General features: G+C 34.6%; 17 protein-coding genes and 1 long non-coding RNA gene across 32 annotated transcripts; 7 read left to right on the plus strand and 11 right to left on the minus strand.

Annotated features, from left to right (window-relative positions):
• Positions 1-663: 663 nt before the first annotated feature.
• Positions 664-6135, plus strand: LOC8274974 (flap endonuclease 1). Of its 2 annotated transcripts, XR_007214327.1 has the most exons (19): positions 664-807; positions 896-1012; positions 1124-1182; positions 1382-1441; positions 1568-1621; positions 1761-1809; positions 1892-1939; positions 2059-2124; positions 2280-2330; positions 2554-2673; positions 2746-2830; positions 2972-3053; positions 3655-3769; positions 3867-3923; positions 4015-4061; positions 4180-4234; positions 4997-5184; positions 5431-5550; positions 5880-6135. XR_007214327.1 is itself a non-coding variant. In XM_048369812.1 (18 exons), the coding sequence occupies exons 1-17, from the start codon at positions 796-798 to the stop codon at positions 5503-5505; spliced, it is 1152 nt and encodes a 383-aa protein (XP_048225769.1). In that variant the 5' UTR covers positions 664-795; the 3' UTR covers positions 5506-5550; positions 5879-6135. The 2 variants fall into 2 exon arrangements, 1 of the variants encoding a protein (XP_048225769.1); XM_048369812.1 differs by lacking the exon at positions 4997-5184 and having other exon boundaries at positions 5879-6135.
• Positions 6136-6684: 549 nt separating this feature from the next.
• LOC8274975 (membrane-bound O-acyltransferase gup1) lies at positions 6685-11855 on the minus strand. Of its 2 annotated transcripts, none has more exons than XM_002512547.4 (19): positions 11598-11855; positions 11432-11490; positions 11163-11344; positions 11022-11070; positions 10766-10869; positions 10595-10659; positions 10396-10466; positions 9936-9995; positions 9708-9821; positions 9300-9424; positions 9154-9205; positions 8989-9051; positions 8694-8803; positions 8520-8612; positions 8337-8418; positions 8146-8223; positions 7337-7412; positions 7188-7237; positions 6685-7090 (listed from the first exon to the last, which is right to left on the minus strand). In XM_002512547.4, exons 1-19 carry the CDS (start codon positions 11695-11697, stop codon positions 7049-7051), a joined length of 1575 nt encoding a protein of 524 aa, XP_002512593.1. In that variant the 5' UTR covers positions 11698-11855; the 3' UTR covers positions 6685-7048. The 2 variants fall into 2 exon arrangements, with proteins under 2 accessions (XP_002512593.1, XP_048225768.1); XM_048369811.1 differs by having other exon boundaries at positions 11163-11270; positions 11598-11853.
• A 2962-nt stretch (positions 11856-14817) lies between these two features.
• LOC8274976 (germin-like protein 5-1) lies at positions 14818-15987 on the plus strand. Its single transcript, XM_002512548.4, has 2 exons — positions 14818-15148; positions 15313-15987. The coding sequence occupies exons 1-2, from the start codon at positions 15040-15042 to the stop codon at positions 15849-15851; spliced, it is 648 nt and encodes a 215-aa protein (XP_002512594.1). The 5' UTR covers positions 14818-15039; the 3' UTR covers positions 15852-15987.
• Positions 15988-17592: 1605 nt separating this feature from the next.
• On the minus strand, positions 17593-21585 carry LOC8274977 (glutamate--tRNA ligase, cytoplasmic). Its single transcript, XM_002512549.4, has 6 exons — positions 21319-21585; positions 21132-21228; positions 20898-21051; positions 19375-20474; positions 18500-18973; positions 17593-18016 (listed from the first exon to the last, which is right to left on the minus strand). The coding sequence occupies exons 1-6, from the start codon at positions 21459-21461 to the stop codon at positions 17798-17800; spliced, it is 2187 nt and encodes a 728-aa protein (XP_002512595.1). The 5' UTR covers positions 21462-21585; the 3' UTR covers positions 17593-17797.
• Positions 21586-22145: 560 nt separating this feature from the next.
• Positions 22146-28246, minus strand: LOC8274978 (phytochrome A). Of its 4 annotated transcripts, none has more exons than XM_002512550.4 (5): positions 27596-28239; positions 24837-26903; positions 23477-24293; positions 22762-23052; positions 22146-22622 (listed from the first exon to the last, which is right to left on the minus strand). In XM_002512550.4, exons 2-5 carry the CDS (start codon positions 26890-26892, stop codon positions 22412-22414), a joined length of 3375 nt encoding a protein of 1124 aa, XP_002512596.1. In that variant the 5' UTR covers positions 26893-26903; positions 27596-28239; the 3' UTR covers positions 22146-22411. The 4 variants fall into 4 exon arrangements, 1 of the variants encoding a protein (XP_002512596.1); XR_007217625.1 differs by lacking the exon at positions 22146-22622 and adding an exon at positions 23190-23266 and having other exon boundaries at positions 22911-23052; positions 27596-28246; XR_001534756.3 differs by lacking the exon at positions 22146-22622 and adding an exon at positions 23169-23266 and having other exon boundaries at positions 22911-23052; positions 27596-28246.
• Positions 28247-30594: 2348 nt separating this feature from the next.
• Positions 30595-31620, plus strand: LOC112533758. Its single transcript, XR_003078115.2, has 2 exons — positions 30595-31147; positions 31282-31620. It is a non-coding gene; the product is annotated as an uncharacterized LOC112533758 (long non-coding RNA).
• A 398-nt stretch (positions 31621-32018) lies between these two features.
• On the minus strand, positions 32019-36065 carry LOC8274979. Of its 4 annotated transcripts, none has more exons than XM_025156165.2 (3): positions 35176-36058; positions 34003-34284; positions 32019-32302 (listed from the first exon to the last, which is right to left on the minus strand). In XM_025156165.2, exons 1-3 carry the CDS (start codon positions 35501-35503, stop codon positions 32250-32252), a joined length of 663 nt encoding a protein of 220 aa, XP_025011933.1. In that variant the 5' UTR covers positions 35504-36058; the 3' UTR covers positions 32019-32249. The 4 variants fall into 4 exon arrangements, with proteins under 4 accessions (XP_025011933.1, XP_015570658.1, XP_025011934.1 ...); XM_015715172.3 differs by lacking the exon at positions 32019-32302 and adding an exon at positions 32304-32669 and having other exon boundaries at positions 35176-36065; XM_025156166.2 differs by lacking the exon at positions 32019-32302 and adding an exon at positions 32541-32661 and having other exon boundaries at positions 35176-36055.
• A 7012-nt stretch (positions 36066-43077) lies between these two features.
• LOC8274982 lies at positions 43078-43888 on the minus strand. Its single transcript, XM_015714957.3, has one exon. The coding sequence runs from the start codon at positions 43561-43563 to the stop codon at positions 43216-43218; it is 348 nt and encodes a 115-aa protein (XP_015570443.1). The 5' UTR covers positions 43564-43888; the 3' UTR covers positions 43078-43215.
• A 1669-nt stretch (positions 43889-45557) lies between these two features.
• LOC8274983 (transmembrane protein 184A) lies at positions 45558-49691 on the minus strand. Its single transcript, XM_002512555.4, has 6 exons — positions 48982-49691; positions 48816-48889; positions 47957-48106; positions 47367-47652; positions 46491-46724; positions 45558-46369 (listed from the first exon to the last, which is right to left on the minus strand). The coding sequence occupies exons 1-6, from the start codon at positions 49135-49137 to the stop codon at positions 46007-46009; spliced, it is 1263 nt and encodes a 420-aa protein (XP_002512601.1). The 5' UTR covers positions 49138-49691; the 3' UTR covers positions 45558-46006.
• A 975-nt stretch (positions 49692-50666) lies between these two features.
• LOC8274984 (DEAD-box ATP-dependent RNA helicase 3, chloroplastic) lies at positions 50667-57117 on the plus strand. The gene is made up of 10 exons (XM_002512556.4): positions 50667-51298; positions 51835-51965; positions 52093-52507; positions 52937-53035; positions 53644-53868; positions 54281-54658; positions 55085-55228; positions 55362-55457; positions 55615-55925; positions 56681-57117. The coding sequence occupies exons 1-10, from the start codon at positions 50858-50860 to the stop codon at positions 56757-56759; spliced, it is 2319 nt and encodes a 772-aa protein (XP_002512602.1). The 5' UTR covers positions 50667-50857; the 3' UTR covers positions 56760-57117.
• A 1560-nt stretch (positions 57118-58677) lies between these two features.
• LOC107260770 lies at positions 58678-62749 on the minus strand. 3 transcript variants are annotated; one of them, XR_001534763.3, is made up of 4 exons: positions 62457-62749; positions 60830-60932; positions 60623-60732; positions 60402-60543 (listed from the first exon to the last, which is right to left on the minus strand). XR_001534763.3 is itself a non-coding variant. In XM_015715147.3 (3 exons), the coding sequence occupies exon 3, from the start codon at positions 60593-60595 to the stop codon at positions 58808-58810; it is 1788 nt and encodes a 595-aa protein (XP_015570633.1). In that variant the 5' UTR covers positions 60596-60651; positions 60830-60932; positions 62457-62740; the 3' UTR covers positions 58678-58807. The 3 variants fall into 3 exon arrangements, 2 of the variants coding, with proteins under 2 accessions (XP_015570633.1, XP_015570632.1); XM_015715147.3 differs by having other exon boundaries at positions 58678-60651; positions 62457-62740; XM_015715146.2 differs by having other exon boundaries at positions 58678-60732; positions 62457-62740.
• A 1179-nt stretch (positions 62750-63928) lies between these two features.
• LOC8274985 (F-box protein At2g02240) lies at positions 63929-66156 on the minus strand. The gene is made up of 3 exons (XM_002512557.4): positions 65773-66156; positions 65181-65299; positions 63929-64705 (listed from the first exon to the last, which is right to left on the minus strand). The coding sequence occupies exons 1-3, from the start codon at positions 66070-66072 to the stop codon at positions 64177-64179; spliced, it is 948 nt and encodes a 315-aa protein (XP_002512603.1). The 5' UTR covers positions 66073-66156; the 3' UTR covers positions 63929-64176.
• A 4296-nt stretch (positions 66157-70452) lies between these two features.
• Positions 70453-73545, plus strand: LOC8274986 (probable serine/threonine-protein kinase PBL26). Of its 2 annotated transcripts, none has more exons than XM_015729163.2 (5): positions 70453-70844; positions 71228-71406; positions 71513-71702; positions 71857-72248; positions 72392-73545. In XM_015729163.2, exons 1-5 carry the CDS (start codon positions 70736-70738, stop codon positions 73148-73150), a joined length of 1629 nt encoding a protein of 542 aa, XP_015584649.1. In that variant the 5' UTR covers positions 70453-70735; the 3' UTR covers positions 73151-73545. The 2 variants fall into 2 exon arrangements, with proteins under 2 accessions (XP_015584649.1, XP_015584650.1); XM_015729164.2 differs by having other exon boundaries at positions 71869-72248.
• Positions 73546-74945: 1400 nt separating this feature from the next.
• Positions 74946-78922, plus strand: LOC8274987 (inactive protein kinase SELMODRAFT_444075). The gene is made up of 10 exons (XM_025156131.2): positions 74946-75236; positions 75330-75490; positions 75568-75662; positions 75978-76483; positions 76581-77177; positions 77268-77431; positions 77546-77622; positions 77760-77907; positions 78155-78304; positions 78414-78922. Exons 1-10 carry the CDS (start codon positions 75053-75055, stop codon positions 78777-78779), a joined length of 2448 nt encoding a protein of 815 aa, XP_025011899.1. The 5' UTR covers positions 74946-75052; the 3' UTR covers positions 78780-78922.
• Positions 78923-79053: 131 nt separating this feature from the next.
• LOC8274988 lies at positions 79054-80822 on the minus strand. The gene is made up of 2 exons (XM_048379853.1): positions 80693-80822; positions 79054-80223 (listed from the first exon to the last, which is right to left on the minus strand). Exons 1-2 carry the CDS (start codon positions 80693-80695, stop codon positions 79390-79392), a joined length of 837 nt encoding a protein of 278 aa, XP_048235810.1. The 5' UTR covers positions 80696-80822; the 3' UTR covers positions 79054-79389.
• Positions 80823-80854: 32 nt separating this feature from the next.
• LOC8274989 lies at positions 80855-86628 on the minus strand. Of its 2 annotated transcripts, none has more exons than XM_015714987.3 (8): positions 86284-86628; positions 85549-85888; positions 84503-84604; positions 83713-84327; positions 83227-83282; positions 82837-83147; positions 82415-82734; positions 80855-82248 (listed from the first exon to the last, which is right to left on the minus strand). In XM_015714987.3, the coding sequence occupies exons 2-8, from the start codon at positions 85735-85737 to the stop codon at positions 80989-80991; spliced, it is 2853 nt and encodes a 950-aa protein (XP_015570473.1). In that variant the 5' UTR covers positions 85738-85888; positions 86284-86628; the 3' UTR covers positions 80855-80988. The 2 variants fall into 2 exon arrangements, with proteins under 2 accessions (XP_015570473.1, XP_015570472.1); XM_015714986.3 differs by having other exon boundaries at positions 83659-84327; positions 86284-86626.
• Positions 86629-87432: 804 nt separating this feature from the next.
• On the plus strand, positions 87433-93836 carry LOC8274990 (sterol 3-beta-glucosyltransferase UGT80A2). Of its 2 annotated transcripts, XM_015714990.3 has the most exons (15): positions 87433-88021; positions 88565-88737; positions 89267-89509; positions 90136-90247; positions 90318-90488; positions 90901-90964; positions 91178-91235; positions 91345-91522; positions 91687-91817; positions 92447-92549; positions 92637-92713; positions 92908-92955; positions 93040-93189; positions 93279-93345; positions 93556-93686. In XM_015714990.3, exons 1-14 carry the CDS (start codon positions 87913-87915, stop codon positions 93303-93305), a joined length of 1644 nt encoding a protein of 547 aa, XP_015570476.1. In that variant the 5' UTR covers positions 87433-87912; the 3' UTR covers positions 93306-93345; positions 93556-93686. The 2 variants fall into 2 exon arrangements, with proteins under 2 accessions (XP_015570476.1, XP_002512608.1); XM_002512562.4 differs by lacking the exon at positions 93279-93345 and having other exon boundaries at positions 87437-88021; positions 93556-93836.
• Positions 93837-94086: 250 nt separating this feature from the next.
• On the minus strand, positions 94087-99652 carry LOC8274991 (protein LUTEIN DEFICIENT 5, chloroplastic). Of its 2 annotated transcripts, XM_015714988.3 has the most exons (16): positions 99333-99644; positions 99081-99243; positions 98758-98974; positions 98576-98647; positions 98377-98487; positions 97605-97796; positions 97316-97477; positions 96945-97040; positions 96776-96877; positions 96416-96448; positions 96220-96300; positions 96038-96120; positions 95194-95325; positions 94901-94961; positions 94688-94753; positions 94087-94505 (listed from the first exon to the last, which is right to left on the minus strand). In XM_015714988.3, exons 1-16 carry the CDS (start codon positions 99460-99462, stop codon positions 94317-94319), a joined length of 1890 nt encoding a protein of 629 aa, XP_015570474.1. In that variant the 5' UTR covers positions 99463-99644; the 3' UTR covers positions 94087-94316. The 2 variants fall into 2 exon arrangements, with proteins under 2 accessions (XP_015570474.1, XP_048235809.1); XM_048379852.1 differs by lacking the exons at positions 94087-94505; positions 94688-94753; positions 94901-94961; positions 95194-95325 and adding an exon at positions 95345-95523 and having other exon boundaries at positions 99333-99652.
• Positions 99653-102016: the final 2364 nt, after the last annotated feature.

Here is a 102016-nt window from a genome sequence, read left to right on the forward strand (position 1 = left end):
CTTTTTAATTAGTTGTAATTAAATCACTAGATTTCTAATTACTAGTCGGCAAATTATCCCACTGAATATGTCATTCCTACTCTATACTATATAATGAATGATCTATTGACTTAACGTTAGAAAAACAATGATTTTCATGTTTTAAATTTTTTTATATGAAATAATGGTTTAGAATTATAATTTTCATATATTATTTTTATATTATGTTATATGATATATATAATAATATCTCAATTTAAAGTAAAGTCTTAAATTTAAATTTTCTTTTTTTTATTTATAACTCTCTCGTCATAAAAAAAATAAAAATTGAGGTTACCCCGATTTTACCATGATATGCCAAGTGGCCTATGTAAAAGTAAGGTAAATTATATTTTTAATTTCTTAAATATTTTTATTTTTATTTTATTAAATTTTTTATTTTTTTTAGGTAAAAGCAGAAGACACAATAGTTCAATAAAATAAACAAAAATTTCATAAAATATATGTAAAAAGTACTCAGTAAAAATATGAAGACTGGAATGGACAAAATACAAATTAAAGGCTAAATATAATAAAACTAAAGAGTTGAGCGACTTAATAATAAATTTTACTTAAAAATAAATGGATTTTAAAGTCAAGTCAGTATTGGGCAAAACCCAGCCCAAAATGATACGGCCCAAAAATAAGGCGCCAGTAGGCGGGAAAGATTGTGCCTTTGTCGCTCAATTTCTACAGTGGTATAGCTCCTGCTTTGCGACCTAAACTCCCTCCCAAAAGAAAAGAAAGAAGTTGTGATTCCCATTTTCATAATTATCAATGGGTATCAAGGTTAGTTCGATACCTGTAAATTTCTCCTCAATTTGACACCATTTTCACGGTAATGACTCAATTATTTGGGAATTGGTTGAAATTGTAGGGTTTAACAAAGCTGTTGGCTGATAATGCTCCTAAAGCTATGAAAGAGCAGAAGTTTGAGAGCTATTTTGGCCGCAAGATCGCTATTGACGCTAGCATGAGCATCTACCAGTTCCTTGTATGTTGTGTTCTTTCACATTTCTTTTTTTTATTCTTTTAATTAAAGCTTTTTTTTTTATTTATTTTCTTGGGTATGAAATGAACGGGTTGCTGCTATGAATTGTTGCAGATTGTAGTAGGAAGAAGTGGAACTGAAATGTTGACTAATGAAGCTGGTGAAGTCACTAGGTTCTTACTCTATTACTTCTCCTCTTTTTTCATTTCCTTTCCTTTCTCTTTTTATCAATGTACTGGAGATTAATTTTTTTTTTTTTTTGAAAAATTTGAATTTTGGGGCCACCTGGACAAATTATATATATGCATGAGTTTTTGTATAGTTAACATGGGTTTTATTTTTTCTTCTGTTTGTATCGATGTTATCTTGCAGTCACTTACAAGGCATGTTTAGTCGGACAATTAGACTTCTCGAGGCTGGAATGAAGCCCGTGTAATGTGTTTCTACTCCTTTTCCTCTGCAATTTGTTTTTCAATTATATATTGCTCCTTCGCTTTAGATGTGAGATGGCGAGGTCTTTTGCTTCCTCTAAATCACACAGTCCATCTGTGTTTTCAGCTACGTGTTTGATGGGCAGCCTCCGGATTTGAAAAAACAGGAGCTAGCAAAACGGTACATTTGATTTTTATGTTTCTTATTTTTCACTTCTTCTGTCCTACCTATGCTTCTTGTTTTGGCTTCACATGTTTGTAGTTTTTATTATTCATATGATGGTTAAATAATGATTTTACAAACAAATTTTGCAATTTAGTTACTCAAGGAGGGCAGATGCTACTGAGGAATTGGCTGCAGCTGTGGAGGTACATTTTAATTTTACTATTCAAGGTTTCTTATTTTTATCTTGCAGTTCTCATTTGACAAAATTCTGTATGCCTATTGTAGACTGGTAATAAGGAAGACATTGAAAAATTCAGTAAGCGGACTGTGAAGGTTAGTTCTTTGCTCTATTCTTGTTCCTCTAATAGTGGTTTCTATGGTCACTGTCAACATCGTAATCACTTTGAACAGAGATTTGAATAGCAAGATCATTTGTGCCTTTACGTCTGCAGGTGACAAAACAGCATAATGAAGACTGCAAAAGACTTTTAAGACTAATGGGAGTACCTGTAATTGAGGTATTTTGCCTTAGTTAATATAACCGGTACTGTTTTCAATTTCAATTGTGAATATAGCACCTACAAGAGTCAATTAAGAGTATGCATGCACAAATCTGTGACTGATGATGAAATACATGTAGATTGATGCTTGGACATTTCTTCTTTTTCTGCAGGCTCCTTCTGAAGCAGAGGCAGAGTGTGCTGCACTTTGCAAATCAGGAAAGGCATGTACTCTCTGTTTAGATATTTTGGCTATTTTTGGTTCTTTTCCATGCCCATTATGTTTTGCGCAGCATTTGAAATTGGCTTATTTTGTGTCTAATGCTTGAATCTATTCTTGTTCAAGACTGCCTTCAATTTACTGGAAATAAGTAGGACCATTTGCTTTCCTAAGGTTTACCAAATTTAGTGAGTTGGGACATGTTTCAAAATTTTTGTATCTTTCAGGTTTATGCTGTAGCTTCTGAGGACATGGATTCCTTAACTTTTGGAGCTCCTAGGTTTCTTCGTCATTTGATGGATCCCAGCTCAAGAAAAGTCCCAGTTATGGAATTTGAAACTTCAAAGGTGCTTAGAACAGTGACCACGGTGCTCTTTTCTGATATTTAATTCACTTTTCTGATGATAATTTTGTTTCAGATTTTGGAGGAGCTGAACCTTACCATGGATCAATTTATTGACCTCTGCATCCTTTCTGGATGTGATTATTGTGACAGCATTCGAGGTATTCAGAATATTTAGTTATAGCTCTTCCATCTTTAGTCATCTTTATTAAAATATATGTAAGAACTAAAGCTATTATCATTAGTGTGCTTGAGGTTTTGGTAATGCATTAAAGTATTGCAATGGCTAATTCATGCTACAGGAATTGGAGGCATGACTGCCTTGAAGCTTATTCGTCAGCATGGCTCCATAGAGAATATTTTGGAGAACATGAATAAAGAGAGGTGATTTTATCTTTCAGCTACAGCACACATAATTTTCAGTGGATGCATGTGTTTCATGTCTTTCATATGGTGAATGAATGATCCAATTCGACATACAATGATAACAGTGTTTTCATTATAAATGAGCAAAATGTATAAAAACTACGTTGTGTTATTAGTTTGTTCTTGTCAATGAATTTTCAGTTTAAGTTGAAGTGTATAGTTATAGTTTATTTTTCTAGTTAGATCCTTGAGTTGTCATGTCTGTTTTAGACTAGACTGATCTTCATCTTGGCAAGCCTATTTGCTTGGCTAAATATGAGCACTTTAACAATCCTTGTACCGTAGGTTTTGATGTTTAGGCATTTGAATAGTGGGTTCACCTTAATAACTATTAGCACATTAACATGTAAACTCTGCGCTATAGTTCATGGTTTGTTCTAGCACTTGAATATTCTGTTCATGAAAATGGCATTGTTATGATTCTATCATCAATAATTGTCGGCTGTATATCCCGCAACTTAGAGTATGCTGGTTATGCAGAATGATCATATTCGTTTGCATGATAAGTAGCTTCTTTACATATTTCTTACTGTTTCTATTCGGTATTGATTCATTTCAGGTACCAAATACCAGAGGATTGGCCATATCAGGAGGCTCGGCGGCTTTTTAAGGAACCACTTGTCCTTGCTGATGAAGAGGAACCTGAGCTTAAGTGGACTGCCCCAGATCAAGAGGTGATTTAACATTCTTACATTATGATGTAAACTTTATGGTCTTCTAGTAGGTTTTTTGGCATGTTTCAAGCATTATCTTATCTCATCATCTTTACAGGGGCTGATAACTTTTCTGGTGAATGAAAATGGGTTCAATAATGATCGGGTGACAAAGGTGAGCCTTCAATTCATTATTACAAATATCCAGTTGCATGTTTTCTTGATGAATGTGTGTTTATTTGCTTTCATTTTCATAATTGTAACAGGCCATAGAAAAAATTAAAGCAGCTAAGAACAAGTCATCACAGGGCCGGTAAGTGATGTTTTGAGATTGAACTGAAACTCTAAGGAGTAATTTGCACTTATCTCATTTTCCTATTTAATTGTCTAATTATGCCCTGTGTCATTTTGTTTCTGGATTTCCTTTACAGATTGGAATCTTTTTTTAAGCCAGTTGCCAACTCATCTATTCCCATTAAGCGGAAGGTGCGATCCCATTAAGCATTTCAATTGTCATACATTTGCATCTCTGCCTGAATGTGTTTTTAAGTTTAATACCCAATTGAATCAGCTCTTAGTCCCAAATTAGTTGGGACTGCTGTTTGGGTTAATTTTCCATCTTATTTTGGGATGAAAATTGTTTTATCTATTGCGAACTAAGTTACTTTGCGACACTTCAGCCACACTGTCTCTGATTTATGTTTCCTACTATATGCTCCTAACCTCCTATTGGGTTGCACATTCTATTCTATTATGATATTGGTTGCTGGGAGATATTATTGGCAAAGTTTTCAGTACATTGAGAGTCTAATTTTTAGCATCAGTTGATGTTATGGCTGTCATTGTTGTGACTTAACTTGCTTTATGTAATTGGCGTGGGCTTGCTGGTGCTTTTCTTCCCCAATTTCTAGTTTTTAAGCAATTGTTTGGACCCATGATGCTCAGACCTCGCTGGTTTTAACTTGTTAAAACTCCAAGAAACCATGGTGTTGCCTCCCTTAGCTTACACTGTTCTGTATCCACAATTAAAATTTCCACATCAAACTTGTACAATAATGATTTGGTTCTTGTTATTTATTTTTATGACTGCTGGAAGGACGTATGGACAGTAATCTTAAATGAGATTTAAACCCTCTTTTTCCTTTCTTGAAAATGTTTTAGAAGAATAATGATTCCTCTCCCTTATTTAATCCATTGGGAAGTCTAGAACTGATTGGTACCATAACTTCTTGGTACATTGGATGACAGGAAACTAAATGCGTGCTTCAATCTCCTAAACCAGCAATCAAGTTTAAAATGCTGTCTGTGCAAGCTTGTAATTGTTCCATGCCCAAGGTCATTGGCAGGTTAAGCCTGCCAATTCTCAATCTAGGTTCCAAGCTCTCAACGCCAGTATCCAGAGGTGTCTGCTTCGGCATATGAAGCTAAAAACTCTGGTGAACCTTCAGAGCTAATCTCCATTAATCTCTATTCTACTTAGCTCTTTTAGCAGCATAGTTGTCATATACTTGTAGTTACTTTCATGAGGAAAGTGAACTGCTGCTTCTAATTTTTTAATTCTGTCCAATGCTATAAATAGTGGATACTGTCAAATTATATATTGGATGTTTAACTCATGGAGGTAATTAGTTGAATGCCTCTTCTCATTCTTGGTTTTCATTCTTTGTACATTCTTGTGACAGGAAACACCTGATCACACAGCCAAAGAAACAAGTGCTAAAAAGTCAAAGGCTGGAGGTGGTAGGAAGAAGAAGTAGTTAGTCTGGCATCGTAACCTCATCCTACACATGGCTGGTGATCAGGTAAAAAGTTTTTGTTGAATTGCTTGCTTGCTTCTCTTTTATGAAGAGTATGATAACTGTCTGATATACGGCTATCCAAGCCATTACCTGAGCCCCTGCCCAGCCTCTTCTTGGATGATGACATAGAGAATAAAATTATTCTAAAGGTTCCTTAGGAATGGGAAAGGAGGAAAAAATATGCTGGCAGTTTCTCTATGTGGAACAGTTACTGCGTGTTAAGCGTGTTTAATTGTCTAATGTCCATTATTATGATGCCAGACATTTTAGAAATTTGTTTCTACTTCCTATTCCTGACAGTTAAATATTTCTTTTTGCTTCTATTTATCAAGGTATCAGTTTTTACATCAGAGAACATCCCTCATAGATTATCCAGAGGATGCTTAGAATGCAGAATGTTTAACCTTCATTGATAATTCTTGTATCTATCTGGGAAATTTCGAGGTATATAGTACTTTTTTTTTCCTCTCTCTTCCTGTAGGTTAGTAAGATTTGTGGATGTTGCGATTGATTAATCTACACTTTTGCTTCTGGTTACAGTTTAGTGCCATGGCATAATTTTATGTAGTTGCTAGTAACATTGGTCTAGATTGTATAATGCTAGTCTTCATTTGGGGAAATCTGTAATTTTTAGTTGCATTTGGAAGTACCATGCAGAAGCACGTTAGACCCAGGTTAGTTAGGTCATAACAGTGTTTGGGAGGCAAGAAAGAAGAAATTTGATGGAAAAGATGAGAAAGAAAGGGAGTAAAACAGAAAGTTGAATTGTATTGGTTCGCAAAGTGTGAAAGTACGGCTACACGACTCTCTTTTCTTATCTTATATTGGAAGTTACATGTTTGATCACTAAGCTAAATAACTACAAGCTAAACTTCCACATATGAAGGTCACTAAGCCAAGTCAATCCTGGACCATTTCATACTATTCTACTTTTAAATTACAAGCACTATAGTCAGAAACATTCTTCAAAATTCCAATTTGGAATCTTAATATAATTTAAGCGTAGAGGTTGAACTGGAGTATTCGAAACTGAGATTTACTAAATTGAAATTAAAAGAAATAACTGCTTATGGTTTAGAAAATCTCAGTTCAAGGAAATCTTAGAAATGTTGTATGCATGCCAGGTGCCAATTGATCTTTGCATGAACAGATGACGGGCCAATCTATATAAGAAAGCCGCTGTTGATTATAACATGAAACATTGCACTGAATCGTCTGGCTTTAATTAAGGAGGTTATGTATTCTTCCTTTGAAGATTAATATTGTAAAATCTACAAACTGAGGGGCGCATAAAAGAGGCTCAAATCTATTATTCTAAGGGTCACGATGGTGATGGTGTCCTATTCTTAGCAGCAATGGTTTCCTTTTCATTTTCACAACTGAAGCTCATGGGTTCATGTGTCCTATTCTTAGTAGCAATGATATCCTTCTCATTTTTAACTGAGGTCAAGCATTCAGTGGTATAGGCCGAGTATAGAACCTTCATCAGGGGAAACTTAATTTAGTGCTTCCTTTGCTTGGCATCATCAATATGGAACATAAGCTGCAAAATAAGCGAATATCAAGAAAAATTGAAAAAACAAAAGAAGAAAACTCATAATCTACTCTTCGAGATTACACAAACATTTCTCGACAATTACCTTTGTCCCCACATAAAATGTTATAAACATGCCACCAAATACAGGTAATCCTGCAAGATGGAATATCGTAGCAAATACCCAGCTGCATTCAGGTGTCTTAACAATTTCAGAATAAACATAAACATAAAAGGAGCAAGGTGATTACTTGCCTTTTCTGGTAAGAAATTGTGAAATCAGCCAATTAATGCCTGATGGTCCAATAACATAGCCAACAAGGTTTGCGACCTGGATATGAACAGTTAAAAGAAAAATTGCACACATGGTTTAGATATGTATGTTTGATATTTTTGTTTCTATAGTGAGGCATATTAGAGAGGCAAGGGGATCTAGAAACAATGGATGTTAAATGCATCCCTTTTCTTGTAGCAACAGTTTTTGCCTGAACAACAAAATGTTGGCCATTTCAAAAAATTTTGTCAATGAGAAATAATATTAGATTATAAACATGTGTGCTACAATAGCAGGTGGAGCACAGTGAATGCATGACAAAAATTGGCCCCCATCTACAATTAAATTATACATGTTCATTTAAATACTTCCAAATAGTTTGAAGATAATAACAGCAAGCATGTCTGCCTTCTGTGCAACTATCATCACAAAGCAAACAGCCGTATGTAGGGTCCAAATCATTGTATTGCATTCAGCCATATTTTGTCCATGTCTTCTTTGGGTCAAAATCTAATAAAGACTATCTACAAGAACTAAAAAGAAATGCACCTAAGATGCTCAGAATTTTCCAATGATCAGCATATATATACACTCCACTTTTATATATAAAAAAGAAAATTTAGACTCGGATGGGAGTTCTGGATTTAGAGAATTCTTATAGTGAAGATCCTAATTCAAGTCTTAGTACTCTTTTTTCTACCGCTTAAAAGAAACGTTGACCTCTTGTTGGGAAATGGGTCCCAAGTTAATAAAATGATCGCAGAAGAAATTGTATGCTGTGTATACATACCATTAGACATGTGATGGTGATAGCACCGGCCACTGCTCTAAGTTCTCGGAAAAGGAACTCCCCAAAAGCATTCTCTGCCTGAGAACGTAACATAGATAACAGAAATAAGGGAATAGGCCATAACCACGGTTCAAACTGAAGTATCTTCTTATAAAGTCAAGTATCATATTGGATAGTCCACAGAATGACACCTGCATTCCATTTGCCACCGACTTCACCAACATTTCTGGGATAAAGAATAAACATGTCAACCATGCCCATGAAATAAGTTTCCTAGGACCAAAGAGAATAAGGTGTCAGGTAGGGGCACATTATACCATGTCTCATACCAGAAAAGTGATAAAAAAAGAAAAACTTGGTAGAAGTTAAAATACCACTCTAGATCATGCCAGACCGCAACAAATGTGAATATTACCCATATATTAAGTAGCTTTCTCTGTGTTCCCCCCAGGGGAATATACATGTACCTGAAATCAAGTGATTCATAAAGCATACATACCACAGAAAAAACAAGGTCGGGGCTGAGGTATAAGAGTTAAAAGTTGCACCTCACTAGCCATTTATTGTATGAAGCATGCCAATTTTTCCAAAAAGTCTCCAAGTTGTAGCAATTATTAATGCACCTTGGCATGTTCTCAGGGGCTTCAACGCCACAAATCTAAAAGAAAAGTAATTGTTAAGAACTTCTTCTTATGGTGTAATTAGACACCAAAAACAACAGCTTATAGTTTGTTTACAAATTAGGACGAAATTATATAACTGAACCAAGAGACTGCCAAGGGGGCTAGACTAAAGACAGTTCAAGTCCACCAAGGAAAAAAGATTGCAGCCCAACAAACATACCAGTGACCAGAATCGGAAATAGCGCCAAATGAGGTAAAATTTTAGCCACATGAAGTTTAATACCTGCAGCCGTACAAAAAAGTGGTATCATATAAGATAACCTGCTCAGAATCTTGTTCAAACATGCATATAAAAAACTTGTAACATGGTTAAGTATCATCTTACCCCGTATCCTATGATGAATATGTCCATAGGGGATAACAATTTCCAGAGGCCACTGGTTAGTATATACAAATGTAATTAATCCTGTTTTACGAGGGACAAAAATATAATTTTTGTATGTGCCATATCCTTGAGTTCTAAACACTAACCTGATTGCAAAAGCATTGTAATGAAAAAGATGAGTGAAAAGTTCCATCAGAAGAAAGCTAAATATCCAACGCGACCCATACCAAAAAACATCTCGGGCAGCATAATTCTTCTGAGGCATATCTAACTGCAGGAAGTATAGGATTTGTAAGTTTCTGTAAATGGAACTAGGAATTACCTAACATTTTGGGCAGTAAAACTAAATGAACGATGGTCCATACATTTAGCTGCAACCACAATCTTCAAAACCAGAAAACTAGCAGAAAAACGCAACTAGATATGATTCTCAAACCTAACCTACTGTAGGAATCTGATCCCATTCTCTAGTACTATTCTACGTTTAGCCATAAACAAAAAACATGATCATTAATATGCAACAAAAGATAATAATACAAATGAAAGTCACAGACCTGTGAGGCATAGGCATTGAAGCTCATAATTGGTCCGGCAATATAGAGTGGTGCATATACCAAATAAGAAAGGTATATGCTAAAGGAAAAATTCACATTTGGGGTACTTCTCTCCTGGGTAAAATAAATAAAATTAAAACTGGAAAAGGAACAATAACATTTTGATGTTACCAACAAACAGACAGCAAGTACAATAACAGTTGGACTCATTATTAAGAAGCAACTAACCTGTAGAAATTGGTAGCATGTTTTTCCTGACTTGCAAACATGGCAACGTTGAATGTGCTTCTAAGATCACCAGTTCAATAAAATATCAATGAAACTACCGTGTGTTTAGGCACAATTTACTATATACTCTCAAATGACAAAACTGTACTAGCACAGAAAGACACCCAAATATTGAACACCAGAATAAATATTTCAATTTTGCATAGAATGTAAACCAATCTCCACAAAATAACTGTATGCACTTAATGACATGGGTAATAGGGATTCAGTTATCAGCCTAGGCATCAGTAAGATTGTTTCATGCACGATATAAGCATAATTATAGGAGGACAGCAAGGCCGGGCATCATTTCCCAATGAATAGGAAAAGCAAAGTTGTTTAACTTCTAGACTAAATTGAGAGAAGAAGCATGTAGTCATGTGAAATATACACAAATTGTAGAGAAGTTATGTAACAATACCTTTTGATCAAAACGAGAATCTTGATTTGCCCAATGGTAATCATATCCAAAGCTTATCATGCGTAAAATAACTGTCAGAAACAAAGAAAAAAAACTTTCCATAACTCTTTTGTTTCCTAACTTGCAAATGGGGGCGTTAAACAATACTTGTGAAACTCAGATCCCATAAAACAAATGAAGTAAAAAGAATTCAATTTACCAAAATTAAAGCAAATGTGCCACCGAAAGGTGCCTCGAAAGTTATCCAAAAATGCCAATCTTTGACTATAGAACAAGGGAAGAACTGTTAGTGAACAGAAGAATATAATTTCTTGTAATGTGAATTAGTAAACAGGTATAGGCATAGGTATAATAACCTTATCCAACTCACCCAAAAATGGAGAATGAATACCCTTCATAAACCCGATTACAAAGAAGGAAAAAAATGTTGAAAACCCAAAGTAGGAAAGAGAAGTAGTTTGTTTGTGCAAAAACCTGCGGAAACACAAATCTAGTAAAATATAGCACGAAAATCAGGAAGATGAACGACAACTTAATCAATCTGAAGTGCAACAAAAGATTGTAAAATTGAAAAACCAACAAAAGCATTAAACTCATTAGGAAAAAAAGCAAGCAAACACACACACCTTTACTAAAACAAAATTAGCCGAGGCAATGAGCAGGATAAATAGAGTGCTGTAATAATACAAAACAAGAAGAAGGGGAGATTAGAGAAATAACATAAACAACTAAAAAGCATATTAGTTTTGAATAGACGGAAAACAGACCAAGCTCCATGAAGATATAGTAAGTAGGCTAGAGAAATGAAAAGCCAAACAATTGACATTCCCTTTGCTTTCAAATAAAAAAAAGCTCTGAAGCTATTGGCCAGCACACTAAACATTCCAAAAACAACAGTAAGAATTGGTAAGTTTACGCGAAAGTTTCTCCATTGAGCATCGGAACCATCCTAAATCAATACATAAAAATAATTAGAAACAGTAATATTAATCGATAAAGAACCAACAAGACTCTGAATTTAATGTAATTAAGTTACATTGAGACGAGGAGGAAGAAGCCATCCATTGCGTAAACCGTAGAGCTTTGATTTATGATCTAGCATTTCCAGAACAATTTTAAACGGAAAAACATTATTTACAAAAAGAATTATAATAATTCAAGAGAAAAAGAAAAGGAGAGGAAGAAGAAGAAGAAGGGAAGACCGTGAGAGAGATGAAGGGACCGATGGATTATGAAGGCGTAGAAAGCAATCGCATATATCACTAATATGCTTAGCTCTTTTCGCTTCCATTCTTTGCTCATCTTCGTTTTTTGGACGCAGTTTACTGTTTTTGATGAGTTTAGAAATCACAGACTTCTTCTTCTTCTTCTTCTTCTAAGAATACCAAATTTAATCAGGCGTCGAGGAGACAGCACCAGTGGCAGTTTGCTCCCACGATTGTGCAGAAGATGAAAAATCACGCCATTTTATTTCACAATTGAAACTGTGTCGTTTCTGTTGTTCCGTTGCCATGTCAATCATGGGACCCACATGCAATGTGCCATGTCACAGTTCAAACGAGAGAAAGAAAAAAGACAAGCACTTCTGGACTGGGCTTAGGAGGGCATTACTCGGATAACTTTCTTTTAAGTAGCCCGGCTCGCATGGACCAACATCGCAAGGCAGGCATCAACTAAATCTTCCAACTGGATGTCCGCACTTCACCACTAGATATCAAACTGTCGAGAAGGAGAAGAGATTAGCAATAGCTGTAACAAGAGATTCAGAAAAGGGACACTTGCTGATTCAACATTGAATCATTAGAGCCAGCCAAAGATGGTAAAGTATTTGAGACTGTATGCCTTAACAAGAAAAAGTATTACACCTAGCTCTCTTTCTTGAAGAGCCTAGCCGGAAATGAACCTTCTTTTCATAGCTCAAAATGAATTTTCGTTTCATCTCTCCTGTGCTCGGAAAGTGCGATATTAAATATTCTTTCTTCTGTTAATTAAGATGCCTTCATCAATCCAATTCAAGGGGCAATCACTTAGGCCCGGGCCAAGTCAGTGGGGGATCCTGTCGGACAATCGTAGTCTATGCCATATCATTGCCACCCATTGGTATATGCTAATAAATCCACCCGACCGATAGGTTCACCGGTAATTCAACACTAAATTGGTTAGATTTTTCTATTGAATTAAATAAAAATATTAATCGGTAAAACTCGAGCAATCTAGCTCGATATTTCAATAATTTGATTATCAATTCATATAGATCGATAGATATTGTTCTAATTCGTGACTTTTCTTTGGATAAATAAAAAAAGACCACCTTCAATTTTTCTTTTCGAAAAAACATTTCAGTTTTAGTTTATTCATTGGCAAAAATAATTTTGTTATTTTTTATAACAAAAAACTACTTAATAGCTTACTTTGATAACAAATTACTATAACTAGTCGTTTGTCCGTATTTTGCATGACCATTGTTATTATTTTGATTATAAAATTAAGTTTATAGGTATAATTTAATATATTTTAAATATTTAATACTAATTAATATTATTTAAAAAAATAATAGCAAACTAACTATAATTTTTAAATATTTCTAACTTTTTTTAAAAATTTATTAGTATAATATTATTTTTAAAATATTTATTTATTAATTCTAATATTGTATAAATGAATACTACCAATATAATTGATACATATGTCAAAATAAAAATTCCATATATTTCAAAAACTAAATATATATGTCAAAAAATTTAGATCTTAAAAAAAAAAATATATATATATATATATATATATATTAGTTCTGAAGTGATTTTTGCATTTTTTATAATTTTATATTCTATAATTTTTTGAAATATTTATATGTTCTGTATTTTATTTTATAGTCCTTTACATATTTCAGTCAATTTATAAAATCCGTACATTACAATTTCAACAATCAATAATAAATTCTTTTAAAGTTATTGTACATAGTTATATGATATATCTAAAATTTATATTTTAATTTAGCTATATATTATAAAAAATATATACTACTATCATTTATTTTAGATAAAAAATAATTAGTTGGTTGATAAGTTATTTGAAAACAATTCTTGTATTAAAAATAAATGGTATTATTAACAAAAAAAAGAAAAAGAAAAAAAAATCAAACAGATCTTATTATTCCATAGCATATTTCAGAGGAGTGGATATCCCATATGAACAGAGACAAACAAAGGGAACAGGGATGATAATAGACAGTGCGATATCAACTAAGTACCAAATCCATTTGATTTTCTGTTACCAATTTTAAAAAATCATAACCTGGAAGTAACCCTGAAGCCTTCAGTGTATCAGGAATTCAATGAAGCTAAAGTTTAAAAACTGAGTAGGTTAGGTGAAGTGTTATATCAACTGAAACTGTAATGCTTAATGAGGTTGGTAACAAGAATTCACTTGCGGGGATCCAAGTTATTTGAGATAACAGTCAACATATTACAGAACCCCACAACACAAGGAGTAGAATTAGGTTTGAATTCTTGAAGGAAAGCCTGTATTTTCTTGGCACACATTCTCCCCCTCCAGAAGCTACCAAATTAACAGTGACTTGTAACCTTCTGCATCTTGCATGCTTGGCAAGTGATTGTTAATTTGCATCTCATCCCCTGCAAACAACAACAATTAAGATTACCAAGTTGCATAATGTAAGTGCATGTTTTCTTTTTTGTTTGGGAGCCAGGAAAGTCATACTATTTCTTTAGGAGGGAATTCCATCAGCAAATAAGTAGGATAAAACTTGTGACAAGGGATTAAGACTTTAATACAATTTGATCTGACTGGTTCTTGTATTGCAAATGATGAGAGTGGAAATTACGAAATGTGCCAATTCTCCAACTCATCAGCTTGCAACATTTTATTCTTTGACTTTCAAAAAGAATTTCTTAAAGAAAACCCATCTGGAGATCCAATCTAGAGTCGGCCTCCATCCAAAATTCTTTACATACATCAGCAAAGAGAAGACATAATAAGAAAGCCATCTATTTGGACATAATCATATTTCACAATAATGGAAACTTGGTAGCTTTTATTATATATAACATTAATGTTAAGGTTCCTTTTTTTGCTCTGAAGGGTTGAATAAAATTGTCTGCATGAGGATAACCTATCTCTTTTTAAGTCAACTGTAAAACCTATTTGGCCATTGAATTATAAAAATGAACAAGCCATCCATCCCAGATCTCTTCCTGATGGAGCTAACATAGATTTAATTATACATCCTAATTAATTATAATCCACATGGGTCCTATGCATTAAATTTTAGTTGTGAAATGAAAGTAATTTTGATGTGGGTCACCATCTGTACATACCCTGAGACTTGGTCCAAGCATACTATAAAGAATACAAAGCATTGTGGCTGGGGTCCATGACTTGGTGAGAGGCAAGAGCCATGACTTTCCTTTTGGTCTAAGAAGGCAAGTTTCGTGCTTTAACATTCACAGCATCCCCCCCTTAAAACCCTTTTTAAAATATCATCTTCTCCATATCTTAGCTGTTACTTATAAATACATTTCCCATTCCTCTCCTATTCATTCATTTCCAAACTAACACTCATCCATCTCCTTTGTCTTCTGCTATAAACTTAGCACGAGAAATAATAATATAAAAACTGCAGCTATGGCGGCTACAGTGGCCTTATTTGTTATGGCTTTTGGTATCGTGTTGAGCTCGGTTGCAGCTGATCCTGACTTGCTTCAAGATGTTTGTGTTGCTGATCTTACTTCTGGTACTTCCAATTTTCATTTTCCCCTTCGTCCTTTCTTTCTTAGAACAATTAAGCAGGCAATAGACACTCAACTGCTGAGCTAGTAATGGAATTCATCGCTTCTTCAGTTCTTTCTTTCTAACTATGTTTGTGTTAATTTCTGTTTCGCTATAATTTGTGAACAGGAATAAAGATAAATGGTTTCGTCTGCAAAGAAAACATAACAGCAGAAGACTTCTACTCTAACGTGCTAGCTAAGCCTGGGCTCACCAACAATACCTTAGGTTCTCTAGTCACAGGAGCCAACGTTCAAAAAATCCCAGGTCTCAACACCTTAGGAGTCTCTATGTCTCGAATTGACTACGCTCCCGGCGGCCTAAATCCTCCCCACACTCATCCACGCGCCACCGAGATGGTCTTTGTCCTCGAAGGCCAGCTGGATGTAGGGTTCATCACCACCGGAAATGTGTTGATCTCAAAGACCATCAGCAAGGGTGAGATATTTGTTTTCCCGAGAGGCTTGGTACATTTCCAGCAGAACAATGGAAAGTATCCAGCTGCTGTGATTGCTGCCTTCAACAGCCAGCTGCCAGGAACCCAGGCTATAGCTGCCACATTGTTTGCTGCCACACCCCCAGTTCCGGATCATGTGTTGACTAAGGCTTTCCAGGTGGGTACTAAAGAGGTCCAAAAGATTAAGTCTAGGTTGGCTCCCAAGAAGTAAACAAAAGTCTTTTAGCTTTGTTCATTCAATGTTATTGGTATTTTAACAATTTACGGGATTTGTTGTGCTTTGAACATTTGAATTTGTTTCTCACTCTTGTCCTTGGAAAATGAGAATAAAGATGTGTTACTCTCAACTTTGTGTGATATTTTCTGCATATCCTACCCTTACTCGGTGTTTTTAAGTGTTATCTTCTTTCTTCAAGTAGTTGTCATATTAGAAATTACTCATCAATGCCACATGTTCATTCTTGTTTTATTTGGTGGTATTGTATGAAATCAAGAAAATGTTATTAGTCTATACGAAGGAAGACTTTTTGGAGATAGCGTAGAGGTAAGTGGGCTCTTAATCTTTCTCCTAAACCCAAAAATTGGCATGATAAACCCATCATTTGGTTCACCTTTTAAAGTTGACTTGTTAGAATAATGGTTACCTTTTGTAGGAGAGGAAGAGTATACCCAGTGTATTAAGGAGGTGGATGTGAAATGGTTTTATGGACCCATGAAGTACAAACATTTGTTCTGCTTGCATCTTCTAACATGTAATTTTGTAATAGCTTCAGCCATACTTCACCATTATGGGTTAGATAAAACAAGAGAAAATTAACCACACTGCCCAAGAAAAGTCGAGCAATATTCAAGTTGAGGGTAGACTTGGTGGATGGCTTAAATAATTTCTTAATCCCATCAATAGAGGTTTACCCTATTAATAATTACAAATCATGATTAAAGGGAGCCCTAAAGGAATACTGTTATTGGGGACATGGATTTGATTCTTTACCCTTAATGTGCTGTTTTCCCCTTTGTCCATTATCCCAATAATAATAATAATAATTATTATTATTAGGGAAAGCCAGCAAGCAGGTATTGTCATATTGTATTTTTAATTGAAGTGTACTCCAATTCAAAGTGAAAAGGGTCTAATTTAACTTGGGAAATATGAATGGGTTTTCTTTTGTTTATCCTTCAAGATGCAGAACAGGTTGGATTAGCAATTGTTGAGAATTAAGTAGAGGACTAATCAATGAATATCTACAGGGAACTCTTTTGTTATTTTATTTTCCAAAATGAAAGTGACAACACATGATTCAACCTTGAAGGACAAAAAATTTGGGTGAGATGTCAAATAATTGAGGCTAAAATGGATAGTCCTGGCACGTGTATGACCTTTAATAAATAAGATGCAACATTAATATATCATTGCTTTTGGAATATTCTGAGATCATAAAAAAGAAGAAGAAATGCAATAAAATTATTACCGCACGGGAATATTATTACTTCATTTATATCCATTAATTGCAGACAAACATGGACGTGGGCATATCGATTCTTCAGTCCAGTAAGTTTACAGGGAAAGAAACAATTTGCCCTTCAAACCTAAAATGGAGTTGAGGTTGAGGAAGCAAATCTGAAAGTGACATCTTACCTAGTATAATAGAGCAACAGTGACGAATCTGAGAACCAAACTCCTTTTGCTCTCTTCCAATTTGTTCTCCAGAGTCCACTACAAGAGCCACTGAAATGCAAATAAAGCATGGAAACGGCCAACCCCAATATTCCCAATTATAGACGGACAAAACGTAGAAAGGATGCATCCATCAACACACAAAATCATTCCTAAATTCAATAAGAACATCTCAGTTTTGGTATGTCTCACTGCACGTGCAGCTTCAGCCTTTTCTACATTGCCATATTGTTTCAATGTGAATAACATCAGCACTAATCTTATCTGAGCACCCGAGTTTAAATAATGTAAGTGCATATTTTAATTCATTAAAATACGTATAAAGATAAACGCGAACCCAGAAGGTGTTCCATCAAAAGTTTCCGACAAAAATTGCATATCCAAGCATTAGAACATCCATTCTCCTCGCTTATATAAATAACAAATACATGTAGTTCAATTTGATCTCACAACCTGAAAATCGTCTAGTCAAATGTGAAGATCTACTTTGATGAGGTTGGCTGCCTGCCATCTGGAATCGCAAGTAGAACGATAGGCTTTGAAGGTCTGATAAAAGGAACATCACATCTGAAGTAGCCCTTCCTCTCCAGCTGCAATATCTCTCCACGCTTCAAATTCCGCATGTTTGAATCCCCAAGTGCTGCAGTCTCCTTCTTGGTACATGGGTTAAGCACATCGAGGAAATTCTCACCTTCTTCCAGCTGCATTCACAACAGCAACAAGCAATAATTTACTAGCAGATTACTATTAACCACATCAAATAGTTAAAACTCAGTTTACAAGTCATAAATCATGTATAACCTACATTAAAATATCGGACAAGTATTCGACTTGATTCTCCTACCCCCTGTTTATGCATCCCCAACCCAAACTAAACATGCATGCAATCTGACCACTCCGAAGACAAGTTGGGCAAACTTTTCAAAGAAGCATCCATTTTCCCCAAAAGCAAGAAAAAGACAGTTTCCTTCTCATATCCAACAAGTAATAGGAAAGGTAACATGCCAGGCAAATGGAATAAAAAGCTGGACCCATTTGTGAGGATCCAATTATGAACCACATATACTCATACGTACTTCAATAGCAAACCAGACCCAACAATTACAGTTTTCAATATAAGCATTTTTCATTTTGACAAGACAACCGAATTGATGAATTAGAAGTTTTCATTGGCAAGACATTACCTTTTTCTTTGTTATTAGATAGTCGAACTCCACGAGCGAGACGTTAACTAGTTCACTCGTCTCCGGTAACCAGGTGAGCTTCAACTTTGTCGTCTTGACAGATCCTTCAAGATGTAGAGCCCCAATCAACTCTGTAACTTTTCCACTCTCATCCTTCACAATCTCTTTCACTATAGCATTCCCCCAATCCATTAAGGTTACTTCCTTATTTTCCTCCTTCTCAATGCACACTGCATCATCATAGTCTAACCATATCCTCTTTGTGTATGTTGTAGCCTTCTCTCCAGCACCCTCATGCTTCTTGTGTCTAGGTATGATGCGAACAAAAGGAGTTTCAGGACCATCAGTCAAGGTCAGTAGCACACGCCTTTCTTCAATAACAGCAGTGTGTCTGGGACAAACAGGATCTATGATTTTCTTATTAATTGTCCAGAGTTTGTCCCATTCCATCAGGTTAAGATTTTTTGATGCCCCCTAAGCAATAAGGACAAACAAATTAAACTTTAAGAATAAAGGGGCCTTTCACACAAATTAAGCTAGACACTAGAATAAACAAGAAAGCACGCATTTGTAAATGGATGAAATGAGTAACGAGTAAATTGAGCAAACACAAATAAGCAATTAATCTGAAATTGCCTTCCTAAGCTGTTCTATCATCAATCTTAACAATTGATACAGCAATCTAACAAAAGAATTTTATATAGTGAAACAATGGAGCAATCCAAGAAGGTAAACCTCATGAAGCAGAATTTCAGCATTTGTTTTAATATTATCTAACTAAAACTAGCTTCCCACAATACTAGCACACACTCGCAGTCCTTGCATACAGTTAAAAGCATCACAGCAGAAAGTATAATTCGGACACATTATCTTACCTGTTCAAGAATAAATTGCACTAGTGCCTCAATTTTCAAACCTCTGCGTACAATTCCTTGGACAGTTGGAAACCGAGGATCATCCCATCCATCAACCTTTCCATTTTCAACAAACCACCGAAGATTACGTTTACTGAGTAGTGTATAGACCATATTCAACCGACTGAATTCATAAATGTGAACCTTTCTCACTCCCAAATCCTCTTGAATCCTGTGGTATTGAGCATTTCGATCATGATACTCACTTGATCGAAGTGCATGAGTTATACCTTCTAAAGCATCCACATAGGGACAAGCAAAATCATATGTCGGATATATATTGTACTTGGAACCAATCCTGTGGTGAGGAACAGGATTGCAACGGTAGTAGACTGGATCCCGAAGAGATTTATTTGGATCTTGCATGTCTAACTTCCCACGAAGGCAGCACTGCAAACCCCTTTCTGATCCTACAATCATTTCCTTCCACAATTTCAGATTCTCCTCCACATTGTTGTTCCTACATTTCGATTCAATACCATCCATTCTTTCTTTCTGCATTTGCTCACGTGGTGTGTCATCAATATAAGCTTTACCCTGCCTGATCAACTCTTCAGCCTTCTTCATCAACTCATCGAAGTAATCTGATGTATGAGTAACTTTTTTATATTTAACACCCAATGTCTCAACATCTTTCAGAAGATTCTCCACAAACTCACTGCTTTCTTTTGCTGGATTTGTATCATCAAACCGAAGAATCAGCTCACCTTGATATCGTTGAGCAAAATACTGGTTTAGTAATGCTGCCTTTGCATGCCCAATGTGAAGATAACCGCTGGGCTCTGGAGCGAATCGCAGACACACCTTTCCAATCTCAGCATCTGGAAGATCAACTTCAGCTGTTTTACTACCTGCTTTTCCCTTTTCAGAGATATCTCCATTGACGAATTGTTGTTCTTTTGATTTAGCTGTCACAGGTTTTCCCGCGCCTCTTTTGCCAACATATGTTGATGTGACTTCAATCAAGGCATCACTATACTCTGCAGATATTGAGTTGAACCAACGTACTAAATTTTGGTATTTCTTTGATTTCCTCAAACTTTCCCATCTCTGCCCAGATCCTGCAGAAGCATAGAATGTTATGAATCAGCATGGATCACGCAAACCAAAATCCAAATGTTATAATAACACAAATTGAAAATTTGGATGCAGTTTCTCGCATCAAACAACAAAAATTGAATCTTTAACTAAATTTTCTTTAACTCTATGAGAAGTAGAAGGTGGAGGCTTAAAATACATATCAATCATTTATAAGAAAGTAAAAAATTGCAATTCAACTAAACACCATCTTCAAAAGAAACGTCTCCTATACTCCAGTAGGTTCTTTACCAAACAGCAAATTTTGATTCCTCGACACAATATTAAACCAAATTAATACATAATCATAGAAGAGAAGATGGCGGGAATATTTTTATGCAGTCAAAGCAAGAGGTATAGATGTGCGCCCATAATAATAAGAAGTCATGATCGAAGTAAGCATATACCTGCTAGCCCTGACCAAATAGCCATATCTGCAATAGATAAACAATATGCAACCAAGAAAGTACGCTTCTCCAAATAACTGTCAATATAGGTACATGCACTCTCAAATTCAGACCCTGATGAAAGTATACTGGAATAATCCAGCCACTCGTCAATCTGCAAAGAGAGTGAAAACAAGAATTCTGGTAAAAGAATAGCTAAATTGAAATTTGAGTACAAAAAGAAAAAAGCTTCACCTGACTAGATTGGCATGCATCATGTCCATAGAAATTGGGAAGGCTAGCAATCCGGCCAATGTACCGAAGAAGTACAAATGTACCTCGTAATTTAGTCCTGCAATACAAATCAAGTAAAAATTAGTAATAGGCGAATTTGAAATTAGAAGAAAAAGTTAGTAAAAAGAAAAAGGAGATTGGAAAGTACCCATCAGAGAAGACAATGGTGGGAAGGGAAGATGAGTCGGTGAGAATAGTAGGAGTAGGAAGACAGACGGCGGCGACCTTCGCAGCGGAAATAACGGAGAGCGGGGGGCTATCAGCTGCAAAAGAAAACTCTTTTATCTCCATTTCTTTTTCGCTGTTGAAAAGAAGGATGGAAAGGAAAGAGGAAGAGAAGTGAAATTTAGAAGAGATGAGCCGCCCAGAGCAGAAGAAGCAAGCGAAGGAACGCTAGTTCGTTTCATAGAATAGAATCGCAAAAAGCGTGTCCAATTTGGATTTGGGCTTAGCCCGTGGTTTTCTTTCAATCCCATTGGCCAGCCATCAGCTTCGGTTGTTTTTCTTTTCTTTTAATCTTTCGGCCACCCAAAATATATTCCAAATAAAGTGAAAATTTAAAAAAGAAAAGAGCTTATTCATGAGAAATCGTTGAGAATGTTATATGGAGAAGAAGGAAATGTTGTCTCTATTTAGAACCTTCTTATATCACCATTTTAATGAAATATATTAATCATTATATTAAAAAGAGAATTAGAGAAAATAATATTTTCTTTAACGTTTTACCATTAAATAAGATAACTTTTAACTGGAAAAGAAAAAAAAAATTAAAATCAGTCCTTTTCCCTAACAGTAAGTTAAAAATAAGAGTCCTTTAAGAATTGATTGACAATATAGGAAATGGTTTTAGAAGGGTTGAATTGACTCCTAATTATAAAACCTATGGATTTTTCCATAGTTTTAGTTCTTCTCAAGTAGGAAATGAAAATTCAAAATCCTGAGGAAATGGTAAACCAGTTGGTTTTGGAAGCCAGGTTGCCTCATTAAGAAAAGAGATGCATTAAACTTTGTTGCAAATATAAGATGTAAGAGTTTGTCAAGCAAAGTTGAACTGAACTAAAGTCCATAAGACAGTGAAATTGCACATTATCTACAGCTTGGGAGACCGATAAAATTTTGATGAAGAAAATTGAACAAATGCAGAACTGCAAAGAGTGGAAATTCACTTCATCCCAACTCCGAAATTCTTCTTGCTCTATACAGGAACAGCTTGTCAATATTATTACATCCTTCAAAGTCAGTTACGCCTGTGACTTACGGCCGGCTGCAAGTTCAACTGTTACGATAAAACTTGACTTTCCTGCTTCCCTCAAGTACTGTACATCTCCATTCATGAGCTTCACCAACTTTCGACTGATAAACAGGCTGACGCCCTCATCAGAGACATCTCCATCACTACCGAACATTTGGTTCAGTAACGGTTCAGGTATCCCACCACCAGCATGCGTTATCCTAACCAACATTAAATGCCAAATTAAATTAGCTAAACTCAAACAGAACAGATCCATGCATATTTGACATTTCTCACAAATACAAGGTTTAATGCCAAATGCACATACATTTCACTTCTGGCATGTGCCTGAAGTATTACCTGAGCTCCAGATGCACAAGATGAACTGATTGCCCTAACTGATCCTTAGTAAACTTAGCTGCAATTGTAAGCTGGCCTCCAGGCGGTGTAAAGTCTACTGAAGCAGCTAAGAAGTCAGCTAACACCTGTTGAAGCCTAATGCTATCACCATATAAGGTTTCAGTCATGATCACTTCAGCAGCATCATTGACTATTCGTATGCCCTTTCCTTTGCTCTTTATTGTGACTTGACTGATGGCTGCAATTAGTACCTCATGCAGAGTAAACTCGACCATTTCCAAATCCAAGTAGCTGTCAATGATTCAGACAAGAATAACAATAAAAAATATTATGAAAGAAAGGAAAGGTTTTCAATTTCACATCATCAATCTATACTTTATAATGTGTATAAATCACATTTTCTTTACAAGCAAACTTTGGATCTGCACCACAATTACAGGATGAAGTAGGCCTCAGCAAAGTTTGGTGGTTAGAAACATAGCAATGTACTTGCCCTTAAGCAAACCTGAACAAAGTCAAAGGTTTTGTGCTGTTAGGGGAACACATCTCCTTGTTCCTAGTAAATCCTCATAAAATGGGGGAAAGGAGATGAATGATGTAGGATGTAAAATGAAACGAAATACAGTCTCTCCGCACAATAATTTTCAGGATTCATAATAGATGCAAAATTAAGATTCAGAAAAATAAATTCTCAAAGGATCGGAATGTATCATACCCTTCAACAATGCTATCAATATCCGAGTCATCAAGAATTTTGCTTAGTTGGCGCTGACACTGGGCACTAGTATGCAGAAGCTGCTTTTGTTCTGCATCCAATTCAGTAATCTCCATTAATTTCCGAGAAAACATAATCCCAGAAAGGGGATTCTGTATCTGCCTTTTTATATAAGCTAGTGTTTTCAATCTTTTCAAAGCAGTTTGCTCTGATAATCGCTGGATATGAAGTGCTTGTTGCAATTCTTGGCTTGCAAGCTGCAGGAAGCAGAAGACCCCAGTAACAGCACCCTCTCTGTCCAATTTCTTACTCACACACAATAAGCATTCCACATACTTCTTGTTCCGAGCAAAGAAGCTGAAAGAAACCTTTTCAGGTACCTGGCTAGTCATGGCATTATTAATTAATACCCCAAGATTTACAAAGGCTTCTTGATTTTTCAGACAACAGCAAGCCCTGTTGATCCCAAAAACCTCCCCCAAAAGCATTTTATCCATCACTTCCTCTCGCTTCCATCCAGTCAATTTTGCCATTGCTGGATTCCACTCAGAACACCAACCAAACTCATCCGTTCCAAATATTGGGGGGATCAATGGGTTTGGATTTTGTACGATTGCTTTGTAGTCACCTTCAATCCGAGTGAACTTATCCATAACTGTCTTCTGGCCTGTGATATCTTGAGCCACAAAACATACCCCAACAACATTTTCACTAATGTCCCTGCTTGCGCAAGCATTAACAACTAAGCTGATGGGGCCACTTTCAACCTTTGACCCATGCGTTTTGATTTCAAATTGAATATTTTGCTCCTCTTTGCCTAATCAAAAAGAGAAAATAAGGGTCTCCAAAACGTTCTACAACTTAAGAAAAAGCATAGAACAATGAAATAGAAAACCAACTCCTTTTGCGTCAAGCATGTTGAATATATAAACCCCCAATTTGCAAACATTGACCCACACAGCATGCATGTTCACTTAACAGCAAAATTCAATAGAACATCTAATGCTTTCTTATTCTTTCTCAATATATAATGCACATGCATTGCAATATTGGATAAAAACTAGAACTACAAACCCTGCCTCCCTAAACTGCCTACTAATCCTGCTCACTACGGCAAACTACCATCATTCAACTCAGTGTGAAAAACTCACAGGTAGGTAAGATAAATGGAATTATACAAGGATAGGTGGCATTACAGAAGGTGGTGAAACAGAGCAGCATTAAAAGCATTTTCTTTGCATAGAAGGACATAGGCAACCACCAACTCGAATATTCCTATATAAGCTTATCCTTGTTCTCTTTAGTAGCAAGCCTAAGAACTATTAAATTTTTAAGAATATAAATTTGGAATAAGACATACCTTGCAGGGCTGAGAACAGCATGTTTTTTACTAAGTCAATTGAACCATCTTCCACGAGTGTCAGCAAATGCTTCCCAATTGCTTTATCGACAGGAAGACCTGTCAACTCAGCAATTTTTGTATTCCACCCATTAACAAGTCCATCAACATCAACTGCCAAAATTGGCACTGTGGCTGTTTCTATTAATCTGACCATCTCACTAGTAACCGCTTCCAATTCTTGCATCCCTTCAATTTTGAGGTCACTAAGCCTCGAATGAATTGCTTTGGCATCCGCATCCATGGTTTCAGCATCTTTGAAAGCATTCCGCAGTATAAGCTGAAGAGAATGGATTGCATCCATTTCATAGTCCTTCCAAGGCAAACTCCTTGTCTTGACAACTTCAAGGAAGGCCTTGAAGGATGATCTTGGGTGCATCTTCCTACCGTCATCCTTCTCACCAGGTTCATGTTTGGCTCCACCCCATCGAATTTCTGCAGCAGTCGGAGCCCTAAACCAAAAGAGCATGTCCTTGGAAGTTATTCTCACAGCTGCCATTCCACAAACTACATCCTCAAGAGACAGAGCAGCTGAGTATCCAGCATCATACAAGCTATCTGTACTTAAGCCTGTGGAATCCATATGATACTCTGAGAGCCACACAGCTATATCTCGAATTTGGAGATCACTGGGAGTTACTCCCAACCTCCATATCTTGTTCTTGTACAATAGTGCAGCTCCATCACACTTCACAAGATCTGTTATATTTGGACTTTGTGTCAGAATACCCAAAGGAGCATCTCGCAGCAACATATCGCATAAGAGTGTCTGGGTGCGCAGGATGTTCTTTTCAACAATCTGATTTTCCAATTCCAATTCCTTGTTGACATGAATAGCAAAGACTTGAGCTAGAAACTCACAGGCATACCTTAGAGGGAATGGAACAAATCGTGGAGTTGTATTATGGCATACTACTAAACCCCAAAGTCTCTTTCTTTTCTGTGGTTGCACAGAAGTAGGACTATCATCATCTTCATCTCCTTCATTGACCACAACTGCCATAACCAGAGAAGCAACGGAGTCCATGTTCTCCATATACTGTAGATGGCAACTGTGTGGGGCCCTTAGGGTTGATCCGCACAAGGTTAGTTCTAATGGAAGCTTCTCATCTTGTAGCACCTTGACATGTTTTGCACGGCAATCAACAATCATTCGGACCTTATTCTTCATAAATAAAAATCGTGCAGCCTGAGGAATATCAGTGGCAGGATAATGCAGACCCAAATATGGCTCTAAACCGGGCTTTGTGACCTCAGAGATAACTTCTCCATGGTCATCATCATGAAATTTATAAGTCATCACCCTGTCATAACCAGTGAGCTCAAAAACCTCCTGAACCATTGTATCACAAAGCCTTTCCATACTCCCACTAGGCAATGACTGCAACCGGGAAATTGCTTTAGCGGCAAGCTTATATGACTGCAAGGCCCCTGCAGCAGTCATGGGGACCTCATATGGTTTTACTGGTTCAAAGTCGATTATAAAACTACCAGTTACCCGATGGACAATAGCATAGAAGGGCTTCCCGGAAGTCTTGCAATGGACTAAAATGGGATTCAATAGAGAAACATCACCAAATCCTAGAGCTTTCTGCAAGGCAGAGGCACTGGGTGCAGTGAAGATAGTCCTTATGTCAGTTCCAATACCAAGAACTGGGTGATCCCCAACACTTGGAACTGCATGACTAACCATGGTCAACATTTCAGGGGCATTCTCACTATATGCAATAACCTTGTATGTTTTTTCATCTAAGGCTAGCAAGCAGCCAAAAGGCTGGATCAGCTTCCCTTTCTGTATATGATGAAGATAAGCTGTGGTTACTTTGTCTGACCTGGGTGCATGATCTAAACCAGTAGAACTGGTAACATGCACAGAGTTTGAGTAGTCAAATGAACTGCCCGACTCCTCAAAATCTGCATGAAGCTTTGCATCTACAGCGGTCTGGGAAATAATCCTAGCACTGTGCCTTGATCTCACAGAATTGCTGGATGAGTGGCTGGGTCTCGAGGAAGACATCTTCACCCAGTCTGAACGAATATACAGAAATGAGAAATACAATCTTAGACACCACGACTAAGAAACACTTGCAAGATTTCTGGATTTGGTCTTGCATAATAATAGTGGTCATCCCACCCTAATTGGCATCAACTCAAACTATATGAGCACATATTATTCCTATCAAGACATGTATTTATCGATTTAAATCTCTAATAATGTGGCATGATTGTCATTTTCTCATCAGCATAAAATGAACTCGAGAAATTCCTGCTAACATCCCTAATAATGTCCGTATGTAAGAGTTCCTCACAAAGTCCATCAACTACACAAGAAAAATCAGTAGCAGAAATCCAGTCTAACATCTTCCCTGAGATTAATGAAAATCAATCATTGATTGTTCCAAGCATGCTTCAACAGCAACAATAGGAATTCAGTAAACAGAATTAGAAAAAGATGCATTCCTTTTAGAAGTAGTAAATTTTAATCATACTATTAATATGCCTTCCTCGTATCTGTATTTTGGTTTGACACATTCAGCTAGTAAAATATTAAAGTTTTAGTTACTGAAGAATAAGCTTAGGAATACAAATTTCTTCAGCAACATATATAACGTAGTAGTAAAACAGCAAAACCTTTTATCTAAACCTTTGTCCCTAAGCTTGAAAGATAAGTAAGTAGATAACTAGTACCCATTAAATACCAAAGGAAAGAAGTTTCAAACCTTGCTAATGAAGCTGAAAAGAGCCAAACCCCAGTACAACCTTGTCCAACTGATAAGGTTAAACTGCTTCAGAAAGAAAGAAGAACAACAAGAAGAAAAGAGCAAAAGAGCAAGACCCAGTGGAGGCTTGGAATGGGAATCCCAATCTCTTATCAAACAATTAAAATAAAGAGAATTTGAGTGCAAAATCTCGATCACCGCCTCTTATGTCTGTGACCCCTCCAATCCCAGCACAGCGCCGGGACCACCATAATATTATAATCACATAATCATATAAATCATAGAATTAGATAAAATAATTCACTATTCATTCAACAAAATCGACAGTGACTTCCTTTGTGGGTGGGTTTCCTTTTTCCTATGTGTCTGTCTAGCTTCAATCTTTAGAAAGCCGATTTGGGTGTCTTCACATTCGGTTAGGCAAACCGTTAGTAATCTTTTGCGAACCGTATTTGGAAAAGGTCCTAAACTTCATAAAATTTTGGTTCACTACTGCCTGCTCAAACCCATCGTCCCATTCTCATTAAACCGACCTTTGCAAAAGATTCTAACTTCATTAATGTCTTGCCTTCCACCGGATTTTGAAAATATCTTAATTTTATAGATTTTTGGTTGCTACTCCTGCCCAAACCCACTCAAAATTAGAACTCCCAGCAAAAATTAGTGCACAATGAAAAAGTAGGAATATATAGTTTGTGATTTGATGTCTTTATTTACATATATATATTGCGAGAAAACATTATTTTTCATATATTCAGTGAATAGAAAATTAATTGCTAATATGCGGTTATTAGTTAATTTAATTTTTTAATTTTAATTTAATTTATTACAGATTTAATTTTATTTTTTAATAATAATTACTTTTTAATTATGAAAAATTCAAGAAGCCGAAAATTACACAACAATGATAACTATTTTTCTATATCTGCTGTAAAGATAGAGATTCATCAAATGAGGTAAGAATTTGAAAGCAAAATCTATATTTTTTAATCGCAAACAGCAAATTCTTTTACCATTTAAGTTAGTTTTTAAATATTAATAATAAAATTTATATAATTTTTAATTTAACCAATGAAAATATATTTAAAATTGTTAAGATATTTCAAAGATGTAAATTTATATTGTCTCTTAAATTTCATAACAATTTATAGTTTTAAACAGATTAAATATCAAAATTAAAATACTAATTCATTATATAAAATAAAAGTAAAATTACTGTTATACAATAAAAAAAATATTTATATTATACAAGTCTTTTAAATGCATTACATAGTTTATTTTATTTAATATGGATGCAGCTATAGAATAATTGCATCAATTTGCTCACACCATAACAAATTATAGCCTAAGAAGTAGAGCCATATCTCTTTGGAAAAATCAAATCAGATTTGTGAAGAAAAAGAATTCTAACCGAACCGAATGGTTAGAGCGATAGACATTTGTGGGTTTGATTTTTTCGAGTTTGGGTTCGGTTTTTATTGGATTCCCAATTACTTTTTGGGTGTAAGAATATACGAGGAGAAGAGTGCTAATATTATATTTGATCAAGTATATGGTAGCATATTGTTATTACCCCCACAGCCCAAATAGGACGTACCAATAATATATTATCATTTTAATTGGACTAAGCTTTCTAAAATTAGACATATATAATAATAAAAATAAACCAAAAAGAAAATTGAAGTGGGATCACGGACCCAACAACAAAAACTATAAACAAATATCAAAGAAAAGGGATAAGAAAGAGTGTACTCTTGGTGTGGGGTTGCCCTACATCAACTAATTCTTTACCAGATATATACATATACGAATTTTTTTATCTTTTTCTTTTTTAATTTTATTATTTTTCATAATTGGATTCTTAACTTCCACTTATATTTCTTTAAAAATAAATATCACTTATTTATTACATATAAATTATATATTATTTTTTAAAAAATACATCATTGATAATTGAAACCTAATCTAAATGGCTAAAATGTTTATTTTTTTAAAATGAAAGGTTTTGAATTCTGAGTAATTTTTCTGCATTAAATAAAATTTTATTTTTATGGCGAGTATAAAGAAATAAATTATTTTTTATAAAAATATATATATATATTTATATGATAACGCATTAAATTATACGATAATTATTTATATTTTCTTTTATGTTTTTTCTTGCAATATCAATAATATGATGCTTTGGTGAAACTTCTTCAAACCAGGTTTCTATGCAATAAATTCTATATTTGATTTAAATAAAAATCAGAGATTTTTTACTAATAATATAAATACATATATTAAAAGTTAATGACTCCTCCACAAAGAAGAAAGTTTTTAAGTTAATAGTGCTGTGAGGTGAAATGGAAAGACTAGCAAACAACAAAATAATAGCAAAACAATAAAAGTTTATTACATATATCTGAAAAAGCGTTTTGAAAATTATTTTATGATATTTTTGAACTATATTATAATATTTTGTAGTAATTTTTATTATTACATATATATATATATATATATTTATTTATTTTAGCTACACTTTTATATATTTTAAAATCATATTTGATATATTTTTAGTATATTATAATTTTTTAAAATATTTTTTTTATTAAAATAAACATATAATAACATTCAGTCAATGAATACCAAACAAAAATAATAAATCTATTTCCTTTAATTGATTTCATAATAATATAAATTAAAATAGTATTTTATAAGTATCTTATAAATATATTTTTAGTATTTTTTAAACAAAATCTTAAAAAGTAAATTCATAGTAATACAAATTAAAATAAATAAATTTTCAGTATCTTTTATATATACTTTTAATATATTCTTACGATGAGATTGTAAAAAAATAAAAATTAAATTTACAATAATATAAATTAAAAATAATATATATTTAATATCTTATAGATATCTTTTTAATATTTTTCTTTTCGATTTCTTGTAAATATTTTTTTTTTTATTATAAAATTTTGAGAAAAAAAAATAAAAGATAAAAAGGATATAAAATAAAAACTAAAATCACATTAATATAAATTTTATAAAAAATTTTCAAATATTTTATAAATATATTTTAATATCTTTTTTCCGATGAAATTAAAATTAAAAAAAAAATCGTATGAAAAGAAATTCAAAAACTAGTACATCATGAAAACTCTTCAAATAATAATAATTAAAAAAAAAAAAGAGTAGGAAAGGAGTAAAAGGGGCCATAATATCGATAGAGTATGATTATTAAATTAGTGTAAGACCATACCTCAATCTCGATGAACTCCAAAAGAAATAACAAAACAAAGAAACAAGGAAACAAAAGAAGAGTAATGGCAGCCATGTGTACAGCTGCGCCCATCACACCGTATGCTTTAGGTTAGCTTCCACCCATACTTTTAATAATACACACACACTTGCTGCTTCTGTGTCTTCTTTCCTGTGATCACTGCATATGTCTTTTCATTCCCCTACTTCCTTTCCTATCCTATCCTATTCTTTTCCATTTAGGATTTCCCTGTTTCGCATTTTTCCATCGCAGCAGCTACCGGTAATTATCTCCACTGATTCACTACGGTAATTTTCCTCGCTTTACACAATTTTTAATTTATTAATATTATGTTACTGAAAAGATATCCCAGAAAGTGTTTTGCTACTCTTTTAGTTTTTAGTTGTTGCTGTCTGTCCTCCTAAAATCCTTTGATATACAGAAGTTTTTGGGAAGTTGTAAAGAGAAGATGGTATTGGTGGTGGCGCAAATGGGTCTGCCTCCATGTGGCACCATCATAGTGGAGGGGCCCTGTGCTTCCTCGCCCATCCATCTATGTTTCTTGATTTCTAGAACTTGCCATTTCGAGACATTGAAACTACTGTTATTTATTCTGTTGACTGCCTGCTTCTCAAGTTGGAAAGTACTCGATAGCTATAGTAAAAGACAGGATCCCGTGCATTTGTTAAACTAAATTTTGAGCTTTGTATTTGCTTGAGATTTCTGTGAATGATTTAATATTGTTAATATTATTGCAGCAAATTAAGTTTGAAGGCTTCAAGTTTGAGTATCTTTTTCCTCGTTTGTAATTAAAAAAGAAAGAAAGAGTACTAGTGATAAAAGGCCAGTTTACATCAAATAACTTAAGTTCAGACTGTCAAATTTATTCATCATCAGAAGAATGACACATATTTTAAGTGTTTTATGCTTAAATTTTATAGTGCAACTCATCTACCATTGGCAGAGAGCAATGTACTGGAAGTAGCCAAGAAAATTCCGACCTCTCAACACAAAGGCCAAATCTGTAAGCCAAGAAATGGTCTTTTAACATGAAATGTACGATGGATTCTGTTTCCAGAATCCTACTGATTGTTGGAGACCAATGAAAATGCCGTAAGAAGGAAACCCGGTCCCAGTGCACAAAACTGATAACGAAATTGCAGTAACGATAGTCAAGTATAATCATGAATTAGGGTGTCAAACTTTATATGGGAACCTTCCCTTGGAATAAAGAAATGAGAGATGGACAACTTGATAAGTACAGGACTACGACCAGTTTGTGGTATGCAATTGCAAAAATGCGAATTGCTGTTGGAAGTTAGCAAAGAACTAATACACCCACCTGTCGTATATCCCCATCACAAATAACCATACATCATTTGATGAAAAAAAAAAAAAAAAAAGCTTCAATCAAGAATCACAAATAAATGAAGTTGCATGGCAATCCACCAGTACCATCACATCTGCACAGTAACAGTTAGGCATTAAATTCATTGAATCTCATCAGTGTGAAAAACATTTAAGACAAAAGAAAACAGGAAGAAAGAAAAAAAGCAAAAGTAAAAGAAAACTAAAAAAATAAATCCTAATATCAGAGGACAAAAGCCGTCTGTTGTATATCCTTAACAAGTAAATTGGCATCAGCAGTCCAAACAAGCTACAAGCAACCAAATTGTGTTCTGCTAACTGGTGGTAATTGCAACATTTTCCAAGATGCACCCTCAGATGACTTGTGAACTCCATTCAGCTTATTATACAGAAATTCTCCAGACAGCAGATTTTGAAGATGGGGAAACGATGGCGCAAAGTCATCAACAGTGGCCTGATACCCTTGAACAGGGAGTACAAGTAAAGAATGGCATCAAAACCTTACTCATGAAATGTAAATAAGCTATTAAAACCAGTTCAGCTCTGTGAAACATTATGCTGGTAAGCTCATTGAGGGCTACTATTTCTTCTGCATAACATATGCACATTTTCAACAATACTACAATGAGACAAACTCCTTCCAGCATAGATGGATGTTATAAAAAATAATAGCTAACTTGTCAAGGAACAACTCTGCTATGTTGTAGGACCTTCATGACCTCTTCATATAATTGCTCAAAGCATAAATGCAGGTGGCATTGCTTGTATGTTAAGCATCAGTCATTTTCTAATATAGCAGAACCTCATACCTCATATGAAACACAGGGCATTGACCCATCCACTGAAGTCGCTTTTACATTTCATCTATAATATAGAAATCTTATACTTAAGGCATTGATCTATCAGGTTACTGCCCCCTCAATATCAAAGCAAGATATAGCAGTTAACCTAACTAAATCAATCGTTAGAATCAATAAGATTAATATATAACACAGCCAATAAATTTGAAAAAGGAACGCGAACTCATTGATTACAACAAAATTTTGTACAATTGGAGAGAATACACACTCTTCCACAATATCAATAGGACACAATGCTTTAACATTTTTGCCCTATATGTGTATCCCACTAAGTGTCACTACTCTGAATATGCTTGTACCTTAAATGTTGATCCAGTATAAGAAGTGAATTGTGTATGTCTAACAGAAGCCGAATATAATTCTTCAAGGGACCAATTTGAAACTTCTCAAGAATATAACAGCAGAAAGTAAATGTGACGGAACGCTGCTTCTATTTCCCATCCAAAGAAAAAAATTGGCGATGAGACAAGGTTGAGACCTCCACAAATTGTTCAAGATTAACCTCAATGTACACTCGTGAAACCAGTAAACATACATAATCACACTTGGTTGGTCCTCCTCATATAGAACATTAATGACTGACTGAGTGCCAAAAGCAGTTAAGAACCCAACATCAAAGTAGTGGGAAAAAATCCAAGAAACAAAATCCATTAGCACATTTTATCAAAACTTAGTTCCAGCAACCTCTCTTCAAGCTTTGGAAGCAAACTGAAATCAGAAATAGCAAAAGCCCTTCACCTTCTTTCACAATTATTACTAGAAGAACGCAAGTGAGAGCATCTAACGTGTATTGCATTCTTTGGAGTAAAAGTCATTCTTCTCAATCAAAGTCCTCAACATCTCAAAGGTAAATTTAGGATGATTAGGATCACTTGTTTGAGAATCAGTAGGAGATTGCAAAGTAAAATTTTGCTTCAAACAAAAGCAATTCTTACCTGTAACAGCAACCCTAGACGACAATGAAGAAGATGAAGATGAAGGCCTCTTATCGGACTTTTTCTTCAAAAGTTTCTTGGCCTTTGTGAATGGAAAGAGGACCACTCCCCTTGCTTTACTAAAATCCCCGCCACACCCATATCCTCTTCTCTTGTTCTTGTTCTTGTTTTTGTTGTTCCTGGGTCCACCACCTTGCATACCATCATGATCATGATCATTTTCTTCTCCTTCTTGATCTTCGTCATCATCTCGATTAAGGCCACCGCCAATTCTACCACCAACTTTAGATGATGATATATCTCTATTATCAGACTCCAACCCAGACATTAACAGCACATACAGAAACCAATCAAGAAATAATTACCAAAACGAATAAAACAAGAAAAGGACCACAAAGCATTAATCTTTATGATGAAAAAAAAAAAAAGAATAGTCAGAGTTGGATCAGAATCATATAAATGAAACCCAGTATCGAATTTCAATCCAAGTTGATTTCTTTTTTTTAATTTCCTTTTTGCAAGGTGGTGGGGCAGATACCGATTTACTCTCCACTGTTGTCGGGTTTAAGAAAAAAGAAGAAGAAAGCTCTGTTTTTGCAATGGGTTAAAGAAAAACAACATTAACATTGTATCAACGGACAGAAAGTAAATGTGACGAAACGCTGCTTCTATTTCCCATCCAAAGAAAAAAATTGGCGATGAGACAAGGTTGAGACCTCCACAAATTGTTCAAGATTAACCTCAATGTACACTCGTGAAACCAGTAAACATACATAATCACACTTGGTTGGTCCTCCTCATATAGAACATTAATGACTGACTGAGTGCCAAAAGCAGTTAAGAACCCAACATCAAAGTAGTGGGAAAAAATCCAAGAAACAAAATCCATTGGCACATTTTATCAAAACTTAGTTCCAGCAACCTCTCTTCAAGCTTTGGAAGCAAACTGAAATCAGAAATAGCAAAAGCCCTTCACCTTCTTTCACAATTATCACTAGAAGAACGCAAGTGAGAGCATCTAACGTGTATTGCATTCTTTGGAGTAAAAGTCATTCTTCTCAATCAAAGTCCTCAACATCTCAAAGGTAAATTTAGGATGATTAGGATCACTTGTTTGAGAATCAGTAGGAGATTCCAAAGTAAAATTTTGCTTCAAACAAAAGCAATTCTTACCTGTAACAGCAACCCTAGACGACAATGAAGAAGATGAAGATGAAGGCCTATTATCGGACTTTTTCTTCAAAAGTTTCTTGGCCTTTGTGAATGGAAAGAGGACCACTCCCCTTGCTTTACTAAAATCCCCGCCACACCCATATCCTCTTCTCTTGTTCTTGTTCTTGTTTTTGTTGTTCCTGGGTCCACCACCTTGCATACCATCATGATCATGATCATCTTCTTCTCCTTCTTGATCTTCGTCATCATCTCGATTAAGGCCACCGCCAATTCTACCACCAACTTTAGATGATGATATATCTCTATTATCAGACTCCAACCCAGACATTAACAGCACATACAGAAACCAATCAAGAAATAATTACCAAAACGAATAAAACAAGAAAAGGACCACAAAGCATTAATCTTTATGATGAAAAAAAAAAAAGAATAGTCAGAGTTGGATCAGAATCATATAAATGAAACCCAGTATCGAATTTCAATCCAAGTTGATTTCTTTTTTTTAATTTCCTTTTTGCAAGGTGGGGGGGCAGATACCGATTTACTCTCCACTGTTGTCGGGTTTAAGAAAAAAAGAGAAGAAAGCTCTGTTTTTGCAATGGGTTAAAGAAAAACAACATTAACATTGTATCAACGGACAGCAACATTTCTTTTATTTATTTGTTTCCTTTTTTTTTCTTTTTGGTGCGTGTTAGAGGATATTCACATAATTTTGACACCACCTTAAAACCACCAGGTCTTCTTCATCTACAGAACTGACAGTGAATTTGTAACTGTATGCCATTATCCGGTAGTTAATAACGTTAGAACAGTTTGTTTCATCTTATTTAATTTTTATTTGCTGACTGTATTAGTAAGTGCCACTGTAAGTTAATAAGAATAAAATCTCGGCCACATCATCATTTAAAGAGAAATAATGTAAATTTACTAGATTAAAATCATAGAATCTCTTTTTTATAATAAAATAAAAAACTCATATGCCTCTGTTTGAAAACAAATGAAACTAAATACAAAAATAGATGCTGTTTGATTATTTTATTTGAAATTAAATTATAGTAATTTAATAATATTAAATAAAAATACTGTCTTTAATATGTTTAAATTTTTTAGGATTAAATTATTTTAAAAATAAAAAATAAAAAAGTAGGAAATATTAAATTTATTATTTTAATGTGTATTTTAATTTGATAATAAATTAATTCGGACGAATTTAATATTTGATAGCAAAATATATGATTAAATTATAATTTTAAAATACTAATTTAATCATTCGACTAATTACAGGAAAAAATAGTAATTAATTTTATTAAAATTCAAACAGATTTTAATATAATAAAAAAATATAAAAACCGACTTGTATATTATACTAAACTTCAAGAATTAAATAATATTTAACTTTAAACTAATTTATGTAATTGATTTTATTAGCAAAATAAATAGAGTGGTGAGATTTTTCTTGATCAAATAGTCCATGTAATTTACTCTATTTATATAGTAGAAAAGAGAAATCTGTCAATTTTTTATCAGACAAAGTGTCATTTCAGCTAAAATTGTATTACACTAACACTATGTCAATAAAAATCAACTGTTACATAGTAATATATCTATTTTTTTGTAAAGTAAACAAATATGCATTAGTTTATTAAGAAAAATAAATTATGTAATTAAAATATAAAAATGATCAAACTAAAACATGTTTTTCATATTTTCCTCTACACATAAGTAATAAGCAAAATATTCATGCATCTCAAGGGTCTAACACATGAAGAAGATTCCATTGCAAGAAATTCTTCCTAATACAGAAACAGGAACCAATCATGGGGAGAGAAAATATATATATATATATATATATATATATGGGATATGTCAAATTCGGTTTGAACCCAGTAACATAAATCTTACACCAAAGGCTAAAATTAGACAAGTTATTAAATCCTGAAGCTGGAGATATTAGCTAATTAACATTCAACTAATCCACCAAAGCTGCTACCTTTGGAGGCAAAACCTGAAGCCATGGACTCCTTCAAGCTGAACTCGAGCACAAGCAGCGACCTTTCTTCTTAACCTTGTTAAAAGACATCTTCTTCACACTCTTAGCCACCTGCAGGTGTAACCTCCCAGCCCATTTCTCCGCGCACACATCTACTGGTTCTGGCTCTGGCTCTTCCTTGATAGTTGCCAGCTTTGTCTTGAGTATTTCTTCTATGTCTTTCCTGGATTCAGTTCTCAGGATTGTCTTGCTTGTGCAAGGCACCACCCTCCACATTCTTCTATAGTCTCTCCTCATTTTAAGGACACGACATTGACAAGGCAAGGCAAGTATATGTCTTCTTAACTAGTTTTTGTGAATTGTGATATCTTCCTGAAAATAATGCTTCGTTTAGTAAATATTAATTGAGGCAGAAGGTCAGGAATAAAAGCAGAGAATAAGGAGTTGGAAAGCTGATAATATCCCTACTTTACAGTGAAGCTTTCAATTATATAATAAGCTTTTCCTAACAACTGTCTTTCCAAACATACCTACCACTTCTGTCTGTATCTATGCATTTGGTTGTGCATATCATGACTTTCTCGTATAAGTTATAAGAGGCCTTGTTGATTGATTCCCTACTCAGATTATACAAGTATGAGACAGAACCAAGGATTAAAAATATCAGGCATGCGAATGTAATCATGTTTGCCACTCTGTTAACTGATAAATTCAATAGAAAATGCTAGTGTTTGTTGAGTATGGTTTAAAAATTGACTGATATACTAACTACCTATGCATAACAGGCAAACCAAAATGGTAAAAGGTTAGGAAAACATCTCTGGATTTTGCAAATGTTCCAACTTCCAACCTCAGTTAGTCAATACTATTAAGAATTTGTCACTCTGTTGCTACTAACTGCTAAGTTAACATGTACAAGGTTAGTGTTGCTTCATATCCTTCATATAATGCACAGTTATGAGAAATGAAAAAGCAAATCACTATGTAGCTTGTCAAGCAAGAGATTACTCACAGAAATTAATGGGTGATAATGGACTAGATTTTCCATTAGTCTGCAGGTTAAAAAGAACATAAAGTGGAGATTTTTATACTTCATAATAGGAACTCTACCATTTAGATCACTACCCTTGGAAGTAAAGCTATTTGCTCCATGGCAGGATTTTAGGTTCAAACTCTGGAAAGAATGTAGAAATTGATTATCAGAATAAAAAAAGATTACAGATTAAATATCTACAGGTAATAAACACCAACCAGAAGTAGTACTTAATTTTTCTGGTATCATTCTCATGCATATACGAAGTGTGGTAGTAGGAGATGTGAAATAATAGCTATAATGTAATTGAAAAATGAAGTTTATTAATTTTCTTTTAGAAGACAAAGTTTCTGTGAAGAGAAATTGCTCTTCTTTTACATTTAATAGAAGGATGGGATAAAACAGGAAGTCCCAACTGAGTGGAGAATATGATATTGGGATAGAGATCATCCATCATCTTGATTCTGCTTATAGTATCAGCATAGACTCTAGCAATCCTGCTTGGCAATACCATCACAGACAATGCCTTGAAAGTAAATTTCCTCGAACGTGGCAAACGAATGCCCTTCAATCTTCCATTCATTTTCTTCACCCAAGTGTGCTGCTTTCTTGGTCTACTAGCCAATTTTTCATCAGAAGAAATGAGCTTTTGGTACCGATACTGATAACTCAAGTGCATTGCAACTATATCTTGAAAACTTATATGCAGAATTCAGGAACGTGCAAGGAACTGACAGAATTTGTGTTGGAAAGAAGACTTCTTGATGCTCTATACAAAGAACTCAGTGTAGTATATAAAGAAGGAATAGAAGAGCAGAACCTGGTATTAGTGTTCTTCAAATGCATATTAGTAACAGAAAGAAAGGTGAAGACTGCCTAATTTTGATTCCTTATAACACATGGGTGGCTTGTTTTATTTAATTTGGTACACTCCCCATTGATCATGAGAGAGAAAGATGCTCTCCAATTCAATACTATTAAAGACATGGCCATTAAAACATACACATAGAAACAGACAGACTTAGTCTGCAAATTTGTGCGATTAGTAAATGATAAGAGAGGAATATTGGATGCATGTGCAATGATTGCTGCTTATGTAGGATATAGCTAGTGATATAACCAATCATTTGGCAACACAAAGGAATGTATATGGTTCTAATCTATCAATCAAAACCAAAACTTACATGTTTCTTTATTTAATTGACAGAGATTAGCCTGTGATCAAGTCAAGGGTATGAAATGTTTGGTCAGATTTGTACCTTAACGAAGAAGACAGCTGCTAATTATTTGTTTGAGAGTGACACTACCAGCAACAAGCGGCTAGGACTTGTTTAATTGTGAAACTCTAGTTAATGCCTAATATTCAAAGCCCACAGCTAAGAGAGCTCTGCTTCTTTTTTATTTTTCTATTCTTCAAAAATAGTAGCCCAACCTTGGATAGCCCATTTACAGGGGGAACATACTGACAGTCCCAGTTTCAGGACTGCTACGGTTTGGCTTTCACGTATAAAATTGATGCTTAATCTTACTCATCTGAAAGCTCATAATGAGAAAGAAAAATATCTTGTGATTTTGTCTAAGAATATAATTTGTATTAAAATGGGAGGCAAATCCAAATACCAACTAATACCCTTGTAATTCACTAATCTCTTGCAGGATGTACTAAATGACTAAGTCACTTAAGACACTCTCTTAGTTCATGTTCTAATCTACTACTTATTGTTGATTTCTTGATGTAGGATTTGTTAATCTAGAGAAGTTAACATTCCCCTTCAAGATAGTGGTGATGACTGATTTAGCTTTCTTCCCGTGATGGGTAACGAAGAAATGCTTGCCTCAGAACCTGGAAAGGCTCATGCCATTGTCAGTAAGTAGGTATCAAATGTATAATACCACATTCAGGGTTGTTAGTCTTGCAAAAGAAAAGTTGCCTATTTGAAAAAATCTTTACCATATATTCTGACGTCAGAACTACCTCACAACATAAACAGCTTGTAAATCTGAATTTGCTTAATTCAATAGTTTGAAACCAAAATATGCATCCCTGTCAGTCTAGGGTTGCCAAATTGTACTATTAGGCCATGTTTATATGGTATCAACACATAAATATAACAAAATTTGCATTAACCTGAACACAATACAGTAAGCTAATAGCGTCAAAATTATAAATGCATGCACAATCTATTTATTAAATGGATGATAGGACACAAATACCATAAATAAGATATATATATGAAATAAAACACCTTTTTATATTCTATGTATAAAAAAAATTAAAAGAAAAGACTTAGTTAAAAGAAAACTAATAGAAATTAAATTTTGCAAAAGATTATATTTGTTATAATTAGGTTAATGCGTCAACCTACGATATGACTAAATTTATTTCACATATTTATTATAAAAACAGTATCACTGTAATTATTCCACATCATGCTGGTGTTATATTATGACATGGTGTTGAACATTGCCACTCATCCCCGCCCGACATACATTCATACCATTCCCATGCCAAATCTGAAAAGAATCTTTGATGTTTGGTAGTGATAATTAGGTAACAAGCAGTAGAAAATAAGCCCAACTTTTATCACCTCTCCCAAGATTAAATTGACTCAGTAATCGGACTTCAGAAACATTCAGAGTGAGGTAAACAGGATGGATCTATATATCAAGTTATGAATCAAAGGAATGGAATTATATTTGACCGCAGCTATTCCTCTTTTTTACACATTTTCCATGTATGCTACTTTTCCATTTATTCTCTACCAGCCTTTGAACTTGATCCTGCAATATAAAATGTTCTAGTATTAATGAGGTTAGCTGCTGCTGCAAGCCATCCCATATTAAATTACCAGTTGTACAGTAAATCTTTTACTTTGTGTAATCTCCCATTTTATATGGTTTCAAGATCTGTTCAAGAATTTTTTTTGGTCAGGAAGATCTATTCAAGAATAACAAATATTATTTCTCCATGTAAATTTTCCACTTCGCTTAGCAAGCTCATTGCTCAGCAATTAAAATCTCTTTTCTTTCATCGTGAAGGCAGCAGGCCAACATTACATCTAAGAGTTGTTTCTTTCTCGTCAGTCTCAGATCATGTATGAAACATGAAAATTGGCCTGTGACACCCTACCCTGACTACTTACTAAGAACTAAAAGAAAACAGCTAAAAGAAGAAAACACAGGGCTCCAAGTAATCCATCTCTATTGTATATGGAAAAGGAACAAAAGAGAAGAAAAAACAAGGGACATGCTTCTGCATTAGCAAACAATATTTCCTAGTTTCCTGCAGCCATTATTAAGTTGTACAGTTGAAGGTCAACCGGGTGCATGCTGAATCATTATATTCATGCGTCGTGTGGGCTATTATATAATTCAGGATCTGTCAGTATCTTGTATAGGAAGATGCTCTTTCGGTTGCATGATTTACACTAATATATATATATATATATATATATATATATATATATATATATGATGTTTAGCTTGTTAGTATAGTATTAGGACTAAATGTAATTAGAGTATTGATCAGCTCTTCAAAACCTACCTCTAAGTGACGTTAGATTTCCAATAATGATAAGCAGCTAAAAGACTATGATCCAATAATACGTCTGCAATGATAGCAGTAGCATTTGCGTGCAAGCAGCAAAACCTTGTTGATTTCTGTAGATGACAAACTTGTGAAACTATTTACATCTCTTTTTCATGCCCAACCAAGGAAGTTTCGTGCACTCAAACGCCCATTTCTTCTCTTTTTTTTTACTATTATACTTCATTCACTTGAATATAGCAGACTTACTTGAAATGGTCAAGTCCACCAAAAGGCAAGGCAATAACTAAAAAACTGGATATCCCGTGAATTGTAGCCATTGTTATCAGGAAAATAAAAAGGAGAAATGGTAACCCGAGAATTCTTGTAAGGGAAAAAGAACATTATAAAATATGGGGCTCTGGTTGCATATTCAACAGCAATTGCATGTGTAAATGGAAAGTAAAAGTCACGATTCCCTAGTGACTTTCTATTATGTTGAGCACTTGACTTTTTGTTTATGGCCTGTGGAGGCTTTCTGTTTTAGCCTCCGTAGAGAATTCAAACTTTGAACTTCAATCCCAAAGAATTTCCCTTTTTTTTTCCTTTTAAACTGTGGTTATTCTTAAACCAGATTGTATGTGAATCGAGATTAAATTACTTCCTTAATGATTAGAAAGTGCTTTCAAAATGTCAAAGTAGTGCATTCATGATGAATACAGGAATACCCTTTTTTTGTGTGAATAAATACCCTAATTTTTACTTAAGATTCAATCCCTTTACCAAAGGCTGCTTTTGCTTTTCCAAAGTTGAAAAAGAAAGACATGGCAATTTGTGAAAGGTGCGTCCCTCAATACCCATAACCATACCTATAATTGTTGACCCATTCCATCTTTCCTTTTTCTTGCTTGGGATTCTCACTTCTTCTATATGGTAATGTATATGCATTTCCTATCCATGTCTTATTTGGGTTCCCCTTCCTTGTGTTCCCCAAAATAGAATTGTTTAAAAAAATATAAAATGGATATATACAACTTCAAGTTCTAGAAACTGATGCGAATAATAAAGAAAGAAAGGAAAAAGGTCCTGTTTCCAACATTTTCTTGGTGCCTTCACCACCCAAGGTTCATAGGTACTAGACTTTAGATTGAAGAACTTGAAATTATATCAAATTAATAAACATGCTCTAACTGGATTAAAGAAGAAAGAAAGTTTCTTGATAAAAAGAAAGTCAGAAAACAGAACTGCCGAGTTATACTAATTTTGAATTTCTCACATGCACATGAAGTTTCCAATATTTTCTTTTCCTTTCTCTCCACCCTACCAAACATAGTATAACACATAGAAAACAAATTGAACGTATGAATCTTGTAATCAATCCAGTAAAGACTTGAAATGTGTAGGCTAAACATATTCGAGATCATCATAAACATTAAAAAGAAGAAGAGAAAAAACACAGAGAAAACAAAGAAATAAAGAACTTGAATTCTCCTACCAGAAACAAGAAGAAGAAGAATAGCTATTATGATGGTTAGGGCTAAGTAGGCGGAGAAACCTTCTTCGACGGCGGCAATAGAAAGCAAAACGGAGTCTAGACCAAACCAACCTTCTAAGTTTACGAGCAGAACGTAGTCTCAACCACATACCTTTCTTTATTTTGACTAAAGATCTCTTCATTCTTTCCGATAAGCTCTGTTTTCTACAGAACTGATAGCTTCTCAAGAATAATTGCCTCTTCTCCATCATCAAAGAGCTATGCTCTGTATATCCAAGTAAAGAGTCACTTCTTCCTACCAGAGTTGGACCCAGATGGGCATTGTTCCGATTCACGAAGGCCATTAGCTAGAAACCCTGGTTTAATATCCAGCAGAAGAAACAGAAAGAGAACTAAACTAGTTAAAGAAGAAGAAAGATCTAGTCTTTCCCTCTGCAAGCTTAAAAAGAACCAGAAGGGTTCTTTAGACTGTATTTGAAGGGGATGATTTGGGTTTGGCTTGGGTTAGAAGTGAAAGGGTTTTTATTTATTTATTTGCTCAGTTGCGGGAGGAATTGCGGGCGAACGAAGCGCCGCCACAATAGGCAGAGAGCGGAGCCAAAAAGAGCCAAACTTTTTTGCTTCTTATATACTTTAACATGTGGGAAGTCTTCTTCAATGAATGAGATAAGATGGGCGGTCACGTGACTTTTGTGCTTCTGTACTTTTTTATCTGTCGTTTGTAGTTTTCTTTTTAATCTCAACTACTGATGATGATGATGATGGAGATTTGGTTGGGGAAGAAAAATGGGAGTTGATTTCAAATGGGTTTGTTTTGCATCCATCATCCATATAAGCATGGACAAATCAGCATCTTATACTTATCACTTTGTGTTATTTTCTAATTCCAGCTCATGATGAATACAAAATTATAATTAGGTTAAAGAAAAACCTACAAAGTTGGTACTTCATGCCAATTAGAATTCCCTTTTTGTCAATGTTAAGTTTTATCTCTGTCACATTTTATAGGTCAATGCTATTTACTTCCTTCTGTTAATCCAAAATTATTTTTAGGCAATTTTGACATTTGAATCACTTTTTTAAAATAAAATAAAAAATCTCAAACAGGCACCAATAACTCAACTTACTAACCTAATCACCCATATAATATAATATAATTAAAATATTTTATGTGTGAAGAGGAGGGATATGGTCGATGCATGCATGAAAAGCATTGGAGTTGAGAAAAAAGAAAAAGAAAAGGAAAATACAGCATTTTTCAGGGTGCTTGGATCTGAGAGTTGGGATTAAAACACAGGTTAGAAGATAATCAGGACAGGTATAAAATATTAAGTAAGTTAGTACATTGTGATGCCTTGCAAGTTTAACCATTCAAATGAAAAGGTCTTATCTGACCATGCAACTATACATATCTTGATGTCAACGTAAGTTACCAAAACTCAAAGACCTTAAATAACACAATTACGTATGTACAGCTTTGCATGGATGAATGAAGTGCTTCTTACACAAAGGCTGATGATCCATAAGGAATTTCAAATCCAGATCCATATCTTAATCTGAGACTATATTCGTAATAATAGAGAACCTTGTTGTCCAAGAAATAAATTATATATGGAGGCTAGATCTTGTCATTTCAGACAAGCAAATGCAAATGCTACAAATGCCATCCATGGAATTTTGAACTAGAAAGGTAAATTTCTCAGCTGAACATTACCTTTTAACTGAGTTCTGAAATTGTCAAAATTATTAACTCAAATGCAGTTAAAAAGATGCTTATTATGGTAATACGAAACATCATAATTTCATCAGATTCTAGTAATATGAAACATCAATTCTCAACTTCAAATACATGAAAAGATTTATTGAAAAATCATTTTAAAAGTAGTACTGACTATTCCTTGCATCCATCCGAAACCCCACAAATGGATACAGTTGCATCCACATCAATTGTGGAAAAACCCATAGCAGAATTGATGGAAAAAAAAAAAGATAACCATTCCTCATAACATAGCCCAAGTTTTACGGGCTAACATAAACAGTATCAGATAGATACTAACCCACAATGCAAATTTGAAGGAAAGCCTGTGGCCTAACCAAAAAAGATAATAAAAAATTGCAGTCTCACCTGAAGGAAAGAAGGATACTAACTGAAATCCATTAAAAAAAAAAAGGTGAAGCAGAATAGGCAGCTGGGTCGCAGTAATAATTATCACAATATAGATAATAGTAATAACAATGAAGTGCATTAGAAACAACCAATTTCAAGCCAAGGAACTTCTAAGACAACAGAAACTCTTGAAACGAGCATGGTAAAACCAATCCAAAACCCAATATCACGTTGAAAGTCGAAACTGTGAAGTAGCAAATTTGACTATTGATAAGTTCAGTATCTACAGATCAGTTGGCAACAGGGCGGACAACCCCAAAATGCACAACAGTGAAATCAACAATTCAATAACCCATTTTCATTTTGGAATTCTAATGTTGCAAGTACGGTGAACTAAAAAGTTCCATATCTACAAACCAGATGGCAATCGAGCTGAATAACCCAGGATAGCAGGCCACTAATGATAATCAGGGGGAAGCCTAGCATCAGACGTACAACGCATGAACCAATCGAAAGAGAGCATAAAGGATTTAACTCTGCAGACAATTATCAACAGTTTCAGCACACAACTAAGCATAAGATGCTTCCCCAAAGTACAAATACCACCTCATATTCCTCTTTAATTTTCTCTTCTCCAAGGACATCCTTCTTACCTATTTACTGCAATTTCTCCATTATTTTCACCTAATCCCAGTTTCATTTGCAGCAGGAACTTGTGCAGGGTAACTGGACAAGTCCATGTCAATAAGAGACATGTCATATGGTGTAAAAGAATTTGATGCATCCACAAGTAATGAAGATTTCATGGTATCACGTTGTACAGAATCTGGTGCTGAAACGATATTTTTGGGAGTGCTTGTGCCAGAAGATGAATGACTAGAGAGTTGAATCTCGTCCAGCTTATTTCCAAACATGTGTTTGTTTCTCCTAATAGCATCCATTTCCTGGCCAGTTGGTACAAAGGTGCGTGAGCGATACTTTCTTGTTCCCTCGTCACCTTCACTATGGTTGTAGAGCACATAATCATGGTATGTCGGTGCAAACTGCAAAATTGTAGGCAAAATTTGTTAACATAGGTCAAGTAGTACATAAAGGAAACATGCTTTTCTGCAGAAAGGAAAGAAAAAGACCATACCAATGTATAAATCTATGCTAGTCACACACCTGGTGAACAGTGTCATGATAAAAGTCATTTAACTTCAAGGCGTGTGCAAGGCTTCCTGTTAAACCATAAGATCCACCAATGTTTGCACCAGCATACTCTTTGTATGGAAATGCAAAAAGATGGCCCACAGCAGCTATAAGCATCTCAACACAAATGATAAAATTTTGAAATTGAGCAGCTTCCTCTGCATCCTTTATGAATCCAGATTTGGCAGCAAGAAAAACCAGAACTCCCTACAGGATAAAGAAAAATCAAAATATGCTGAGAAAATGCATGCACGAGCACATTTATCTAACACCAAAAACAGAGAGATCAATCAGCTTTTTATGTATAATCAGAGTCACAATCACATAACAGTCAAACAGAAGCCTTCTAAATTGATGCTGGATAGGAAATATGCACATAAGAGGTCTTAGAAAGTGAAAGAGACACCAGTTAGGAAGTGAAAGTCCCATAAAACATAGGGATGGGACTTTCAGGTAATGAGTCTAAATAACACCTAAAATAATTAAGGGATGATAGGGCCAGATACAAAAACTTGAATAAAAAATTAACTTATTGGAAGGCAAGAAGACGGAACTTATGGAGGCAACAAAGAAGGTAAACAGTATAAATGACCCAGAACATCATCTGGAACTCATGTACTGGATAAACTGTATGCAGCAATTCCAGTCTTAGTTACACAGACAAGAAGCCATGCAATTTGGATACAGGTATGGCAGCAATTTTCACTAAAAAGAAATGTGCCATTTAAAATCATTTTAACTATCTTTCATAAACTAGAACGTAGCCTGAAAACTGGAGCAACATAAAGGTTGAAATGAGACCAAGTATCTGAAAAAAAGTGAGAATACAAACCAGTAAGAAAACCCTACCTGCCAATATGTTAAGAAAACAACGGACTTAATGATAACAAACTTGGGGACTGGATTAAAGGGCTGAAGAAGATCTCTGCATGCCACATAAAACAAAGCCAAAGCATACAAAGCCATTGTGTATGAGATTGTATAGATGATGGTAAGATACAGGTACGCTTGATTTGGACTGAAATTTCCATCTTTATATTTCCCTTTTGCATAAAGTACGAGGGTAACGGCAACCAAGATAGGCTTTAAAATCACAAACTGTAAACATCCCTGCTTACACCTCCTTATAAATCGCCTGCAGTTTATCAAGCACAAATTCAGTCAAAAACTTTTCTTGAGGGAAAGGAAAACCAATGTATAGGATTTTTTACAGGATGTTACCCCATCATTAATTCCTAAGATGTGAAAAATCACAGTGAGAATTTATAGCACTTGAATCAGTGAGGAAAAGAAAAAAGTAGAAACACATAAGTGGCTGTGGCCTGTGGCATTTAAAATAGTATAGATTATTGACTGCAAACTGTAAATTATCTAAGCAAAGTAGACAATGAGATTTCTGTAGAACCAATTAATTAATATAATAAAAATAAGAGACTCACCCATCTAGTGGTATTGGGGGTAGGCAACATGTCATTAGACAGCATGATGGCTTCAGTATCCGACCACTTAAACTTAGCACAACAGCTCCGGGGCCACCAACCCAAGCAAGGCATAAAGACAAGAAATTATAAATGACCCAGGCTTCATAACTGTAATAGTTAACAAAATATTAGCATATTGTTGCATATGATACAGAAGAAAGTAGATTCTAATTCCCCTCATTGTAAGACTTAGTAATTGCAGGAAACCACTAACCTCTTCATTTCAGGCTAAATTTTAGATGATATGATCCTAAACTTTAGATTTCAAAATAAAATACTAATGCAAAATTGGAAAAATCTGGTCCAATGCTAGCCTACTTTCTTCTGCTTGCTATTTCATATGCTGTCTGCATCCATTTGTTTGAAATGGGCCGTGACAGGTGGTTGACCTATGCTGCTGCTAAACATAGCATTAGATCTAATGGTTAAATATAGATAGCAACTAACAGCAGGTCAGTATGCATCAAACTGAAAAGCAACCCCTGAGACCTCACAACAGCCTCAAAGGGGCTACTAAAAAACACTATGCCATTCATCTCGGCGGCAATGCTGACCTCTCAAAATTGAGGCAAAAGCCACCAGCACCCAAAGGGGATGAACTTGTTCGACCAAGTTGAATGACTAAAGTCTAGACCAAACTACATGAGATCACCAACAATACAACAACCGAGGCTATTTACTTCTGGACATAACTATATACAATGCATGCATCTAAGCAAATAGATGGGTTGATATCATTTCATGTTTGAGGAAATAAAAACCATTATACATTTCCTAATTTAAAAGAAAACAATCTCCAGAGCATAGAAATGCTTACACTTCTCGTATGGAATTGAAATAGATTGCACTTGCAGGCAAAACAAGAGACAAAAAAGACATTGATGCATAAACCTGTCGACAGATTGAGCAAAAAGTTTAAAAGATGAGCAACAACTTAAAGATGAATGTACAAATATAGCAAGTTAATTAAATGAAGGACTGACCGGAACCATAAAGATGATGCGAACGATATATCTCTGGTAAGTAGGTTCAGTGTAATTCAACAAGTGCCTGTAGATGTGAAAAACAGCCAAAGCTATTGCTCCAAATGTGCAAATAAATGCAATTATGCTGTAGTATAATGGAACCACTTCTGCCATTGCAACAACAAGAAAACTCTATTCCAAAAATCAAAGCTTTTTTGAAGATTGGCCTTGGCCTCCTCGTTTTCGAATTGGAGGAGGCGATAGAATAAGAGGTGTATAGTCAAAGAGACAAAATTAGAAACCCTAACTCCATTTTAACAAAACTTAAAGCAAAGGAAACAGGTTTGATTTAGTAACTGAGAGAAAAGAAAAAGGAAAGAGTTTAGGTTAGGGAAATGAATTGAATTTAATAAAATTGATTAGGTAAGACCTGGCAACAAATTTTGAGATCTGAAAAATTAAGACGAAAGGAGGCAAAGGAACGGTGACAGAGCGTGACGGCGGCGGTGGTGGTTGGGGGGGAAGGACCGACGACAAGACGGAGGATGTGCTCCACTGGCACCCAATAATGGCGGCACTTGCTGTTGTCTCGCTGTCTTTTGGATTACTATAATCCTGCAGCTTTATCCGTTCTCTAACCAAAACTAAGAAAATGTACAAATATCTCTTTGAAGATGTAAAATTAAAATTCTTAGCACATAAGAAATGGAGACTTCTAAATTTTATTTTTCTTTGTTAGATGAAACTGCTGATACATTACTTTTTAATTTTATAATCATTTGTTTTTATTGTTAGTTCATTTATTAGTTTCTTTTAAAAATAAAAGATTAAAAGGAACATTTTGATTAAACACAAAAATGTAGATTAATTTAGTTATATTTCAACTCAAATAACTATTTAGATTTTTTAATTTAATACTCAGAAGAATGTGTCGAATATTAATTAAATATTTTAAGTGTTCTTTTAGTAAAATTTTTAATATTTTATTACTATAGTAATTTAATATTTATTCTAAAAATATTATTAATTATCATAAATATATATAATAAAACAAAAATTTGTACGTACTTCTAGAACAAACAAATATCATATAATTAATATTCTCTATATCTAAAACTAAAATTCTAAAACCTCTTCAATTAAAAATAATATAATAACTAGAAAATCTCTATTAATTAGTATAAAATATAAAATATAGAATTTATTATATATATATTATATGGTAATTATAAAATTTATGTATTCATATAATATTTTAAGTCAAAGTTTTATATATAAAAAATAAATATATTAATAACTTAAGATTTTTATATTTAAATTTTCAAAAATTGCTATAGATTAGCTAATGTTGCTAAGAAACTCTAAGCTAGAAGAGGCTTGCATAAGGGAACGGTTTTCCAACATGCCACCTTCTATGTGCTTCTTATAAATCTAATTCAGTAAATCTTACTAAAAGTCCAAAATGATAATATTATTTTATGAAATATAACTTCCTAATAATATATATTATTATTACATTTAAAAGAAAAATACTTTATATACCAACTAAAGAAGAGAACGAAACCGAATTCAAGTGGCAGAAACTATAAGAAAAAAAGAAAAAAAATCAAGTAAAATATAATAGTCGAGAAGGAAAAAATAAAAAAGAAAATCATTTTTGTTTTAGGGTTTAAAAATTGCACTGGAAAATATCTACCAAGTTTTAACACTGATATTATAAGAGAGAAGATTGTAAGCGAGGTGGAGCTCTCTGAGTCCTACATTTTTGAAGCTTCTTGCCTTATCCTTCTCTACTACTCTTAGATATCCACTCTTCTTCTCCATACCCACTTCTCTCTTAAACCCTTTTCTCTCCTTTCAATACTGTGGAGAAAGGGCTACCCGAAACATAATAATGGCAACTTCTTCAGTTCTAGGAGTTTCTTCTATATTTCACACTCCTTCTGTAGAGCTATCAAGTAGAAAGACAAATTCAACAACTTTAAGTATACCCACAACCGATAAGCCTCATTTTAATTCTCTGGTTCTTCAAAGTTGCAGTCTTTATAACAATAAACATGGACATGGACACGGGCATTCTTCCTTTGTTACTTCTGCTATTGCTGCTCCTAATTCTATTCTTAGTGAGGAGGCTTTTAAAGGGCTTGGTGGTCGTCTTTCTGATTTTGATGAAGACGAAGATAATGATGATGTTAGCAGTGGAGGGTATGAGGATGATGGTGCTGGTGAAAGTCTTCCTGATGATGATGAACTTGCTATTTCTAAACTGGGTTTGCCTCAGAGGCTTGTTGAGTCCCTTGAGAAGCGTGGAATTACTCACCTTTTCCCTATTCAGGTGTTTTTCTTGTTCTTCTTCTTTATCCTCTTCGCCTTGTTTGTTTTTTCCTACTGTTTTAAGAAAAGTCGACACAGGAAAGTTGGGATTTTGATATATAATTGAGCTCATTTCTAGGTGGAAAGTTTATATTTAGTGAGTCCTACATGTAAATGCTTATCCATTTCAACCCAAAATACTATTACTATTGAAGAAAAGTTAAAGATTGATCTGCTCAAGCCATTCCTTTTCTAATAACCTTACTCAGCATATATGTGTAGATTTCATGCTTTTACCATTTCAATATGCACTTTGAGTTTAGCTAATGAACTGTGGTTCTATTACCTACTCACTGCAATAATGAGATATGCTTGACAATCTAGCCGCATTATAGAGGCTTTGTTTGAGTTTCATGAGAGTGGCAAATGGCTGAATGGAGTCTTGGTTGTAAAATGTTTATAAGTGGTGGTTGATTGTTGTTCAATACAACTTGCACCCACTATTCTTAAAGCCAAACCTTATACTTCTCTTATTGTTTTCTCTTGCCAATTATGCAGAGAGCTGTTTTAGTTCCTGCACTAGAAGGTCGAGATTTAATTGCTCGTGCAAAGACTGGGACTGGGAAGACATTAGCCTTTGGGATCCCAATTATTAAATGCATTACTGAAGATGATAAAAGTTCACAGAGGTACTATTCAATCAGATCCATGAATCAAAAGCATTTGCGGATATGTTAAACAAACAAGTGAATAAAGGTTACTGATTACCCTTAAGTTATTTTCCATAAGTGTGATGCATTACCTTCTTATTTACAGACGAACTGGTCGGCTTCCTAGAGTTTTAGTCCTAGCACCTACTCGTGAATTAGCAAAGCAAGTGGAGAAGGAAATTAACGAGTCTGCACCTTACTTGAGCACTGTTTGTGTTTATGGAGGGGTTTCATACATAACGCAACGAAATGCTCTCTCTCGTGGGGTTGATGTTGTGGTTGGAACTCCTGGTCGTATTATCGATTTGATAAACAGTGGCAGCCTCAAATTGGGAGAAGTTGAATATTTGGTCCTTGATGAAGCTGATCAGATGCTTTCATTTGGATTTGAGGAGGATGTTGAAGTAATTTTAGAAAATCTTCCATCAAAACGACAGAGCATGCTTTTCTCTGCAACCATGCCTACTTGGGTGAAAAAATTGGCAAGGAAATATTTGGACAACCCTCTGCAAATTGATTTGGTAAATTCCCTGTTTCTCCTTGATGTGTACAGATTCTTTGATTTTCTCATTGCTTACTATTTTAAAATTGCATTTTACTTTGATTCAAGGGTTTGTTGGGGATTTGGAAGGATTGCTTGTTCATTTTGCAAAGTATTATATTGTTGATATGACACTTTACCCTAGAATTATAGATTTTTAAGTTTTAAATGCGCCATGTCCGCAAGAGAGACGGAGTAAGAAATGTTAAGAATGACTAGCTAGTATGTAGTAAGAAGTGAAGTATGATGTTATTTTGTAGTGTCTCCTGTTTTTTGGCCACTCTAATGCGACATCACTTGCTTGAGATGTACAGGTGGCAGTTTTTGTTCTCCAAAGAGAATGGACATGTCCAACAGCTATTGGTTTTGAAAATAAAATCTTGAATTTTGTTGTTGATGTCTTTTGCAGGTTGGTGACCAAGAGGAAAAGTTGGCAGAAGGAATCAAACTTTACGCCATATCAACCAATGCAACTTCAAAGCGAAGCATTCTCAGTGATCTTGTAACTGTATGAATCATCAGACCTACCATTCAAATCTTTTTATATTAGTAATTGTGAAGGATTTTGCTTTTCTCCACAACATTAAAATGATTGGTTGAGATATAAATATCCCTACGAATCTATGGAAACTAGATAGTAAAATTTTTAGGACTGCCAAATTTAATTGGTTACCTTCTCATGATTGAGGAATGCCACATACATACAAAAAATGAATTTTGGAATTAAGACACATGGAAGCATAGCCATGTAGCATCCAAAAGTGATGTTGGCCAATTTTTGAATTGTACCTTTAACATCAATAACTTAAGAATTTATGCTATTGGGATTTACTTTACATGTGCAAGTCCTTAGAGTATCTCTATTCTTGTCTGGGATCCTGGTGCTTGGAAGAACAAACTTTTGTTATTTCTTGTTCTAAATTACTGAACATTGATTTTAATCGCCAATGATTTTCTTTTGATACAAATATTAGTTTAAATATAAGTGTTTGAAATTTTGTTAGTTGATATTTTCTTACATATCACAAACCCATTTTGTCATTAATTATGTTAGCACAAAATCTATGTTTGGTACTGATTAATGTTTTATAGCACTGAATATTTTCATCACCTCAGGTTTATGCAAAAGGTGGAAAGACAATTATTTTTACTCAAACCAAACGAGATGCTGATGAAGTTTCAATGGTGTTAACAAATAGCATAGCTTCTGAGGCATTGCATGGGGATATATCTCAGCATCAGAGAGAGAGAACTTTAAATGGATTTCGGCAAGGAAAGTTTACTGTGCTTGTTGCCACGGATGTGGCTTCTCGTGGACTTGATATTCCAAATGTTGATTTGGTATGGAATTTCTTTCATAGTCCTTAAATTAAGAAGTTTCCACTACCTTGAAGATTGTATTACTGTGTTGGCAGTATTGAGAATTTATTATTTTCTTAACTTGATAAGTTGGGATGCAAAAGAAATTAGTCCAAATCTTCCCTGCATAATTGAAATTAAAAATTAAGGAATGCATGCAGCAGAATATAGAATAACACATTGAGCACATTGCTCATTCATGAGTTGCATGTTCGATATGTCCTTGAGCTTTGATATCGGGGACATATTGGTAGCTTATCTTATTATAAGTTCTATGTTTTATATTACAAGATGTAACACCTGTTCTATGTCCTTTAGTTTTCATTTCAATTATCAAGTCTTGATTGTGTTCTTTACATGTTAAGAATCTGCCTTGTTCACTCTTGTGCTCCAGGTTATTCATTATGAACTTCCCAATGATCCAGAAACTTTTGTGCATCGATCTGGTCGTACAGGACGCGCAGGCAAGGAAGGTACTGCTGTTCTGATGTTCACTAGCAGTCAAAGAAGAACAGTGAAATCCCTTGAGCGTGATGTGGGGTGCAGGTTTGAGTTTGTTAGTCCACCAGGTACTGAAGAGGTTCTGGAATCCTCAGCTGAACAAGTGATTGCCACTTTAAGTGGAGTTCATCCTGAGTCAGTAGGATTTTTCACCCCAACTGCCCAGAGATTGATTGAAGAACAAGGCACTAGTGCCCTTGCTGCAGCACTGGCACAGTTGAGTGGATTTTCTCAGCCCCCTTCATCTCGCTCTCTTATTAGCCATGAGCAGGTAAACCTCCATGTCATTAATTTTCTAACTTGTATTTTAAGTCCATGATTTTTCTGGTGGAATTTGTTCCTTTGTAATATCTAAATTTAATTTCTGAACTTATAAGATACTGCATGCAAGGAACGAACAACTTTTTTAATTCGACAAGGTTACATACCTTTTTGTCTGAATAGGGAATCTGAAATTCAAGGGATTGGATTGAGTTTTAAGTTCAAATTGCATATACATTAAATAAAGCTTTGGACTTGTCAGGCATGCTTCAACCAAATCTTAGAGAGTGTATTTGAAGCTAAACGTATTCAACCACTATCATGCTAGTTTTTATCTTTATTCAGGCACCTAACTGTTTTAGGAGTCTATCCAACAAAAGAAACGTATGTATTTGTAGCTCCTGCAAGTAACTTGAACTTGAACCTTGTATTTCAGGGATGGACAACATTGCAACTGACCAGGGATCCAAGTTATTCTAGAGGATTCCTGTCTGCTAGATCTGTTACTGGTTTTCTTTCTGATGTCTATACTGCGGCAGCTGATGAAGTTGGAAAAATACATATAATTGCAGACGAAAAGGTACGGTTTAGCATAATGTTGGAAACATGTTGAGTTAAAGTTGTTCCTGATAGGTGCGTTGCCTTCTTAAAATCAAATCGGGCAAGTGATGTTTTTGTCTTTTCTTTTTTCTATTATTCTTTTTGCATATCAGGTTCAAGGGGCGGTTTTTGATCTTCCAGAGGAAATTGCTAAAGAGTTATTGAATAAGCAACTACCACCTGGAAACACCATTTCCAAGATCACAAAGGTTGTTTTTAGACTTTGATGAATCTCATTATTTTATCCAAATTGACCAATATATTCATGCTAGCATATATGCTGCTCAAATGACTATCATATAATTATTAATATCTGGGTATTGTGCCACCTGGTAAAAGTCTTAATCGTTTTTATTTTATTTGCAGTTGCCTTCATTGCAAGACGATGGACCTCCAAGTGACTTCTATGGCAGGTTTTCTAGCAGGGATCGACCTCCTAGAGGAGGTGGCAGGGGCCAGAGAGGTTCTAGATCATCACAGGGTTGGGGCGGTGGTCGCGGCGGCCGAAATTCTGATGATGATGATGATACATTTAGGCGTGGTGGCCGAAGTTTTTCAAGAAGCAGTAGTGATGATTGGCTGATAGGTGGTGGCAGATCAAGCAGGCCTTCACCTCGGGGCAGGTCATCACCTCGGGATTGGTCTTCACCCAGGGATAGGTCTTCTCCCCGTGACAGGTATATAATTCTGCACAAGTTACTTGGTGTTTTTGCTTTTATTTTCTCTGACAAAATTATTCTTTTTGGTTGTATTCCTCTTTTGGGGTGTTGGTGTTGTGGGTAGGGTTTAGGGGGTCCTTTTATGTTGTCCATTCCATACTGCTAAGTGTTTTCTCTTCTTCTCCTTTTTTTTTTTCAACTGAAATTTGATACAGAAGGACAGATGAGAATTAGCATAATAAGTTCATGGTTGTCGGGGTAGAACTAAAGTGAGCCAGTAATCTTTTGCTAGACGGTCGAGTAATTAGCTAGCTACTATAGAAATCGGATTCAGGAACTCTAATTGGAATATTTCATGCAGAACCTGTTTTTTCCTTAACTCTTTACATGTGAAACGAGTCACTGTTTTCAAGAAGAGTTTAGGATTTTGGGAGAATAAAGATTTAAATATGACTTCTGATTCATATGTATAACTGGAAGCAGAGAGGTAACAGTTATATGCCTGATGTCAGCCACCAAGAAGTTATAATTTTTGTTGCAACTGTTATGTTTTTGGGTTGGTTTCATAAGTGTCATGTTTGACTTTCATGTTTTTGTATGGATGGTTTTGATAACGTATTTCCTGTAGAACACTTTCACACAAATTGGTCTTCATTTTCCTCCTCTCCCAACCCCTACCACCCCCCCCCCCCCCCCCCCCCCCCCCCCCCCCCTAATACATAATACTTAACTTTATTCAGAATTTGACAATATGTTTTTTCTGTTCATAACAGAAGCTTCGGAGGCTCTTGTTTTAACTGCGGGAGGTCAGGACACAGAGCGTCAGATTGTCCCAACAAGTTAGATTTCTAGTCGTATTGCCTTATAAATCAGGGATTTTAGCACACGCTTAACAAGTCAGAGGTTGCTGCATTGGGAATTCTTGTGCTACTAGTTTTTTGTTTGCATACGTGGGCCCTGCGACTCTTCCCAGGAAAAGAGTTGAGACTTGGGAGTCCAATTTTCAATTGGTCTGTATACACTTTCCGCAGCCCTGCTCTCCCAATATGGAATCTGACATTGAAATTATTGGCCCCTCATGAGAGGTGCAATGTAACGGAATTTATTTGGGCAGTGGCTCCATTGATCTTTGATTCTGTCAAGTAATAGTGGTTCGATATTAACACTTTGTAGCTGATTTTCTAAAGTATGTATTTCTTGTTTTTTGTCATAAAGCTGTTTATGTTCAATTATTACCATGAGACTCTGGTGTAACCTTTTAGAACGTGCTGACCCAAAAGATTGGTGTTTAGGAAGTGAAAATCATTATTCCATTGAGAAGTGGCTTCTGATCTTGTGGTATTTGGAACCTAACTAAAGCCATTGCGGTTAGAATGAGTTGTATTTCACATGTATCATATTAAAAGTACTCTGACAGTGGCGGTGAATGCGCTTTGAGTGGTGCTAAATGATGAGAACAATCTCAAGCATGACTCGCTGGTCTGACCAGGGAAAATGGCTTAAAGCAGGACAATGTTAGCATTTATAATAACTCAACAAGGCCTTGTAATTCAAAAACAATCTGGTTATGTAAGTAACATTTATAAATTAAACGAACAGTAACTAACATGCACCCGTATTATTTTCAGAGTAAAAGGAAAGAATCTCAGTTTATGATCTTCAAGCCACCTGACGTTTCATTTTCAGAATTCTGTTTACAAATGATCACGAGTTCATCCAAGAGATCATGAGCATTCTCCAAGCTATATAAATGCAAGGATACTATTGCACCCTGCGAGAATCAGAAGTGACAAGTAAACATTGCAAAAATATTGATTTTAACCTGCTCATTCATGGATGGTTAATTTACTGCAAGTTCCTCTGGTTTTTGGATATCGTATCTACTTCACTCTTAAAAGTGGGATGCACCTGAAGAGTAGAGTGGAGTTATGAAATATATTACTCTAATAAATTTCTGCATGTTACATGGCAGCATTACAAAATACATAAAGAAATTCAAATTAGCTTACTGTCTTCCAGTTAAAAGGCTTCAATGCAAAATTTCAAAGATCAGAGAGTCATCTCTCTCTTCCCCACAGAAAAGCAAATACAGCTTTCAGTCGAACAAAGTCTAACAGTCACGGACAATTCCTCATTTGTGATGAGCTATAACCTTATGTTTTGTTACCTTTTATCAAACAGGTTGTTAACCATGAACAGGAACTCCAGACAGCATACTTTCAGTTGACAAATCAATGCAAAGATTTATTTATTTGGTGAGAGGAAGCTGAGGAAAAGTTAGCCTGCTGAGTTCATTAGGAAATCTCCTTGCACTTTTATTGCATACTTATTACTATTCCTTGACCATCTGGCGAAGCTGTCATTCTCCTTCCAGACAATAGCAAAACAAATTAAAAGAGCAAAGTGTTGGTAAGTAGACTGGCATTACAAAAACTGGAACAAATATGAAATGTGCACTATCAAGTGCCAAGAATGTTAAACACCTTACTTTCCTGTTCAGGACATCCTTGATTGCATTCATTCCTTTGCAGCCTATATCTCTCTGTACTCCTTGCCATCTGCAGTGAGGCACCTAAAACATCATGAATCATAAGAAAACATACTATAGTCTGCAGAGAATATTGATGATCAGAAAGATGGAACTAAGAAATTCATTAATAAATACACTGTTTTTTCTGATCAAATACTGGCAGTGGCAACTTAACTATTCTTATCAAACTGTTGGTCGAAAAGACAAGCATATGCTGGCCGACATGCACATAAATGGAACTATACCTAAAGGATAAGATCATTGTTATTCTGTGAAATAGTTATAACATACATCAGATTACAAACACACCATGGATTCTATTACAAATTCAGAATAACAAGTTTTAAGAAGTCAAGAAGCTAACACCCGGTCACATTGGCATCGTGCATTTTTTTTGAGAATGTCCTAACAAATGACAGCGACCACATTGAACAACTCTCTTTGGGCGCTTAAAGTTTTCTACTCGAAGAACTTTCTTTTTTGGTCTGCCAGGAGGGCGACGAATTTTGGGTGGACGTATTGTGATGTCAACCTTGGCACCTCCACCTTCAGTTCCCTCGCCCGGTTCCTTCCATAGGCTTTTATCTGGAATTGGACTTATTATCTGTGAATAAGTCTCCCGATAACTTGCAACTGTAAAACATGGTTCAGCAAATAGTTGGGCATTTTGCCCACAAGAAATAAGAGCAGCAGCAGCATGTGCACAAGGCAAACCATATAGCTGCCAACGGCGACATGAGCACACACGACTTCTTATATCCACAATATTTGTCCGCTCAGTTGACACAATTTCAAACTCAACTTCATTTGCACGTAGGACTTGATAGCAACGAGCATCTGCAATTGCCTCTAGAATCCGCTTCTCAGCAGATGGAACAAGAATCAAGGTCCACCTCATACCTACATCACGGCGATTATTAAACCAAGACACCAACTGATTGCGAATATGCTCCATCATTTGAACAATCGGGAGCTCATGACATTCAAGAGCCCAATTATACAACAGCTCTGTGACCCCCAATGTAAAATGGCCATATCTCATGCCCTCGAAATAAGCTACTGCCCAAAGCTGAGGAGGAAAGTGTTGAAACCAAGTTAAAACATCTTGTGAAATCTCTACCATCTCAGAAATCTTGCTTTCAAATTCAGCTGTTGTAAGGGCATATACAGCATTCCAGAAGATGTTAACTAACTTTGTGTTCTTAAATGTATCACGGAAGTTTTCACTAACATAACGTAAACAAAACCCATGAAAAGCACTAGGAAAGTGAGTTTCCACTGCCTCCACAATGCCCCTTTGCCTTTCAGAAAGTACTGTGAGTCTAGGCATGTTATCAGTATTTACTCCAAGAAGCTTCCGTAATTCTGACATGAACCACATCCAGTTTTCATCGCTTTCTGTGTCAACAATAGCAATGGCCAGAGGAAATAATGCATCATCAGCATCAACAGCTGCAGCACAAAGTATTGTACCCAAGTATTTTCCTTTAAGATGTGCTCTGTCAAGTTCCAAAAGTGGCCTACAAGCATTAATGAACCCAAATATACATGCACGATAAGAAATAAAGAGGCGCTGGAAACAATTTTCCTGTCCTGTAGCAAAGACTGAAGCAATACTCCCAGGGTTTGTTTTCCTTATCTGCTCACAATATGCAGGAAGAAGGTGGTACCCTTCTTCAAAAGTTCCATGAAGTGCAGCCATGCTTCGCTCCTTTCCACGCCAAGCTTGCATATAAGACACAGCAACACCATGTTGGTCACGTATATCTTGCAGAATTTCCTTTGGTTTGTATTGTGGATTGTCCCGAATGCGAGCTTCTACAGATCTAGCTACCCAACCTACTGATGCTTGCTGATGGTGAAGGTTGTGAACTCCTTCACATGTATGCTCTCCGTGTAAGGTTCTAACTGTAAAGGTTGGAACTCCAGGGCATTTTGCAACATGAACACGCCATGGACAGCCTTCCTTGGAGCACTTGGCAATAAACCGGCTTCGATCTGATTTCACTATTCGAAGGTCAAAATGCAGGGCTATAGCAATATCTTTCAATGTTCTTCTGCAAGTCTCAACATCAGCAAATTCTTGTCCAATAACTAAACTTTGTTCTGACAAAGCAAGAGAACCATCAGGTACAACAATTAAAGCATTATCAGCCATGAATCCACCAAATTGAGGAGCAGTAACCTTATGTGCTTTACCCACTTCCTCCAGAGCTGCATACAAAATGGAACCGATTCTAAAATGATACTTTCACAAAAAACAGCTACCCCATAAAAATCCAGTAAGAAGGAATACTGCAATAGAAGTCAATAAGGAAAGACATTAATAAACATTAAAACAAAAGAGAACAGAGGTAAAGTGGTAAACACATCCAAACAAGGAGAATTTTACCAAGTTCAATTAATGAACACTGAAACAGAAAGGGGCATCTAAATGAAATAAGATCATTGCGATCAAAATTCCCTTGTAGTTGATTTACTCAAGAACGAAGCACCTGCAGGACCAAAAAAAGCATAAGGAGAATTTACACAGCACAAATATTCTCAACACAATATGAGCGTGTAAATAGCATGCATGCGTATAAGAGAGAGAAGACAACCTCTATGAAGTAAAAACTACTCAAGTTCAAATATATGCAGTCAAAGATGAGAAATCTACTTGTCTAGTCATGGAGTGAGGATAGGGAGTTCATTTCTTGGTGGAGGCAAGGCTAGGGTAGCAATGTGAAGCAAGTGATGAAGAGAACTTTTGGAGCCAAAAAGAGTATTCAACTGATGTTCAAAAGCAATAACCCTATTTGTAAGAGCCTAAACCTAATAACAAATTATAGCCACTTCATCTGATCTGACCTCTGTCCTGACTAATCATCAATTTAAAAGGAAGAGTAATTTTGAAAAAGAAAAAGAAATGAATTCTACCTAAGCAACCCTAGTAAGGAAACTCTGCTAGCTGATCCTATAGCATTCTTAATTTGTTTTTGCATTAATCTCCTCACTTGAACAGTACGCTCAACTCAAAGTTTAACTTTAAATTTATTTTCTAATAGACTCCAAATCTATGTTTTCCAATACTTCTCACCCACAACAATCAAAAGATTGCTCCTTATTTTGGTATTGTTAGTATTCACGTGAAATGATGTTTATAGGTTCCCCAAGCTCTTCTAGAATAAGCGTAATTTCTTTATATGACATCTACTTTCCAAATTATGCTGAACAAATAGACAAAAGCTATGTCATGACAAAGATTTCAATCTTATGCTTTTCTTAACAATACTGGTGAGGAATTAAAATCAAGAAGTGTCTATTAACATGCCAATCACGCACTAAACACACAATGGTTTTACAAAAGACATCCTAGATGGGTTGGTGAAAAACCCAAATGTATGGGACAATCTTATTCCAAGAAATTAACTGACAGCATACTTTAATAAGCTCTAACAATTTATATCTCTGCACTCAAATCACCAAACCAAGTTCCTAATAGAACAAATCATACTTATGGGTCATCATTGTCCACCATGAAGTTATTATGCTGCTTCAGCGCCCACCCAAATGATATTTATGTCCAGATGTTCCCATTAGGTACCAAATTTGTGAACTTCATCGAAATGTGAATCCCTTTTATTACTAGGCGACTCCCAGAATAATGCGAGATAACCTAAGTTCCTTCTACTAGGCAACAACTTCTCACAACTATCTCTAAGCTAAAAATCACTAATTCAAAGGCTTAGATTCCCCATTTACAATAACCGTACTTCTCTTCCTGGTAAATACAGCTTATAATTAGAAAGGGGAAAAAGGGCAAATCCTATTCTACACCTAAACCAGATTTTATATAAATGAAAAAGCAAAGTGCATAATAAAACCCAAACTTTAAGGAGAATCTGCATTATTAAATTGGATCCAACCAAACCCAACTGGAACTAAAAAAACCCAAAAGCAGTCAACCCAAAAATCCATAAAAGAAACAGTAATATTGTGTTGAAAAGAAGAAAAGGAAGGAGGAAAGAGAACCTTACCCGTCAATGGTAGTGAAGGGTTTGGTTCTTTTGTTCTTTATTTCTCTATTGTTTGCTTCCTTGTTCTTTTGTGTTCGAGTTGGGCATGTGTAGAAGCTTAAAGCTTAAAGATTTTTTTAGGGAATTGAAGCTCTTGGACCAAAACTCAACGCAATTCTTCTTCTCAAAGATTGTTTTTGTTTTCTCCGATAATCTCTTGCTGCAGTTCTTTTTCTCCTTCAATTTTTGGAGATGGTTCAATAACTACCGTTTATTTGCACTTTGTACTCTAAACTTTCTGCATAATTCAGAATGAGTTTCGTCTTTTATTAATTAATTGCAATTAAACCCTTCACAAGATGCAGGGGATAATAGTGAGGACCATTACGTATCTTTCTTTTCAAAATACTTAAATAATAATATCAGCCGTCAATTAATAACTCCAATTAATTATAGTTTCTAATTGTAAGAACCTATTCTTATTTCAAAAACATTGTAACAACCTATTTTAATAAGAAAAATTTAAGAGTTTTTGTAAATGTAAACTCTTTTTAATTTGATATATAATAAAATCTTTTTGTAGTTATATATTCAAACTAAATAAAATTATGACTATAAAAATATTATAATTTAATAGAATAGAAAATTAAATTTTTAAATTTAATATTTAATTTTATTAATATTAATATTTTATTATATTATACAAATAAAATTGATAAGAGAAAATGTAATTTTTATAAATACATATATATTATCATACAGAAAAATAAATTGTTAAAATTAGACTTTAAAAACTCATAATTTATTATATTATAGAATTTATTTTTATTTATGATTGATTCCAATTGAGATTAAAATTTTGTATAACGAATGTCATTATAGAAAGGTTTTGCTTTAATTGTATTCATCTCAAAGCTTCCATCAACTAAAATGGTAGTAATTTATCCTCATCAGATATTTTTTTATGGTATTCACCTTTTTAAGGGTTTAATTTGTTTTTCTAGAAAGATCATTTATGCAGCAGAATAAATGCCTTGTAGTAAGTGGCATCATTAAGCAATTCTAAAGTGCATTAATTGGAATTTAATGGTGGCGAAGCATTTAAGTTTGATTTCTCTGTTGTACTAAGGTAGGAGGAAAAAGTCAAGAGCCGAGAGCTCCATAAGAGCTTCAAAATATTGGTTTTAGTCAAGTGGGTGGTATTAAGCAATACTGTTATCAGGGTTTCAGATGGCTTTTCAGGAATAGATTCAAATTCAATGAAATATAAAACCAGACAGATTCTATGGTGATAGCTAATGATAGAAATCAGAAAATATTAATTTAATAATCGATTGAATGTCAAGAATTGAACTTAGACATACTTTTCCTTTCTAGGAATTTTTTTTTTTCTTTCCCAAAATTCAGATTATTAAAGAAAAAAGGGTTAAAGGATGACATATTTCTTCCACGAATTTTTTGGAGGCAATCCTAACATTATAAATCGAAACAGCTTGGCTGAAATCAACTTCTATAAGCTATGCCAAAAGTTGGCCCTTAATTAGATACACTACAATATATATATATATCTCACTAAGAATGTGAAATAAATAACAAAAAAAGCAAAACTTCAAAAACACCCAATGCTGAATCGCCACCAGCAGAATGCACTTGGCAAAGATGGCCTTAGACTCTTGCTTTGATGTACCCTGCTATAATATAGTAAGACAGCAATAAGATCTTAATTGGAAAATAAAAGGGCTTAAGCTTCAATCGCTAATTTGTTTTGAATATTTCCCCCTGGTTTCGGCCTGATATCTATGCCCTGAACAATAAGCCCGCCCTTCCAATCACCACCATTGACCTCGAGAACTTTCATTTCCAAATCCCCATCATCATCTTCCTTGTTAAAGAAGGTACCCAATTCAATCTCCAACCACCCATCTTCTCTTTCCTGTGGATGCATGCCATCATTGTTCTCTCTGGTTGGTACAGGGGCTTGCAAACCCAAAGCACGGCTGTGGCTGAATAACCCAATCCGCCTGATGACAATTTGGTATCGCTGCTGCCTCTCTCTTTCAGCATCCAAATAAACACTTCGCTTACAGCCTTCAGTTCCTGCGAGTCCCACTGTAACTTCGACAGGCTGGTGATCAAATCCATAGGCTCCTGCTGTTGTCTTATACACAAAGTAAGCTGCATACAGTGTTTCTGGGGACAGCATACGAGCACTAATTTTTCCACAGATTTCAAGCCAGCACACACCTATAAGCTCAGCCACTTCTTCAAATCTGTTATCACATTGTAGTAAAACCACAAAACGTTTATACTTTTGGGGCTAAAAAAAGTTTATTAGTATAATAATATTATAACTCAACAGAGGCCACCACAAGTTTTTTTATTTTGTCTTGTTATTATATGCAAAAGTAGAGTAGATGCACTTTTTAAATATAATTACTTATTAATTAACAGAATATTTCAATAACTGAAACAAAAAATTCAAAAAGAAATATTACATTGAGATTAGAAAAAAAGAAGACATAAATCTAAAATACAGTTTTGACTTCAAATAAAAAGGTGGGTCCGTACTAGCAAGTTATTACGTACATGTTAATTCAAAAAAGTAGTAACAAGTTGTAAAGAATAAAGCATACGCCAAATCATTTGACATAATTAATTTATTTTATCAAAAACTATCAATGGAGCTTAAAGATAAATAAATAAATAAGCAAATTGTGGATTTATATAAGAAATACAATGACAAACCTGGACTTGAGTTCCGAAGTCCATCTCCAATATCTAGGAGTGTCCCCCCATACAATCATGAGGTCCCTTGCAGAGAGCATGTAACATTTCTTTCCGCTCAATTTATCAAGTGAAAAGCTCTGTGTCATCAGAATTCCAAACAATACGATTACGTCATACAACATTTACAGGCACGACTTTAGATCATAAAAAGAATGCCCTACTTAGATAACTCTACTCGAGTACCGTTTACATATAAAACTTTGTTTAACGTAAAGAGCATGACCAAATATGACGGTCCATGGAAATAAAATAATTTAATCAGGACATTTTCTGTGTCAATAATATGTAAGCTTCCCCAGTTTTCACATAAACGAGATACTGACCGCACAATTCTCGGATTGTGTCACATGTTAAACGCAAAATTAATCCATCAACTCAGTAAACAAAATGATTACATAAGTATAAATAGACTCAAAATTGATAAAGAAGAAATGTCATGATCAAAGATCAAAGATATTGACATGATATTACACTGATAACAATGATAAAGATAAAGGAGAACATTTGAAAAGAATAATGGCGGTGAAAAGAAGAAAAAGTGAAGAAATACCTTCTTGCCATCGTCAATGAGGATAGGAGAATCGCAGAGACGGAGATAAAGGTCCTTTTTAGAAGAAGAAGAAGACAGGAGAAAAGAACTAGAAGACGAGGAAATAATAGAATGGTAGTCATTAGGAAGAAAGCTTTCCCAAACGGCGTCGGATTCAGATGCCGACTTAAATGTAAAAGAGACCATTGATAACCGGCCTACGTCTGCAGGACCAGTAAATGACAGGACGTTTGCTACACATCCTTCTGGTAATTCGTATAAATCTCCTCCTACTGCTCTTTCTTCACCGCTCGCCTCCATTTTCTCAATTTGAATTGAAATGTTCGTCTCTCGCTGCCTATCTCCTTTTTATAGTCACCCGAGTAGAGGTTTTCCATGGAAAGCTTAGCGGTTAAGGTTTTTCTTTAAAAAAGAATTGTTTTGTTTTTTCTCTCTTTCTTTTTAAAGTAAGAATTTTATGCCTTTTTCGTCAATTACCTTTTTCTAGAATAATGTTTTTTAATTTTTTTATTATGATACGCTATTTCTTAATATTTTTTAATAAATGGTTTTTGGGAGCTTTTCTTTTAATATTTTTTTCATGAACTTATTTTTTAAAATAGAATAAATATTTAATTAAAATAAGAAAATAAATTAAAAATGCAACGTATAATTATATTATTCATGAAATGAAATTGCTATTATTTGTTATCTATATTTAATATATTTGTTAGTTAAATTTTGTATAAAAGATTTTTATAAATAAGAAATTCAGTAATAATATTTTTATATTAGTATAAAATAAAAGAATAGTAACAATGGTAAATATAGGACTAGTTGAGTGTAATGGATATGATTGTAGGGAAGTCATTTGGGAATTTTTCTTTAAAAAAATATTTTTAATTATTATTAATCAATAACTATTTTAAGCAAATAATATGGACGATTGCGTGGAAGGCGTAAACGGGCAGGCAAAGGACAAATGAGGTGTCTAAGCGCGGGAATTTAAAGAAGTATGGGAACCGTTTTGTGGAACGCATCATCTCACATTGCGGCTGCTTTTAGAATATTCAGACTTTATCACGTCAATTGGATGTGGAGAGAAAATATATTCACTAAAATTTAAAATTTAAAATTATAAAAAATAATAATTTAATAAAATAATTTTATATATAAATATATCATATAAAATTGATAAAACAAAATAATATCACTATAATATAATATTTATTTATTTAAAAATTATATGTTAATATTATTATATAAAAAATATTTGTTAGAAATAAAATTTTAAAAATTTATTATTTATTATAATAGAAAAATTATTTTTATTTATAACTGGTCCAAAATAGGACTATAATTTCTTATCACTATATAAAAATTATACATGTTATCATTATAAAAATATTTGATTGTATATACCAAATTTCATATGTCGGCCTATTATATCAAATGATAATTTAATTATAAATTAATATATATGATAACAAAATTAAGAAAAAACTGTTCACCAATTATTTATTAAGAATAAAAGAAAACTAACTATTTATATTTTTAATGTTATTAGTTTGTCATTCCATATTAGATGTTAACATACTATAAATTTTTATGATTAGGTTATTTATATGGTGGCAACAATAGTATTACATGGCTAAAACCGTTTTGATCAAATAGAAGACTCATTTTTTTTTTTTTTATTATGGATTTGATAGAAAATTTCTGGCCAACGGGAAAAGACAGGATTAAATCTATGCTAATTTTGAATTTGAGACCTATAATTTTTCAATATGTATGCTTAATTTTTGACACATAAATTTTTATTTTAATATATGTGCTTACTTTGACATATAATATTTAAATTCATGTATAATTTTATTATAATTTTTATTAATTCATTAATTAATAAATTATATTTTCAATTAAATACAGACTCTAATTATAAAAAATATATTTTAATATTATATTAACTAATAGATAGTTTCATAATCAGATAATAATACTAAGTTTACTATAAAAATTAGTATATTAACTACTAAATTAGTTTTGTAGGTGGATAATAATTCTAATTCTAGAAAATAATATTTTAAATAATATTTAATAAATTAATTAATTTTGTAATTATGTAATAAAATTTTAATTTTAAAATAGTAATATCAGTTATATTAATATATTAATGTATATAAATATTAAAATAATTTTTATTATTATATTAATAAAATTTAAAATTTTAAAAATTTTAAAAATATTTAATTTAGTATTATTTTTTAAAATATTATAAATTAATATTATATATTAAAACTTTATTAAATTATATTTATCAATTTAATTTTATAATTAAAATAATAATCATCATGCAATATAATTTTATAATATGATAACACCCTCAAAAGTTATTAACTTATTATGCACCGAGTGTTATTTACTTTTTCTTTGAGTTGAAGTTAAGTTTTTACACTGTGCTAAGAAATTTTAATATAACATCTTTTCGTGTTGTTATAAATTATTTAAATAAGAATTTAAATTGCTAGTTTATTTAAATAAAATAATTATAAATAAGACCATTTTAATATTAATTACCCTATTAATGAAATTTTACTCAATTAATAGATTTTCTTATCAATTCAAAGACTATTAATTTATAGGAATTCTCCATAATAAAGACTTGTTAACGTCAATATCATGATTTTTTAAATACAAAAAAGGGAGAAAAATTCAAACCCGATACTCTTTTCGAGCTTACTGAGTGGATGTATTAATTTAAATTTTATTAATATATATAATGAATAATTTCTTTCAAAGAATTAAAAGAAAAGGAAAAACAAAACAATGTCGGAAGGAGGAGTAAAGAAGTTGGAAAACACGTTGGAAAGTAGCCAAGAAGATGTAATCTTTGATGTAAAATGGTGTTTGATCTTTGGTTTGTGTCGTAGAAGATCCACTTTCTGATGTGGATTCAAATTGGTCTGCATGTGTTCTTCTTCTTCTTCTTCTTCTTTTTTCCTCCTTTAATTGCAATTGAACCTCCTTTTCTTCTTTAATTAGATTGTATTGTATGCTAAAGTTTTTGGATTTAACAAGCACCACACATTCCTTCTATTTATTTATTTATTTATCACGAGACTTTTTCTTTTTTATCTCCAATTAAATTTTGAAATTTAATATATTTGTGATTCATTAGTCAACATGATTCGTTATGAATAATCTGAAGTCTAAACTTCTTTTATATATTTAATTTTATTTTTTATAAAGTTCATGACCATGTTTATTTTTTTTAATTAAATAATAATTAAATTTTCTATTTTTTATTTACGGGAATTAATAAATATTACATTTGAGTATTTTTTATTTATTATCAATAAATATTAGTCATAATTTATCAATTTTATATAAGAAAATAATTTAGTATCAGATAAATATTTAAATTGTATAGCATATAGTCTATTAAGAATCTAATAAAAAAATACAAAAATTATTTACCATTTCATCAAATACTGAGAATATTATTGAAATTCTGAAATTAAACATTTATGTATTTAATTGTATCTAAAGCTTTAATCATAGGATCTTTTTATAAATATTCAAATGAGTTTCAAACCTAAAATCTGACGAGGAATTTAAACTTTAAGAATCAAGGGAGAAAAACAATTAGATTAGTTACAATCACATGAACTGTAGATTAAATGAGCAGAAATGTTTGTTAGATTTGAATTGAGGTCTCTAATAGGTTACTTAATTTCTTATAGCTGTTAAATCAAACACAAGAAGCAACCACCCTTTTTGAGAAATTTCAGGGGAATCACTGGGCTATCAATCTATTTCAGTCACATTGCAAGCCATTGTTGTCAGGAAATAAACCAATTAATTCAACCTGAAGAATTTCCTCTGCTTCTTTTTGACTCATAAGAAATGTCAACACTCAGTGACTCTCAACTTGCCAACTAGGCATTGACAATATAGGATAAGTATGTTAATATATTAAGTATGCAGCCAATGTAAATATCATATATCACAGTAATGTTTATATATTAAAAAGAATATAAATATTAAAAAAATTTATGTCATATAGTTCAAAAGTTTAAAAATATTATTTTCTAAAACTAAAATTATAATTTAATTATATAAAAATATAAATATCACATATTAATATAATGTTTATGTTATAAAAATAAATACATAAGTCAAAAAAGTCTTTTATGAGTTAAAAATAAATGCACATTAATTTTTTTATGTTTTGAAATTTACATATTGTATATATATGGATTAAATTTAGTAATATTTATATTTATTTTCTTTAAATCATAACAATAAAAATAGCCACAAATTTATACTAATATTAATAGAATAGATAAGGAAAATGGAAGTAGGAACCTTCAATCTTGATATTTAATATTTAAGAAAATCAATCAAGTAATTGTTTTTGAGAAATAAATAAGCCATTTCTAATTGATACGTAGATGCATGTGCATGTGTTGGCGACTTAGCATTAGCATCGAACAATTTTATCCTTAAGTTAAACTAATGGCTAAAAAGGAAGTGAATTTCATACACTGCAAAAGAAACCTCCACAATTTTATTTATGGTGAAAAAACCCCAACAAAGTCTCCTCCTTTTTCTCCGATAGCTACCTCTAAGGGAGAGTCTCTCATTTTCTTTTTCATCCCTCAAAAAATTAATGGCTTACTCCAACAAATCTTTTTCTTCTTTTTTGCCTGTATTGCTTCTCCATTAGGGTCCTTCAATTGCATTGAAGGACCCTTTTCTCTAACCATCTCTCACCTTCCTTCTCAAGAGAGAATTTAGAAAAAAAAAATTAAGAAAACAATAGTTTTTGTCTAAAGTTTTGTTTCTTTTATATGTTCATTAGGCAGAAGTGATTGCAATTTGTTAACCTCTTTTAAGGGCTAGTTGGTGCATATGAATGTACATTGTTTTCTTGATTAATTAGTGGGGTGGTTTTCTTTTTTAATCAAGACTCAAGAATACGATGAATTGCTTTTCGTGCTTCCAATCACAGAAAAGCAAGAAATCATTTACCAAGAGAGAACATGGATTTCCTTCTAGTCCTAGAGAAGTAATTGATTCAAAGTCTCCTGGTATGTTCCATTGCATGATGCTTTTCTACATTTCAAATATATATGATGCAAGTATGAAAGGTATTTGAATTCTTGAGCACCTGCATTATAGGAAAGGGACCCTATTTTCAGAATTAGCAGGAGTTGAATTCCTGGGGACTTGCAATATTTTAAGACAGAAACTTTTAACTATTGGATTAGTAGGCTGATGGCAATTAATTATCAACAATTAATCAATGGGGATTTAAAAACTTATACCAATTCTTTCAGATACATTTTTAAAATTAAATGAAGGAGAAAGAATATCAATCCAATTTAATTCCAACATAATGCTTTTCAGATACATTTTTCACTTTCTGAAACTTTTTGTTTTGAGTTCATTTTGTGTTTTTTCTTTTGTCTAGAGAATAAGAAGCAAAAACCCGGAGATGAAGACAATGACAATAAAAGTTATCAGATTGCAGCACAGACATTCACCTTTCGTGAAATAGCTACAGCGACAAAGAACTTCCGTCAGGAATATCTGTTAGGTGAAGGTGGATTTGGAAGAGTTTTCAAAGGGATACTAGCCGCAACCGGGCAGGTATATCTTTCATGTCTCAACCTTCTATTCTTTTGCTCTCTTTTTCCTTTTGTAAATTAACTGGAGGAAACCTCCTTTCTATGTGATTTCAACTTATGTTGCTCAGGTTGTAGCCGTAAAACAACTTGACAGGAGCGGATTGCAAGAGAACAAGGAATTTCTTGCTGAGGTTATGATGCTAAGTCTTCTACACCATCCAAACCTTGTCAACCTCGTCGGATACTGTGCTGATGGCGACCAGAGGCTTTTAGTGTATGACTTTGTTAAAGGAGGTTCATTACACGATCATCTTCTTGGTAATTTCAAGAACTTAATTAGAGCTAGAGTTATTTATTTCTTAAGCATAGTCATATTTTTCTTGTTCTGTTGAGCTTGCAGTTTTGAGTCTATAGTTTCTGTATAGAATAGATTAAGATTGTATGCCATGAAACAATTTAATCTAACCTGCAGAATTGACACCAGAGAGGAAACCATTAGATTGGTTTACACGAATGAGAATAGCATTTGGTGCTGCTAAAGGTCTGGAGTACTTGCATGATGAGGCCAATCCTCCTGTTGTAGATGGCAACATGAAGCCGTCAAACATATTATTGGATGAAGATTTTAATCCCATGTTATCGGATTTTGGACTTGTCAAGCTTGGTCCTACGGGTGACAAGATGCACGTGCATTCAAGATTGATGGGTACTTATGGTTATAGTGCTCCAGAATATGTCAGAGGGGGTGAACTCACAGTGAAATCAGACGTATACAGCTTTGGAGTTATTTTACTTGAGCTCATCACGGGAAGAAGGGCCATAGACACAACAAAACCAGTCAACGAGCAAAATCTAGTTGCTTGGGTAAGTAACTGTAGAGATATTAAAACTGTTCTTGGAGACTCAGCAAATCGCTTGAACGTCTAAGATGTTATAATTTGATTGCATATTTTGAGCTGTCTTTGATATAAGTCTTACTGTTTATGCTTTTCACAAATATCAAACAGGCACAGCCCATATTTCGAGATCCGAAAAGGTTTCCTGATATGGCCGATCCAGTTCTCAATAAGAGATTCCCAGAAAAAGATTTGAATCAGGCAGTTGCAATAGCAGCAATGTGTCTGCAAGAGGAAGCACCAGCTCGTCCATTAATGAGTGATGTTGTCACAGCTTTAAGTTTCCTTTCCATGGCTACAGATGAAAGCATCCCTTCTCCTCCACCCCCTTCAACTCCACCTTCAGAGGAAGTACCTAATCATGACCAACATAAACATGAAGCTGGTAGAGATAGTTCAGACAGTGATCCCAAGGACAATAAGGAGAATCACAAGGATAGCGACAGCGACCATAAAGATAGTGAAAGTGAACAAGAAGATGACACATCAGATGATGAAGATGGAGACAGTGATGATTATAAAGATAGCAGAAAATGGAGCAAGAACAGCATGAGATCAATGGATGAGAGTGTTTCTTCAAGCCATAAAGGAAGCAAAAGAATACAAAGCAGAAATGCTTCTCGAAGCGTAAAGAACAGCTGCGAATCGCAGTATGAAAGTGTTTATTCAGGCCATTATAGCAGCAGGGAATCACGGTATCACAATGCTAGATTAAGTCACAAGAGCAGCATTGGATCTAAGGACGGAAGTGTTTCTGGCGGGGAAAGAAGCAGCAGCAACATTGACTGCCGTGATAGAACTGGATCATTAAGTTACAGAAGCGTCGAAAGATCATTGAACGGAAGTAATACTTCTCGTGACGATTGCTAGCATTTCATCTTTCTACAACACACAGAATCAAGACTTTATTACAAGAGCAATGCAAGTGATTCTTTACACACACGCCAAAAGCAGCAGATCAGATTAGAACGAGGTTTTATTCATCAAGAAGATCTCAGTATTATCAGATAACTAGCATCACTAACATAAACATATAATTCAATTGGATTATAGCCCTTCATCCCTAGCATAATTTTTAGGTGGGCACTTGAAAGAAAATACTCTCTTTTTTTCTTTTTCTGGTTTTGTGAGAAAGGATACAGGCATGCAGAAGGTGGATTATTTTTTTTTTTTTGTTGGCGCATGTTCAATTCCAAAGTCTTTTTGTGTCATTAGTTTTGTTCATTATGCATTAAACATTTTTAAGAAAACACTGTTCACATTTAGCTGCAGATTGTCATTTAGTCTTCTTTTACAACAGAGGTATAAATAATGGGAAAGGAAGATGACAACAGGCAAGACAACAAGGAATCTGAATAGATGAAAGTAACTCTGACTAGTGCTAAAAAATGTCGATAATGTCATCTACTTAATCCTGGAACATTTATTGTCTGAATAGTTCCAAAATGCACATGCTCCATCAGTTTGGAGTATCCAAGTTGTTCAGTTAAAACAATGTGTCTCTACTGGTGTCCTGAAGCACAAAGTGTTGTTAGAAGTACTACTAAAATATAAACATCATACAGCATTACATATAAAGTATTGCCAACTTCCTATCATCTTTTGCAGTATTTTGCAATTCTACTTCCCTATTTCCTTTTTCTTTTCTGTGTTGTAAATTCAACTTTCTATATTTAGAGACAAGTCCATACAGATGCATGACAAGTGACAACTGCAGGCTTAATATATCTCTGACCAGCTAACAGTATCACAGTGCCTTAATATTAAAAACAAAAGTAAGGTCCGAAGTTCCATACAAATCCATGTTTCTGGGGCAATGTGGTGCATTGTCTCTCCGTATGTGTGTGTGTTTTTTTTAGTTAGTTTTCATCTTTTTCTCTGAAAAAGATACGAAATATATTTTGGAAAGAGTTCCATTCAGAACTGCTCAAATTATGAGCAAACATTCCATAATTAAGCTGCTGGCTAAAGCGTGCATGATGGTTTTTCCTTGGCCAAAATAGTTTTTTTGAAGTAATTCTTACGTACTCTTGTATATAAACTCTAACAAAAATCTGAATTGAGCTATTTTATATTTTGATATTAGAAGATTGTTATATAATCGATTATAAATATATGTCATTAGTGTATAGATTTAGATATGTTCTTAAATATATAAAAAATTTCTTAATCTTTTTAGTACATTACTTGAATTTTGTTGAATAAGATGAGAAATAAATTGATTTACCGATCGAGCCAGTTTATATATAATATGTTTATATACTGTACACTCCACAAATAATTTACCATGATCTTGACCATACAAGGCTGCCAACTGGAGAAAAGGACTGAAATAAAATGAAAGTTGGAGTAATCAGCATCTTCTACATCTATAAAATTGTATAAAGAAAATGTTAATAGCCTTGTAACTTATTATAAATGAGGTAAATCTGCAAGTGTTATTGTAAGGAAATGTGTAATATTGTAAAAGGTGCATAGAATTAATTAAAATAGGTGTTGAAATTGCAGTTCCCTCCAACAACTATCGGACACAGAAAAAGACCATTTCAAATGTTTCAGCCTATGCTGCCCGGTGGTGATCTTTCAACACTACTTCTCTCCTATACCCTTCATGTTTTTTCTTTTGTCACATTAAGCTGAAAATAAAGAATAAGAATCTAGAAAATCACTGTTATTTTCACTTTTCTTGAACATGTTAAACATAAAGTCTCATTGGCTTGTAAGTGTTTGATACTTACTTTTTTATTGGAACAAAAGGAAAAGGAGAATAAAATGGATAATAAGGAGGTGATAATTGTAGCACTAGATGCTAGTAAAGAAATTACTGATTATGCATTACAATGGGCTGTCCGCAATGTTATAACCAGAGCTATGGATTCTGTAATCATACTTGCAATTCTTCCTTGTCATGGAAATGCTCCAACTTCTGCAAGCAAGACTAATAGCTTCATTTCTTGTAGGTTTTTCTTGTAATCCTTTTTCTTGGAAGTAAATGGTAGTGGAATTCAGCATCTGATATTTATATAATCTTTTTTTTTGCTCATTTTAGGCCTGCTAAGGAAATGGGGTCATGGGCATAGGCAAGAAAAGAAAAGTTCATCGGCCAGTAACGATTTCAAACGTAACGCAGTTTCCCAGGATTCCTTTCGGCAAATAAATGATGTTTGTGTAGATATGATGCAGCAACTGTGTTTGATCCATAATAAGCAGGTATGAAGAATAACTGTGCTTTGCTTTCTTCAGTTCATCAATACAAATAGGATTGTGATTATCTCTTATTTAATTAGGTTCATACTCGAATAAAAGTTGTAGCTGATGCAGAGCTGGGATCAGTGGCCACAGAAGCCATGGAAGTAGAGGCAACCTGGGTAATTCTAGATAGGTCAGAAATCAAATCATAAAGTATTCTTCTCCTTTATATATCCTAGTATGACTTCTCACTGTATGTTAAACTTAGTGCGGTCATTGTAACTCACTCATGTTATGTTATCTGAGACTAAATCACATGTATGGAAGAGATGGAAAGTATACTACTTGAGATTAGCTCCTTTGCTTACACCATTTTCTTGCTGATACCAAAATGATGAACATTAGCATATGACTAAGCTGGATATTCAACCGGGTACAATTCAAGTGTTCTTTTCTTTTAATTTTCTCAAACTGATGGGTTCTTCAAACTAATTGAATAAACTTACAGACGCTTGAAGAAAGAAAGTGATTGCTGCCTGAAACAATTAAGCTGCAACATTGTAATCATAGACCAAGCCGTTCCGGAGCTTCTTAGAGCAGTTAACCCTCTAGCAAGAAAAAGACTTGGTCAGAGTACAGATCGAAGTGATCAGAACAAGATTGGGATGCCGCCCCGTTGCACTAGCAATTACAAGACCGGGACAAGCAGAAGCAGTATTACCTTTGGCACAGAGTCTTCAATGTCTTTGTCAAGTCCAGGAAAAGAACAGTTCAACAAGATTAGTAGTCCTTGCACCACTAAGTCCAAATCCGACATCCCCATTCTTCGTTTGAATTCTAAATATTTCCATCGAGAAGTTGAAGTGCAAAGTATATTCAGCCTCTCACCTTATAATTGTAGTAAAAATGATATTTTATCAGGTTTTAACATTGGTGACTCGCCCCGCAAGTCATCTGCAAGTTCCTTAGATGGCAAAGTAAAAAGCTATAATAGCCTTTTGAAGGCTAAAAGTGGTAAGAAAGATATTCTTTTTCTTTCTACCTCCTGCTGTTCCTTCATTTTGTTTGATCAATAGAGACCGTTATAATTTTTGTAGGTATTTTGAAACAGATATGGAAAACATTAGTGATCTGAAAGCAATAAAGAAAGTATCAGTTCCAGCAAGAAGATCAGCAGACTCACCACGCCTGTTCCGAAAGTCAGAGAGCCCGAATCAACTCCCTAATAGAAAGTATTCCACGTCTAGTCTTGGAGAAGAAAAGGCTGCATCCCCCTCTTCCCCGAGTATCAGTCAAAGAACTTCCAGTATCAGAAAGGCTATGTCTCTTTCCATCAAGCACCCACCAACACCCCCACCACTCTGCTCCATTTGCAAGAATAATGCACCTATTTTCGGAAAGGCACCAAGGAAGTTCACTTACAGGGAGATAGAAAAAGCAACTGATGGATTCTCAAGTGATAATCTTTTAGCAGACGGTGGATATGGCTTGGTATTTAAAGGAATATTGGATGATGGACAAGTTGTTGCAGTGAAGCAGCACAAGAGATTAAGTGCACAAGGAGCATCCGAATTTTGCTCAGAGGTTGAAATATTGAGCTGTGCACAGCACAGGAATTTGGTGATGTTGATTGGATATTGCATTGAGATAGAGTGGCTCCTTATTTATGAGTTCGCTTGCAATGGTTCCTTAGATAAGCATCTGTATGGTAAGTCTGAACGCAGATGCATTATATGCACTATTTTTCTCAATGCTTTTATGTGTCACATCAGGTAACAAAACAATTGTATATGCACAGGAAATGAAACGAACAAGGTTTTGGCTTGGGATAATAGAATGAAGGTTGCAGTAGGAACTGCTAGAGGTCTGAGATATCTTCACGAAGATTGCAGAGTGGGATGCATTGTACATAGAGATTTCAGACCCAGCAATATCCTTGTTACACATGACTTTGAACCCATGGTCAGTCCATATCCATCATGACATGTAACTTTATATTCTGACATATATTCTGTTTTTAGTTTCAAAATAGTTTTAAACTAAGTGATTCTAATAGTAAGTATGTTATAAATATAGGTAGGGGATTTTGGTCTAGCAAGATGGCAAGCTGATGGGCAGCGTGCTGAGGAAACGCGCGTTATTGGTGCTTTTGGGTACTAGATTCTTATACCCCATTCCTCATATTACATTATAATCCTGTAATTTTGGTATAATAATCTTTCCTTGGATGGTTGCTGCGTTTATGTAGAAGTCTTTGATGTTCTTGTTTCTTTTGGTCATGTTTTTGCAGGTATTTAGCTCCTGAGTATACACAAACTGGGCTTATAACAGAAAAAGCTGATGTTTATGCATTTGGGGTTGTTTTGCTGGAGCTCTTGTCTGGCATTAAAGCAACCGACTTTTCAAGAACCACAGGACAGCAATTTGTGCAAGAATGGGTAACTCTTTTGTAATGAAATGCTTATATAGATGTGGTCATGGTAGCAACAAGCACGTACAGTTAGTTGGCAAGAACCTTGTAAAAATCGTTTACAGCATTACAGTATTTGCCTGTTACCTGATACCATCGTCTCTAGAGTTAATGGTTGTCCCAATTCTATCACCTACTGATAATATAGGAGTTGAGGTATGGCTATGTGAACCACCATGTTCTTCTAACTGTTTAGGCAAATCTGCCAACTGCAGGGTTGTCCATTGCTTGAGAAGAAGATGATCAATGAGATAATAGACCCTCAATTGAAACAAAACTATGCGGAGAATGAGGTACAGTACATGATGTATGCTGCCAGCTTATGCATCTCGCCAAATCCTGAAAAAAGACCTAGGATGTCCAAGGTTTTTCACTATCAACAATTCTGCAGATTCTCTGTTTCCTCCGCCTCACTTTTTTCTTTAACAATGTCGTTATATATATTTATTTAGTGGATTTTATTGAATCCTGCAGGTTCTGAAAATATTGGAGGGTGACATTTCCACTGACTTGGCTTACAATCATGGACCACATGCTCCTAATTATCCAAAGCAATATGTGAATGACATCTATGGTGCAGACAATCTAATGACTTCGCCCCATGATCATAGCCCTTCTTCTCTTCTGATGCAGTCAATGAATAATATGAACCTGAGTCCACCCAAAACAAGTTTGGACAGGAATAATGGCATGAATAGCACATTCAGGACATTAGGACCCCTTGAAGAATATAAAACAGTGAGGGGAAGAGCATCTTTACAACATGAATCAAACGTTAGTGAAGAATACGAAGCATATTTACAAGGCTCACTGGCCAAATTTGTTCACAACTTTAAATGAGCATTGGAAAATTATGAGCCTTTTGTAGGTAAACTGTTTTTTCATCTTCCAATTGTAAAAGATATGCGTAGTATACAAAATTTATCTTTCAGGAAAGTATGAATGAACCAGCAGTCTCGTGTTCGTCTACACCTAATTTTTGTTAGAATACCTTCTGCTACTAAATGTAATTATCATGGATGTGATAATATAAATTTCCAGGTTGCTATTAATTTCAAATGATTTCCTAAGAACAGGAAAATATAAACTAAACCAAATCCTGAGCTGAAAAGGAACATTGTTCATAAAAGCGCCCTTTAAATTCTTTTATCAGATTACAGACCAAATCCAGCAGACAATTCATAAAATGAACCAGGTAATCAACTGTAGCTTATTAAAGACAGACAACAGACTGTTATCCATCAGGATATTAATCTCGAAACATACATCATGTCTCATATGATAAGTACTCCTAAATGATGCTGATTCCGTGGATTGTATCCGAAACATAATAAGCTAGTTCAGTGCATGATCCAAAATAAAATAAAAAGATTCTGAGTCTGAAAGTTACAAGAAGCTATGGAGATTTTATTGGTTGAAATTTTTTAGAACTTTTACTTTCTCATCAACTTCATCTGGAAGATGCAAATGTTACCCTGAAACCATGCGATCTACCTCGGTTGTCCTTCTTCAAGCAAGATTTTAATGACTGCTTCTCCTTCAAAACGTTAGGCTCTAATCCACTATCAACTTTTAGAAATATATCATCAATGGGAACATTGCTTGAAGCAGTATCTAATGAAAATGCAGGCCTTGGCTCGATGAAAGAGGTATCTTGCTGCTCAAATTCTACATGATTTTCGCAATCATGAGCTGTTAGCAAATGATCAATTAGGTATTGAATCTTAAGAGAGTCATCTAAATGTTCAAGCTTGAACCGAGACTTGATTAATGATCCTTGATAATAGGCTGGTTCAGGGCACTTCTTATTTCTAATTAGCCCCTCGGGAAAAATTGCATCATACTGATCAATCTTGCAATCTACTTTAGTTCGTTTCTGCGAAATACCAGAGCTTCGCTCCTCCAGAAATTGATGGAAGTATGTTAGCTCAACAGAAGAGTCGATGGAATCCTGTTCCTGGAACAAATAGTTCTGATAGAGGCATCTGTTTCTTTGCATCAGACTCTGAATAGTATGGAATGGAACAATATAAAAGACACTGCCAGGCTTCAAAACCGACTCGGGCCTGACCACAACCCATGGATACCTGAACACATCTGGACGTGTAACACAGTGTCTGGGATTCTTTTTCATGACCTCATAAGCTGTTATTGGCTTCTGATGAATCTCAATGAAGCCTCCAGGGTGCACCAGCTTGAGGACCCTATAATTCTTGGAATTTTGAGCCATTCTCATTGACATATTATTAGCCTTCCAACAGAGGAGACAGATGAGGGAAAGGATCTGGAAGATATAACAATCACATAACTCCAGAGTACACGTAAATAACATGCAAATTAAGCTGGTGAGAATTCTTATGTCAAGAATCTCATCGAAAACATAGGAATTTTCATTATATAATGCCATGTTATATATTAATTGATAACATCTAAAAACCGGACAAGAAAGTGGGCATCTTATTTGGCAATTTCTGCTATATATATATTCTTTTAAGAATGTTTTGTTAGATATAGGCTCCTCTCCATATATTTCCACTAAATTAAATTTGATACAACGGCAATGTGCTAGAAATCTGGAAACCCATGACAGGACTCTCATTTTCTACGTTTTCATCTTTCCATATTTAGAAGAAAGAGAAAATATACAAGAATCTAAGACTGCTGCTGCTTTATTCTGCTGCTAAGTCAAAACAAAGCATGAAGAACAAGGACTAGACTACTTAAATCTTAAAATTCCAAGGCCAGAAACTCACCATTTTCTTTTCCTTTTCAGATGGTCATTTTTTAAATTGCCAGGTTCTGGATGCAGTTATATCAACAGACTTGTTTGGCGATAACAAAGCCTAGTCGAAAATATTTGCGAGGACTTGATCCTAGTCGTTATATTATATAAGCTTTTGCCACATGAGAACAACTTTACAGAAGCTCATCGATAAATTAATATCACCTCATCGGTTAAATATTACTGCACTACAAAACTATACAGGAGATAATAAACAAATTTTAGAAAGCTTTAGAAAATAGTTTTGCTCACAAAACATCCTGAAAGCTAGGGCCTCGCACTATGATCATCAGATATGGTCTCCTCAGAAGATGCATCACTATCGATAATGATCAAGTTATCTGGTTTATTGACAGGACGCATAGAGACCCTGCTCACTTCAGTTTTTCCATGCCTCACTCCCAAGGAACCATTAGTGCGATGAGCACCATAGGATGGCTTTAGCTCACTGACTCTTACACGACCGAGCTCAGATCCATTAAAGTGTAGCTCACTAGGATCTGGATACGGAACTCGCTTTGTCCCTGAATGAGCAATCGAGGAAAAAGCAGGAGGTAGAGTTGCATCCATTGGCCTCGGAGGAGTGTATACTGCTTCTCTCAACCAGTGGGGCAAATTGCCTTTGGATGCCACAGAAGTGAAAGGGTTGTTAATTACTAAGGGATCGCACCTTGGCAGAGTCCTACACCCCAAATCATATGACCCCTTGGCATATATCTCACCCTGGAAGTCAGAAGACATTGCAGTCCTTCGGTAGGTGGCAGGCCTATGGATCTGTTCTGTATCATTTTCAACACCAGAAAACTTGAAACGCCGCTTTTTTGAGAAACTGCCAGTTCTATGAGCATATACATCTCCTAGTGACAGTCTAGTTTCCTCAACAGTATTTCCTCTCCAGATTCCCACCTTTGGATAAAGGAAGCCACCAGTGTGGTCCAAAGAAATGTCTTGTGTTAATGGAGAATTGAACTGCGAACAATGACCATTCAGCAGTTTAGCTTGCTCCTCCTCCCACTGCTCAGCAAGGTCCCTTGCTGTCCTCCAAGAAGAGAAGTGGAGTCTCGGATCCCTTAGCATGGCATGCCAGTTGTCCCTTCCATGTCTCCTCACACCTATCCAAAGAGAATCCAATTCTTCTTCCAACCATAAGGTAGTATATGACTTAAACTTGTCTTGAAAACAACCTTTTGCATTCAAAGCACTTGCCCGACTTACAATACTATCAAGCATCAGCTTATGTCTCAGCAATGAAGTTGCCTGGTTAGATGACGATTGATGCACAGCATCTTGAAAAAAATCCCTAATTTTACAATCAAAGTTCCACATTGGTGACTTGAGGGAGCACTTTTTTGAACAATTACCCATATCAGACTCTGTTGGCAGGGACAAACCCAAATCTAATAGAGAAGCACAAGAAGTTTTGCTCCCTGAATTAAAGGATTTGCTTTCTTCCAAAACCATGCTTGTAGTAATTCCTGAATTCGTAGTTGCCAGATGGGAACTGCTCCTTATTTCTTCAGAAAATAGCTGGAATATCAGGGGGGAAAAGCATTAAACAGGCAGCTAAACCTTCCAAATAAATTGCTAAATAATAAAATGTGATTCTTGAATAGACCAAGAAACTAAATAGAAACTACAGCAAAGAGAAAACACAACTAGAACTGCCACATGTATATAATGAGGTTCAACTTGCCTGCAGACATTTGTTTCCTGATTCATTGTCCATGTAGGATCTTGGACAAGCTTCACCATTATCTTTTAAGTTGGACCCGGCTTCTTCCACAGAATTTGATGCATCACTAAATGCCTTTGTTGGATGATCTGGTAAGGCTTCCTCATTTCTCTCATTCATGTTTTCTACTAATTCAGGACAGGACTTTTGATCTAAAACAGCAGCACGACTTCTGCTAGTGGAGTCCATGGAGTCTCTGAGAGATTCTGAAGGAGCAAGAACAGGCTCCTTTTGACAGCACAAATCGAAATCGACATTACAGTCCAATGTACCACGTGAGTCTGCAAACAGAGCTAAATGGATAAATTGCTATTGAAATATGAGCACCAAAAGATGAAACTACCAATGCATGGTTTACTTTTTAAAGGATAATTCAAATATACCAGGAGTAGTGGAGAGATCCAAACAGGGCCTTCTCCCTTCTTCGGCATAATTAGGAACTATCGTTGCTTTCTCACAATTTGACAGAGTTTCAAAGTCGTCTTGATAATTAGTGTTTTCCAACTCTGTATCTACAACTATGGCTTCACATAGATCTTTGGCAGCATCATTTATTGAGATTTGTAAACCATTATCTAGAGGAGCTTCTTCAGTGTCCATGGTAACTTTGGATATATGTCCTTGTCCACTAATATGTAAGCCATTCTTGGATGTTCTTTCAGAACCACGAGACAGTTCTCTCTCACATATCAAACTGCTCAAAGAATAATCAACCTGTTACATATTCTCGATTCCAATTTGAGCAATAATTAACAGGTACAATGTTAACTTACGGCTTAGCTTCCAGAGCAGACCCTACATGCATGTCTGCAGAATCAACATCTTTTATCTGTCACAAATCAAGTAAAGGCATGAGTGACTGATATAGTCAGAAACCTTGATCTAGTTTTTGGAATACATTAGCACCTGAAATGGTAAACCTAAGGGAACAACATTACATTCTCCATAGGCAGATCAGAGAACCAAAGCCAACCAAAAGGAATTTGGTGTGCTGTAGTTCAGTGAACTTGGTATCAAACCTAAGGGAACAGCAGCAATAGCAAACTTTTTATACATAAATTTAGACCAGTGATAAGTTACTAAAGACCACAAATGTCCTAATGAAGGCTGACAAGTTATCCTTACTATCAATTACTAGATTTTAAGAGCCAGAACTATTCAAGAAACACAATAAGAATGCTCTTCAATAAAGAAAGAGTATGTACGTTATCTTGATTTTGACGACACATATGCCTCAACCCTGTATCATCCGCACGTACCTCCGCATTTATTGAATTATCTTCCACGCAGACTTTAAGGGACACTGCATCAGCAGCAGCTATACTTGATTTGGTGAAAGATGAGCAAATCTTATCCTCAATAAATGAACTTTTTACATCAGCCCCATTATTGGCTTTTCTCCTTTTACATCTTCGACTAAAAGTAATCAACGGAGTGTTCAACCTGGTTTGCTCAAGAAAATCACCAGGACTTTCCACGGTCTTATCTTTAAAGAGTAAATCAGTCCCTTTCAAGTTCGGTACTCTTGACAAACATGAACCAACATCAGATGCAGAGATGCAGCTTCTTTCAGTAGATGATTTTGAGCTTATAAGATCCAAGCTGTTTCCATTGTTGATCCCTGTTGACCGAGGAATTAATTTGGAAGCTACGCTCAAAACTGAACATGAACCAACTTGAGTGTGATGTAACTTGTTATTAAAGGATGAATCAAGATAAGGAGCTGCCATGGTGTCTTTCCATGAGGTTTTCTCAGCAGGATTTTCCATTGCAGGTGATTTACAAGAACTAGCAGTCATTAGTTTCACATCAGCAGAAGCAACCTGTAGTTTACAACCACATATCACCCTCTCCCTGTTAAGTATATGCTTTGACTACAAGAGCAATCGCGAGAGAGAGAGAGAGAGAGAGAAAGAGAGAGAGAGAAGAAAGGAGAATCAGATAATGGTCAATTAAATAATCCTATTAAGTCATATTGTTGACTGAAAATTGATATCAATAAACTTTTCTCTTATTTTTCTTTTCTCCTCAATAAATAGTTCGGAATACCTTAAGAGACCTCTCGAGACACTGATGATGATATGATTGGTTGCAATCTTTGCACTGCAATAGGTTGCCTCTGACACCACAAGTAACACATCCAGGAAATATCTGCATGAATGTTGATAAACTGTTTGGAGAAATGCCTATAAAATAGTACTTGAGAAAGACAAAGGCACGTATTTACATTTGTCAAAAATAAAAAAATTGACACACATCTTTACAGAAATCAAGAACCTGAAATCTATAAGAATAGTAATATTTAAATGTTGACCAATTATTTCAAGTCCATTTTGACAAGAAACTCAAGAAGCAGTAAAGCCAACAAAATAGGACCTCAGTGAAAGACCAACTCAAGTTTTTTATTTTTTATTTTTTGTGTGTATAGATAAATATAATTTATTAACAATAACAAGAAAAAGCAACGAGACAATGAAAAACTTTATTTTTTTAAGTTTGAAAGTTGCTTGCTTCATTTGATTGGTAGCATTCTAATATCAAAATCACCAACTAAATAGTAGAAAGAGTGTCATTCACATAGATGTTGTGTGAGCATGAATAGTCTTTCAAAGACACTACAGACCTTTTATCCTGTCTCTATTCTATGTCTGGCTAATGTAATTCTCCTTAAATACGTTAATCGGATCCAATCATGTTATAAGCTCTATATTGACACCCTTATGTAAGTCCAGAATTTTATTTTCTTGGTTTTAAGTAAAAGTAGAGATTACCCAACTCCTTTTACTTTCACACACCTAATATAACTGCTCATTTCTTTCCACCTTTACACAAAAAAGCAACCAAGAATAGACAGAAAGCATGTCATTTAAAATGCTACATGGTAACTGTACTAGGTGAAGAATACTATGGTAAAAAAAAAAAAAGATACTAGGTGAAGAATACAGTTAGCTTACATAGGTAAAGAATGTAATCAATAAAATAACATCTTTTGAAAATGCAATAGAAGCAAAACATCTTACAATCTGCAATCCTTTACCACCAAACAATATCATATTGACTGATTATAAGCAACTTTCAAAGTTTAATAAACTCACTGATGCATTTGTTTGCTGATATTCTGATACATAAGGGTCGCTCTGTGCGTCATTATTGTCTGGTGCAGTCATAGAAGTGTCACTTTGTCCTTCAAAAAGTGAACCATGGCATGCATTTTTATGGGTAATGCCAGTCCTTATTGATGGAAGCTTTCTCTTGTAAGTCAGATAAACCTTGCTACTAGGCATTGAAGTTTTTCAAATAGGTTCAAAACTTGTAGCAAATTAGCAATAGTGAAGATTAGTCTTGTGACACTGGAAACTTGAGAGAAATTCACTACTCCTGCGAACGAATCAACTAAGCTCCCACTGTGTAGTTACACCAGCATTATACAATCACCTGTAAAGATTCAAACTTTAACCTATGAATATAATTTTCCTGGCAATTAAAAATACCCTTAATAAAAATAACAAGTAAGACAGCAAGAAAGCTAGAAATGCTACCATAAATTTATTTTTCCATAAAATTTCAATTAAGGTCATATACATATATATATTTTCAAAAAAGAAAAAACAAAACTTTAATAATTTTTCTTCTACGTTTTTCTCTTCTCTCGTTTCCCAGCAAGCAAATTGACTGGCAGTTTTTTTTTTCTCAAGCATCAAACAGTAAAGCTACTAACAAAAATTAAAGAAAAATACAGAACGAAAGCAACAGACATTCACTCAAGTACATACAAATATCCAAGAAACACTATAGTGAATGTTAAAGAAAGAAATGGAGAATGATCGAACCTGAAAACGCAGGTGAGAGTGCAACAAAGAAGCGGTTGCCGCAAGTGAAATAGGAAAATGCAAAGGTTGCTTGGCTCAGTCTTCAACAAGAAAAAGCAACAAAAAAGAAAAAGAAGAGACTTCGAAAAACAAACTTCTATCTTCTGTCACTCTGTTATCTGTTCAGTTCTTGAGACAGTAATGGGAAAATAAATAAATAATACTGAAAAGAAAAACAATTCAACAACAACAACAACAAAAAAAATAAAATAAAGAAAGAGTGAGCTTTTCTTTTTGCCAGTTTCTGTTATCACTAAAGAGAGAGATGCATTTAATTTGTCAGGCAGCGACCTGAAACGAAACGTTTCTTTCCCTATTGTTTTACTTACAAATTTTTGTCCGTCATTATCTATCAAAAGATTACAAATACACTTCCTGGCCCACCCACCTCCTCCCTACAAATTTCTTTTTTCTTTCTCGGCTTCTCTCTAATTCTCGCACGTGTAAACCTTAGCACGTGAGAGACATGTTGGGTGTGTCGCACGCACGCTAGAGAAGTGCGCGTGAATGAGAAAAAACATGCTTTTGTAGTCTGGTGTGGGTCCCGGTAGATAAGTAGTGAAGCTGCACGTGGCCGTGGGGTCGTACCACTTCTTACAGTAACAACAGGGAGCACGTGTGTTTGTGTAATGTGTTGGTCAATTCAGGGTCAAGCCCGTGACTTTGATGCATTATTATTCATATTAGTGGGCCTTCTGGGCTTTGATTTCCACTTCTTAGCTTCTTCTTATTGGATTGGCTTTAAGCCCAACCCAGCCAGTTGTAACATTTTTTGTTTTAAGTTTTATTTTTCATTGACAAGATTTTCATCCATTTTCAAACAATTCCTGTTTCTTTTACCTAATATCTTTCCTCCTTTAATTGTTTCCTTTCATTCAAACATAGCGTGGAAAACCCTTTATAAAATAAAACTATCTTAATAAATATTTAATATATAAAAATTAAATGATTTTATTTAAATACAATAGATTTTGAAACTGCCTTTTACAAGAAACCGAATTTTATAGATTTAAAAAGACTTTAAGAAAAAATAAAGTTCATTTGAAAGTTAGGCCAATTGGCCTTAGAATCTTTGGACGGAATAAGGGTGCAACTGCAAAATCAATGACAGGTCAAAAACAAAGATGTGTCTATCGGACAGCGGTCCGAAGCAAGGAAAGGCAACAATCAGACAGTCCAAAAGATGTTCAAGTCCTAGAACCCCTCCGACTTCCACGTGTCCTCTTTATATATATATATATGGAAAGAGAGGGAGAGAGAAGGAGAGTGTTCATGCTTGTCCTAATCTTGGATTCTGGTGTGGTGTTGGGTCGCCCACCGATTGTTCCATTTCAGCTTCTTTTCGTTGATTTTGCAATTCAAAAACTAAAACCGGCATTAAAACAGACAGAAACAGATAGAGAGATACCTTTCCCATTGCTTTTCTTTCTTTTTTTTTTTTTTTTTACCCACATCCACACGCTAAGATACGATATTCTTCTTCTTCTTCCTTTACAATTTTGTTTTTGACTTGAAATTCATTGCTTTGTTTGTTAATATTCGCTTCCACTCTCCAATCTCTCTCCTCTCTATCTCTAATATACAAGTAAAATGGCAGAATCACCAGTTAACCATCATAATCCACAGAGTTCATCAGGTGATTCTGTTGATTTGGATGTTGAAATCGTCGCTGGAAATGACATTGCTTCCAATTCTTCTGGTTTGTCTTCTTTCACTTTACATTTAATATTTCTATAACCATTTTCACATTTGCCTCTGGGATTTCTGGGCCCACTTATGGTTACAAGTGGGCCCCCCCCTCCGCGGCCGGGCTATCTGACTGTTGCCGAATGGTATAAAAGTTCATGTCTTTTACCATTACTAACGACCCATTGGCATTGGCAATATAAAAGTACAAGCTTTGTTCTGTAACTTGCTAGCATATACGTGATTTTCCTGTATTAGCTCATTCTAATTACATAATGTCTTTTTTTATTGTTGAATTTACGGTTTTTCAACTAAAACAAACAAAAAGATTCATACTTTTCCTAGTCATACCTGTAAGTTATGACTGCTTAGCTAGCAGATTTTAATCTTGGTGGTTAATTTTGATACGTCGATGATGATTTTTATGTACAATTAATTGATTTATATAATTGTCCTAGTCTGATATTAATTCTGTTCACCTTGAATATTTCTTTTTCTTTTTGGCATGTTAGTTTCTCTGTTTTTATCAATGACCATGAGGTATTATTTTGTTCAGGGTTTACTGGGAGTAGTTCGTCCAAACATAGCATGTCTATTGAATCGTCAGCTACTTCCAAGTCAGATTCAGGTTCCAGTCAACCAAGAAAATTTGAAAAACATGGAGAGAGTTATAAACTCCGCATATTGGCAACTAAATTATTTGATGATAGAGTTCCTTTCAGAAAGAAGGTTTGTTTGTTTCCTTAGTATTCTTTTGCTTATATAATTCACCGAGTGGAATGAGGATGTAAAACCTGCTTTTTTCTTATAATGTCACTTTAAATGTTTGTGTGAAGTTTTGACATAATCCAAAGTCAATCATTGTCGTGTAAGCTACTTTTTCTAAATTAAATAAATTAGATGTTACTTCATGGATAAGGGGTCCGGTCTGGATTTTGTCTTCGTATCTGACTTCTGAGTTGGAGTATTAAGCTCACAGATCTGTAATGGTAAAGTTTCATGGCATTAGTTAGTGGCATAGTAAAGTTGTTCTTATTGTCTTTTACTCACTTTAATATATCTAAAGCAATAGGGTGGAAGCAGTTATTGTCACTTGAGATTTGTTTTTTAGAGTTTGGTTATTGGAATATTGACTTTTCATTTTTGTTAAATTTCTTTATGACATGTTTATGCTATCTTATGAAAGTTTTACTTAATCATATCTCTTGACTCTTTTCTCTTCCTTTTCTTTCCCTTCTTTTATCAATAATCCTTTTAGCTCAAATTGTTTCATCGATTTGCAAACCTTAAAGATGATGGAACTATTCAATTAGAAGTGCCTGAAGATATCAAACCACAGAGCTTGGACATTATACCAGGTGCTGTTCATACGGAATGTATTGATGAGGAACCTTTTGACACAGCTGAGCTTCGAGATATACCTCCTTTGCAAATAGTAATTCTTATTGTTGGAACACGGGGAGATGTACAACCATTCATTGCCATTGGAAAACGGTTACAGGTTATATTCATTCATCTTTGTGTCTTCTAGTCACCCAGGAAAACTTTGTTATCCATTTTATTCCAATTTCATGAAAAAGAAGAAAGGGTACCATGTTGACTTCATTTATTTACATGTGATGGCTCAAATCTATTACCATCTCAGGATCATATATACTACTGCTAAGATTGTATGCCTGGCTGAGGCATTATTCTGAAACTACAAATGTTACTTTCAAAGAGGAAAGTTAGCCTAAGAGATGCATGCATCTCTTCATTTTCTGCACAAATATCTTCCTCTTTTACTCTTTATACTTGTCCTCCTCCTACAATTCCTTGGTATCAGAGCTTATTTGTTCATCTAGGTATGGATTTTATTGCTTGTTTCTCCTGCAATGTGAGAGTTTTATATCAAATAGATGTTCTAAGAGTTTTTAAGCATTATAGGTAAATAAAGTCATTGCTGCATTACCAATGATGCAAAAGACTATTTAGACTCTCTGACAAAAATTAAACTTCTTTTTTGGAAGTAACTTGTATGATTTGTTACTCATTTGAATTGGTTACTTTATAGTTTGTCTTATTTGAGAAGATGTTTCCAAGACGATTGAGCAGTTTGAGTTGATGATAAGAAACACTTATTTGCAGGAAGATGGTCACAGGGTTAGATTAGCAACTCACTCAAATTTTAAGGATTTTGTACTCACTGCTGGACTGGAGTTTTTCCCCCTTGGTGGAGATCCAAAAGTTCTTGCTGGCTGTAAGTTAGCATATTTTCATTTTAAAGTGCTTTCTTATACCCACCATTTAAACCATTTTGTTTTCTGCAGACATGGTCAAGAATAAAGGTTTCTTGCCTTCTGTGCCTTCTGAAATACCTACTCAGAGGCAGCAAATAAGGGATATTGTATTCTCTTTACTTCCTGCATGCAAGGATCCAGATCCTGATACAAATGTTCCTTTTAAAGTAGATGCAATAATTGCCAATCCCCCAGCATATGGTTGGATCTCATCACCTTTTACCTTTTCTGTCTGTAGGATATTCAGCATCTTTAGGTGCTTTAATTGGATGTACTTGTTATAACTGTGGGTTTTCATCAAAAGCTGTTGAGAATCGTATTTCACCTCAAAGACTTGCATGTCTATATTACTTGGGAGTCTTTTTATTGGCTGCTTGCTGGAAGATTAAAGGATAGAATACCTTGGAGCAGTGCTGAGAATTCTATGGGATGTATTCTTATTAGAATCAGTTGATAATAGAAAAATATAGGGAATTAAATCATACTGGAATCAGATGTCAGAGGCTTCAATATGCTATTTTCACCATTATCCCATTATGATTTACTGATTCTGATAAGTGATCCTTTTCCAGGTTCTTTTTATCAAATTCTAACAAAGAGAATAATTATGCAGGACACACACATGTTGCTGAGGCATTAAAAGTACCGATTCATATATTTTTCACGATGCCTTGGACGTAAGTCTTTCTCTGTTTGAGATATTTTTAAAGCTAAATAAATGCTTTTGTTCGAAAGATTTCGATTTACTAGTGCATCAGTATTTTCTTATCATGTCATTAGACATATCTTTATGAAATAAAATTAATTTCAGGTTTATTTTATTCCTGAATATGGACCACATGTTCCTTAATTTAATTTAAACTGCATGTTTATATTTTCTCCTGTTGTAGGCCTACTAGTGAATTTCCACACCCTCTATCTCGTGTTAAGCAACCAATTGCTTATAAAGTGAGAATTTATTTCTTTCTTGTATTCTCATTGGTTTTGGCTCATATCAATGTGAAGCAATTTATATTTGGTCATATTAAATTACAATGAACCTGAACCTCTTTTGCAGCTGTCATATCAAATTGTTGATTCAATGATTTGGCTTGGAATTCGAGACATTGTTAATGAGTTTAGAAAGAAGAAGCTGCAGCTAAGACCTGTCACTTATTTAAGTGGGAACTATAGCTCTCCTCCTGATCTGCCTTATGGATATATATGGAGTCCTCACCTTGTTCCCAAACCAAAAGGTGGTGTATTTGTACTAATAAGATGTCATTTTCCTACCCTAGCGATTGGTTTGACCATTAAGAGCTCTCTTTTAAAGGATTGAACATAATTTCTGTTTTTGTCTTTTCTTTTATTTTGTTAGTTTTTGACTTCTTGGATATTTTTTTCTTCACTTATTGCACAGATTGGGGACCAAAGATTGATGTTGTTGGATTTTGCTTCCTCAACCTCGCATCAAATTATGAACCTCCAGATTTGCTTGTGAAATGGCTAGAAGGTGGTGATCCACCTATTTATATTGGTTTTGGTAGCCTTGTGAGTTCCTTTCCCAGTTATGTGAACTAGAATATATATCTTATTCTGCTTCAAAATAATTAGTGAGACATTATGCTGTCAGTGGAATGTTTGTTATAATCCTTTTAATTGAAAATTATGTCCATTAATTGGATAACATAAATTTCCTCTCATAATTTACTTTATATAAATTACTTAGTAAGTGGCATAATAACGTTAAATTTTTAGTTATGAGCATGCTATTGTTACTCCATTTCTTATTGTTATGGTAAAACCATTGCCTCAAGTGAGCTGCAAGTAACATTTCTTACAAGATTGGCATTTTCTTGTTAGTGTTTTTTCTGCATATGTAGCCAAATTATGTCATGTTGTAACTTTGATGATACTATTAGAATTGAATGATCAGTCCCTTAACTTTCTGCTTCACATCTTTATTGAATCTAATTAGCCAATATCTGGGCTCAGATCTTACTAAATGCTGAACTAAGCATCATAACGAACTTGGCTACACATCATGCATCAAATGATACTGTTTGGAAAAAGAGTTAGAATGAAACAATGAAATTTTATTTCCACAATATTTTTTGGATTTCCAGGTAAAGGGCAAAATAAAATTAGCTTACTTTTATTTGATTCCTGATTTGCAACAGCCCCTTCAAGAACCAGAGAAGATGACTCAGATTATAGTTAGAGCTTTGGAAATAACCGGTCAAAGAGGCATCATTAACAAGGGATGGGGTGGTCTTGGGGACTGTAAGTCTTAATTGCTGACCTAATGACACTCAATAGAGGCTAGAGGTCTGAAAATATGTGCTTTATGCTTAGTTATCTTCTTTTCAGTGGCAGAACCAAAGGATTTTGTGTACATACTGGACAACTGTCCTCATGACTGGTTGTTCTCAAGATGCAAGGCTGTGGTAAAACTTTTTTCTTTCTTTATTTCTGTTCATTAATTTTAATGCAGCTTGAAATATTATAGCTTAATCATTGTAGCTGATGGTGTCCAATTGTTGAATTTCATACCAAAGTAGTTCAATGACTCTTATATTGTGGGGTTTTCCCTCATCTCAAACTTTTAGATTATATTCACCTAGGCCTCATTTCTTTTCAGGTGCATCACGGGGGTGCTGGAACAACTGCTGCTGGTCTTAAAGCTGCGGTAAATTGATGTGCTTTTCTTGATGACTGATGTTTCTATGATTATAACTATGATTTGTAGTCAGCAATCTACTTTCTGCAACAGTGTCCAACAACCATTATACCTTTCTTTGGAGACCAGCCTTTCTGGGGTGAGCAAGTTCATGCAAGAGGACTAGGTCCTGCACCTATCCCAGTTGAGGAGTTTTCACTTGATAAGTTGGTTGGTGCCATACGCTTCATGCTAGATCCCAAGGTAGTCATGAGTTTCATGTCAAATTAGCTTTCTTATTCAAGTTTATAGTGCATTATGTTTCTGTTGTTCATTGGATGTGTTGAATCAAGGTTAAGAGTTACGAAACCCAGGGATAGTCTCAACATACAAAGTCCTAGTATCATTGCAATGAAAAATGCAAGTACCTCTTGAACTTTGTCTTCTTTTTATTGTAACATATATAACCTTGCTGCAAAGTTATGGCAAAAACCCCAATGAGATTATCCACTTTAACAAAATTAATTGAGATGCTGGGCAACAAAAGCAATTTTATTACCTGGTGATCACTAGTTCATATGTGCCTTATTTTCCGTCAAATCTAAAAATGATGTGCTTACCTACATGCAGGTGAAAGAACTTGCTGTTGAATTGTCCAAGGCCATGGAGGAGGAGGATGGGGTAAAAGGTGCAGTAAATGCTTTTTATAAACATTTTCCTGGCAAAAGGTTGGAATCTGAACCTTGGTCACCACCTGCACATTCAAAGTTTCCTTCACTACGAGGATGCTTTGGTTGCCGCAGATGATTTTGATTTTCCATATTATGAAACACTATAAGTTTTATCTGATATGTTGGTTTTGCCGTGTTATGTTATTAATATGATGTTTGGCTTTTTATACAGTTTTTTCAGATTGTTTTTCTGCTTTTAAGTTGAATAGACTTACTTTTTCTTGAAAAATTAAAAGATAGAAAAAAAAAGAAGCATTATTTTTACTTCTAATTTTCTTTTTGGTTGATAAAAAGAAGCAATTTTCAACTTCAATGCAAAGAAATGTTTATGCTGATCCATGCCTGCATAGATGAGCTTGCAACTGCTAAGATGAGAATGTGGACAAAAGCAAGAGCTGCAATACTAACCAACGGGTGCAAAAGCAAGAGCTGCAAAAATTGTCTTATAATAACCAACTTCAAGATTTCAACAGTTTCTTACATTATAAGTGCAAAGGGGTATATATATATCTCTCTGAGGAGGGTACATTGCTTTGCTACCAACTTTAAAAACTTGGAAAATGAAGACATTTCGACCTCTTCCAGATTGGTTTTTTGCTTTTTTCTTTCCTTCTACTCCCTATTAATTGAATCACAGCAAAGGTATGGGCTTATATCAAATCAGGAATGGGCAGGAGAAACTTCACCTTTCTGACCGAGCTGAGATTCCCCGCTGGGAACACTTCCAGGTGCATCCCCTTTCATTGCTGGCATATCCAGCATTGGCATTATGGGAGGTTGTATTCTTCGTGTTACTGTCATCGTCAATCCTTCTGTTGTGTGGATTGTCGCTCCTGTTGTCATTTTAACCTGCATGCGTATTAAATCTTTTAGATGGGTCCATATCAGCTTTTTCTATTGATGACATTGTATCATTGTTTAAATTTTACACCTAAAATCTATCTTCGATCATTTAAAGATGATACCACATAATCAAGCTGATTATGCATGTTTAGAACTAATCGATACGCATATAATATCAACCAACTTACAGGAGGGGCTCCAAGGGCTAGCTGAAAATTGAATCTTCGAACTAGCATGGCTGTTGCCACAACAGTCTGTAAATCAGAACTATGGCAGGTTAGCTGTTGTATCACAGATTTAAATGCTCAGCAAGCATCATGCTGGCCAAATTATGACAGTGAGTTCGCCACCAGTAAGCTCAGTTGTTAACTGAAGCTTGTGGCCTTCCGACCATAAATTACCTCAAATGAAGCAAACATGTCCCCAACACATTTCCTTGGTCCTCCACCAAAGGGCAAGTAACTGAACCAAGGAATATTTCTGTTACTGGTTTGTACGAATATAGTATGACATGTGCCATTGATTTTATTTTTTTTTAACAAAAATTGGTAGTAAGAACAAGAACAGAAAAGCTATCTGTAATTGAGAACCGAGGTCATGGAAACTGATGTGGAAATACACTAAAGAAGAATAGGGAAGCCTTAATTGGCACAAGAAGTATAACTATACGTATATAAAGGCCATTTTGACATACCAGAAATTTTGGTTTGTCTCATTTGGATTTGGCCCATCTAAAGGCCATCTTTCAGGGTTAAACTTTTCTGCATCATCCCATAAATGTGGACTGCGATGCAGGTTCCAAACAGATATAAATATATCTTCTCCCCTACATATGTATGAGTAACAGGGTTAATATTTTCATTAATCCATAACATAAATATATAATGAATAACAAGATAGAAGCAAAAATATCAAACAGAGAATCTACCAAATACACAGAAAGAAATTCTGTACATAGCTTTTCTGAAAAGGTGATATGATAATCTGATGAGAACAGAATAAGGCGATGCTATGATATGATAATCTGATGAGAACAGAATAAGGCGATGCTATGAGATGATAAAAATGCAATACTGATGCTAAAATTAAAAATGCTTACAGCTAATACATTCACATAATCAGAAGTGAATCAAATCCTAGAAATTGTAAGTAATGGTGAAATCCTCAACCGAATAAAGAGATAATGAAAGGTGACTTGTGATTTCTGCAACGAAGAACAAACAGGATCACTAGCTAATGGTCAACATGTTCCCAACTCCTATGCAGGTTGAAGTGTATCCACTGTAAGATTTAATGCAACTTTACAATTTCATTAACACTTCCTTTGTATCTTTGGACATTAAACTTGATTGTGGGATTTACATAGTTAAATTCTAAATTCGAAGTTTGCTTGAGTTTTCTCTTTTATACCAGAGTCAACTTGTCTCCTTTAAACAATCAAAATAAAATAAAAGACGATTAAGAAAATAAAATTGATAATGAAGAATGTAGACTAACTTTATGTGAAACAGTAGTGGTATCAAAATTATTAGGGTGACCTTTTTATGGGGTACTTCCCAAGCATGTCATCCTGAAGAGAACGCCGAATCAATACAGGCGGTTGTGGATAGAGCCTCAAAGACTGCAAAGAGATTGCAAATAAATACATTACCAGACATGATCTGTTAATATAAAAAATTTATTCAAAAATATTTTCAAAAGGAAAATTTCAGGTTCTTACTTCATTGATTACTCGAGTTGTGTACTTGAGTTTCTTCACGTCCTCTATAGTTGGAAATCGATCTCCTAGAATTGTATCAACCTAAGAGAAGAACATGATTAGAAAGAGGAAAAGTTAAATAAGAATGAAATGGTCGTAAAACCTAAAAAATGGTCCAACATCTTGTGCCGTATGTATGCTCAAAACCTTAAGTTACCTCGTTTTGGAGCTTGGACAAGACACTTGGCTCCTGTGGCCATCAAAAAGGAAAAAAATTTAAAACATTTACTAAGTAGCCTCTATTTCATTATGACCTGCAGAAATATGCATAATAGTATGCACATTTGAAGTTAGAATATTGTAATGGTGATTTTGAGATAATGTGCAAACATATAAAGTGTAAAATACAGTTCATTTACAAAAAATGGTAAAGAAAATGGGCAACATTAGGAATGTGGAAATAGCATAGTTTATATTCACTATCAGGAGGAATGACGAATGACAATGAAGAATTTCTAAATTGGATAAAAATTCTGTAAAATGGCCCCTATGTTGCTGCATGTTGACCCTCCGTTACCTTGGATAAAAGATAAAATGTCCATGTTAAAACTGCAGCTGACGTTTCATGTCCAGCTATAAGCATTGTCATCAAGTCATCACGAAGTTGCTTGCTAGAAACCTGCAAATGTTTGTAAGAAATGCTTTTATTTGAACTATCAGCATGTACTTTGCAATTAAATACGTACATCGTCCCCTGATGCCAACAGGAAGTGGAGAATACTAGGATCTTGTTCATTCATATACTCATCATGAAACTGTAACTCTTCTTCATCTACCATCCTCTGCAATGGAAATGCACAAGAAAAATATTTCAAGTCCATTGAAGTTAGCAATTATAAGAACTGACTAAACTTCCATTCTCGATCATCGAATTTTACTCTGCTGTTCTTTTTTCCTCCTTAGATACCATTTTGATGCAAACCCCCTCTAAAAAAAAAATAAAAAAATAAAAAAGCAAAAAATAAAAAGGGTGGGAATATTTTCGTCTATTTTGTGTTGCCTTGGCGGCATGGCCGAGTGGTAAGGCAGGGGACTCTTTGTTTACTGACAACTTTACCTTGCATAATGCAATAAGGTCATCAAGTATATCATTGATCAACTTGAGGGCTGCCGAGACTTTCCTTTGCCGTGGTGAGATGTCTTTCCAAATTGGAATCTCCCAGACTGGAATTGGTGCAACACTTCGATCTTCTGCTTCTCTCAAAACTGTGTAAACAGCCTGCTCTAGCCAAAATATATACACAGGAACATGCGACACAATATAAGAAGCAGCTCCACAGAAAATTGATGTAGTGAAACAAAAAGGTTAATTAGGTTAGAAAGTTGGATAGATTGAAATAAAGTACCTCAACTATTCCAGTATCATTTGCAAGTGAATCAAACTCGTAATTAAATACTGCCTTCCCTATGATATCTAATGTCAACCGGGAGAAAAGTGATTCCATCTCTACATCTTCCCCATCAGATGCAGCTGCATCAAGCTTCTTGCAAAGCCTATCTGTTGCCTGTCCGAACAAGCCAATCATGGCTGCTACATACTACAAATGAAAGAAAGAATAAATCAGTGAAGCAAGTATGCCAATTTAAAAGGTGGTTCAAAAGGATCTTTTGACACTCACACCAGTATGCTTCGGGCATCATAGTGGTTTATATTGAAATTACAAAGGTCCAGGAATCCAGAAAGTTATATACCTAACAAAGGCATTGCTAAAGGATTTTCTTCTTCAATTTTACCTCCCACGTTTTGTCACTAGGTATACACATCAAGCCAGCAGCTAAATATTTGACTTTTCTTAAAATTTGTAGAAATTTCTTTTTTGTTTATATCTAGTAATAGTTCTGATATATTGTAAGACATATACTTCTTCAAGTTATCTTTCTCTTTACAACTTTAGTGTTATTGTTAGAAATAAAGAAACTAAAACACCAGAGCACAAGCATCCACTAGGGAAGATTAAGAAGAAAAAAAGAAGAAAGAACTTTCCACAATTCTGCTGCTATATAAGATGAAGATACATACAAATTAGCATATGTTAGATGATCTGAAGTCTTTCAGCCACATGAAGTGAATAGAAAACACCATGGGCACTAGATAAAAGGGAAACTCAGTAATGAAACCTTCTGATGGAAAGCTGGGACTATAGCACGTCGTCTGACACGCCATATTTCTCCATCAGCTGGGATGAGTCCTTTCCCCATGACAAAATCTAGAATTTCAGCCAAGATACCCTGCAGGTTGAGTAAAATGGGACTTTTAAGGGGAAATGTTTTACCAAAACAAAAAGCCATGCATAAATTGGACCTTTTCCTTGTTTACCTTTGAATAAGCCTTTGAATTGTCTCTAAGTATATGTTTCGCAATAGAAGGATCAGAAACAATCAGAAAGGACTGTAAACAAAAACAAAGAAATGATTGATCAGAAACCCACACCTGAACGACATATCTAATTTTCAGTGAGATAGAACTGAAGATTTACATTTAAACAGAAAGAAGCAAACCTTAGGTCCAAAAGTTAATCTAAAAATTCCACCATAAGTGAGGTAAAGCTCATACAAGGGTATGAAGAAAGCCTCACTTCTAATGGCACTAATTGCTCCTTTTGCCTCTGGAATCTTAGGATAACCTTCACCAGCATCGACCCATTTGAATAGGAATTCCAAAGTTTCATTTGGAACCCCCAGTTTTGACAAACCATTCCTCAATATAGATGGAAAGCTAATTGCATAAAACGAACAAAATAATTAATAATAATATCCACCAAGCCAAAACATAACTTTAAGAGCTGGAATTGCCATAAAAAGAAAAGGCAGCATACACATACCCAGATTGCTGTACAGTGAACTCTCCAGAAGCAATCTTAGCAGACAATTCAGCTCGTCGTTTCTCTTCAAGAATCCTCTCTACACTCTTGACTGGATCTTCCTCTGACTCAGGCTCTCTTCCCTTTGAGGAAGCACATGAAATAACAGCAAATTTACGCTTCCCTGAAAAGTAGTAAAAATAGAAGTAGAAAATATAAAAGTTACAAACTTTCCATAGATTTAAAGTAATCAACAAACATTACCCAACACACCATTTTGGGTAGGAGGGAATGAAGATAGGTTGATGGGTTTAACTCTTCTAACTTGAAACTTAGTTTGCAAACAATGGTGCTTAGCAGAGATGGATGATGGGACTTGAAGGAGAGCAAAATTGGCAGCCATTTAGCTGCTGCCCTTCTGAGTTAAGAGATTGAAGAGCTGATAAATTAAATGCTAAACTGAAACTATTGCTAATCAACAGTAAAAAGAAAGGGATGGTATTGAATTATGATGATGGGGTCTATCAGTTTATGTGTCTGTTTTAGCTACAGACATTTATGATAATGCAGGCTCCAACCATTTTGGCATTCTCTAAAGTCTAAAAAGCTAAAAAACAGATTTTGGAATCTTTTCTAGTTCTCATCTCTTAATTCTTTAATGTGTTAGCTTCCAACTGTCCTAAGATACCAGCAAGTCAGTTTTGTTTCTTCTAGTTCTATAATTTAAAATTATATTTGTACATTGAAATCTTAAAAAAAAAAAAAAGGAATTTATTTTCAATCACAATAGTCTCATTCAACAATGCTTATAACAACTGATCACATTTGTAATGAAATTCTAAAGCTTAAGGACTTTTTCTGATATAGATTTTTTTTCATATCAAAGTGGGTATAGGTGAAATCTGATATCCAATATCACATAATCAACTAAAAGTAAATATTATATTTTTCAGTGATTACATAAAACAGAAAATGGGTTAGACTAGCTTTGGTTTTCAGCAAAATCATCTCACATAATTAAGAAAATTACATTGTTTTTGGGTGTAAAGTTCATAATCATTGTTTGTTTGATTGATAGCTTATTGCTGTTTATTCATTAAATTTTTTTATGTTTGATTGATTTCTATATTTTTTATGCTATCATATGATGTGCCATTAGTTAATATGCTCCATTAGTTTTGACTTGACTTGACTTGACTGAGTTGTCAAACTTGTGAGTTTTGCAATCCAGTCATGTTTCCACAAAATGTTAGTGTGAAGATATGTTCAATACAGAGGTGGGATGTTCATTTAGATTTCTCTTTATTTACTGTTGCTTTTTTACTTTTGTTTTGATTTTAGTTCCTGTATTTGAGATTCACATTTGAAATACAAATTGAGAAAAATTATGTAATGGAGTTCCCAAAGTTATGTAAGTAAAAGAACTTATAAGATGGAGACCTATAAGATAAGACAAACTACACATAAAAGATACTGTTACTGACAATAATAATAATGTTCTCTTATTGGCTTGATCATATCATAGACCAATACCAATGCAATATATATATAGATAAAGAAAAAGGCCAGGTCCATCTGGGTCCAAGACCACCAGTCCGATTCTAGACCCAGCAAAAGATCAAGAATCTGATGCTGACTTCACTATCTCTTCCCCAATCTTTAATGGGCTTGTATATTACTTAATTTTTACTATTTTATTTTGCAGTAGTCTCTTCACACTTCACTCTTCACCAGTTCTTATGGAGAAAGCCAGTTCTTGCATGGCTTCTGCGCAGCATCAGCCAACTATTCCTCCATGATCTACAGGAAGCATCCTACCAATGCAAGCCTGAGATCTTGGTAAAAATATTCTAAACTATAAGATCGAGCTGAAATAAAAAGAACAAGTTTATTACAGTACACGACGCAGATATAATTTAACCTGCAAATGTCGATCTTGGATAAATAATAATATAAAAGAAAGGGAAATAATATATAATTCCTCCATGAAAGTACAGTTCGATTTTGACCCCATAGACTTGTTCGCTGATTTGGGTAAAAGCTAGCTGCCATATATATATATATATATATATGTATATATATATATGTCTTCTCTTTTATTTGGTATACGAAGCTGGTGCTTATTATAATTTCCTGTTACAAAGAAGAAGAGAATGACAATATATTGTTAAAAGTAATAAGCTAATCTTTATTAACTGCTGTGGGTGTTGCTGTTTTGACCGATTGGCGATGGCAAAGAATAACAGCATGAACAATGAGTTCTTGTTCTTCTTCAAGGAGAAGTCTCTTTCTGTTCTCAAGACTAGTTATTTGCTGCGTTAAATAAAGCATATGATCCCTTACAAGAACTGGATCAAGTGCAGGGAGATGTTCCCAAAAAGCACCCAACCTTCGCTCTTTTTGCAGCTTCACATTCTCCACCATTTCCACTTCTTGATGAATCCTTTCTAGTCTTCTTGCTATAAAATCCATCCCCTTTACTATTGTTTCTGTTTTTGTTTCTTTTAACTCTTGTGGAAAGACCGAAACAATAGTTGTATATACAGAGAGCAAGGAAAAACCTTAAGATATAACTTGTTAAATAGTTGTAAAACTGAAAGTTTCTTCATGGTTTAAAAAAAAAATAAAAAAATTCTTAAACTTTTTAGTTTTGAATAGTACAAAAAAATTCTGCGGACCAACAATTTTGAATCTAATAATTGGCCCACTAGATCATCTTAAAAGAAATACAAAGAGAAACAATAATTGATGTAATATCTAAATGGTTCTCTGACAAAGAATCATTTTATCATAGATTGTCAAGCACTAGCATCAATTCTTCTCAAGAATGCTACATTTATACAACGCATAGTGTCATTTCAGATAAGAGATATTGTACGTCATTAAATAATACATAAATATCGTGTCTATTTCTCAAAAAAAATATTTTAATTTTTCTATATATTTTTATGAGATCT

Source organism: Ricinus communis, chromosome 10 (assembly GCF_019578655.1).
Source record: "Ricinus communis isolate WT05 ecotype wild-type chromosome 10, ASM1957865v1, whole genome shotgun sequence".
NCBI lineage: Eukaryota > Viridiplantae > Streptophyta > Magnoliopsida > Malpighiales > Euphorbiaceae > Ricinus > Ricinus communis.

Coding starts and splice junctions, on each gene's coding strand:
- LOC8274974 (XM_048369812.1), top strand. Junction 1,013..1,123: donor TGAGCATCTACCAGTTCCTT/GTATGTTGTGTT, acceptor GAATTGTTGCAG/ATTGTAGTAGGAAGAAGTGG. Junction 1,940..2,058: donor TCAGTAAGCGGACTGTGAAG/GTTAGTTCTTTG, acceptor TTACGTCTGCAG/GTGACAAAACAGCATAATGA.
- LOC8274975 (XM_002512547.4), bottom strand. CDS start 11,697: ATGAGCAAAGAATGGAAGCGAAAAGAGCTAAGCATATTAGTGATATAT. Junction 9,206..9,299: donor TACAATGCTTTTGCAATCAG/GTTAGTGTTTAG, acceptor TATACTAACCAG/TGGCCTCTGGAAATTGTTAT. Junction 8,804..8,988: donor ATTTCCGATTCTGGTCACTG/GTATGTTTGTTG, acceptor CTTTTCTTTTAG/ATTTGTGGCGTTGAAGCCCC.
- LOC8274976 (XM_002512548.4), top strand. CDS start 15,040: ATGGCGGCTACAGTGGCCTTATTTGTTATGGCTTTTGGTATCGTGTTG. Junction 15,149..15,312: donor TGTTGCTGATCTTACTTCTG/GTACTTCCAATT, acceptor ATTTGTGAACAG/GAATAAAGATAAATGGTTTC.
- LOC8274977 (XM_002512549.4), bottom strand. CDS start 21,461: ATGGAGATAAAAGAGTTTTCTTTTGCAGCTGATAGCCCCCCGCTCTCC. Junction 20,475..20,897: donor TATTTGGTCAGGGCTAGCAG/GTATATGCTTAC, acceptor ATGCTTCTGCAG/GATCTGGGCAGAGATGGGAA. Junction 18,017..18,499: donor ATCTAATAACAAAGAAAAAG/GTAATGTCTTGC, acceptor TTGTGAATGCAG/CTGGAAGAAGGTGAGAATTT.
- LOC8274978 (XM_002512550.4), bottom strand. CDS start 26,892: ATGTCTTCCTCGAGACCCAGCCACTCATCCAGCAATTCTGTGAGATCA. Junction 24,294..24,836: donor GCTGTTCTCAGCCCTGCAAG/GTATGTCTTATT, acceptor CTTTTTGATTAG/GCAAAGAGGAGCAAAATATT. Junction 23,053..23,476: donor ATTGATAGCATTGTTGAAGG/GTATGATACATT, acceptor AATCATTGACAG/CTACTTGGATTTGGAAATGG.
- LOC8274979 (XM_015715172.3), bottom strand. CDS start 35,503: ATGTCTGGGTTGGAGTCTGATAATAGAGATATATCATCATCTAAAGTT. Junction 34,285..35,175: donor GTCTAGGGTTGCTGTTACAG/GTAAGAATTGCT, acceptor CATCATCTAAAG/TTGGTGGTAGAATTGGCGGT. Junction 32,670..34,002: donor GTCTAGGGTTGCTGTTACAG/GTAAGAATTGCT, acceptor TCCCTGTTCAAG/GGTATCAGGCCACTGTTGAT.
- LOC8274982 (XM_015714957.3), bottom strand. CDS start 43,563: ATGGCCTTCGTGAATCGGAACAATGCCCATCTGGGTCCAACTCTGGTA.
- LOC8274983 (XM_002512555.4), bottom strand. CDS start 49,137: ATGGCAGAAGTGGTTCCATTATACTACAGCATAATTGCATTTATTTGC. Junction 48,890..48,981: donor GCATCATCTTTATGGTTCCG/GTCAGTCCTTCA, acceptor ATCTGTCGACAG/GTTTATGCATCAATGTCTTT. Junction 48,107..48,815: donor TTCAATTCCATACGAGAAGT/GTAAGCATTTCT, acceptor TAACTATTACAG/TTATGAAGCCTGGGTCATTT.
- LOC8274984 (XM_002512556.4), top strand. CDS start 50,858: ATGGCAACTTCTTCAGTTCTAGGAGTTTCTTCTATATTTCACACTCCT. Junction 51,966..52,092: donor GATGATAAAAGTTCACAGAG/GTACTATTCAAT, acceptor TCTTATTTACAG/ACGAACTGGTCGGCTTCCTA. Junction 55,458..55,614: donor CCATTTCCAAGATCACAAAG/GTTGTTTTTAGA, acceptor TTTTATTTGCAG/TTGCCTTCATTGCAAGACGA.
- LOC107260770 (XM_015715147.3), bottom strand. CDS start 60,595: ATGGCTGATAATGCTTTAATTGTTGTACCTGATGGTTCTCTTGCTTTG.
- LOC8274985 (XM_002512557.4), bottom strand. CDS start 66,072: ATGGAGGCGAGCGGTGAAGAAAGAGCAGTAGGAGGAGATTTATACGAA. Junction 65,300..65,772: donor TCATTGACGATGGCAAGAAG/GTATTTCTTCAC, acceptor CTGATGACACAG/AGCTTTTCACTTGATAAATT. Junction 64,706..65,180: donor ACTTCGGAACTCAAGTCCAG/GTTTGTCATTGT, acceptor ATGTGATAACAG/ATTTGAAGAAGTGGCTGAGC.
- LOC8274986 (XM_015729163.2), top strand. CDS start 70,736: ATGAATTGCTTTTCGTGCTTCCAATCACAGAAAAGCAAGAAATCATTT. Junction 70,845..71,227: donor AATTGATTCAAAGTCTCCTG/GTATGTTCCATT, acceptor TCTTTTGTCTAG/AGAATAAGAAGCAAAAACCC. Junction 71,407..71,512: donor TACTAGCCGCAACCGGGCAG/GTATATCTTTCA, acceptor TATGTTGCTCAG/GTTGTAGCCGTAAAACAACT.
- LOC8274987 (XM_025156131.2), top strand. CDS start 75,053: ATGGATAATAAGGAGGTGATAATTGTAGCACTAGATGCTAGTAAAGAA. Junction 75,491..75,567: donor GTTTGATCCATAATAAGCAG/GTATGAAGAATA, acceptor TTATTTAATTAG/GTTCATACTCGAATAAAAGT. Junction 77,623..77,759: donor CGCGTTATTGGTGCTTTTGG/GTACTAGATTCT, acceptor ATGTTTTTGCAG/GTATTTAGCTCCTGAGTATA.
- LOC8274989 (XM_015714986.3), bottom strand. CDS start 85,737: ATGCCTAGTAGCAAGGTTTATCTGACTTACAAGAGAAAGCTTCCATCA. Junction 84,328..84,502: donor GTCTCGAGAGGTCTCTTAAG/GTATTCCGAACT, acceptor TTGCTCTTGTAG/TCAAAGCATATACTTAACAG. Junction 83,148..83,226: donor TCTGCTCTGGAAGCTAAGCC/GTAAGTTAACAT, acceptor TTCTTTGAGCAG/TTTGATATGTGAGAGAGAAC.
- LOC8274990 (XM_002512562.4), top strand. CDS start 87,913: ATGGCAGAATCACCAGTTAACCATCATAATCCACAGAGTTCATCAGGT. Junction 88,738..89,266: donor GAGTTCCTTTCAGAAAGAAG/GTTTGTTTGTTT, acceptor TAATCCTTTTAG/CTCAAATTGTTTCATCGATT. Junction 89,510..90,135: donor CCATTGGAAAACGGTTACAG/GTTATATTCATT, acceptor ACTTATTTGCAG/GAAGATGGTCACAGGGTTAG.
- LOC8274991 (XM_015714988.3), bottom strand. CDS start 99,462: ATGGCTGCCAATTTTGCTCTCCTTCAAGTCCCATCATCCATCTCTGCT. Junction 95,326..96,037: donor GGGAAGTACCCCATAAAAAG/GTCACCCTAATA, acceptor ATACATATGTAG/GGGAGAAGATATATTTATAT. Junction 94,754..94,900: donor ACATGTTTGCTTCATTTGAG/GTAATTTATGGT, acceptor TCTGATTTACAG/ACTGTTGTGGCAACAGCCAT.